General features: G+C 39.1%; 4 protein-coding genes, 1 non-coding gene and 1 pseudogene across 6 annotated transcripts; 3 read left to right on the forward strand and 3 right to left on the reverse strand.

Moving 5' to 3' along the window:
- Positions 1 to 10,395: 10,395 nt before the first annotated feature.
- On the forward strand, positions 10,396 to 32,598 carry LOC150007935 (nesprin-1-like). The gene is made up of 9 exons (XM_090280849.1): positions 10,396 to 10,549; positions 11,273 to 11,532; positions 13,092 to 13,257; positions 13,602 to 13,757; positions 15,015 to 15,167; positions 15,621 to 15,803; positions 17,067 to 17,204; positions 28,437 to 28,640; positions 32,506 to 32,598. The coding sequence occupies exons 1-9, from the start codon at positions 10,445 to 10,447 to the stop codon at positions 32,596 to 32,598; spliced, it is 1,458 nt and encodes a 485-aa protein (XP_090136975.1). The 5' UTR covers positions 10,396 to 10,444.
- Positions 32,599 to 32,676: 78 nt separating this feature from the next.
- On the forward strand, positions 32,677 to 52,739 carry GINM1 (glycosylated integral membrane protein 1). Its single transcript, XM_090279965.1, has 8 exons — positions 32,677 to 32,813; positions 34,776 to 34,835; positions 34,996 to 35,092; positions 38,193 to 38,344; positions 38,862 to 39,018; positions 39,572 to 39,705; positions 41,647 to 41,810; positions 47,682 to 52,739. The coding sequence occupies exons 1-8, from the start codon at positions 32,697 to 32,699 to the stop codon at positions 47,791 to 47,793; spliced, it is 993 nt and encodes a 330-aa protein (XP_090136091.1). The 5' UTR covers positions 32,677 to 32,696; the 3' UTR covers positions 47,794 to 52,739.
- Positions 49,626 to 87,017, reverse strand: KATNA1 (katanin catalytic subunit A1). Of its 2 annotated transcripts, XM_090279963.1 has the most exons (12): positions 86,766 to 87,017; positions 83,459 to 83,531; positions 75,594 to 75,768; positions 73,831 to 73,988; positions 66,548 to 66,728; positions 59,139 to 59,260; positions 57,004 to 57,109; positions 56,009 to 56,167; positions 51,864 to 51,990; positions 51,249 to 51,383; positions 50,811 to 50,937; positions 49,626 to 49,976 (listed from the first exon to the last, which is right to left on the reverse strand). In XM_090279963.1, exons 3-12 carry the CDS (start codon positions 75,753 to 75,755, stop codon positions 49,778 to 49,780), a joined length of 1,476 nt encoding a protein of 491 aa, XP_090136089.1. In that variant the 5' UTR covers positions 75,756 to 75,768; positions 83,459 to 83,531; positions 86,766 to 87,017; the 3' UTR covers positions 49,626 to 49,777. The 2 variants fall into 2 exon arrangements, with proteins under 2 accessions (XP_090136089.1, XP_090136090.1); XM_090279964.1 differs by lacking the exons at positions 75,594 to 75,768; positions 83,459 to 83,531; positions 86,766 to 87,017 and adding an exon at positions 73,351 to 73,382 and having other exon boundaries at positions 73,831 to 73,855.
- On the forward strand, positions 85,673 to 85,981 carry LOC150007938 (transcription and mRNA export factor ENY2 pseudogene; annotated as a pseudogene).
- A 2,381-nt stretch (positions 87,018 to 89,398) lies between the features above and the next one.
- On the reverse strand, positions 89,399 to 126,666 carry LATS1 (large tumor suppressor kinase 1). Its single transcript, XM_090279966.1, has 8 exons — positions 126,316 to 126,666; positions 118,053 to 118,538; positions 113,529 to 113,676; positions 104,526 to 106,018; positions 101,968 to 102,550; positions 99,520 to 99,702; positions 99,238 to 99,344; positions 89,399 to 93,696 (listed from the first exon to the last, which is right to left on the reverse strand). Exons 2-8 carry the CDS (start codon positions 118,392 to 118,394, stop codon positions 93,187 to 93,189), a joined length of 3,366 nt encoding a protein of 1,121 aa, XP_090136092.1. The 5' UTR covers positions 118,395 to 118,538; positions 126,316 to 126,666; the 3' UTR covers positions 89,399 to 93,186.
- On the reverse strand, positions 117,513 to 117,674 carry LOC150007940 (U1 spliceosomal RNA). The gene has a single exon (XR_016512140.1). It is a non-coding gene; the product is annotated as a U1 spliceosomal RNA (small nuclear RNA).
- Positions 126,667 to 128,016: the final 1,350 nt, after the last annotated feature.

Here is a 128,016-nt window from a genome sequence, read left to right on the forward strand (position 1 = left end):
ACTATGTCAGGAATACAAGAGGTTTATTATTTTTCTCCTCTTTTCAGAGAACTCACTTTCTAGAGGAAAATAAAAGTATATAAAGAGATGATTACAATATAATACAAGAGTGTTCAGCATATGATAGTCGCTCAAAGCCAGAAAGATTTTCAGAGAGGTGACATTTTAACTGAACCTCGAAGGCTAAACATTCTTTTAATTTGTGGAGGCTGATGTGCGTTTCAAGTAGAAGGCCTTGGATGTGCAGGCCCAGGGAGTTATGAGTGCCACCTCGGAGGGGACTTTGAGAAGTTTGACATCCACAGAGAGTTTGGGGGGAAGAGTAACAAAGATAAGACCGGCGGTGGAGATTAGGGCCAAAGAGTGAACTGTCATATATTCTGAGCAAATTGACCTTGACTCATGGCCAAGGTCCCTTATCTGAACCCTAGAACAGCATTTATTTTCTCAGTTTTCCCAAGGATGGGACATAACCCATATCGTTCTAGACACATAAGGGAGAGGTTAACTCATTGCATATAAAGGATGCGTTAGGAGATGAGGGCTTAATTCTCTCTCAAATCCTAGTTGTGAAAGGTTAAGTGAGGAACTTATAGGTCTTTTAGCTGGAGATAAACGTGCCAACTCTCTGGCCACATGGTAGACCACAATGGGGAACAATAAGTAGCTTTCATAATGGTCCAGATGACAGAAATGAAGGCCCGAATTAAGGAAACAATAATAGATGAAGACTTCTCTCTGAGGCAAAACACAACAGAATTTGGTAACTAATTTGATAAAGAGCCCAGGAAAACAAAGTTACGTTTGAGGCCTTTGTTTGTAGTTTGGAAGATGGCACAAATGGTGATGTCATTGATCGAGACATGAATATAGCTGAGAGGACAGCAAAAGTTAATTCAAATTAATATATGTTAAATATGATGTGTTTGCAAGACATGCATGCAGTAATGGCCAGGAATGTAGCAGTTCAGATGAGTGCAGAGCTCAGAAGAGCGGGTAGAGCTGTGATAATAGCGATAGTGAACAGTTCCCTGTTGCAAGCACTTAGTATATATTAACACATTTAATCCTCATAGCCACCCCCTGAGGTGGGAACCCTCTTATTTCCATTCTGTAGAAGAAGAGGGAATTAAGGCAAACGGTGGTTAAATAATCTGTCAAGTTCTCACAGCTAGGAAGTGACAGAGACAAGGTTCAAAGCCAGGCATTCTGACTTAACGTGTTGTATGAATACATTCTATAAACGTAGGCGTTTGTGGGTGGTCCGTGAAGTCATGGGAGAAATAATTAGAAAAACATGCAGAATGAACACTTAATGGGAGGCCTATACACGCTTATTACAGGAAGGATATGAGGGACACAGTGGGTTGCCTGACTTAGCATCACGCTGTCTTTCTTCCTGTTTCCCAGGCCCCTCACTCCGACCCTGAGGCTTCCCTCCTTAGACTAAGAACCCAATGTTTTTGTATTGTATTTCTGACTACACCCCCTGTGCTCTGCTCCTTGGTTCTGCAGAATTAAATTCCCGATCATGGTCCTTAGTTTGCCCTTTGGTGACCCCATGCGTCTCCAGTAGCAAGGAGATAGAAATGCCTTGAATTTATTAATTGATTTAGTTATTCAACAGATATCTTTTGAGCACCTTCCGTTGGCTAAGGACTGTTCTAGGATATAGCAGAGAATGAAACAGAACAAAACTCCTGCCCTCATGAAGCTTAAACTTGAGTAGAATACTCCCGGAGTTTTCTTGGTATCTTACATTCCTAAAGTACTTTTAATTTTCCAAAGTATCCCCATAGTTACCCATCTCCCTCAGAGGTGACTGTGGCGGGCGTGACGGTAAACAACAAATGTGACAGAAGTGGGAGCCAAGACTGAAGTGGACTGGATAATTAGGGAACAGTTTTGTTTTTAAAAAGTAGGTCCAGCCCTGGCTGGTGTGGCTCAGTGGATTGAATGCCAGCCTGTGAATGAAAAGGTCGCCAGTTTGATTTCCAGTCAGGGCACATGCCTGGGTCGTGGACCAGGTCCCCAGTTGGGGACGTGTGAGAGGCAACCAATCAATGTTTCTCTCCTTCTCTTTTTCCTTTCCTTCTGCTCTCTCTGAAAATAAAATATATTATTTAATAAGTGGGTCTATAAAAAGTTCTTAAAGGGTGTTCAAAAGTTATGCAGCTGCCAAGGTGGAGGACAGGATGTCCCAGGTATTGGGAACAGGGCGAGGAGAAGGGGAGGGGGTCTACAGGGCAGACTGAATGCCACGTGAAAGACTTCACACTTGCTATGAAACGTTTCGTGTGTGCGCCTAATATTATCTGACACTTGTAGAATCTGAAGATCCAAATGGAGGACTTCGAAGTGTGTGCTGAGCCTATCCAGGACTGGCTGAGCAAAACGGAGAAAGTGGTGCGTGAGAGTGGCACCCGCCTGCATGACCTGCCGGCAAAGAGGAGAGAACAGCAGAAGCTGCAGGTGACGCGCCCCTGGGCCTGCCTGCCTGGCCATGTCTTGATCCCCGTCCTGTGTACGCTGTGTGTCTGGGTGCTGCCGAGCGCCCTGGAATTAGATGATGCTGTCATGAGATAGAGTGTACCCTCCCCCTATTTCTGTCAGATTTTATGTTTTCTGGCTTCCCTTTGAGGTCGATTTGTTTTTGTCCTATAGGCCGTACTGTACTGTGTGTAGCTTGGAAATAAGAAAGCCTCAGGGCACATCTGTGACGCGCAGGTGTGACTGCCACGTTCTTCAGGCCACAGCTTCGTCGGTGATGTGCTTTTCCCCAGCTTCTTAATAGTGACTTGCTTGTGCTTTTCAGTCTGTCCTTGAGGAAATAAGCTGCTACCAGCCTCAGCTCCACAGGCTAAAAGAGAAAGCTCAGCAGCTGTGGGAAGGACAAGCTGCCAGCAGGAGCTTTCTGCACAGAGTGTCGCAGCTGTCTGCTCAGTATCTAGCGCTAAGCAATCTAACAAAGGTAACGCCCGCCATGTGCTGTGTGTGAGTGTGGTGCCGCTGTCCCCGATCTGGAGTCCCCGTGGGGCGGGGCTGGGTGTCAGCCCGACAGGCCCAGGCCTGGAATAAGGCTGGCTTGTGAGTCTGTTCCCAGCCCTGCAATCTGAGTCTATTATTCATGCTGCGTCACCTCCCTGCGGTTGTCCAGACAGAGCGAGGGAGGGTTTAAAGACTGAAGGGACTTCCCATCTCTGTTATTGCACAAAACATTCCCTTTTATACTGAATTGGCACGTTCTCTGGAGCTTTTGTTTTGAAAACTCAATGCATAAGCAGGAGGCAAAATTCAGTTTGGGGCCTAAGGGAGCTCAGATTAAATTACTTTGGAAAAACATGAATTCAAAGCAGTTTAAATTTTAATGAACTGAGTCAAACGAGCTTGGGATCATTTTTCTAAATTTGTCTAAATTCCTTATAGTCATTCCATAGGGGTCAAGGATGTGTTGATTAAGATTTTCAGTTCAGTCCACAGAGCAGAGCTCCAGACTGATAATGATTTGTTTAACTGATCAATTTCTTTTCTAACAGCTTATAACAAAGTCAGTGGGATCCCACTTGGTCTCGTTTAGAGCATTCAGCTGGTGTGACAGAGATGGTATGGGGCCAACTGGAAAAGAGGACCTCGCACAGAAAATGGCTTCCCTGGAAGAGAAGAGCCAGAGGATAATCCAGGACTCACACGCCCAATTAGATCTCTTGCAGAGGTAGTAGAATTGCTTCCCATATTCTAGTAAAATATAATGTGATTTAGAGTGAATTTTCCCACAGGAAGCAGGAATATACTAATGGTGTACATCTGCATGAAAATGCATTCTTCTCTCTTCAGTACCACTAGACATTTTGACATCAGAGCTCTGCATAGAAATGTGTGGTTTGATGTTGCTTATTGACTTTTGTTGGACTTTTTTCAAGATGTGCAGCTCAGTGGCAGGATTACCAGAAAGCAAGGGAAGAGGTTATCGAATTGATGAATGATGCGGAAAAGAAATTGTCTGAATTTTCTTTACTGAAGACGTCTTCCAGCCATGAAGCAGAAGAAAAAGTGTCAGAAAACAAGGTTAGTTTTATTGCTGTTTTCAATGTGTTTTCATTGTCTTTGTTGTGGGTCTCTGTAATGCCATAGTTGCAGAGGCAGGTCAATACATCATTTCCACCTACGTTCCTTGAGTATGAAAAGGATCCGTTACGCCTGCTTCATAACAGTTTTAAGTTAAATGCTGTCACATTTTTAGGATTTCAGTTGGAAACGCAGAGCTGGGTTTAAAAAGACATTCAGAGCAATTGCTTCTGCTAAAGTGTGACACAGTGAATTTCAGTATTTCAGTACATTCAGTACATACACTTAAATACAATTTAAAAATTAGTAGCTGCGTCTCCCTCATATATCACAGCACTCGTCGTCGGCACCCGTCCGTCTCGAGAGACGATGGTGTAGCTTCTTAAGAGTCTATCTGCACCGCCGAGAATGGCTGTGCAGTCCGACTCGGGAGTGACACGGTATCTGTCTCCTCCCGTGTTGAATCGACATCTTGCGATGACGCTGGAGTGTCCTCTCCAGTGAAGCTGAAGCTACAGAGCCTGGGCAGGGTGATATGGAGGGTCTGCTGTTGCCCATGCAGCAGACCCCCCCCTCTCTTCGCAGCTGAAGGGTCCAAGGGAAAGACGGAGTCAATACAGCTTGGCTTCAGGTACGCTGCAGGAGTTGCCGGTGTTGACTACGACGTCAAACCGCCTTAGGGACTCCGGCTCCGGATTTTCTGTCGGGGTTTACTCCCTTAGCCTTTCCCCTGAAGAGGTATGCCGCAAGGCAGCGGAGGTTTTTTGGAGTCAGAGTTTTCCTTCTCTGATGTGCCCTGACTGGAAGATCGAACCAGCGACACTTAGCTCGCAGGCCGACGCTCAATCCACTGAGCCAAACCAGCCAGGGTCTATGCATACTACTAGAACACGTCAATCTGAAGTGCTTCTAAAAGGAAAATCTGTTATTTCAGAACTGAAATAACTGAAATAACTGAAATAACAGTCCCTTTAAACGGTGAGAATTCTAACACAAGAAGGAATCAACGTGTTAGGTTAGTATTCTCTCCACTGAAAACACCCCCAGCTGCAATTCTCAGGATGAGCTTTCTTCTGTGATGAGGCCGCATCCACAAGGCAGGGCGCTCCCCAGGGGAGTGCAGAGAGGCCCCCCTTTTCTGAAAGCCCCCGGCCCTTACAAACTGCGCGATCACGTAGCCACCGCGGAAGGGCTTCTCTAGTCGGTGTCCTTTTCTAACTTACGCCCGAGTGACAGGGTTCACGTGCCATTTCTTTCAACAGACAGTGAAATTCAAACTCAGGTTTCACCACCATTCCTTGACGAAGCGGGTGGCAAAAGGACCCCCACGCCCACCCCCGTGTGAGCTCAGGGAGTCGGGGCAACCTGGTCACGCGCCGGCATCCCCGCCGAGTGAAACCCCCCCGTCGTACGCGCAGGGCCCGTGTTTGCACAACTGTCACCGGAAACCAGTACCAGCCGTGGCCGTCCAGCCGCAACCCGTGCACACGGCCCGGCCACGTGAGAAGTGGGCAGTCACGTGACTGGTCCAAAATGGCGGAAACCAACCAACCAGCCCGACTAAATTGTAACAAATCTTAGGTATAGGGCATCTCAAAAAAGGGGGGGACGCGGGTGTAGGTAAGGGCTCTCTTGGGCTCACGGAAGTATCTAGTCACATTGAAACCCAAGTTCTATTCTAATTTAGTATTTTTATGCATTCATATAGAAATTGATAAAAAGAATAAGTATCAATTTTGAGTTATACTTTAAAGGGTGTAATGAATTGTACTAAAATGGAATCCCTAATGTTATAAAAGTAAGTCTAAAATGGATAAGAATTGACCTTTTAATAAAAAGTAAGTATACCAGATTAGGGAAGTTTTTAGCCATTGTTTCTTCAAACAGGTTCTCAATCCCTTGCTCTCTCTTCTCCTTCTGGTAACCCTATGATGCGATGTTGTTATGTTTGATGTTGTCTTGAGGTCCCTTAGACTTTCTTCATTTAAAAAAAAAAAATCTTTTTTCTTTTTGTTGCTCTGATTGGGTGGTTCCTCTTCTCTTGTCCTCTAAATTGCTGATGTGATCCTCTGCTTCATTCTGCATCCTGTTGACTCCTTCTAGTGTATTCTTCATTTCAGAGATGGTATTCTTTATTTCTGACTGCTTCTTTTTTTGGTTTCTGTGTCCTTTTAATGCTTACTACCTCTTTGCTTGAATTCTCACTGAGATCATCCACTCTTCCACGACGGTCCTTGAACATCCCTAGAACTATTGTTTTGAACTCTGCCTCTGCTATCTTGGTTGCTTCCATTTTATTTAATTATTTTTCTGGAAATCTCTCTCATTCTTTCACTTGGAGCATGTTTCTTTGTCTTCCCATTTTGTCTGCCTTTCTGTGTTTGCCTCTGTGTATTCACTACACACAAGAATAAACTCAAACTGGATTAAAGATTTAAATGTAAGACTAGAAACCATACAACTCTTAGAAGGAAACATAGACATTAAAATCTCAGGTATTCCTCATAGCAATATTTTTCCCCAATATATCTCTCCGGGGAAAGGAAACAAAAGAAAAAGTTTAAAAATGGAACTACATCGAGCTAAAAAGTTTTTGCACAACAAAGAAAACAAAATCAAAGCCAACCAACCCACTGAATAAAAGAACATATTTGCCAATAATACATCTGATGAGGGGTTAATAACCAAAATATATAAAGAACTCAAAGAACTCAACACACACACACACACACACACAATCAAGCAATCCAATTAAAAAATGGGCAAAGGACCTGAATAGATACTTCTCCAAACAGAACATACAGGTGTCCAATAAACATATGAAAAGATGTTTAAGGTCACTCACTCATCATCAGAGAAATGCAAATTAAAACTATAATGAAATACCACCTCACACCGGTCAGAATGGCTATCGTCAATAAACCCACAAAGAGCAAGTGTTGGCAAAGATACAGAGAAAAGGGAACCCTTTGGCACTGTTGGTGAGAATGCAGACTGGTGCAGCCACTGTGGAAAATAGTATGGAATTTTCTCAAAAAATTAAACATGGAACTGCCTTATGACCCAGTGTTTCTACTTTGGGGAGTGTATCAGAAGAAATCCAGAACAATAGCCAAGATTTGGTAGCAGCCCAAGCTCCCATCAGTAGAGGAGTGGATAGAAAAGTTGTGGTACACTTATACAATGGAATACTACTCAGCTGTAAAAAAGGAAGAAATCTTACCTTTTGTGACAGCATGAATGGACCTGGAGGGTATCATGCTAAGTGAAATAAGTCAGTCAGAGGAAGACAAATACCACATGAGTTTACTTATATGTGGACTCAAATGAGCACAGAAAACAAAATAAAAAGTCTTTTAGATACAGAGAATAGACTGACAGCTGTCAGAGGGGATGGGGGAGGGAGGCTGGGTGAAAAAGGTGAAGGGATTAAGCAGAAAAGAAAACCAGTTCCGACACAGACAAGAGTATGGTGATTAGCAGAGGGAAAGGAAGGTTGGGAGAAGGTCGGAGAGGATAAAGCGGGGTAAATGGTGATAAGAGGAGACTTGATTTTGGGTGGCGAGTAAAATATACAGATGATGTGTTACAGAATTGTACACCTGAAACCTATGTCATTTTATTAACCAATGTCACCTCAATAAATTCAATAAAAAAGGAAATGTTTGGACTATTATGGATTCCTGTTTCCTGGAACAGAGCTTCTCAGGTGTAATGAGAGCCTCCACCTCTCCCCTCCCCTGGGTCATAATTTAGTTCCCGTCTGACCCCACCCCCAAGGCAGAAGCAGTTCAGTTAGAGAAATAGTATTTATCTTTCCATGACATGGCATTTTGCTATTAGCTTCTAGCTTAACCGTCGTCGGCAGCCGTCCGTCTCGAGAGACGATGGTGTAGCTTCTTAAGAGTCTATCTGCACCGCCGAAAATGGTTGTGCAGTCCGACTCGGGAGTGACATGGTATCTGTCTCCTCCCGTGTTGAATCAAGTGCGATGACGCCGAAGCTACAGAGCCTGGGCAGGGTGATATGGAGGGTCTGCTGTTGCCCATGCAGCAGACCCCCCCCTCTCTTCGCAGCTGAAGGGTCCAAGGGAAAGACGGAGTCAATACAGCTTGGCTTCAGGTGCGCCGCAGGAGTTGCCGGTGTTGACTACAACGTCAAACCGCCTTAGGGACTCCGGCTCCGGATTTTCTGTCGGGGTTTACTCCCTTAGCCTTTCCCCTGAAGAGGTATGCCGCAAGGCAGCGGAGGTTTTTTGGAGTCAGAGTTTTCCTTCTCTGAACACACAAAGTAAATATGGTAAAATGTTAACTGATGACTAGATGAAGGGTATACGGGCATTAGTTACCTGTATTTTCTTTCAACTTTTTTGTAGGTTTGGGAATTTTGAAAATAAGTTGGGGGAAAATTGTCCCATGATTTTTTCTTGGTACATTTTATCATTAAATAAGGAGTATTTTCCATGTATAAGAAGTATGTTAATATATATGCAAAGTATAATATATGTAAGAGTATGTTAATATTATGTGTAGGGTAATATATATGTAAAGAACTTAAAGAGAACACAACATACCTACCCATGCTGCCTGAGGAGGATCATTTACCAACATCAATGAAGCCCAGTGCGCCACACACTCATGCTTCTCCCGCAGACATAACCACTACCTCCTACTACATTTGTCTGTTTTCCATTTAAATCTTTTATCTGCGTTCAAATTTCTAATTTTAAAGAGACATTATATTTGTTCTGCCAGTAGTAGTAATATTAAGTCACACTGAGTGATATATTTTAAGACAATCTGGTAGCCAAAATCTGTGGTATTATTACTAATCATCTTTGCCTTCCTATTAAAAGCCTATACCTTTCTTTTACATGGTGGCTAGTAAGTGATATTATAGAAACAATCTCGTACTTTTTAAAGAGTGAAAGGAACATACTAGTTGCTACACTCAGCTCTGTCTCCTGTACATGACAGTGAACTGCATGAACTACCAGTGTACATCCTAGAACAAGAAGTAAGTCATGTATAGGTTTCACCTGTCAGAAAAGAACACTGCATTTGCCTCCTAGACCTTCTTTTACTGGTACTAAGATGCTTCATTCCCAAATGAAAACTGCCAAGATGATTATAAATCCAAGTGTTCTTTGCTACCCTGTGCCAAATGCACATAGAGAAGCATACAATGATTACACATAATTTTCTTCCTAATTTTAGTAAATACACAATCTTAAAACAGGGCTCACTTCATTCAGGTCTCTGCTCAAATATTACCTACTCTCAGAGACTTCTCTATAAAATAACCATTTATTCTCTTTATTTTTCTTCACAGGACTCACCACCAAGTGACATCAGTTAACATAATTTTTTGGAAGGGTGGTGTAAGTTTCTTCCGCTAATGTTAAGCTCCATGAAGACAAAGATTTGTTGCCATTTCACTGTCTAGTACAGTCTCTGACAAGCAGCAGACACTCAGAAAACACTTGCCAAATAAACAATCTTAACTGAACCATTCAATGGATTCCTCATCTGTGTTTATTGCTTTCTATGTAATAAAGAGAAAAGTACTAGTAATTTTTTTTCAGTCATAAGAAGAAAGAGAAACAAAGGCAAAGAAATAATATTACCACTACATTCTGTTTCAGAATAAAAGGCTATCTAGAACATTATGGGAGCCTCACTTGTCCATCAGCATTACAATGCTGATCACAGCACTACAATGTAGACTATAACATCTTTAAATACTAAATTCAGTTGACTTACATTTTTGCTGTGTTTTTTTGAAATGGAAGAATTTCATCTCAAACTTTTGTTTTTAATAAATAAATATTTACCTTACCTCTTTAAAACAATCCAAACCTAAATCAATTAAGAATTCAATGTAAGCCCTGGCTGCTGTGGCTCAGTGGATTGAGCATCGGCCTGCGAGCCAAGTGTCGCTGGTTCGATTCCCAGTCAGGGCACATGACTAGGTTGCACGTCAGGTCCCCAGTTGGGGACACGAGTGAGAGGCAACCACACAGTGATGTTTCTCTCCCTCTCTTTCTCCTTTCCCCTCTCTCTAAAAATAAAATAAATAAACAAACAAATAAATAAATTATTAAAAAAAAGAATTCAATGTAAAAGTAAGTTATAGGGGGGGATTGGAGGAGGCAATGTATGTTGCAACAATTCCTTTTGCAGGTAACTTTGGGCTTTATCCAAATCCACAGAACTTTTGAAAAGAAATCTCTTCCCCCCACACCTCTTCTCCGCCCCCACCTCAGGCTTTAGTGGCAGTGGTTAACTCTTTCCATGAGAAAATTGGGGTCCTGGGTGGTAAAGCTTCACACCTGGAAACCACTGGGAATGACTCAAGCAAAGCCACCATAGGCAGGTCCATGACGACGGTCTGGCAGCGCTGGGCGCGGCTCCGCGCCGTGGCCCAGGACCAGGAGAAGGTTCTGGAAGATGCCGTGGATGAGTGGAAGAATTTTAACAATAAGGTAATTTCCTTTATTGATGGGCTCGAATTATTGTTTTCTCCCTGGTGGTCGTGTATTTTGCTCTTTTTTTTGAAATTGGCTTTAGGAAAATAAAACGCTTTTCTCAAATCTCTATTTTAATGACATGAAAACCAAATTATGAAGCAACATAGAATATGCAATGTGCAGTTTAGTTCCAAGTCAGGATCTAATTATATTAATAAGAAAACCAAGAAATTAGATTTTGAAAGAACACTTTCCTCCATTTACTAGATTCTTAATGAAACTTTATTTCTTGGCCCTGAAAAATTACCAAATACTTTTTCTTAGCCATGGAAATGAGCAGGAATTTATCTCATTTCCCAAGTGTTATATTAATTTCTTTCGTCTTTTAAGCGGTATTCAGTGCTTTACGCCACATCTTTCTTTATAAATCAAAGAAACACATTTGTGGTAACTTAACATTTGTCTTTTAGTTTTAAAAAGTTCTTTTCTATGTTATGCTGTCTCTGCTTGTCCTGATATTATTATGAGCTTAAAGCTTTAAGCCCAGAATTGTAAAGATGGCCTTTCTTTTGATGTTAAGGAGCTTGTTCAGCTGTTACTTTCCTGAAATTTCAGGTTTACACCATCATCTTTAACAAACGTTGATGCATTAGTGTCAGATGTGGTATTTCTTGAAATTGCCCCCCTTTTCTTTTTCAGTTTATTTTTGAGCTTTATATTATATACATTTTTCATCAGGTTAAAAAAGCCACTGAAATGATTAATCAGCTGCAAGATAAATTACCAGGAAGTGCAGCAGAGAAGGCCTCCAAAGCGGAGCTCTTAACTCTTCTGGAACACCACGACACATTCAGCCTGGAGCTGGAGCAGCAGCAGTCAGCCTTGGGCATGCTAAGGCAGCAAGCGCTGAGCTTGCTCCCGGATGGGGCCGCCCCGTCCCCTGCGGAAGAGCCCCCCACCACGCAGGAAATCACAACCATGCAAGATCAGTGCCTGAAGTAATTATCTACCCCTCACGCTCTGTTGCTGACCTTGGCCAGGACCCAAAGGGATAAGTGTGCTTTACAGTCTGCGGGTGCTCCATCGTGCCACCTTGCAACGGAGGGATCTGTTTCTGTCATCCCTGCTTTCTGCTTTTCATTTTTCTTTGCTCTTTCATTATTTATTGGACAGACACATATCCAGTAGTATTTAGAAATACAGGGATGAAGAGAGTCAGTGTGTACCTTCATGCTGTTGACTGTCATGCAGCAGAGATGGGCAACTACCAAAGCTGTCTGGGTAAAGCCTGAAAGGGTGGGACAGGAACCCAAAGCAGAGGCAGCTACCCTAGGAGGGCAGCCAAAGAGGGCTTCCCCTGCAGAAGGGTGTTTCAGCTGAAGACAGAGCAGGCCGGCCGAGGCAGTGAGGGGAGGAGAGTTTTGCAAACAGGAAAAGCATGGAAGAAACCTTGGAAGTAAACATGTCACTTTCAGGGACCTGTTAGGCGACACAGCAATTCATGAGAGACACAGATTGAAAGCTCAACAATTGAGAGCTACTTAGAACCTAGTTTTGAACAAGCTCAATGATTCATTAGTTAAATCGGGTAACAGAGAGACTGGAGCAAGGATGATACCAAAGTCCAGGTAAATAAGCCATTTAGAACTTAGAAGATAGAGGAAGTTAAACGCAATGATATCCAACCCGCCTGGTTCACGCATTGGGCCAGAGAAGAAGAAATGTCAGCAGATAATTTAACTGCTATATTAACTAATACTATTCATGTGTAGCCTATATCTGCCTCTCTAGTTATAGATGAGTTCCGGATAACTGAACTCCATCTATTTAAACTTTGTAACCAAATGTATGTCCACTCAAGGAAAGACTTATAGTTTGGGTGTTGAACATTATTAACGGTAAAACTTCCAAAGCGTGACTTCCTTCCGAGACTGGTCTCTAACAGCCACAAATATTCCGGTAACACTTTGCACGTTACTTCTAAAGGCTGATGGCCCTGCGCCACATGAGGAGATTCTCAGAGAGGAAATAAACAAGCGATGCCCAGTTTACTCTACATAGGAAAATTAATTACAATGTACTGGCATGGGAATGTGTCAACTCTCCGTTTTCCGGGGATAAATCGTTCATTTGTGTGATGTATATTCTTCTGCTATACTTGAACTAAACCAGCAGTTCTCAACCTGTGGGTCACCACCCCTTTGGGGGTCAAATGACCCTTTCACAGGGGTCGCCTAAGACCATCAGAAAACATATATATAATTACGTATTGTTTTCATGATTAATCACTGTGCTTTAGTAATGGTTGGGAGTCATCACAACATGAGAAACTGTATTTAAGGGTCGCGGCATTAGGAAGGTTGAGAACCACTGAACTAAACTTAAGTCTTACTTACAATTATCTGACAGTGTGGAAGAAGTGTATTTCCTTGCAAAAAAGATAGGCGATTTCACTTTTTAAAAAATGTCTAATTTTTTTGATAATATGATGCTCTGTATTAGGGGGTTCCTTTCATTTCCAGTTCACGTCTCCTTTCTTCCTCTAATGTTTCTGAAGCATGCAGGAGACAGTCAGGAATCATGGGAAGGTGGTGAAGCAGGAGCTGAAGGACCGAGAAATGGTGGAGACTCAAATCAATTCTGTGAAATCTTGGGTTCAGGAAACAAAGGAATATTTGGGGAATCCAACAATAGAAATAGATGCTCAACTTGAAGAACTTCAGGTACAAAACTCTCCTCATTCCCTATGCCCACCCTTTAAAAAAAAAATCACCCTGATTTTAATCAGGTACATTTACTTACAATCAATGAAATATTGAATGAATTTAAAATTTTCAGAAATGTGTTACATAAAAGGCTTTTAGTATTATTTCATGGAATTGTTGTTTGTTCTATATAAAATGGACATGTTTCTTATTCAGAGGCTAAAGAGAAGTTTGGTTTTCCTCAAGGTGTTTCTCTAATTTCACACTTAATCATGTATTGATGGACACTCTATAGTCTTGCTCTGTACCCATGAAAATTTCATTAGGCTCCCAGAAATTTCTTGTTTTGATCTTTTCTTCAGATTCTCCTAAAGGAAGCCACCACTCATCGACAGAACATTGAGAAAGTGGCTGAGGAGCAGAAGAATAAGTATCTGGGTCTCTCTGCTATATTACCTTCTGAACTCTCTCTTCAGTTAGCTGAAGTGGCATTGGACCTCGGAACTATCCATGACCAGGTAAACCCGTGACCAAGAAAGAGTGACTTTACATCCTTTTATAGGCTTAATACTCTTGTACGAGAGTTCTCGATTTCCACAGTCATATCTTCATGGAAACAGGGATGTAAAAAAACATCATAAAACAATAATACTAAATTAGAGGTCTTATTCATAAGCAAAAAAAGAAAACACATCAGATGATCACAGATATGAACAATAATGTCATATAAATAAACATAACTTGCCCTGGGTGGTGTGGCTCAGTAGATTGAGCGCTGGCCTGTGAACCATACAGGTGCTGGTTTGATTCCCTATCAGAGCACATGCCTGGGTTGTGGGCCAGGTCCCCAGCTGAGAGTGTGTGAGAGGCGACCAGTTGATGTCTCTCTCCCTCTCTTTCTTCCTCTTTTTGCCTTTCTCTGAAAATAAATAAAACTTTTAAAAAATTAACTTATCTGCTTTTCCTTATCTCCCCCTCACCCCCCCTAAAAAAAGACTTAAAGAAACAACAAAAAATAAGATATATATAATGTGTTCAACAAATATTTATTTAGTGCTCCGAGGCTACCAGGCACTCTGCCAGATATATTCTAGCCTTTCATTTATATAAAAAGAGATTTTTTTTTTTTAACCATCTTTGCTTGGTCATCTTGTTATAAACAAAATTATGAAAGTTTGTTATCAAATCAAGGCAAAGCCATTAGAGACATGTAAATGTTAACTGCTCCTTTTCACCTTCCTACCATTGGATGTGCTGAATGCTTTTTTGTCATACTGTAAGGGTGTAATTGCAAAGCTAGAAAAGGAGTTACCAGATCATTAACAGCTACTTATGAAAAGGTGCTTGGAAACAAATCTGTGTGTTCCAATTATCTGGTGGGGTTTTGCATATTATGAAGAAAAAAGCTTAGGAGAGTCCTTGGGCTCAAGGTCACAATGTTAATAAATGGAGATTCAAACTCAGCTATCGGCACCGCCATCTATGGATGGTCTGTAAACATTTGACGAGCGCATCCCTGTACGTGCATTGCTTGTTCCTTTGCTGAAACAGCAGAGAGACGTGCAGTGAATGCATAAAGACGTGGGAGTAAGGCTGCATGGAAAACCGTGAGTGTTTGCACAATAATTGCATGTGGCCGGTTTGACAAAGCTCATCAATACCAAAGCAGCACTGACCACCTGAAATCTCTCCTCAGCACCTCTATGTTGGGGTTCTTCGTATCTGTTACCCAATTTTAACCACAATTGGTGTTGGTGTTCTCACTGATTCTGTAGATCCAGGACAAAGTGAAGCAAGTTGGACAGAGCAAGGCCATGAGCCAGGAATTCAGCCGGCAAATTCAGAAGATAACCAAAGATCTCACAACTATTCTAACGACGCTGAGAGCAAAGACAGATAATTTAGTTCAAGCTACAGCTGAGCAAAAGGTAAGGAAAGAGAAGTGGGGACACATGGGGGCTACTGAATAAATCCAATCCCCAATATACGTCCATGCATGTGTGGGTAAGCAGGGATAATGTCAGGGAACTAAGTGATGAGTTAGGAATACAAGAATGTGCATTTCAAAATAAAGGATGTTCTCAGGAGCTAAATCTGTTCTCACTCTGCTGGTGAGTTGAGTGACTAATCCTTTTGGGTGGGGCAGAAGGAAAATGTTAGGTCTCTCAGCCTCATAGGAAGTAAACAGCAGCTTTGCAAAACCTCCTGCGCTGCCTTTCCAACTGAAGAAATAGAAATGACCTGATCATGGTAGGTAGGATTATTCTTTATCGCATTTGGCTTCTATGAAAACATGTAAAATACCATCCTTCTGATCTTGCAAAATCTGGAGAAATTCATTTCCTGTAGTCTCATGTTCTTTCATTTTGACAACCATCTAGGTGCTGGGAGAGAAATTAGATGCCTGTAATTTAAAGTTAATGGAGCTGGATGAAGCCGTGCAGAAGTTCTCGGAGCAGAATGGCCAGCTGGGTAAGCCCCTGGCCAAGAAGATAGGAAAAATGACTGAACTTCACCAGCAGACCGTAAGGCAGGCGGAGAATCGGCTCTCCAAGCTCAGTCAGGTATGTGTTCTGGCCAGTGTTCAAAATTCCCCAGGGCAGAAATTCTATGTTCCGTTTTCCTCTTTCAAAAATAAATAAAAAGGTGATACTGACAATGATGAGAGTAATTTAAGAGTAGCTTATTTCATACCACACTTGTATTTTTAAGAATTAGACATAAACCTGCCTTTATTTTATATCAAACCGTATTATAAATTCATTGACAAAGGCGGTCATGTAAATGTAATTTTGATGTGAAGATTTTGTAAACCAGGGAAGTATTTTGTAAAATGACTACTCATTCATTCACATGTTTTACAAAGCAGTTTGTGTGAATTCAAGTGTCTTAAAGTAACATAAGTGTGTTGATTTATAGATATTATATAATAGCTATTATTTACTTAATACGTTCAGGTTACACATCCATCATGATTGTTCAGTATAGACTGGACTTTTGCTAATTGAGTCTAACCAGAGATAAGTTAACCAGGATTTGGCAACCAACGAATTACAATATTGAAACCCAGCATGTCATAATCCCCACCTGTCACCTCCTTACTCAGTGAGGGTGGAGTCTGGGAAGAGGGAGGCATACAGGGGAGCTAGGTAGATGAATAAAAGATGAGAATAGAGTTTTTTTTTTTTTAAGAAAGATTATTCAAGCATATTAAGAACTTGGACTTTATCCTAAAGTCACTGGGAAGCTCCTGAAATATTTTCAACAAGGACATACTTTTTGTAGATTAAAAAGGGGGGTTCTTTTAAAAGTTACCTCAAGGGTGCTGATCACGAATTCCTAACTGTGCAGGTCATGGTAGGTAGTCACAGCCCAGACCTATAACTTCTTTAGTGAAAGGTTGTAAGCCAGCCCTGTTTGTTGTTCTTGTGCATCTAGGGTAACACGCCTTTGAAATAAGCATAACCGCCCTCAAGAGAGCATATAATCTTGTTAATCTTGTTAACTATGCTGTAATCCAATCCCCACCTTGCTTTCTCCAGTCATCCTTAGGTCCCCTCCTTAATTTTTAAAAGAAGATGCAAAACTGTTATTCTCTGCAACAGTTGAGATCTTCCTCCTTGGCATATGTCATCAGTTGGGCTCAAATAAACTAGTAAAAATTCTCTGCAGATTTGAACATTTCTTACATTGACACTTTAAATATCTCAGATATTATATAATGATCAACCCCCAGGACCGTTGTATCCAAAGAGAAACAGAAGATTGATTTCTAGCTCAAAAAGCAGAGGTTACATTTGTTATCTAAATGTTCATTGATTTTTTAGGCAACATCACATTTAGAAGAATACAATGAAATGCTTGAATTAATTTTGAAGTGGATTGACAAAGCTAAAGTCTTGGTCCATGGAAAGATTGTGTGGAATTCTGCAAGGCAACTTCGGGAACAATATATTGCCCATCAGGTAACTTTGGGAAAAAGGGTTTTCTAAGAGTAAGAGAGCCACTTAATTTAACTGGCTAGACAGACAGAGAACTTAGAGGGCCATGATGTTAAATTATTGTAGGTGCCCAATAAAAAAAAAAGGAAGCTCAAGTAGCCCTATGGCTTGTCCAGTGGTTTGCAAGAAAGTAGCTATGCATGAAATTTTGTAAAACTATACAAAGAAATGCATATCCTCTATCTCCCCTTGACTTTCCTTTCCCAAGACCAAAAATAGTCCCTTTTTTGCAGCTTCTTTGAAACAGTTATATACAGGGATATGGTGGAAAATTCTTCCCACTGAAGAGATAAAGTGATGTATAAAAATATTATGTGAGCTAGCGTCAGACTGATGGGAAACCAAGCTCTGCCATGTAGGGGAGTGCGATTCAAAGGAAACTCCTTTCCCTCGCTGAAACCGGTCTTCTCATCAATAAGATGGAGATGTAACTGATTTATATTGCAGAATTACCACGAGGACCAAATGGTGTAACTCCTGTGCAGACAGACAGTAAGCACATTATCTGGCACATGGGTGTTGAACTCTCACGCCTCCTCCTTCTCAGCCCTCTGCCTGGCCTCAGTCGCCTGCCCTTCCACAGGAAGGAGGGAGCAGCTGGGAACCAGCCATGAGTCCACATCTCAAGGTGGCCACATGACTTCATTTCCTCTGATGTTTTCTCTGGGTCATGTCATCCAGGGAATTATTTCATCCTTTTATAACTTAGGCTTGAATTAGGTATAGGTATCTAATAGCCCAGTTATCTTGCAATAAAATACAGAATGCTTTTTAAGTTACATGGATATTCTCAAGTACTTTAGATTTTCTCTGTCTTTTATTCTGGTCTTTTAAATCCATCCCCTTTTTCATTCCAGTTGACAAAGTCCTAGATCAAAGCCTCATTTTCTCCTTGTCATTCTTTAACAGGCCTCTAATTGGTTTCCCTGTACCACAATCTTTCCTCTCTAATCAATCTCACACACCCTTCTCAAGAAATCTTCTTTCTACAACTCCAACCTTCTACTTAAGGACATGCTTACATATCAACAGACAAGACTTAAGTTAGAACTAGTTGTAAACAATGAAGAAAATATTCAGCATCATTAGAAATCTAGAAATGCAAACTTAAGAGAGAATATTTTAACTATCAAGTGAACACTACTCTTTAAAGTTCATATTAAAGGAAGTTAAATGCTCTCAAACACTCCTAGGAACATGGTGAAATCTCTCTGACAATCATTTGGCAAAATAGATCATGATCATCAAAATGTTCCCACTCTGTGATCCAAATGCAGAAAATATTTTATGTAGTATTAATGACTAGAATGGAATTTTAAAGGAAATTTAACTGTCAACTCATTTTTCTGAGTGCATTTTTGGATATAATGGAATAGAATGCAATCTTCAAAGCAGCCTTGAGGGCTTTTCTTTTAAAATAATTCCTGTACTCGTTTATCTGTTCCACAAACATTTGTTAAGTATTTTCCAAAGCTAGGAATTTTGGTAGGCATTTGGAATACAAATAATATTTTTTGTCCCTGCCCCCAGGCAGTTGGTAATTAATGGGAGGATGGAGATAGAGAGAGAGACCCAGACAATTAGACACAGTGCGACCAATGCAGGCATGCAGGGACCAAGGCGCTGAAGGAACCCAAGGAGGGTGCTCCACCCAGACGGCCCAGCGCGTTTGAGAAGAAGGCTAAGGAAGCCTTCTCAGGACAAGGAGATTCTGGGCTGAGTCCTGGAAGACTGCCATGCCACTCTGTAGTGGGAGGAGTGAGAGGTGCTCTGTTGGAGGCACTGGAAGGTGCCGTCCAGGGAAGAGGGCTGGAGGAGAGAAGTATCAGAGGTCAGAATAGAGAGCCAAGAAGAGACGGATCGTGAAAGCCTGTTAAGCACTTGGACTTTATCCTAAACTCACTCTGAAGCCTGTGACAGATATTCTGTAGGCAAACGACAAGCACAGACTTGTATTTTAAGAAGGATGGCTGTGGAAAACAGATTAATGAAGGGAAGACACCATAAAACGGAGGGGTAGTAGTCCAGAAGCAAATGACAAGGCCTTTCGTTGGAGGCCGAGAGAAGACAAAAGCAAGGGCTATCACAGAGCCGGAATTCCGGACTTGGAGACTGTGGATGGGGGTGGCAGAAAGGGAGGGGCCAGCAATGATTCCCAGGAATTTTGTTGGGGGGCAGTTGGGCGGGTGGAGGGCAGGGGGGCAGATCAGGTGTTGGTGGTTACCTCACACCGACGCTCAGGAGAGCGCTCAGCTTGCACACACTGTTTCAGGGAGTCCTTACAGCTGCCTGGGCTTCTCCAAACAGTGCACAGAGGGAAAATGCGTGTTTCCAATGTCAGGGGAAAAAGAAAGATGGACAATTGTAGGTACATTATGATTTCAGTTACCTAAAAATATACCCACACATAACAGCAGGTATAGCTTACTTAGTTTTCGCCCCAGGATGCGATTATGGAATATTTTATTTACATAGAATGTTTATTGTGAGGAAAAAAAGGTGTTCTATTTTTTAAAAATTAAAAAATATATTTTTAAAGAATAATGTCCTACCTCCTGTTTGTCCTCGTTCTACATCACTCACCTGCCCGTTATGTGTGCACTCACCCCTGTGCCTTTGCTTGTGCTGCTCCGTCAGCATAAAATACCTTTCTTCTTCTCCCCCGTCCGTCAAAACGCAAGCTTCCTTCTGACTCAGCTCAGCTGTGACTCTTCTGGGAAGCCTTCTCCAGTCTTGCTGAAACTTCATCTCATCTCTGTCTTCCCCAACCCTTTCTTCTTTTCACGCTCCTCAGGCAGTGCACAGTACACGGTTATCAACCCATTTCTGTTCACATCAGTCCCAGCAGCTGGTGCTATGCTCAGTGACGAGGGGGTGTTTTATTCCTTTTGGTATCCTAAGTTGTGTCTACGCCCTTCTCTCACTTCCAGCAAGTGATAAAAGCTGTTTTGTTTGTTTGCAATGCTCTTGTCTTATTTTCATTTCTTAGAGTGAGCTACACTTAGATCTTAGGCATTAAATATGAGAGCTGAACTGCATCTCTCTAGTTTAAATATGTATGAGCAAAGATTGGAGGCCCAGCGACTGGGGACGCTACCCGATGTGCGGAGCATTGCCCCAGCTGGAATAGCATATCCGGACGCTCAGCAGGGATCAGCCTGGGTGGCGGACAGAGCCTGAGCCTTATGGTCCACCACTTTATAACTTTGATGTCTTTTTCTGTGAAATGGGGGTAACAGGAGATGGGGAGTGGGCACAGGGGTGTGAAGGTTCAACCACGAGAGGGCACACAGAACCTACCTACGCAGTGCACGTGGGATGTGACTCCCTTCCTAGTCTGACGGTCTCTACATCACACCATGTTAAGTACCTGTACTTCTCTGCCTACCTGTCAATGTCACGAATATTAATAATTCACTGTAGACCATGCTTTAACAAGTCCTCAAGTGGGTGCATGTCCTATTTCTCGAGGCTTAAAAGGGGTTATTTCTTTTTATAAACTTTCATTTGTAAACCTTGTCACCTTAAATACATTAGAGGTCTCTGATATGCCCTATAATCTGGAAACCCCATGCTAGGCAAATCAGGAGCTCAATAACTACATGTTACATGATGAATGTATGTCTAATGCATTATAAAGCATTAATAATTACTAAGTTCTACCATCCTATTTTAAGAGAATCCCTCAAAAGGAAATATCTCATTCTTATCAGTGATGTATCAGGAGCAATTCTATCTCACCATACTACCCCATTACTACGTCGAAGGAGTTCCCTGTTGTCCCAACCCAGAAAATTCCTCTCTCTGAAATATGCCAAGATTTAAAAGTTTCCTAATGATAAGGGCTGTGCCTACTTCTTTGTATTTACCACTAGACATAACTCTGTGCCTTATAAATAAATTAGCTTTCCAAAGTAATGATCAATGAATGTTTCATGTATTGAATTGAACCAGTGCTTTTCAAAGATGACCACATTCCACTGAGGGCAATAGCATTCTCCTAGGGCCAGCCTCTCCTCTTCAGAATCTGAATTTTCCCTTTCTCGGGCTATATTTTAGTATTAGCAACTCCTCATTCAATCCAAACAAAACGGCAGATTTATTATACTGTGACTTAGGCCTGAATGTCAAATCTCGCCCCATCTCATTTGCATTCCATTATGCACTCTTAACAATGTCTTATCCACTTTTCTGAAAAAAATGAATGCGTTTGGATGCAGGCAGTATGTCCACATCTGTTTATTTCACCCTAAACACCAACTGGGTTCTTTGCTTACAATTGCCATCACTGAAATGGTGCTACAAATATCTCAGGCAAGCTGGGTTATCAAATGTCAAATACATTTTAAGTATTTGCTGCTCCAGAACACATGTCCTTCAGTGGGCAGACACTTAGCAACCTAACCTAACCCCTGGTTCGCCATAAAAACCTAGGTTTTACTGCTGGAGGAGGAGAAAGACAGAGAAAGAGAAAGAAAGAAGCCTGGGGTCAAAATTCGAACGTTGACATCAGTGATGTCTAAAATAGGGTAGCAGAAGAAACTCCAAAATAATCTGGCCAGAATACTCTTCAACCAAGACAAGATATATGGATAACATTTCAAATATCTATAAAAACATTTCAAGACTTAGACAACTCACCAGGCATGGTTAACAGTCTCTAAGTCAAACTTACAGAATGGGGTCCATGTCATCATTTGATTCTTTGAGGTCCTGATACCTTGTAAATATAAGTATGTGGTACATTTACACAGTGGGACACTACTCGGCCATAAAAAAAGAAGGGAATTTTACCTTTTGTAACAGCATGGATGGATCTGGAGTGTATTACGCTAAGTGAAAAACCCCAGTCAGAGAAAGACAAATACCATATGATTTCACTCATATGTAGAATCTAATGAACAAAATAAGTTAACACACATAGAAACAGACTTGAAGAAACATAACAGACTGACAGCTGCCAGAGGGGAGGGGGCTGGGAGCTGGGTAAAAAATGGAGACCTGATTGAACGAAAATAATAAACTCACAGACACAGAAAAAAGATAATTATGTGGCTTCTTGACCTTGTACCCATTGCATGTGTATCCGTTTATAAAAGCCATTCACTTGCCCATGTTCTGTTGAAGTCAGAGGTTATGATAAAGGATTGAGAATCAGAATTAAGACTACAACCCAAATGAAAATAAAATCCTCCTATTACTATAATTTCAGAGAAAACTTCTTAGACCTTACTCATAGCTCACAAAATTATAGATAATTAGTATATGTGCCAACGGGAGATGCAGGTGGAAAATTAATAAGCAGACCCCAAGCATTCTTGGTGAAAGCGCTTTCCCAAAAGCACACTTTCCCTTCTGGAGAGAACACAGGGGGACTTCCACCCTTTCTCACAAAGGCTCATGTCATGCCACTCACATAACCAACCTCTTCATTTTTTAAAGTTCTTGACCATCAGTAATTGCATATCTCTTTCAAGATTACTATGTTTTTGGAAATGGTAATGGCATGTAAAATATGCTGTTATTGTGATTATAGGTCTCCAAAAAAACAATCTGAAAATACCCGGTTTACATTAGCGAAGTTTTGATTCAATTCAGAGAGAAGCTCTTAGGGTTGAACACATGGCCTTTTAGGTTTATCCCTAGGGACACCTCAGTGTACCAGGCTCCAAGCCTTCAGGAAAAGCCGGTGTCATCATTACATTAATGAAAACTGCCTGAATGGTCTGAGGAAAAGATAAAAGAAACCATTACCAGCAAGGCGATGGCCTTGCTTTGTAATTGAATTAGAAATATTTTTAAAGCTAGAAAGGAATATTTAGTTGAGAGTTTATTAGATGGGATATTCAATCTTTAGAAATGATGTGAAGGTTTTAGTTGGTGGGTGACATAAAGGCAAGCTTAGCTACCCGGGTAGTATATCTATGCAATAATAGTCATTTTAAAAGTGTTCTCTTACCCTGACTCAAAGCAGAAGTGTCTACTTCTTGGAAGGAAGAGAATTATCACTGTGGAGGCCTATTGCATTGTGTAACGTGGACGGTGATTTGCATATCATGTCATTGAAACATCGGAGATACTAACCCCCATTTCATAAATGAAAGGCTCGAGGAGGTAACATAGCTCAGATGAAAGGCACACAATTAGGGACTGACAAAAATTAGGACTCAAGACGGCCAGTCCCAAAGCCCAGGCCCTTTTCCCTGCAATACCATCCCCAACAGTAGTATGATTGTCAAATTTTGAATAAAATGGCAATTCGCCTTGTGGGCTTGTTGACCCAGGCTACAGGATATGCAAGTTCTTATTATTTCTTGATATTATGTTCATTCGAAGCTATTTTATTCCAGCTTCATTACACATAATGCAGTAACCTGAACATGCTAGAAAATTCTTTCATAGCACATGATAATTTTTAACTCAATCGGAAGTTACACATTTGCTATCATTAAGCGGGATGGATAGCTAGTTTTAACCAATAAGCAGATGGTTTTTAAATATGGCAATAGACAGGTGGTGGAGGCGAAAAGAGACTGACATCTTCTTTTAATGAAAAAGTAGACACAAGTACAAAGGATGATCTGAGAAGCTCGAAGAAACTCTAAATTCTAAATTGCAGGGAACGGAGCAGAGTAAAAAGTTCCTTACAGTAGACAGAAGAAAAGAAGAAAAGAAAGGAAATTGGCCCGCTGAAAATGAAGAGAGAATTGGAGACAGGGATAAGGAAATGACCATTATTTTTCCCGTGATTTTAAAGTGAAGGAATAAAACACAGAGCTCCTGAAACTAAAGATTTTGGTTTTCAGGAAGAAAGCACATAAAGACCATATGAAGGAGAGGAAAGAAAAATTTAAGTTTGATAAAATGTCCTGAATGGAAACTAGAAAAATAAGGGTGGAAGGGGTCTAAAAATGCTACTTTGAAAATTACAAGATTGTCATAACTTTTTGCAGGAATCATTTTTGAACTAAGGACCGGACTGTTAAAAGAATTTTCTGGTAATTTGGTGATACGTATCATTTTTGGCTCGGGAAGTAACAAGAAGATCTAATCTATGTTATTTTTCTTCATGATATTACAACTTTATAAAAATGGAGGTATCACACTGGGAAAGACTCAGCCTTTTGGGGAGAACAAAATCTAAACTAAAGATATATGGACTAAAATGAAAAATGAAAGATCTCTTTGTTGCCAGATGCTATCAGAGTGAGTTGTTGTATTTATGCTTCTTAGGTACTCTAATAGCATAAGTTTCCTAGAATTACTATCTGTATATTATGAACTAACAATTACAATTATTAAATAGAATAACTACCTTATGTGCTAAAGACATTATTTAAACTGTCATTTTAATAATTCTTCTTTGTAACTGGGAATGTCATTATTCAAAAGAGGGTAAAACTTAACAGAATGAACTTGTTAAAATAAAGTGTATGCATCTATGAAATCTTAATTATAATTACATAGTCATTTGTGATCATTTTTCAGTAGTTCTTGGCAAAGACAAATGAGCATCATGAGTTCCAATAATGGGCTGATGTATTCTGTTTACATATGGGGGTGGGACTTAATAAAACCGTCCAAAATAGCAGGAGGGCGTATGTAAAGAAATACTAGGTACAGGTGAAAATCTGTACCGTAGTGTGTGTCAAGGCATCGTGTAATGAATGAGATTGCAAATTATTTGAAAAAAGTGATTCTTACCAAAAGTCAGTAAATCCTCAGCTAGAAAAATGGCTACTTTTAGCTCTTTAAGAAGTGGAAGTGATATTAAGGTCAATATTCTCCCACTCCTAGTGTTCCTGTTGCCTTAAGACTCTGCAGGATGTTTACACTGACGTGTGATCTGGGCATGAGATCTGTCCCTTTCTGGATTTCACAAATGTCATGGTGCAGGGCAATGACTGACACCGTATTTTCCTTTGCTGGGATTAGAAACCTTGGAACTATTTTCGCCAGCTGTTCCCCTCTTCCATAAAACAATATACATGTCAGAGGGGATCATCGCTATGATTAAATTGTTTTTAAATGGCACACACGATGAAAAGCTTGTCAGGGATTGAGTGAGACACTGGTACAGACACACAAACAAGGGAGGTAGGTTAAAGCTAGGCTAAGCAAACCATATAAAATTAAATCAGTCCTTCACTTAAATTAACCAAAACTCATTTCAACTGAATTTAAAACTCAAAGGATTCATAAACTAAGTTCTAAACGTAATAGAGGACACAGCATAGCATCTGTGAACTGCACAGAATGTTTCGGGTTTTCTTCTCCAGTTTGGTGGTTCCTGATCGTTAACAGAGCTCAGGGGAATTCTCTGGTGCTGGAAATGTTCCCTAGGGGGCCTGCACCCTGTGACAGCTACCAACTCCTTGTGGTTCTGGAGCACTTGAACATGGTGAGTGCAACTGAGCTGTCATTAGATGATTTCACTTTAATTCATTTAAGTGTAAACGGCCACCACCGTCCGGTGGCTACCTCCTGGGCCATGCAATAGGGTAATGTGGAATAACTAAGTAATATCTGGAGACGCGTAACAGTGCTCAGCGATGACGGGCAGCGCCTCTCAGCGGGGCTCACCTCTGGGGGCACAGTACAATCGGCGAGGGAGTCTGGGAACAGCTCTGGGGTGCTCTCAGACAGTCTAACCTAATTGATCCGGGGAGGGACAATGGAAGCAGTATTGTTCTCTCTAAATCCGAACCATGAATGAGCCTAATGAGGGGAGATGCTCCCAAGACTGGAGTTTCTCACGCTGTGTCCATTTCATAATACCTCACTTGTGGGGGACAGCCGTGAGGGAGGAAGGGGGACCTTCCAGGGACAGAGCAGGTTACCAAGGGAGACTGCACAGTTTTGAAGCCTCTGAATGATTTTCAGAGGTTGTTAAGAAGAGTGACAAAAATATAGGAAAATGAAACGTAAGGAAGATACAGACATGGGGGGGGGGTCATACTGAATGTAAAAGAGAATTACGAAACCTCTAACAGGCAAACCGGCTAATACAGTTATTGAAAATATTATAAAGAAAAGCCTTCAAAAACTATGCTTTCCTTGTTATTATGCCATTCCAAATATCTGAGATTAAGATAAGCATTTAATCACATTAGTTATCCCCAGGGATACAGTTTTCTATGGGATATGACATTGGCCAGAAAGCTCTGTATGTTTTTGATGATACATCTCTATTAGGAAAAAATATTTAAGCAAGCACTCCCAATAGATGTACATATTTTAATTACATTAATGTACTAATATACTAAAATAGTCTGTGAATATAACACAGACAGCCTGAAATACAATTTTCTTAATGAGACTAAAATAATTTTTTTAATTATACAATATTATTTTCTTCCCACACTTGAATAGATTGTGTTGCCTACTTTTGAAACTACTTGGAAAACAATTACTATACAATTTGACAGGAATATTTAGAAACTGCCTATTAACTATCAACTCCTTGTGATAAATTCCAATAAGATTTTAATCACCATTTTATAGACAAACTGTGGTACAATACAGGTCTAGAAAATGAATTCAGTGTTCTCTCTGACTGTACTGAATCTCAATAACAAGGTAAATTTTCATCACTACAGTCAAAGGAGTTTACCGTTTATTAATTTTAAAAAACAAATGCTACCCATTTGGAGTACAGTCAAAAGGAAAGACCCATTAGGGCTTTTCCCTGACCATTTTTTATAATTATTAATTTTTTATTTTCTGTGCAGGATTTGCTGTTACCACTTACTCTAGCATCTAGTTCTGCTGGGTCCAATCCAGGAACCAATGGCCATATATTGCAATTTAAATTCAATTTAATTTAAGTTGAATTGGAAAGCCACACTAGCAATATTGCAAGGGCTCAATTGCCACACCTGGCTAGTGGCTACCAAAATGGACCAATCAGAACATTTCTTTCTTTGCAGACATTCTGTAGATCAGTGCTACATTAGGTATGTGGTATATTCTTCTGGAACTATGTCAGAGATTAAAAGGATGTTACTGCCAAGAGAACATCCTTCCCACCTAGTTTTTACTGTAACTATAATTGGTCACAACAGGCCTTCTTTAGTGCTCTGCTCCACGTTCATAGCATCTTGTAGCTGCATTTGTTAATGACCTCCACCTACAGAACGGTCCTGTCCCAGTCCCAATCCAGCCAGCGCAGAGAAACATGGGCTGTCACTGTTCCTACTGGTCCATCTGGTGAAGCTTATAAATAAATTATGCTGCCAGACACGGCACAGCATATAGCCCACATCCACACCCACAGCCTGGGAAGATGGCTAGCTGTGTGGTTCACCAAATGTCACCCCTTCCTCACCTACACCTCTCCCCGTGACTCAGTTGGCCAAATTCCAGAGGTCATGCTTCTGCCCAAGCTGTTCAGAGGCAAGTCTCAGCCCTGAACCCAGTGGTCGCTAGGGGACTACTTATGGCACTTGCCCACACGGCTTCCAGAAATGGACACCATCCCCGAGGTCCTTGCCTGATGGTGGGTGTCCCGTCCCTTACAGGCTGATATCCTGACACTGGCTCAAGCACTGACTCCATCTGAAAACCTTCCTGGTGGCTGAACCCAATTTTCTTTGCTACACCCATCAAATAACATTGTCTTGAACTAACACCAACTTCCTGGAGCCGGTTGAAATTTTCTCATCCTCCACTGGGTTCCGGCCAAGGGTACTCCAGGGCCAGAGAAGTCAGGGACCCTCTCAAAATAAATCATCCAGGAGGAGAGAACTAGTCTCCTTGAATATTTAAAAGTGGGAGACAAAAAGGAAAAGGGCTTTAGGATGAAATCTTGGGATGGTTTTTTCCAAAGCTGTGGTTACACAGGAGCAAAAAAGTGTGAAAGTTTCCCAAAGAGAACGAGGAGCAAGTTTTCGGTCACCTGCTTTGTCGCACTGCATCAGTCTAGCTCTGTGTGTGAGCTGTGGTCTTCTATCCTCCACGGAACCTCAAACTGCCACTTCCACGTCCCATGGGAACTGTAATTCTTACTCTTTCCATTTCCCCATCACTTAAAATGTTTGTACCCTCTGATTTTCCTTCTGAGAGAAATGGAATGAGCATCCATGAGCGTATGTGTTTTCGTTTGTTTGTTTACAAATAAGCTACACATCTACGGAATTCCGAGTAAATGAGTGTCTGGTTTTCACAGATTTTAATGAATTCTTACTTTGCGTTTAGTTTATAGAAGCAGACCTAAGGCAGAAACTGGAGCATGCCAGAGAAATGACAGATGAAGCAAAAGGAACCTTGAAAGATTTCAGGGCTCAGAGGACGCAAGTGGAGAAGTTCATTAGCAGCATAACAACCTGGCTGACAAAACTAGAGGAGTCCTTGGTGAGCTGTGCCCAGACTGAGACCTGTGAAGCGCTGAGGAAAGTCAAGGTAGGTGACAAACTCTCATTAAGTGCTGACACTCCAGTGGAAATAGTAGTTCTCCCGCTTTGTGGTGACTCTACTCAAAATACAACCTCTGCTCTTAATTACTTATAGTAACACAAGACACAGCCACGTAAGTAACGGGTAAAGAAGTCAATGCAAAATGAATGATCTAAAAACAACAAAGCATGCATTGCCATAGGGTCTGCTTATAGGTTGTACTTTGTTATTATTATTATTATTATCATTATTATTAAAAAGGTGACATCTATAGAAGTGTTTGAATATCCATGAATTTTCAAACTTGATTGCCAAATAGTTTTTCCTCAATTATTTTTATTGGTTAGTATGACTGCTTTTATAGACAGAAGTGTGTATATATATATATATATATATACACACACACACACACACACACACACACACACACACATATATACACATATCGTCGGCAGCCGTCCGTCTCGAGACGATGGTGTAGCTTCTTAAGAGTCTATCTGCACCGCCGAGGATGGCTGTGCAGTCCGACTCGGGAGTGACATGGTATCTGTCTCCTCCTGTGTTGAATCGACATCTTGTGATGACGCTGAAGCTACAGAGCCTGGGCAGGGTAATATGGAGGGTCTGCTGTTGCCCATGCAGCAGACCCCCCCTCTCTTCGCAGCTGAAGGGTCCAAGGGAAAGACGGAGTCGATACAGCTTGGGTTCAGGTGCGCCGCAGGAGTTGCCGGTGTTGACTACAACGTCAAACCACCTTAGGGACTCCGGCTCCGGATTTTCTGTCGGGGTTTACTCCCTTAGCCTTTCCCCTGAAGAGGTATGCCGCAAGGCAGCGGAGGCTTTTTGGAGTCAGAGTTTTCCTTCTCTGATGTGCCCTGACTGGAAGATCGAACCAGCGACACTTAGCTCGCAGGCCGACGCTCAATCCACTGAGCCAAACCAGCCAGGGTTGGCAGATGGTGTAGTGCTAAAAAAACGTAGGTTTCAGCCCCAAATCTCTGCTGGTTTCATTAATACTCTTAACTTAGAAGAGTTACAAACTATTTCTGGCCTCTGTTGAGGCTTTCTGTGCAAAGCTTATTACCCAAACTCTCGTGGACAAGTTGATCATTCTCCTTTATGTTATTTTTTTACATATAACCTCCAATAACTTCATATCTGACTGTAGAAATGATACAAATTTACTGGTGCTCATGCAGCTTGTTGTACTGTATTTAATTATTGTTTGTCTCTGACCCAGCAGGGGTCTCCTATCTTTCACCAATATCCATGAAATTTGCAAGCTAACCTGTTAATTTAAAAGTAGGACAAAATCTCAGAACTTTTAGTTTCTGACAATTATTTCCTAAATTCCTGTCATCTTCGTATAAAATATTTCTTATTAACATTTTATTTTTTGCATTTCCTCATACTAATCAACAGTATGCTTTTTAACATCCCTGGGTACAGATGCCTCTTCATGCTTTCAGTTTTCAGGAACTAGTTCGCTCGGGAGGCAAGGAATAGGGATTAATAATGAATCAGTTGCTGAAACAGGAAATATACCAAAGTTTAGAGTCAAACAGTACCATTTCATGTGAAAATAAAGATGTATTTTATACATCTTATATACTTATATTAATTTTTTAAAGAATATCTTCTATATGAAAGATTATCTTCACGGAACATAAAGTATCTAATGTGTATAGAAATACACCGGATTTCTACAGGCAAATTGAACTGTTTTGGATGAGTTTAATAATTAAAGAAACCAAGTTGACATGAGTCGACTCAAAAGAACAAAGTTCATGCCCTGGCCAGTGTGGCTCAGTGGGCTGGAGCATTGTCCATACACTGAAAGATTGCAGGGGTTTGGTTCCGGCACATGCAGGGGGGCAACCAATCAGCGTTTCTCCCCCACCTCTGTCTCCTTCCCTCCCTCTTTCTCTCGAATCAATAGATATAAAAAAGAAATCAAAAAATACAAAAGAACAAAGTTCACACCATAATAACTGATGAATTTATTTGCCAATTTAATTGGGTTTTTGTTGTTGGTTGGCAGACTAATGTGAAGGTTTAGTATACCAAGCTGAGTCTTCCAATAGATGACCAGTGAGTGGAAAGTTTTGTTATGACTCATCAGAGTTGTGGTAGATAAAAGGGTTTATTGCAAATAATGGGACATTTTAAGTAGAAATTCCATGATAATCATGCCTGTATAGAGCATGATATTATTATCCAATAATATCAACTTTTTAGGTTTCATTAATCCAACAAATCCCTGCTGAGACAGGCTTCGTATTTTAATCATTGGTCACTGCCCTCCTGGAGCTCCGAGCTAGCCAAGGAGATAGAGAAGTGGAAGAATAATAGATGGTCAGACTATGGGGAGGACTCTTTGGGAAATACAGACTACCTCACCTTCCCCAACTACTTTTTCATATAAATGTACTTTGGAATCTTATATCACTAATTAAAATTATACAGATCCACATGTGTTACATATTCTGACCTCTAGGTTGTTTTTTGTTTGTTTGTTTTTTAAGAGAAATAGGAGGCAGAGAGAGAGAGAGGAATATCAATTTGTTGTTCTACTTACTTATGCATTCATTGCTTGATTCTGGCATGTGCCCTGACAAGGGATGGAACCTGTAACCTTGCCATATTGGGAGGATGTTCTAACCAATTGAGTTAACCCACCAGAGCCTAGGTTTGTTTTTAATCACAGCGGTAAGAAACAGAGTGAAAAGGCTAGTGGTTGCTGTTGGAACCCAAGAGTGGAAGGAGCTTGCAAGTTAACAATATTGTTGGGAAGGAGTTAAACTATTTTGTAGCTTACCCTACAAAGATTTTGTTGTTTACTCTAGACTTTATAGGCATGAATAAAGGGGTTCGTACATGGGAGAGGGGCTAAGAGAGAAACAGAGATTTGTGCTTTTTTTAATAGCAAAAATTTTATTTAAAAAAAGACTAAATGCTTCTTATTCTACCTGAATGGCATGGTCTCCAAGTTCTTCTCAATCAATATGCAATATTGATTAATCTGAAATGCCTGAATTTCTTGGCATTCTCTGCTTTAGAGGGTTTCTTTTTTTTTCATCTGAAAGGGGGGAAAAGTCTATCATCTTCATTTTGTAGATTAAGAAACTGACCAGAAAGGCCCCCTGAGCACAAGTGGACAGGCATCCCGTTGAGAGTGTTGCTCCCAAGCCGCCTCCAGGGATTTACCAAATTTGAACATTTAATGCGTGATTGATCCTCAACCTTGACGCAATAAATCATTTGGAGAACTTTAAAAACTACCAGTGCCAGAACAGCAACCCAAACTAATAAAATCATAAAGTCGATGCCCCGGAAACCCGGAGTCAGTAATTTTTAAAACTGCCCAGTAATTGCCATGTACAGCCAAGGGTGAGAACTACCGACTTAATAAAATCCCCCCTCTAAATGTGGTATGTCTTCTTTTTAGTGTATAATATTTCGTTCTGGTTTTTTAATATTTATAATTACAGAGAGGGGAAGTGAGAGAGGGTGAGAAACATCCATGTGAGAGTGAAACATCAACCGGTTGCCTCTCCATGCGCCCTCGGAAGAACCACAACCCAGGCCTGTGCCCTGATCGGCAATGGAACCTGCGAATTGGCCGGACAGCGCCCAGCCAACTGAACCACACCAGTCAGGGCTAGAGTACTGATATATTGCCCATATTCTCATTCTATGGATATGAGTAAATATATATACACATAGATGTAGCTATGTACTTATACAGTATAATACTCATTTTAAAATAACTGCAACGCAAACGTGCACACCGTTTAGGTGTGGAAAGCCTCCAATCCAGAGAGCCAGCGTAACGACAAAACTGGACCTAAGACTTGACTGCCTTACGCAGAGACGCGCGTGCGCAGCGCACTTTTCCCAGCCCCAGGTTTCCGCTAATTCCACGCCTACGGAAGCCCGCCTCTCCCGATCCCAACTCCTTTAGACCCCGCCCCCTAAAGGCTCCGCCCCCGTCCTGGCCCCCGCCCCTCAGCGAGCCCAGCCCTCCTCGCCCCGCCTCCAGCCGCCGCTGGCCAGTCCAAAATGGAGGGCGCTCGGCTGATGCCGCTCGCCCTCCGTCTGCTATTGCTCGCTGCGCTGCCGGCCACAGGGTGGCTGAAGATGGGTACCCCCGAGCTGCCACCTCCCGGAGCCCCGAAGGTAGGGCAGGACGGGCGAGGCTTGGCCGCTCCTCCGTCCAGACCCACTTGGGAGGCCCGGGCCGTGGGACAGCTGCGTCGGCATCGACGTACTCCACCTCCACCGGGCAGGCCCTGGGCTGGGTCCGGACCCCCAAAGGAGGAGTGGGGAGAAGCATTCAAGGGAATGGGGCTGTGTTGAAGGGGGTAGCAAGAGGGCGAACGGGGCTCTTGAATATGTGGTTAAGCCTCACGACGCGAAACTTAGATTTTTAAATACTCCAAACTGTCTGCATACCTTGGAGTTTCGCCGTCGAAAATAGGCGATCACCAGTGATCTCAGCCTTGGCAGTGGCTCCTCCCTGGGTAGAGCCGGGCTCGAGGGCAAGGCAGTGTACCCGTGCTCGGGAAATGTGGAAGTTGCTCAATCAGAGAGCGCCAGAGCGATTCCAGGCAACTGTTTACCCAAGCCGGTGCTGGAGAAGGTTGTCTTCCTGCGGCGTGCAGGGCTCTAGGGTGCAGGCCGGGTCGCAGGGGCCGCAAACGGGGAGTGGAGACCCAACACGTAGCCTGGCCTGTCCCTTTGGCAGGTGATGTGAGAGTAGTGGCGCTTGGAGCAGGTGGGACCAGCCGCACCAGCATCCCCCGACGCTGTCGGGGTGGGGCCCAGGAGTCTGTTTCAGTAGGCGATTCTGAGGTCAGCTACAGGGTGAGGACCACTGTATCCTTGTATTAAAGGGTGTTTGGTTCCTACCAGTTTTCTTTGCTCTAGCGTCGTGCTTCCCTAACCCAGTGTCAGCCTTTCATCAGTTGAATGTATGGGAGGGAAAAGTTCTCCCAGAATGGAAAGAAGCGATATAGGTACACCTTCACTTACTAGTCAAGACTTGAATAAGACTGACACTATTTTACTTTCAATTAATGTTTTAGAGCTGTGACATTACTCCCCCAGGGTACAAAAACAAGCGGATCTCAGTTTCAGTTCTGCACTGGCGTTCCAAGAAGCCACACAAAGCCCTAAGCAAAGTAAACACAGACTCGCAGACCCAGAGAACAAGTCTGACAGCTGGGGCGGAGGCTGGGGAACTGGGTGAAATAGGTGAAGGGATTAAGCAAAAACAAAAACAAAACAACAAAACTACCCTCGTGAACTCAGACAATAACGTGGTGATTACCAGAGGGAAACGGGGTGGGGAGGTAGAAGGAGGTAAAAGGGCGATAAATAGTGATGGAAGGAGACTTCACTGGGGGTGGTGAACGTACAACAAAATATACAGATGATGTGTTATGGAGTTGTATACCTGAAACCTATATAAGTTTATTAACCAGTGTCACCCCAATAAGCTCAATAAAAAATATTTAAAATCTTATTTTGTGAAAAATAAACATGCCATACATAAAATTGAAAAAAAAGGAAAAGTATATAAAGTATGAAAAAGTGGAACTGTAAGGGCATAAAAAAAGGCTGTAAAATGAAAAGAATGGTTTTTTTAAAGTACAGCAGTCCCTCTCTATATCGTGGTTCACCTATTGCGCGGCCTCACTGTATCACGGGATTTTTAAAAAATATTATATTTAATTATTGTGGATTTTTTACTATATTGCAGGATTTTGCGGTATTGTATACATATGTTAAAGTTACGTAGGTTTAAGAGTGTAGAATATGTTTAAGAACATAAGTAGTGTTTATAAAAGTGGAAAAGGTTAATAAGGGACTGGGAACAGTTTATAAGTGTGTGGGAAGGGTTTATAAAACCTTAAAATGTATATAAATACTAAAATAAATGTAAGCTTCCTACTTCGCTGATTTTCACCTATCACAGGGGGTCTAGAATGTAATACCTACAATAAGTGAGGGAATACTGTATTCTTTTAATGTTATAAGTGATTATGTCATAAATATAATTGAGGGGGGATAAAGAACTGAGTTATTTTCAGTTTGTGAAATGCTACCTATTTAATTTATATAATATTTGCTTTGCAGGACAGCATCAGAATTAATGTAACTACCCTGAACGATGATGGAGAGGTATCTAAAGAACAGGTTTGTCTTCTTTGATTGTTTTTAATATGTCACTTTGCTAAGTATTATGCAGTCTATTTTATTTTTACCTACACATCTAATTTAGTTAGATAATGTACACATTTTTGATATATAGAGTTGGCATTTATAAACCATAATGTATATGCTGCTTTATTTTAAGGTTGTTCTTAACATAACCTATGAGAGTGGACAGGTGTATGTGAACGATTTCCCTGTAAATAGTGGCGTCACCCGAATAAGCTGTCAGACTTTAATAGGTGAGTACTACTAAATTATTTCCATGATTTTGCTGTTTTTAATAAACTAAATTACTAAAAGTTTTTTGATGTTATATATTTTTATTTTAAATTAATAATATACATCATTACTAATGTGTTTAACACTGTTTCCAGTTCACTTTGGTTATTACTGACATATTCAGATTTTTTCTTTCATGAGATTGGCATTGATGGGAACTGTATATGTGGTAGATTGATGGCGGGTGAGAATGTGCTTAGAGGTAGTAAAGGGAGATTTACAAGCAAGAGGGAAAATCCTGGGGAAGTGCTTTTCACAGTTGTGAAAAGAAAGAATGAATTGTTTGTCTGATTCTCTAGTTTTTACTTTATTCTACCCCTATGCCTATATAACCTTTTCCTTCCTTTTTAAAAAACATTTATTTTTTATTTTTTATTTTTAGGGAGAGGGGAAAGGAGAAAAAAAGAGAGAGAGAGAGAGATACTTCAGTCTGTTGCCTTTTGACCTGCCCCCAACTGGGGTCCTGGCCCGTAACCCAGGCATGTGCCCTGACTGGGAATCGAACCAGCGACCTTTCAGTTTGCAGGCTGGCACTCAGTCCATTGAGCCACACCAGCCAGGGCTGCCGTTTTTTTTAGAGAGAGGGCAAGGGAGGGAGAAAGAGAGGGAGAGAAACATCAATGTGTGGTTGCCTGTCACACATCCCCAACTGGAGACCTGGCCCACAATTCAGGCATGTGCCCTGACTGGGAATTGAACCAGTGACCCTTTGATTCGTAGGCCAGCGCCCAATCCGCTGTGCCACACCAGGCAAGGCACATTTTTCTTTTTAACCTTTTAAAATCTTGAGTTGTTTAAAGACAAATTTGTTACATTGGAATGTACCATATTATATGAATGAAAAAAAGAGTATGAGATATGTATAGCATCTGTTTTAATGTGTGCATTTAATGCACTACATTTTTCTTTAAGAACTTGTGGCCTATACTTCATATGTTACAAATTTTTATTATCATTCAGCTTGTACTATTTTCTAATTTGTTGAGATGTTTTCTTGTTCTGTGAGTCATTTAGAAATAAATTGTTTAATTTCCAAATATTTTGGTTTTTTCATCATTCTCCTTTATCTTACTGTTTTCTTATAATATTTTATTGTTCTTTTAACAGTTACCCTTGAGTTCAACAAACTAGTACTTTTATCTTTTCCCAAACAATGCAAGAGCCTTAGAACACTTAACTCCATTTATTCCCTTTCAGTTTTTGTGGTGTTGAAATTGTCATGCATTTTAACTCTTTGTGTTCTTAAGCACTGTGCAACATCATTATTTTTATCGTCTATAGTCCTGTGCTCATCATGTATGTTCACCCTCACAGCTACCCGTTCCATTGCTCTGCATTCCTTCCTAGATCTGTGTTCCCCTCTGGGGTCTTCTTCCCTTTGCCTAAAGAATTCTCCTTACTGTGCTTTGTAGTGCAGATTTGTCTGAAAACATCTTTACTTTTCCGTCCTTTTTGGAGCATATTTTTACTGGATATGGAAGCACAGTTCAGCACTGCCAGGACTGACTTCCCTGTCTTCTCACCTCTGCAGTTTCTGTTGAGAACCAGTGTCAGTGGCGTCACTTTATTGAGAACAATATTATTTTTCGGATTTTTTTTTCCCCTTGTTGCTCTTAAGATTTTTTCCCTTTATCTTTGATTTCAGTAGTTTTACTGTGGTCTGCCCAGGTGTGGGGTTCTTTAATCTGTGACTTGATGTATTTCATCAGTTTGGGGAAGTTTGGAGCCATTATCTTTTCAACAAATGAAACAGTGAAGTCAGGGAGGAACAGTTTGATGAAGACGTAGTCAGATTAAGCTAAAAGGCCAGGTTACTTGGTTCTCAGTAGATATCTCTACACCTGCTTTTAAAAAATTACAAAAGTTGGTCTATACCCCCTAGAGATTTTGATTTATTAAGATTGAGGTGAGGCTGTGGCATCTGTACTGTTCCCAGGTGTTTCTGATGCATAATTAGAATTTAGAACTAGACCAGGTATTTGAACATTGGTATTTACTTTAAATGACTTACTTATCATTGCAGATATAGTCACTGTTTAACAAAAACTATAGAACAGTAAGCTTGGTGCATGCTCCCGAGGAACTCAGCCTAGTGGAGGAGGCAGGGTTATAAACGAAGAGCTACCATTAGTGTTTGAAAAGTCAGAAAAGGCATGAACTCAACGTCGTAGGTATACAGGACCTAGAATTACCTCAGTTGGAGTTTATTTTTAAAATAGTACAGAGCATGCCAGAGAAAGGGAATAGCCCTGTAAAGGCACAGAATCCGTTTAAAACACTGGGTCTGCACTCAGAGAATCCATCCGAGTTGCGTTTTGGCAAATAATCCTTAGACGATAACATTTGAGGGACAAAAATGAAAATGTTCCATTATGGCAGTTTCATCAGCATCTGCCGATTTTTCTTTCTCTGTAGCAGCTTCTGCCTTGGTAAGGTGGCCGTGAGCTCTGTAAACCAGTTGTGACTGCCACACCTTATCGGCACTGGGGCGAGATGGGGCGTTCTTAGCTAGAGTGGCACACGGCCAGTAGCTAATCCTGCTCCCTCATTCGTTGGCAGGGAGTAATACAGGGCTTTCCCGCTTTCTTCCCCACCCCTGCCCTCGCCAGCAGTAACAGATCACTTACTTGGGAAAGGATGAAGCAAAACATTCATTGTCCTTATTGTTTGGGCCCTGTCTGTCACTGGATTTTGTGAATGAATGAAAAAATGAATGTGCTTGCTTTGCTAAAGCATGGCGTAACTGTGTCTTCTGACCTGCTTTGTAAATAGTTACGCCACATTGCTTAGGAAAGACGTGCTATTGCAGTGTTTCATACAAAATGTAAAGATCATCAAGCAGTTTCCTTTTTCAAATGACTATAAGCATTATAATGATTTAAGCTGTCTTGTTTTCATAAATCTGAAATGTCAGTGCGGTCAGAGATGAAGAGAGCCTAAGCAGCTAGTTAACAGCTGTCTCTGTCTCGTTCCATGTAAATGTCATCAAAAGAATCAAATTCCTATTTGGTGGCATTTTTTTGTTCAAAGCTGTCACTACTTTTTTTTTTAAATACCTAGTGAAGAATGAAAATCCAGAAAATTTGAAGGAAAACGAGAATTTTGGAATTGTCAGTGTACGAGTTTTAGTTCGTGAGTGGCCTATGACATCTGGTTCCAGTTTGCAACTAATTGTCATTCAAGAAGAGGTGGTAGAGATCGATGGAAAAGAAGTAAGATAATGTGCTTATTAATTAGGAATTAAATTCTAAAGATTTGCGCTAGTTATTATGCGTGCGTTCAATTGTTTTATTATTTATTTCTGACTTCATAGGAAGAAAGGCGTCCTAATGTTGCCTGTATCCAGTCATTTAGAGGTTTTTGTTTTAGCATTTATTTATTTAGCGTTTGAAGTCTTAATTTTTAAAAAAGGGTCATATTCATATATGTTTAAAACCGTTACAGATATCATTAAACAGAAGCAAAGAATTGAATTTGGTGCATAGCTCTGCTATCGATTCCTCTAGCTAAGTCTTAAGAAAATGAAATGGAGCAGAGCTTATAGTCGTGAGTGCTGCAGTGCACAGGAATATTATTATAGGTGCAAATTCAGTGCTTTGGGGGGGGGTAAATAAAAAGGAACTGTGTGAATATGACAAACTTTTTAGTTACAAGAATCGGGGAAAATGTCAGTTTTAAATTCTTATGGGGTTGTGCCATTATTTAAAATAATGAGTAATTTTTTTATAGGCTCAACAAGAGGATATTACTGAAGTTGATATTTTAGTGAAGAACCAGGGAATAGTAAGACATTCACACTACACGCTCCCTTTGGTAAAAAGCATGCTGCACTCCATTTCCCGGGATGATGACGTTTTATTTACTCTCCCCAACCTCTCCAAAAAAGGTACTTAAAAGACCACTTTTTAAAGTATTCAGGAGATTATTTCTTCAGCTGAGAGCTTTTTAATTATAGGTAATATGTTTGAAATAAGCTGCTTTCAAAAATGCTTTATAGCATATATTACTTTATAGATCCATTTGAGGACTTTGGGAATCTGTTTTAAGTTTTAATAGAATATTATTAATGCTGATTGCATGGGGACATTTTGTTGTAACTATCTACACTTACTCTGGGTAACCATCATAAAATATGTAATAAGAACGTCATTCATTTAGGTCATTTAAAAGAAGTATTTGGTGTTTTCCCCAAGGACACAGAACTTTAAAAAATTTGACTTCCTGTGTGACAGAATCATAACTGCTCGAGTTTCCTTTTAATGGTCTTAGTTTATGGCTTTTTTTCTAGTATTTAAATCTGAATAATCAAATATGTTTTTCTCCCATGGAGGGACTTTCGTTCTTGCTATCCTCAATGTTGCTGCTATAGCAATCTCAGGGCTGGTATGGGGGTGACCAGCAGGTGCCTGCCTTTCGGTAACTTGGCTCTTCCTCCTCAGCGGAAAGTGTTAGCTTGCTGCAGACCACCAGCCAGTATCTTGTCAGGAATGTGGAAACCACTGTAGATGAAGACGCTTTACCTGGCAAATTACCCGAAACACCTCTCCGAGCAGAGATTCCATCTTCATATAAGGTAAATTAGGTGTTTTGGATTGCCCTCATATTATAAACATTTGTGGTTATTAAGAAAAGAGATAACTAGCATTTAAAATGAGATGGAAACCATGTGGATTGGAATCATACATTGTTAGTAATGAACTCATGACTGTTTTAATGTGATATTTTTAGGTATTTCAGTGTTTCTTTTTCAAGTTTCATTTAATAATATAGTCAGATAACGATTATCAAAGCACTGCACTTCATTTTGTTTGGGGTTTTTCAGTTGCTAAGTCTTTCCCACGTCCCCATTGGTCTGATTATTTTATGACTCCTGCCTTGCGTGCACACGTGCATGCATGGCGCCCTCAGGATCTTCTACAGTGGCTGAGAGCTCTGGGTAAGAGTGTCCTTTCTGCAGTCAGGCTACCTAGGTTTGAATTCTGGTCCTGCCTGCCACTTACTAGTTGTGTGATCCTGGGCAAGTTCCTCGTCTCTATTTTTTTACCAGTAAAGTGGGACACCCTCTTAGTCTATAAAGTTGTGTCTACTTGATGCAGTTGTTGTGAGGATTAATAAATGGATACAAATATAAATATGCATTGGTCCCTCCTGAGTACTCACATGTTATAAATGACATTATACCACTGATACGGAAAGGTTCAGGGTTCAGAGAATATCCTCATACCTGCATATATTAGCTAGGCCCCTTCCTCAAAATAATTTCCATTTCAGTGAGCAGGGTCTGTGGTTAGTCTCGGGATTCCAGATGTGGTTCCTGGAAGAAGTGTTCGCTGAAGCTTGGCATTGCTTGTTCGGGTTGCTGCAGAAACTTAGGTCACTTCCTGCTGCCTGAACCCTCGCGCCCTCACCCTGCCTCCGTCACCTCCCTCAGAGCAAGAGAGCCCAAGAACAGACTGCCTGCCCCCCAAGCCCAGGCCGTCAGCACTGCCTTAGTCTCTTCTTTCACCCTTAAAGAACATTCTGCTGAGGGAAAGAAGCCAGGCAGAGAAAGACAAATACCTTATGACTTCACTCATCTGTGGAATCTAATGAACAAACTGAGCTAACAAGGAAAGTGGGGACAGATCATAGGTGGAGAGCAGGCTGACAGCTAGTGAGTGGGGGTGGGGGTGGGAGGGAGTCGGGGAGGGGGTGGAGGGACTGAGCAAAAAGGGAGAAGGACTCATGGGCCTGGACAACAGTGGTGATTGCGGTGGGGGGGGGGGTGGCGTGTAAGGGCACTAAATGGTCATGGAAAAAATACAGTAAAGATTTTTTTTAAATATGTGTTTTGCACACAACGAATTCCCCACATGTTCTAAGAGCTAATACTCTGATCTTTCCTTTTCTGTCCTCTCATTATTGGAAACACATAGTTGACTCTGGTTCATTTCATGTAGACCAGCCTACTTATCAATTAGCAAGTATTTTCACTTGGTTTATAGTTTAGACATTGTAAATAATTGTAAAGAAAAGTATTATTTCTTTGCCTATGTTGTCAGGACATAATTATTAAAATTGTAAATACCTTCATTGAGGTGCATTTTAAAACAAAATACACTCATTCAAATGAATAGTTAGGTAAGTTTTGTCAAGTGTAGACATCCATGCAACAGCTGTAGAATACCTCAACAGAGGTAGAATATTGCCCTGGCTGGGTGGCTCAGCTGGTTGGAGCGCCGTCCTGTATGCCAAAAGGTGGTGGGTTTGATTCCCCGTCGGGGCACATTCCTGGGTTGTGGGTGCTGATCTCTGGTTGGGGCGCATATGGGAGGCAGCCTCTCGACGTTTCTCTCTCACATCGAACCTCCTTCCCTCCCTCGTTCTCTAAAAAACAAATCAGTAAAACCTATCCTTGGGTGAGGTTTAAAAAAAAAGTTGTAGAATATTATCACCCCAAAACTAGAATATAATTTTTAAAGTTTTTTTAGAGCTCAGATGAAACGTGCAGCTCTGATTGGAATTCCTTTTTTAGGTGGTGTGTCAGTGGATGGAAAAGTTCCGAAGAGATCTGTGCCTGTTCTGGAACAGTGTTTTCCCGGTCTTCTGTATGCTCTTGAATGTCATGGTGGCTGGAGTCATAGGAGCAGCTGTGGTGATAACCATCTTAAAGGTGCTTTTCCCAGTTTATGAAAACAAGTAAGTATTTGTAACTTTTGAAACAGTTTTAGTTCTTAAAAAGTTAGATTTACTGTTTTTTCTTTAAAAAAAAATTATTTTTCAATTACAGCTGACATTTGACATCTGGTATTACATTAGTTTCAAGTGTACAGCGTAGTGGTTAGATATTTATATAACTTACAGGGTAATTCCCCCTGATAAGTCTAGCACCCACCTGACACATACATGGTTATTACAGTAGAATTGACTATTTCGTATGCTGTACTTTATATCCCTGTGACTATTCCGTAACTGCTGCTTTGTACTTTTTAATTCCTTCCCCTTTTTCACCCCATCCCTCAGCCCCCTTCCATCTGGCAACTATCAGTTTGTTCTGTGTGTCTATGAGTTTGTTTATTTTGTTTTTTTAGATTCTACATATAAGTGGAATCATATGGTATTTGTTTTCTGTTTGACTTATTTCCTTAGCATAATACCCTCTAGGTTCATCCATGCTGTCATAAATGGTAAGATTTCATTTTTTATGGCTGAGTAATATTCGTGTGTGTGTGTGTGTGTGTGTGTGTACCACATCTTCTTTACCCACTTGTCTATCAATGGACACTTAGGCTGCTTCCATATCTTGGCTATTGTAAATGATGGTGCAGTGAACATAGGGGAGCATATATCTTTTCAAATTAATGTTTTGGATTTCTTTGGATAAATATACAAAAGTGGGATTGCTGGATCTTAAGGTAGTTCTCGTCATCGTCATCATCATCGGCAGCCGTCCGTCTCGAGAGACGATGGTGTAGCTTCTTAAGAGTCTATCTGCACCGCCGAGAATGGTTGTGCAGTCCGACTCGGGAGTGACACGGTATCTGTCTCCTCCCGTGTTGAATCGAAGGTAGTTCTATTTTTAATTTTTTGAGGCACCTCCATACTGTTTTCCATAGTGGTTAGAAAATTTGAAATCCCACCGACAGTGCACAAGGGTCCCCTTTTATCCACATCTTTCCCAACACTTGTTTGCTGATTTAGTGATGACGGCCATCCTGACAGGTGTGAGGTGTTATCTTAATTTGCATTTCTCTGATGATTAGTGACGTTGAACATCTTTTCATGTCTGTGGGCCATCTGTATGTCCTCTTTGGAGAAATGTCTATTCAGGTCCTTTGACCACTCTTAAAAGGAGTTTTTGGGGTTGTGTGTGTATGTGTGTGTGTTAAATTCTGTGAGTACTTTATGTATTTTAGATATTAACCCCTTATTGGATGTATCATTGGTGAATGAATATGTGCTCCAATTCAGTAGATTGTCTTTTCATTTTGTTGATTGCTTCCCTTGCTGTTAAAAAACTTTTGTTTGGTATAGTCCCATTTGTTTATTTTTCTTTTGTTTCCCTTGCCCAAGGAGACATATCAAAAAAAAAAAAAAAAAAAAAGAGTGATGTCAAAGAGTTTACTGCCTAAGTTTTCTTCTAGGAGTTTTATGGTTTCAGGTATTATATTTAAGTCTTTAATCCATTTTGAGTATATGGTGTAAGAAAGTGGGCTGGTTTGATTTTTTTTGCATGTCTCTGTCCAATTTTCCCAACACCATTTATTGAAGAGACTGTCTTTACCCTATTGTATATTCTTGCCTCCCTTGTCAAATATTATTTGACTGTGTAGGCATGAGTTTCTGTGCTCTATTTCTGGATTGTAGAGTAGAAAATTAAAAATGAGGAAGGCTAAAACAAGTTGGAGGGCAAATAGTGTCTCCCTTTTTTTCTAGACCATCTTCCAACTTTAGCAAAATTAAGCCATTTATTGGATACCTGTTATGATCAAGATACTCATCTTGGGGATTCAAATGTGATTAAAATAAACTACTCTCTAAGAATTTAAAAGTCAATATAGAGAGAAAGGAAACAAAAATCTATAATGGAAAATGCAATGTGTGTAATAAAGAAACTAAACGAGAGAGCTTCCCTATGTATTTTCAACTCCAAGTAATAATTTAAAATGAAGTTAATTTTAGAAGAGCAGCAAGTTATTTATTGCAGCATTGCTTGTGACAGAAAACAAAAGCAAAAGAGGAAGCCTCTGCACTGTGTATCAGTGGGAGCTTAACTCAATAATGGCACGACATGCTTGGGATTCTGTGCAGCTCGGAGAAGAAAGAAGTGTATGTGCTGAGATCAAAAGATGGCAACATCTCTGAGGTGCGGGGGGAAAGTTGCATAACAGTATGACCCCATTTGGGTAAAACCAGGAGTATTATGTGTCTGTGTATATAAACTCAGAAAACTTCTCAAATGTCAGAGAAAATAAATGATCTCCAATGGGCGGTAATGAGATCAGGAGTAGAGAGGATACCTTTTCACGTTTCTTCCTGTGTACAACTTCATTTTTTTTAAATCATAAGAACTTATTTTATAAATTAAAAAAATGAATTTTTTGTTAGCATCTTTACAAGTTAAATAGTCATTTTGTTTTATAGATAAAAGTTATCATGCAAGCAAAATACCTGCAGAGTAAAGAAATGTTAGTGCCTCCTCCCCCTTTTAAGCTTGGGTTTCCCCTGAAGAATTCACATTTTGCATTTCTTCCTGATGATGAAAATTCTGTAACATTACAGTTTCTTTCTTTTTCATTTGGCTGCCAGAAAGCTCAACTGGAAAACAAACAAACAAACTTCATCATGCAAACGTGCATAGAAAACAGTGTTGTATTTTTATTGTTCTTTTCCCAAATGTTTCATTTGTCATGGGCTCCTCTCTGGGAATAGATGCAATCTCAGATTGAAAACCAAACTTTCAGTGTACTTATCCATGGTAATTGTACTGAGGATACTTTTTGGTAGTGAAAGATTTGGTCAATCAGAAATGCAAAGAGCACTTACGTGCAAGCACCTCTTCAGCTCCCTGTTCTTTAATTCTTACACTGAGGGTCATCACTAACTGTCCGGCTACACATCTGTTATCCAAACTCTGTGCATTGATGTAAATGTATACTACTGATAGCTAATTATAATTGTGTATCAACTAGACTCTTAACTCTCTCACGAATTGGTTTATTCACTTACAACATAGGTTCACAAACTTTCTTGGTTCGTAGCACTCTTAGTGAGCTAGTAATTTTTTCCTGGTGCCCCGCCCTAGGCGAGAAGAAAAGTATTTTTAGTTCTTAACCTACTAATGGGGTATGCGTACCTGTAGGGTTCTACACAGTACTCATATCTTGGAATCAGATTGGACACTTCCACCCCCAACTCCTGTTCAGCTCTAGGTTTTGCACCATATTGGGTTTTTATCACAATTAACTGCCACAAATGCAGCTTTTCAAGTATATATTATGACTTCATTGAAAGGGAGGTGTAGTGCAATCTCATGTTGAAACCATGAAATATCCTCAGGCTAGTGCTAGTGTTACACATGAGTTCTGGAACACTTTAAATATTCCGTGTGCCTTTGAGTGTGCTGTGCCGCCGCAGGTCTCGGCGCGGTTTGGGGACCGTGGGCTTCAGATCTTTTCCCGTCAGTACAGTTATAGGCTTACTGAGTCTCTCTCTGTTCCGCAGCGTGGCTAAGCCGTAACGTAACCGCTGCTCTTAGACAGGTAGTTTTATGTTATTTTCAACAGTGCTGTAGTATATATCCTTAAATGCTCTTAAAAAAAATAAAAAACTTTTAAAGGTCTTATTCATTTTTAGAGAGAGAGGAAGGGAGAAAGGGAGAGAAACATCAATGTGTAGTTGCCTCTCGCAGGCCAACTGGGGACCTGGCCCGCAGCCCAGGCATGTGCCCTGACTAGGAATCGAACCATTTGGTTCGCAGGCCGGCACTCAATCCACTGAGCTACACCAGCCAGAGCTAAATGTACTTATATCCCTTTGTACATGTGTATTTATATGAAATAGATTCCTAAAAATTAAATTACTGGGTGAACTGGTATATATATTAAACATCTCCTCAACACCTGGTAGTAGTAATCTTTTTTGTTTTTGCTATTGTGTGGGCAAAACAATAATCTCATTTAAATTTCATTTTATTTTTATTGGCTTCTTTGCTAGTCTAGGTGTAGCTAAGCCTGATGTCTTTGTGATAATTGGCTGTATATATTTCTCCTGTGCAGAGAAGGAAAACTCTGATTCCAAAAAACCTCCGCTGCCTTGCGGCATACCTCTTCAGGGGAAAGGCTAGGGGAGTAAACCCCGACAGAAAATCCGGAGCCGGAGTCCCTAAGGCGGTTTGACGCTGTAGTCAACACCGGCAACTCCTGCAGCGCACCTGAAGCCAAGCTGTATTGACTCCGTCTTTCCCTTGGATCCTTCAGCTGCGAAGAGAGGGGGGGTCTGCTGCATGGGCAACAGCAGACCCTCCATATCACCCTGCCCAGGCTCTGTAGCTTCAGCTTCACTGGAGAGGACACTCCAGCGACATCGCAAGATGTCGATTCAACACGGGAGGAGACAGATACCGTGTCACTCCCGAGTCGGACTGCACAGCCATTCTCGGCGGTGCAGATACTCTTAAGAAGCTACACCATCGTCTCTCGAGACGGACGGCTGCCGACGACGAGATATTTCTCCTGTGACATTCCTCTTTATAGCATTTGCCCATTTTCCAATTGTACTACAATTATTAATATTTGGGGGTTCCTTTGTCTGTTATACACCCATAATATGTATTGCAGAAATGTAATCTTTTTTTAAAATCCAAGACAATGATCTGTCTTTGTCTCTTGTGTTATGATACTCCATTATCATACAGAAGTTTTAAATGTGGGGTCAAGGCAATTCATGTTTTTCCTTTATGGCTTCTAGGGTTTTTAATTTTCCTAAGTAGACCTTTTCCACCTTAAAATTACTTTCTTAAAACTTGTTTTTTACCATCACTTTTGTGTATCATTTAAGCTAGATTTCTGATATTGTCTTACAAAAACAGATGCCATTCATTGTTCCATTAGTAGCTTGCTCGTTGACTTGGAATGTTACCTTAAGAGGAACTAAAATCCCATATACAGTAGACCATCTCTATATCGCGGTTCACTTATCGTGGCCTCACTGTATTGTGGGATTTTTTAAAATCTTATATTTAATTATTTATCGTGGATTTTTCGCTGTATCGCAGGATTCTGTGGTACTGTATACATATGTTGTTCAAGTTACGTAGGTTTAAGAGTGTAGAATAAATGTAAGGTTCCTACTTTATGGGAGGGGGGTCTAGAATGTAATACCTGCAATAAGTGAGGGAATACTTACATTAATCTTGTTTCTGGACTCTCTTCTTCCACTGATCTATTTATTCCTATGCCTGTGGCATGGTTTTAATTATGTTTTAATAACATCTTTGGTAGCTGGATAGGGCAGCTGTCTCTTCTCCGCACTGTTTTAAAAAAATGTTAGAGCAATTCTTGCCCTTTCCCCCTGTGGCCTTTATAGTCAGCTTGTTCAGTTTATAAACTAACTTCTGTTGATGGTTTGATTGGGATGACATTGAACTTGTAGTACAGCGTCTTTGATCTAATAACAAAGATCTCCTTTCTGGTCAGAGACATATTAGTAACAAAAGGAAAAATGCTGTCTAAAGATCTAAGGTTGCATTCAAGTGGTGAGTACTGTTTAGAAAGCTGCTTGAGCCTAGCCTCTTTGCCCAACTTGTGCAAATCTAGGGTTCTAACTGCCTTGGAGATCTATTCTTACCTTATCCTTTCCTTTCCTACAGCACCAAGTAAGGAGCCTCCTCTTAGACCTTTATATTCCTCAGTTAGTTTGCTTAAAGTGAACTTTGGACTGAGTTATAAAATAGATAGTGAAGCAAAGCATCTAACCCCAGATATATATTTAATTATAACCTTGAAGTAGCCCTAACTTATTATCAAACTATAGACAGAGGAATGTTTAATTTTAATTTTTATATTTCAGAGGAATTCTTCAGTTGGATAATGTTAATGTTATACCTGTGGCAGCTCTCAACTTATATGCAGATGGTCCTGAGAAAACAGCAGGAAACCTTGAAGATAAAACATATATTTGAAACGTCATCTAAATCATTGGACTCTGATAGTCTATTGGCTCTAAATTTGCCACTTGAATATTTCTTCAAATCTTAAGAATCAGTTTACACACTAGAGAAATCACTCAACTCTGAAAACTGCCTAAAACTTGACTTTTAAAATGTCAAGTTTCTCTAACAGGGCTGGCTATTCAGATGATGAAATGTTAAGGAAAATTTACACAAAGTGGAAGAGAAAACATCTGAAGAAACTGAAATTACCAAAAAGAAAGGACAACACAAAATGCCACGTGCCAATACTTTACAAGGTGCCTTCGTTAAGGAAATTATATCCACTTCCCTACTATAATATATAAGACTTTATGAAAAGCACTTTATGAAAATCTAATTTAAAAGCTCAAGAACCTAACACTTATTTTTTTATTCAGTAAAATGTGCCTTTGTATTAAGTATGTGACTCAGTATAAAAATCACTGAAGTGTGTCATGATTTGATTGTATCCGTACCAAGACCACTGGCCTTGAATGCACCAGGATTTAAAAATAGTAGTGACATGTTCTCACTCTGAAATACACTTTTTTTTTTTTTTTTTTTAGGAAAAAAAGAGTCTTTTTGGTATAGAAACTTTGCCCAAGTGAGAATTACTTCTGCCTAGTAGCTCCTTCAATGTTCACTGGCTGAACCCAAGGTTCAGGTCAGTTAATAGGACCATCAATGCCGTGGAATTAAACCATACCTTTTCTTATGGTTACTGTGGTGTTACTTATCCTACATCAGGGTTTAGTCTTAACTTTTTTTTAACCATTACCATATTGACTTACATTTTACAGTGTTATCTAGTACATACAATATTTATCTTTATTCCATGTGATACTTTCTATTCTGTTTCAGTAATAAATTTTGCAATGCATCATTTAAAACACATTGTCCAAGAAGGTTATGGCTGGTTTTTAAAGCCATTTTATATTTAGGCTAAATAGATATGGATATAGGGGGAGGAAGGAGTGATCTTTCATTTTGGGTTTTTATTGAGGAATGACAGCCCTGTGAAATGTACTATCTCCATAGTATTAGAATAAATAATAACATACAATTTACCATTTAGATCCTAAAGTCACCCAGCTGATCACACTTTCTTTAGGTCCCTCCTCATCATTAAGTTGCTAGAAACTCCAAATGATGACAGGGTCTTTTTTCATCAAGCATAAGCTTGTGGATTCTGGAGGAGGGCCGCGTGGGCAGCTACATGCCAATTGGAATGTATAGGCTTTGCAGTCAGCAAATGCCCCTCCTGCCTTCTCTCCATACCAGTGAGACTCTGGGAGTATTTATTAACTTGCTTACGCCGCCACCTGTTAGCTATGCCTAGTATGCACGAGGGAATGAGTAAAATGGGTTTCATTAAAGTACAGTGAGCAGCACAGGCTCATAAGTATCTGCTTGCCTGTAGTGCAGCCTCTCTTACGCAGGCAGAAAAACATTGGGCCAGGTTGTATTTCAGTACATATTTCCTCCCTTTTTTAAATGCACAAACGAAGGGTCTGTGAAGAGCCCTCAGGAAGTGGAGGGAAGCTACCATAACACAAGGCAGGCAGGCAGGAAGGCACACTCTGCGAGGCTCATGTTGCAGTTAGCTACTTGTGTAAAAATGTTCAGAAATTTTCAGTTTTCCCCTGGCCCTCAGTCTTACTCCCTAGAAGGAAAGCAGCCACAGACAGTGGAAGATGCTGTAACTATACAGGTGCATATAAAGACTTTTTTCCAAACTGAGTAACAGCATTTGTGTTGCGACATTTGTGGTAGGTGAAGGAAACCAGGTAATGGTAAAGTTAAACAAATTGAATTGCTTGCTGCTTTAAAAATGCCTTTATTGAGAATCATACATTTGTTTTTTAATCTTACCATTATGAAAGTTTAAAAAAATATAGCACTCGGTGCAATGAAATGCTACATTTAATTATATTCAAATACTTAAGGCAGGGGTCTCACAGTTTACATGTGAGAACTAGCATGATCCAAACTCTAATATCCATTTTTCATATCTTTCAATGTCTGCAGCAGATACTGACTTAGAAACCTTTTTTAACGCCATTTCAAAATCCTCCATAGTAGTAGGCATGTGCATTTCTTCTCTTGAAAGATTTCGGATTTCTTCTGGGGTCAAACCTTCAATACGCCTTCTCATTGCCATCAAGGATGCATCCCTAGGTTTTAAATTAAAAACAAAAACCAGAAAACCCACAAAGTGATATTATGATTGAATGAAAACCTCTTGGCTAGAAAATGATGTATTTCCCACATGTGTAGGAAAAGCTAAGTGATCCGGTTCGGTGGTTTCTCCTTCCCCCTCTCTATTTAGTACCTTTTTATTTTGTTCAAAGGAGAGTCTTGAGATTCAAGTACCTCTTTCCTTTCACCAAGTTTTATGCTGAATAGCAGCCACCATTTATGCAAAGAGATGGCAACATATATATCCACGTTATCACTAATCCTCAAAGTAGCCCTACATGATATGCTTGCTTCTAAGATGAGGAAACTAATGCAGCCAGGCACCTTGCTCAAGTGTCTCAGCTAATACTTGGAGTAGGACAAAATTTCTGGATCAGCTGGGAATAGAGGCATTCTTTGTTCTTTTTACTGCTATTCCTATCACATTTAGGACATTGTCACTGAATGAGATCGTACTCTACCTGGGTGTGCCAAGTCAATTTATTTCACAATTATACTTCTTACATAATGGTATATTGAACCTATCACCAACATTAATTGTTCTAACCCAAAACAATTACTGATTTCCTATATTAAACCCATTATTCTAACATTAGCTTCTTGAACTTGTTTTCAAATGAACTGCAGACTCCACCGACATGTAAGATATACCAGTATCTTACCAACACCTGCTAACACTAAATATGAGAACTTGTGTCTTTGACTCTAGACTATAATGTGGGTCTTTATTCTTTATCTTAATTTGGCATAAAAACTTCATAATAAAGGTTTAGACCCACAGAAACCTTTTCTTCCAAAATAATTCATACCTGCACACGTTGGTGATGTCCGCACCTGAATAACCTTCCATGTTTTCTGCTATACTTGCAAGGTTAACATCATCAGCCAATTCCAGCTCACGTAGACTTATTCGTAATAGCTCCTCCCTGCCTTTTGCTAATGTAGAAACAAATTTAAAAATGTAAGCCTTCAGCATAACACAGTGTATTATTATTTTCAACTTTGTGTGAGGAGTTGTTTGCCAACTCTTAGACCTCATTTGCTTAAAAATTAAGAGCCATTCCTCACTGAAATTTAAATTTGCTATTATCAAGGCTTTCAGGCTCTAGATATAGCCAAGCCAGTAATATAAGGAAAACATCCTACATTTGTCTCTTGAAGGAAAGCTTATACCAAATTTTAAAATTTCTAAGCAAAACTACTTAAGAGTTAACACGAGCTTTATCACAAGATTCACATGAAGATACCTGATGGTAATGGAATATAGATTCTTTTTTCAAGACGTCGTCTTAAAGCCTCATCAATATCCCAGGGAAAATTAGTAGCTGCCAGAACCATAACCATTTTGGAAGGGTCATCATTTTCAGTAGCACCTCCAACACCTAAAAGAAGGGTAAGAGGAAAAAAGATATTAAGATACACAAAATAAAGACTGTCAAATAATATTTAGCACAACATTACAAGGCAGTATAATCGACAAGCCTCCTTAAGAGGTATATATGGTGAACTTTCGTCTAAGAAAAATTAGTTCTTGTAGTGAGCAAAAACTATGACTCAAAATAGAATTCATCAAAAGACCAGCTCAGCTCAACTACGAATTTAAAAATTTTTTCAAAAGCATACATATCCTTCTCTAAGGCCAATTTATCTGCATTTATTTCAATTACATGGCTAAAAATAAGCAGCTTATGCCGAAGGGGCCCTGTAAGCAGCCATGATTTCTGGCGTGACGCCGCTGCCCGTGGACCCATTCAATGCCGTCAGACTCGAGGACGACTGGCCAGCCCGCGCCGGTCACCGGGAGCTGTGCGGTCCGCACCGCGAGCGGAGCTGGGGCAACGCGCGCGCATACACATGCCTACCGTCCATCTGCACCAGCAGCTCGGCTTTCACCCTTCTGCTGGCTTCGTGCTCTTCGGAAGTCCCTCTGCGACCACAGATGGAATCAATCTCATCGATAAAGATGGTGGCTGGAGAATAAAACCGAGCCTAAAGGAAGAAACCATGCGACACCAGGCTTTTATTTCATTTAAAAATAATCTGGAGTTTAGCAACCAGAAAACAGCTGAGGAGCCTGCCACACTGCCTCTCTCCCTCTTGTCCTAATAGTGGGGAGAGAAGGTAGAATTAGAACAAGTCAAATGCAGTTTCTAACGCAGACTTATCATCTACTTAACTATTATATGGCAATGTTTTTTTGCCATTCAATACTATAACTGGATATATATGACTTACGAATGACAGAAATATAGGAATATCCTGTGTACTACAAAAAATAGGAGCAACTGATGGGAAAACATTTACAGATACTGGTTAAGGGTTCTAAATTTCTAGAAAAAAGATTTGGTTAAAGAGAACTATTATCTTAAATAAAAGTATAAAGATTCCCTCCTAAGAAATTCTAGTTAAATTGCCATTTTTCATTTGACAAATAAAAGTACATTTTTTATCCTCTTCAGTAGTCAACTAGAAGAGTGAATTTATATGGCTCAAGTTTTTTTGAGATAAAATTCATAACAATTTACCAAGGCCCGTTAAATTGTGCAATTCAGTATTTAGTATATTAACAATATTGTACAACCATTACCACTATCAAATTCCAGAATATTTTCATTGCCCCAAAAAGATAACTCATATTTCCCTTCCCCGTCAACCCCCGGCAGTCACTAAGTTGTTTTCTGTCTCTGTGCTATGTAGTTACCTATTTGGACATTTCAAATAAATGGAATCATACAATATGTGGCCTTTTGTGACTGGTTTCTGGTTTCTTTCATTTAGCATAATGCTTTCAAGGTTCATCTATACTGTAGCATGTACAGAACTTCATTCCTTTTTATGGCTGAATAATATCTCTGAAGGTTTTTTTTGTTCCTTAAATGCATTTCTTCCTCAAACCAAAGAACAAGAAAGACTGATGCATTAAATAATAGATCTAGTCAAGTATTAATCTAGTAAATAGCTGTGTAAGACTCAACAGTATCACCCTCTTAAGGAGTTTGAAGAGACAATTTATTACAGTAACTAAAGAAGTTTGTTGTTAATCATTTTTTAACTGAAATATCCAAGCTTATAGAATCCCTGCCCAAGAAAGTTAGAACCTAAATGATGACAAAGATTTCTCAAAACAGCTTGAGTGCACAAACAGCAATTTAAAGGTTTTCCTAAAAATAAATGTCCAAATGGCAAGTGAATATTATAAACTTAAATTGTACTGGGTCTATCAATTCTTTTGGGCCATGAGATTATAATCTAATATCCTTTAAGAAGCATTTACTGTTGAAACTACTGTGCCTTCAAAATACGGATTTAGTTTTAGTCCATTCACTTGGAAAATCCTAATATTTAAATCTTTCCTTTCTAATTGAAAAACTGAACCCTAAAGTCATCTAGTCCCCCCAAGGGGATAAATTCATTTTTAATAAAGCACCCTCACTTAGGTTTTGGGTACTATGTACAAAAATTTTTGTACTTTTTTTCAAGAAATGGACAGAGGGAAAGGAAATAAAAAACATCCAAAAAGAATTTCAGGTGAGAGTCTGGCTAGAAACCATCCACCTACATTGACAAAAATTAAATTCCAATCTGTTGCCACACCTGGTAAAAACTAGACTCATCCTTCCCAGATTCTGAGGGTGTATAGATAACCTGACGTAAAGCAATGGCCATGTGGCACACCGTCCTTGGGTGACCTGGGAAAGTACTGCAGAGACTTGGAGTGGGCACTGTGTGGCCTTCTGGATAAGAGGAGCTCTCTTTTTCATTGATATATCATCCCTTTTTCTTTCTTACTCCACTACTTAAGAAGAGGCAACTCTTTTGGAATCCCAGGGGTATGGTCCAGTGGCCACTCAGATCACTCTCATTCTCGGACTGAAATGACCGGCCCAGTCAGGCATGGGCACAGGACTCAAAGCGGGCCAAACAGGAACCCCTGGCATTTTGCTGGGACAGCTGGGAAATGAGGGCTAGTTTCTCTGGGATTACTATGAAGGCAGTAAAAACCAGGCTGAGCCTCTGATGGCTATCTCAGCCACCACACGGACCTGCCTGTAAGAGGTAAATGGGCAAAAACCAGCAAGAAACATTTCTGACGACATCTGAATTGCAGGATCCTGCCAGACCTAAAAACTTACAATGTAACTTGAAAATTCCAAGTTTTATATATTATTTTTGTTTAAACTCACTTGATTAGGTTTCTGACACTTGAAAGTTCTTGACAATACAACAGAAATTATACAGTTAAATCAAGTTTTTGTATGTGTTTGTTACCATGCCATATAAAAAAATTATTGAAGTGGCCTTATTTAAAATACAGGCTTGAGTTTTGCTCATTTTGTGAGGTTCTGGGCAGTGGAGGGTGGGCACTCAAGACAGACAATCATCTGTAGAGCAGTCAAAACCAAGGTATGAAAGGTAGTACAATTTGATTCCTTGAGAAAGTCAATGATGGACTGAAGAATATCAAGGTGGTTTCAAGTAGCACCAACCAAAAGTCACAAAGGCGGAAGCTCTGAACTGCAGGCACTGGTTTGTGATCAAACCACTGCTCGGGTGGACAACTCAAAGCAGCACTCTCAGGTAATCAAGGATTGATTTTACCGATGGGAAAACCAGGGAGGTGAGTGAAAAATTAGCTATTGGATAGGCCTTCATAAACCTCAATATAAAAAGTAATGCAAATCAGCACTCTGTAAGAGGCTTCCCACATAGGGAAAATCGTCAGTTTTCTTGAATATAAAACCCTAACATTAGAAAACATATCAAATAATTCATAAAAACTAACAGCTAACTAATACCTATGAGCCTTTATACTCCAAGCTCTGTATTATGCAGTCGACATGTATTAGCTCATTTCACACACTCAGCATTACAGAGGCAGGTACTGTTATTGATCTCTTATAGATAAAGCAACTGAGGATCAGAAGAGCAATCTGCCCACAGTTAGTCATGTAGGAACATGACGGTGGTGAGATCTGAACCCAGGCTGCCAGGCTCAACGGCCCCCACACTTAGCTATTCACTCTTTTTAGCTTACATTTTTAAATAGCCTGGTTATTCTGAAACACTGGCAATATAACCTTTTTTCCCCTGAAGCAAAGGACTAACTAATTTTTCAAAATGATCTCAGAGGTTCATCAGATTTCTACTGTTGGTATGGATTACTAATAAGCCATGAAGAACATGTTAGAATTTGCATCCTGCCTAATGAATTTTCAAAGTTGAAGGAGAAATAAAATAGGAATTGAAACTGGAAGAAGCCTTTTATAAGAAAATAACCTGAAATTGTGAGGATGTTTGTTCGCTTGTTTTGTTTTACTCTGAGCCTAGGAAGGAAGATCTGGTATACTGGAATGGTCTAAGGTTCTGTCCACTAAGAGTAAGAATGCGAGTCTCTGTCACTGTCTACAAATAAGTGCGTGTCCTAATACTTACAACTACATTATTTCTTAAATGAGGCAAGACTAAAATGTGCAGTAAAGCTTAGCAAAGTCTACTGAATTCAATCCAAATACTCTACCAGAACTTGTTAAACTACATTTCTCCTACTGATATTCAGATTAGTGGGAGTGGAAGTACATAAAAGTAAAGAGCAAAGAATTTAAGCCAAAGATTGGATCATTAAACTTGGGGTATATGGTGCAGCTCATAGACTGGAGAGTGATCCAAGTGCCACAATTACTTATGATTTTCACTTTTTTGCATTATTGTTACCATATTGCATTTACCATATTATAACTAAGCCTACTGATTTTAAAAACATAATTTCAAATTCCTGTAACAGATTAATAAGGCAGATCCCATAATGTAAGCTTTTCCTCCAGAGGAAAGGGGACGAAGAGCAATCCAAGTTATTAATATTAGTAAAGGATTCCAACTTCAAGGACACAGTAATCACACGTGGGCACAATGTCATTCTGCCGCATTATTCTACACACTGGAGATAGTGACAACTCACTTTCTCCCCCTTTAGAAGTAAAGGATCATGAGAGTTGTCTCAAACATTCACCATTTCGAACAGAAGACGAACAAGCTTCTCAGACTCTCCTCTATATTTAGAAGTCAGCGTTGACGAAGAGATATTGAAGAACGTTGTCTTGCATTCTGTAGCTACTGCTTTCGCAAGGAGGGTCTTTCCTGTGCCGGGTGGGCCAACCATCAACACCCCCTGTTGGGATATGACAGCGCGAGTGAAGGATTTATCGCCACTGTTCCAATTCACAAGAATTCCATTACTAAGTATCAATTTTCAACCAATTTACACAAAATATTAAGACAAATAATGGATAAATAGAAAGGCAAATAGAAGGATACTTTATCACAAATTTATCCATTACAAAAGTATAATGACATTGCTAAAAATTTAAAACTCAGAGAAGAGAAAAAATACAATCAATATTATAATATTGATATTACAATATCACACCCTAATATAGGTATCATTGGTACCTGGTATTTTTGCTCAAATAAATTATTTTTTACATAGTTGTACTCAAAGAATGTCTATAATTTTGCATTTTGCTTATCACTTAACACTGAAAGACTTTTAAAGTTAAAAGGTGCAGAGTTAGCCATTAGCACATTTTTCCAAATCCAAGAAAGAGTTTTTTGACAGTCTTTTTTCAGATGGGCCCATGACTTTAAAAAGTCCTCATTAGATGCAGATACATCTCATTTCTTAAGAAAAAGAATAGGATACAAGTTTGCAACATGACATAAAATGGAGTGTTTTTGCATTAGGCAACTTGTTCACATTTCCAAATACAAGCTCATTCTAAATCTGTCCAAGATCATAGTGTACTTATTTCTTATTCTGGGAACCTTTAAACAGCTTTTGGTCTAAACAAAATTCTGAGTAACATAACATACATGTTTTAATTTCAATTTTCTTTACCTACTTTACTACTTTTTCCCCTCACTTCCTCTAATACAGATAAATATTGGCTTTCTATAGCAATGTACTTGCCATTCACTTTGACAATGCCACAATAGCAATAAACTTACTTTCCACGGTCTCCTAATGCCCTTAAAGAATTCTGGCATCCACATTGGTAACACCACAGCTTCCTTAAGCAACTTTTTAGCTTCTACCAAATCAGCAATATCATCCCTGTAACAGAAGATATTGTAGCAACCGCTCTTAGATTATATTTTTAACTCCTTGTAGCCATTCTTAAGAAGCACTGGAAACCCGTGATTTGACATTGCTGACAGAAGACTAAGCCCCTCCCTGAGCACCAGTGAACTAAGGCACTGGGATGAGGCCATGCCAACTGGTACATAGAAAGAGCACCAGGAGGACTTCCAGTTCATGTCAGCCATGATTCTCAGCTTGGCGAATGAGAACACAGGCCTACAGGCCCACTCAAGTATTATTATGCCATCTTATTTTAAATTCCCACTCTTATTAATAATGCTCATTCCATAAACTCCATGTTTAAAAATAATGAGCCCATTAAAAAACAACCAAGCCCTGGCTGCTGTGGCTCATGGATTGAGCGTCGGCCTGTGACCCAAGTGTCACTGGTTTGATTCCCAGTCAGGGCACATGACTAGGTTGCACGTCAGGTCCCCAGTTGGGAGCGTGAGTGAGAGCAACCACACAGTGATGTTTCTCTCCCTCTCTTTCTCCCTTCCCCTCTCTCTAAAATAAATAAACAAACAAATTAATTAATTATTTTTAAAAAACAACCATAAAGAACAAAAAGGGCACTGAGCAGAGACAGGTTGCAATACTGCTGCTTTATCCCCAACCCTATTAAGAAGTAGACCCCACAGTTAAAGAGTATCCTAGAGATTGCTAAGAAGTCATCTCCAACCACGAGATTACCATTACCATTACAATCACCACCATACTATGGTACACACGGCATTTTTTAAAAAATTTATTTGTTTGTTTATTTTATTTTTAGAGAGAGGGGAAAGGAGAAAGAGAGGGAGAGAAACATCACTGTGTGGCTGCCTCTCACTCGCGCCCCAACTGGGGACCTGACGTGCAACCTAGTCATGTGCTCTGACTGGGAATTGACCCAGTGACACTTGGCTGGCAGGCCAGCGTGCAATCCACTGAGCCACAGCAGCCAGGTCACATGGCATTTTTAATGAGAATATACATTGTATAGATATCAAATATCAAAAAATATTTTTAAACTATCCCCAAAACCACACTTAAAAATAACACAATAAAGTTTTAACAAAATACTTAACTTCATGGGAAAAGGAACTTCTACGACTCATTGTGATAAATTACAGTTCTTTGATTAGCTAGAATACTAATGAAGCCAAGAACCATTGCTCTAAGTAATAGGAAATAAAAGCAGCATGTACTGAATAAATGTATAGGTAACAAGCAACACACATACATAGGAATCATTGCCACCACACCATTAGAGGATTCCCACAAAGAAGATAAAATTTCTGTGGTCTCATTCCCATTCTGTATTGATTTTTATAAAAATTATTTTATTATGATTTATTTATTGAATTAAGAAGTCTCAGACAGCCCTGGCTGGTGTGGCTCAGTGGGTTAGGCACTGTCCCGTGAACTGAAAGGTTGCCGGTTTGATTCCCAGTCAGGACACACACTTTGGTTGTGGGTCAGGTCCCCAGTTGTGGGCGTGCAAGAGGCAACTGATCAATATTTTTCTCAGACATCAATGTTTATTTCCCTCTTTCTCCCTCCCTTCCCCATTCTCTAAAATAAACAAAAAAAAATATTTTTAAAAAATAAAAAGTCTCAGACAAAATATTGGTGCAGCCTAAACTGAAGCAGAGTTTTTCAGTATATGTCATACTTTTTTTTTTTTTTAAGATTTCATTTATTTATTTTTAGAGAGAGGGGAAGGGAGGGAGAATGTGAGGGAGAGAAACATCAGTGTGTGGTTGCCTCTCACATGCTCCCAGCTGGGGACCTGGCCTGCAACCCAGGCATGTGCCATGAGTAGGAATTGAACCAGAGACCCCTTGGTTCGCAGGCCAGTACTCAATCCACTGAGCCACACCAGCCAGGGCAGTACATGTCATACTTTCATTGCGTGTACTGTGGTTGGATCCCCAAGGACTGACTTCCAGTGCCTGCCCACATTTGTTCCATTTTCCATTCCAAAAGGCATCAACAGCACCCAATTATTATAACTTACCATCGAACATTGGGATTCTGAGAAATTATATCTCTTTCCAAAGCTTCTACTAAGTCCTTATCATATCCAGTACTATCAAATTTATTTGTCTCTGGTTCTGTAACTGCGGCAGGTGATTTGTTCTACATTAGGAGAAAAAATAACAAGAGTTTTTGACTGACTCAAAAATTAGATTTTGTTTCTGTGAGTCAGAAACAAAGACTGGACTCAAGTCATATTTTTTTAAAAGCTAATATAATAGAACAAGTAATGACAGAATCAAAGCCTATAAGTCATCCTTTTACATATACATCAGAGTTTCATACTCCATTTTAAGTTTTACATGAAAAGCATGGCAAAGGTGTTAAAAACAGAAATATGCATGTGAACTGATGAGAATAAAAACATTAATACTGAGATTAACTGTGGTCACTAGTGAACATCAGACATGTGTGCCACTTACCTCAAAGCTTTAGAGAAGACAGATGGATTACTTAGCTAAGACTATGGCTCAGTCCACATCAATGCTCCTAAAACATTCCCTTTCACTAGTCCCACCCTCCCTCCAAAAGAGACATCTCAGTGATGCCAGTCATTAGGGCCTCAGAGCCCACACTATATACTGAAATATTCCAGGGCACAATGGCAAACTCACAGGGAACTGAAGGATGTTTTAAATTTTTGGATGCACTACCAGCTCGAAGTAGTTCACAGTTCCTACAGTACATGAGGACTGCTATATTCCTTTCAGAAATGCTGTATTTTGGGAGGTTAGGTTTTTGGCAGTTGCTGTGATAAAAGATATAGTGGGAAAAATCACTGTGGAAAAGGAGTCAGAGTAGAATGTCCACTCCGACTCCAAGGTCCGAGAAACTCTATAGTGCCCAATAGGCGTTGTTAGAACATAAACAGTTCTTTAAACCTAATTCTTCATGAATAGATAGGTACTCTTTTTGTCCTAGAGTGCTGTGAAAAAATTACTGAGACATGAATTTTATGAGCCAAGAAAATTTGTGAAGCTCTGCGTTAGCATAAATAATCATTTACTCAATCTGGTACTGGGATTGTTACCCCATCTCCATAACACTTTTTTGCCCATAACATGATGATTTGTCAATGGTGCTGTCTAGTCATTATTAATGTCTAGACTTAACCAATATTTATAATATTCAAAGTTTTAAACTAGATGACCAAATAAGTATCTATCTCACAAATTATAGACTATTCAGTATCCAATATGAACATAAAAAGTACAAGGAAGGTATTGTTAAACATCTAAAAGAAGAGAGGTTTATCTTTTCTTCTAAGTATTTATGAAGTTGTTATTTATTCACAGACATTTACCAAGAATCTATTCTGTGCTAGCAGCTGTGGGGGTAGAAAGAAGACACTATTTCTGACTACTGGAAATGTACACTATGAGCTTAAGAAGACACAAATAGAAGGAACTTCCTAGTTCTTGCTTTTTTTTCTCCCACAGAATAGTGTTGAGGGAATGTTTGCAGACAAAGCAAAACAAATTTAAGCAAGGCAGAAAGGAGAAACAATTCTATAATCCGTCAGGAAAGAGAAGTTACAGAATTTCAATGGTTGACATTTTTAATAGAAGTTTTTTGAATTATCTGAACTAGTACAATTTCCTTTTAGGTACACATTGATGCAATAACTTGCTCTAAGTGAAAATACTAATAGCTACTAGGAGGTGAAAGAAAGTAGCAGAGAGATTAAAAAGAATGTAGACTCCTGCTGTGGCTGGTGTGGCTAAGTGGACTGGACCCCAGCCTGTGAACTGAAAGGTCACTGGTTCGATTCCCAGTTGGGGGCGCATGCCTGGGTTGTGGGCCAGCTCCCTGGTTGGGGGCACAAGAGAGGCAACTAATCGATGTTTCTCTCCCTCTGTCTCTCCCTCCATTCCCCCTCTCTGAAAATAAATAGATAGATAGATACATAAATAAATAAATAAATAAAAAGAATGCAGACTCCGTTCTGATACACAAAATGAAGTCAAAGATGGACCACTTAACCAGGAGGTAAGTCCCTGGGTTTAAAACCAGTTATTTTAAAAGCTGGCACCACTGTAAACACAAAATCCAATTAAAAGAGTTCATCAGTCGGGAGAGGGCCTGGTGGGCCCCTTCCCACACACCTTGCCCTCCGCACCCCTTCCGTCTGGCTGTTTCTGAGCTGTATCCTTTGTACTAAACCAGGAATCTAGGAAGTAAACTGTTCTCCTGAGTTCTGTGCGGTGCTCTAGCAAATTATCGGGCCCAAGGACAGAGTCACGGCAATCTCCACTTTATCCCAGTTGGTCAGAGACACAGGCGACAACTGGACTCCCAACTGCCATCCGACATGGGGGCAGGCAGTCTTATGGGACTGAGCCCTCAGCCTGTGGAATCCGATGCTAACTCCAGGGAGAAAAGTGTCGAAATTGAGTTAAACTGTTGTCACAGAAGCCCCTGCACACCTGGAGCACTGCTGAGTGGACAGAAAGCGGCGCTCTCCTTCACAGGGAGGGATGGTGAGCGGGCGGAGTTTCAGTGTTGTACAACTGAACCGTCCTGCGGACGGGTGGGGGGGGCAGTCCACACGACGCGGGGTACCGAACCGCACTGCACCGCTGACTGTAAGTGATTAAAACGGTACGCTTTATGTGACATATATTTTAACCATAATTTAAAAAATAATTTTAAACAGTAAATTTTATTTTTATACACTGGCAATAAATATGTGGACAATGAAATTAAAAGTACAATACCACTTACAATCACTTAAAAAAGTGAAATAGGTATAAAATCTAACAAAACACGTGAGACCTGTATTCTGAAAACTACACAATGCTGATGAAAGAATCCAAAGATCCAAATAAATGGAGATTTAAAAAAACATGTTCATGAATTATAAGACACCACATAATATGGATGCTAATTTTCCATAAATAGGCATAAAGGTTTAACAAAATTCCTGTCAAAATCTGAGCAAGGTTCTTTTTAGATGTAGGAAAGCTGATTCTAAAACTTATAAAGTAGAAGAAAGGAACAAGAATAGCTAAAACAATTTTGAAAAGTAAAAATAAAATGGGATGAATCAGTCTACCCATTATTATTATTTTTTTTTTTTTTTTAGCTTTAGCGAAGTCTCTCTTGCTGAGCGCCGATCAGCCAGAAACAGCACTGTTATCCCTGGGCTGAGTTTACCAGGTGCCAAGTTGTTCTGCTCTGCTCAGACCTTGCACTCGGAGGATTCTGCTGATTACGTACCAAGCAGTACAACCAGTAGGACTGTGGTTGGTGTCTGAACATAGAGACAGTAAAACCAGAGTTGTTCTGGTTTTCCAAACCAGCAAACAACACCGAAGAACGTTTTTTTCAATTTTTATTAACACCTATATAGGTAGCGCCTCTGGAATTGTTTAAAAGTAAAGCCCTTAAGAAAAGCAATTTCTGCCCTGGCTGGTATGGTTCAGTTGGTTGGAGCATCATCCTGTACATTGAAAGGTCATGGGTTCAATTCCTGATCAGAGCACATGCCTCGGTGTGGGTTCAGTCCCAGACGTGCAGGAGGCAACAGACTGATGTTCCTCTCTCACATTGACATTTCCCTCCCTCTCTTTCTCACTCCCTTCACCTCTCTCTAAACTCAATGAGCGTGTCCTTGCAGGAGGGTAAATAAATTAAATTAAATTAAAACAATTTCCGCAGCCACCCCCTCTGTTACGTAACATTTCTGTATTGCTAGTGTTTAGATATGAGTATTATGCGGCTTTACATACAATTAAATTCGACTTCTTTTTTTCTTTTGAGCAGTTCAAAGGACTCTAGAGTACTGAGTCCCAAACTTTTTAAATGAAATACTGGCATTAATAAAACTTGAGCCTGTACTCCCAATATACAGATAATACTTTGTAAATTACATACATGTACATTACAATACTAGAGACACAATACTAATACTAGATCACTGTAAAACTAAATTATAAATAGAAACTCTGGTATGGTCTTCCTGCAGGCAGCCCACTTCGAGTATCATGGCTTTGTTTATCAACCAGAATTGTTGATTGATTACTCATACAAAAGGTTTCCTATGCAGGAAAGGTCCTTTCTTTGGGCAAATTGTTTCTTTCTGTAATAGAATTTAAATTGAAAACAGCAAGATTTTTGACGTATTCACTACTTTATCCCCCAAGGACATAATGTCTCGGCATAACCAATAAATATTAAACATGCACACTGTCACTAAACTAGTTTAAGGCATACATCATCTTACACATCATCTAATATAACAACCTTCTAAGTGGTATTTCTGTCTCTAGTTGCATCTCTCTTTAATCTAGTGATTCTCACTCCAAGCTGTGTAATAATACCATCTGGAAAATTTGGTAAAATATCTCATTCTTAAGGATCCTGATTTAATTGGTTTGGATTGGAGACTGGGGTGCAGGGAGGCAGAAGAGACACAGTGGCAGTAAATGGTGATGGAAGCAGACTTGACTTGGGGTGGGGAACACACAGTACAATATACAGAAGATGTGTTATAGGACTGTACACCTGAAACCTATATAACTTTATTAACCAACATCACCCCAATAAATTCAACTTAAAAATAAAAGGAAAAACATATATATTTAAAAATGCTGATCCCCAGATTCCAGTCTACGCAATTTTTTAAAAACATTTTATGTACTAGAGAGAGGGGAAGGGAGGGAGAAAGAAAAGGAGAGAAACATCAGTGTGAGAAGAAACTTTGATCAGGTGCCTCCCGCATGCTCCCTGACCGAGATCAAACTCGCAGCCCAGGAATATGCTCTGATCAAGAACTGAACCGGTGACCCCTTGCTTTGCAGGATGATACTCAACCAACTGAGCCATACTGGCCAGTGTTAATCTATCAAATATTAAGATTTATAATATAGCAATGGTAACCAGAACTGTGTGGTACTGGTAGAAAAACAGACAGATCTATCAATGAAACATAATAGTGAGCCCAGAAATAGAGCTACACAAATATGTCCAACTCATTTTTGACAAAAGGCACAAGAGTAAGTCAATGGAGGGAAAAAGAGCCTTTTCAACAAATGGGGCAGAAGCAATTGGATATGTACTGTATAGGCAAAAAATGAACTTTGATCTAAGTCTTAACGTTATAAACAAATATTAACTCAAAATTGATTATGGACTTAAATGTAAAATGTAAACTTTTAGAAAATTTGGGGGACTTGGGGATAGGCAGAGTTAGGGACTTAACATCAAAAAGAAATTAGTAGAGTCCCGGCTGGTGTGGCTCAGTGGATTGAGCACCAACCTGCACACCAAAGGGTCGTTGGTTCAATTCCCAGTCAGGGCACATGCCTGGGTTGTGGGCCAGGTCCCCAGTTGGGGGCATGCGAGAGGCAACCACACATTAATGTTTCTCTCCCTCTCTTTCTCAATGAGGAAGGCTGTGTTTAAAGGTATGGCTTTGCTGGTTACTGGATGAGGTTCTCATGCAGAATGACAAAGGTAGATTATAAATCCAAGAGATTTAAAACCTCATGTGAGGTTTTAAAAGGAGTGGGTGGGCAGCACTGGGAGCTTTATATTTTGCTGTCCACAAGTTTTCACTTTGCTCAGGTGGTGTGGAAAGGTCCTTCTGGCCCCACCAGCCAAACAAGTTACCCTGTACTTTACTGCAACACGGTCACGGGATACATGTCTTGGGCAGAGGAGCTGGAAGCAGAGAGTACAGAAACTAAGCTCTGAGATTCCCATATGCTTCTTATTACAGGAGACTATAAGCCCTCAAAAACTATTAATTGGCACTAAATCATGGTTGGTTTTTTTTTTTTAATTTATTTATTTATATTTATTTGTTTGTTTATTTATCTTTAGAGAGAGGGGAAAGGAGAAAGAGAGGGAGAGACACATCACTGTGTGGCTGCCTCTCACTCGCGCCCCCAACTGGGGACCTGACATGTAACCTAGTCATGTGCCCTGACTGGGTAAATCTTGGGTTCTAAATCCAATTCCTCACTAACAGAAACCACACAGGAAATACAAGATGAGTCTGGATCATCCTAATGTGCCAGAAAACGAGGAACTACTCGGAGAACAATGAACACATGTCAAAAAGATATAGGATCCAGCTTCAAGGATCTCCCACTCCTCAAATCTTAGACAATTTAAGGATCAAATGATGATAGTAACAGATTATAACTCACTGAATAAAATAAGTATCCATATGATATAATTAAATAAAGGGTAAGAAGAACAAAGCTCTTCCTCACCGTGAAGTACCAATTAATTAATGTAGAAGAAATAATGGCATTAGAAAATCATGATTTTGCAATCATCATAGGAATAATTGATGCAGCCAAGAATCACTGCATGCTAGACAAAGGAGATGAAATTTTAATGAGAAATAGAGTATTTGCAGACTCAAAGTATCTATCCACAAATTATTATAAAGGGAAAAAGGAAACTTTGCAGTGGAGAGGTCAGGCAGATACCACCTAACCAAATGATCCAATTTATCATGAGCAACAGAACAAATAAACATCCTGGGCCTCTTTATATGATACACTGAGAAGATTAAAACTTCCCTTCTGCCCTGGCTACTGTGGCGCAGTGGACTGAGCACCGGCCTGTGAACTGAAAGGCTGCCAGTTTGATTCCCAGTCAGGGCACGTGTCTCAGTTGTGGGCCAGGTCCCCAGTTGGGGGCCAGCAAGGGGCAACCACACATTGGTGTTTCTCTCCCTCTCTTTCTCCCTCCCTTCCCACCTCTCTAAAAATAAATAAATAAAATCTTTAAAAATAAAAAAATAAAAATGTCAGACCAAAAAAGACAAAGGCTGAGGAAATGTTCACATTAAAACAGATTGAAGAAAGATGAGAGCTAAATGCAGTGTATGGCTCTATATTGGGTCCTGGACAAGGCAGAAAAAGCTATGAATGACATAAGATAACTGCCTACATTTTATTAAGTTCTGTGGGTTACATAACAGTACTGGGTCAATGTAAAATTTATAGCTTTTGATAACTGCATTGAGTTTAAGTAAAAGAACATCCTAGTACTTAGGAAATACTCTCCAAAGTAATTAAACATTAAAGGGCATAATCATTACAACTTACTCTCAATGCTTAAAAAAAAAAACCCCAAGGTATACAGAGAGTAAATGATAAAACAAAGGAGGAAAAATATTAATAATTAATGGATAAAAAAATACATGGAATTTCCTTATATCATTTCTTCAACTTATTTGCAAGTCTAAAATTATATCAAAATACAAAGTTTCAAAAACCAACCAAAAATATTTGTTGACTAGTTAGTGGGAAAAATCCTAGCCTAGGCGGAGTATGACTAAGGTTTCATCATAGCCTGGCAGTTTTAATGATTAAAGTCTGTACAGTCTTCGTTTTTACTTTTTCACTTACGAAGGTCAGGAACATTTACCTTTTCCTCTCTTCCTTTATTCTGTTCCTTCTTTTCCCGACAACGAACAGCCTTCCCTTTGTCATTGTGAAGACTGTGTGCCAATGGACGATGAACTCTGACAGTTGTACTCGGACGGTTACCGTGCGGTTTAGGGTCACTGTTCTGAGAAGACTGGCGTTTTCTAGGACCTGGCGAGGGTCTAATCAAACACAACATCATTAACAACATAATCAACACCTGCAGTTGGTCCAACTATAGATGAACACAAATAGTGTGAAAGAGACTATGAACTAAAGAAGCCAAGGCAATAACTGAACACAAGACAGCAGTGAATAAACTTACGGTCATTGAAATCTAAGCTCTAACGTTTAATGTGACACAGCTATGTGCGGTGACTTCATGGGAGAGAGGGATGAAATGCAGTATGGTTATATGCTAGCGGTAATGACAGGCAAGTGACTGCCACCTCTCCTTTGAAAGGAAATTAGCAGAGGCATACCAAGAAGGAATTGAGAAATTAGTCTGATTCTTGGAAACTGAAAGCACAGCAATTATCAGCGCAGACAATATTAATCAGAATACAGTGCAGATGTGGAATTCCCACATATCCACTGGTGTGTACGCAATTTTATTTAGAATGTGTCAGTTCTCATGTTTTAGTTCACAACGTTTAACCATTTCCCCGTTACAAAACAGATATAAGCACTCGCTATGAATATGGGGCTTTACATTTACATCTGTCACCTCATCTCATTTTCATTTCTGTGGCAAGGCTCAGAGCTCTCAAACACTTTTTAGTTTCTTACTGTGCTCCTAGACTTGGTTGGGGCAGTGAAAATAAGCAATACAAAAAGAAGAGGAACCCTATCCTCAAATACCTCAGGTACAGTTAAGAAAGAAGACAGGCGAGTGTACGAGAAGACATAAAACAGACACGGTGCTACAGCAAAGGCCTCATGAAGACACAATGAACTGGGCCTGGAAATAACAGGCGTTGAACCAAACAAGAGGGTGCAATTGCAGCCAAGAAAATCAGCAAAGAAGAAAACATAAAAATGAGCTTAATCTACATAAAGGAATATAAAGACGCGATAAAGATGATGGTGAGCATTAAGAGATGATACTGAATGGGTAAGGTGGTTCGGTAAGCAGAAGATCTGAACACCAACCAGTTCAAGAGGCCTGGCTTTTAGCTGAGCGCCACTGAGAAGCTGTTAGAAAGATTAGTCTAAAACTTAACAAGACACACCGATAAAGAAAACACAGAAAGCAGAGAGATGTTTGTACGTTACAAATGTCATCAAGGCACAAGATGAGAGCTCGGCTTCAGGCAGTAACAATAAGAATCCAAGAGACACGCTTCTAAAAAAGACATCACTGGATACAGGAAGCTGACAATGAGAATTTGGGAGGATGGTAAAGCCAAACCAACGTATATGTGGAAAGAACAATGATTCAATTTGGGATTTAGAAACTTGGATAGTCATGTGGAAATATTCCGTTAACATATATATTTATTTGTCCTTCACTAAAAAAAATAATACAAAACAGACACTAAAATATAATAAAGTATAAATAAATTTTTAAAGCCACCTGTAAACCCTAGCCTGAGTTAACCTCCTATTGGCCTCTTTTCTTGAGGTTGCCTTTCATTTAAACAAAATTGAAACCATTATCCTATTGACAGGCACCATCCATTGCATTAGAGATAAAAATTTTTTTAATAATTTAAATGAAAGCCTTTACTCTCAGGCTTAACATCCAGGTGTGAATGTGTGGGTGGGGCTTCAAAGAAGAACTAAACAGTACATCAGAAGGGGCTATGTACCATCTAAAAAATAAAGAAGGGCCAAGGGCTACAAGATGCTGAGGGGCTGGGTACTTTAAGCAGGGTGATTGAGACAGCCTTTCTGAGGAGACATTAAGGAGAGACCAGAAGACATGAGAGAACAAGCCATCAAACACCTGAGCCGAAGGAAAGGCAAGTGCAAAGGAACATTTGTGTCTGGCTTGCTCAAGGAGGCCCAGGGAGAGAGTTTAGGAGCTTCACTCACAGAGGTAGTGGGGGTCAGATATTATTGTCCATTGAAGGACATGATGAGCACTTTGGGTTTTATTTTGTGAGATGAGAAGATATTAGAAGAACACCAGCTGACTTTTAAAAGACATTTTAAAATAATCACACCTACCAATTTTTAAACTATTTGTAATCTTTACTCTAAAAGGCTTTGATAAACCTCCTTATACAAATATTTTGGTGTACAGCTCTAGAAAAGATTACTGGATCAGTTGAATCTGTACTTTAAATCAGTTAAATCGGTTCTTAAATTTTAGCAGACTAAAATTTAAGTGATGACAAGGTTAGAATCACCAACAGAGCTGAAGGAAAAATAAGCTCTCTTAAGCATGAGTACAAATGACAACCAACAGAACAATAAAGCATTGAAGGCTATCCAGTTAAAGGAGCAAACAAAATGAATGAACAGAAATAAGCAGCAAATAATGTCAAAGAGGCTTTTAGTTAATAGCAATCCAGGGAATCCAAAATCAGACATGGGAAGAGATACTAAAGAAGGCAGGAAGCAACAGGAGGGACACTATTTGGGTTCATCATCACAGAATTTCCAAGATGAAAAGGCTCATCTAATGAAATTCCTCACTATCCACAAGAGAGACCCCTCCTGCCTCTGTTTGTTAGACTGACATGATCAAATAGTTCATTAAATTTAAAGCCAAACACAAACATTTTTCTAGGTTCTTTGGAGACCTCTGCTGCTGGAGAAGGCCTCGTCTGGGTGGGCTGAGTGGGAGAGATCCCTCAAATAAATGAAGAGGGAAGCCAAAAGAGGATGCCAACAGGGTATTTAGAAACTGGATTTCTCTAAGGCTTTAGAAGAATGATGGGGGAAGTTAAGACTGTGGAGTGAAGAGGTTTGTGATGTGGAGGGGAACTGAGTGCCAAGTAATTAATCAACATGTTTAGTCTTTTCCTTGGGGGAGAACTTAATAAAAGCTGTGACACACTACTGATATTCTCCTTCTCATTTTCACTCAGGGGGGATTTTAACAAGACGGAGAAAACTGCATTCAACAGAATTCACTTAGAGGGTCAAACATCCTGTTTAGGAAAGTGCCAGGGGTACAGAATGAGATTCCTAGCGTATGGATGGCATTCTTTTGAGCTAGACAATCAAAGAAGTTGCTCACTTCCTGGAGGGGAGGAAAGGAGACTGGTACTGGTGGGCCGACCCAACTGACGGAAGGTCATGAGCTCCAGGTAATCTTGCTTCATGACCATCTAAATTTGTAATTAAAGTAATAAATTTGAGAAATGCTCAAAAAAATTGAAGTCAACTAAGTTTTCGCTGGGAACATATATTAATTAGAAAATTCTTACCAATAACAAAGAGGAATGACAGAGATGTTAAGAATGAATGTTTGTGTACACCCCCCCCAATTCATTATGTCACCATTTGCAGTAAGGAAGTAATTAAAGTTAAAAAGCATAGGGTGGGGGCCTAGTCTGGCAGAACTGGTGTCCTTCTAAGAAACACCAGAGAACCTGCTCACTCTCAGCTATGTGACAGCACGGAGAGGTGACTGCCTGCTCAGGGACAGTCCTCACCAGGAACAGAATCAACAAACACCTTGATCTTGGACTGTCCCACTTCCAGAACTCTGAGAAATCAACTTCTGTTGTTCAAGCCACTGAGTCTACAGTGTTTTGCTATGGCAACCTTAGCAAACTAATACAGGGGCCAAGGGATGACTCTTCAGAAGGAAAAAAAAGAGAAAGTAAATAGGAGTAAAACACTACTTAAAAAAATAAACTGTGATTCATTTACTATTCTACTTCTGAAATTAAGAAAAAAGTAATCATAAATGTAGAAAAAGCTGCACTCAGAAATCCATTGCAGCTTTATTTATAATAACAAAAAGAAAGGGATAACAACCAATAGGAGCACAGTTAACTATGCTACTCAGAAGAGCAGCAAAAGTCCTTAGAAAGCAGCAGAGACAAAGGCCTGAGGTGGCTTATAAATCACAAGTGTTTACAACATGAAGAGCAAATTACTTAGCCTATCTAAGCTCAAGTTTCCTCATCAGAAATCGGGGCCAAAAAATTAGTATCTACCTTCTAAGATTGTTTTAAGAATAATATATGTGATAGACCTAACAGCAGATCTTAAACAAGACAGGGAAGGAATGAAGGCTAGTCATGCTGAAATGAATGAAAACACATACAAAACTAGTGGTGAGGGAAAGAAAACCAGGGATCAAATCAACAAATCGGAACATAAGGAAGGAACAAATAGTCAACCAGTGCAGAAACAGGAAACAAAAAGTGAGGAAAATGAGGAGAGGCTCAGAAACCTCAGGGACAACTATAAAAGAGAAAACATCCAAATTATAGGATTGCCAGAAGGTGAAGAAGAACTACAAATTGAAAAATTATGTGACAAAATAATGAAGCAGAACTTCCCTAACTTGGGGAAGGAAATAAGACTTACAGGTCCAGGAAGCACAGAGTTCCAAAAAAAATGGACCCAGGGAGAACCACACCAAGACACATTATAATCAAAATGTCAAAAATTAAGGATAAAGAGAGAATCTTAAAAGCAACAAGAGAGAAGAGAATTATGTACAAAGGGGTCCCAATTAGACTATCAGCTGATTTCTCAAAGGAGACTCTGCAGGCAAGAACGGACTCGCAAGAAATATTCAAAGTAGTGAAAATCAAAAATCTACAGCCACGATTACTCTATCCAGTGAAGCTGTCATTCAGAATAGAAGGGCAGAGAAAGTGCTTCCAGGACAAAGGAAACTGAAGGAGTTCATTAGATCCAAACCACTGTTATATGAAATGTTAAAGGGACTTGTTTAGGATAAAGAGGATCAAAACTATGAACATTAAAATGAAAAGTGTATCACAACAACCAACAACAGAAGCTAGGGAATCAAAACAAAGGCAAACTAAGTAGGTAACAAGAGTGGGAAAAGAATTATAGGTATGGAGAACATTATGGGGGGAGGTCAGTGGGGAGTGGGAAGAGGGAAGGGAGGGAGATAGTGCAGAAATTAAGAAGCATAGTAGGAAGGAGTTGAGTAGATAGGAAGATGTTGAGAAGAACTATATGCACAACCAATGGCCATGGACTAAGGGGGTGGGCCACTGGAGGGAAGGGTGTCACTGGGTGGAGGGGAGCAGAGGGAAGAGAAATTGGGACAACTGTAACAGCATAATCAATAAAGCATATAAAATTATTTTTAAAAATTAAGTTATATTCTCTAACACTGAAGTCTCCATGAAATAATGAATAATCTTGACCTAGCATTTGTAAGAAAAAAAAAAAAGAATAATATATGTAAAGCATTAACACAGTACCCAACACATTGGTGTGTAATAATTGTTGTCTATTATTTAAAAATTTTTTTTTTTTACAAAAACAGGGCTGCCCTGGCTGGTGTGGCTCAGTGGACTGAGCATCGGCCTGAGAACTTAAAGGTCACTGGTTCGATTCCCAGTCAGGGCAGGCCAGGTCCCCAGAAGCAATGTAACTGATGTTTCTCTCCCTCTCTTTCTCTCTCCTTCCCCTCTTTCTAAAAATAAATAAATGAAATCTTTTTTTAAATAAAGAAAATAAAAATAAATAGGGCAAAAAGTTATCAATTATGAATGCAGCACAACTACAACTATATAAACAATGCATAGAAGACTAGCAGATGCACTAGAATGATTCCACGATTTCCTCTCTATTATTACGCATTTTCCTATTTTTCTTCAATGAGCCTATATCCTGTACTTATTTTTTTTCATGAATTCTAAAATACAACCATAGGAATAGTATAGATGACCCATGGACATGGACAACGGGGTGGGGACTGACTGTGGGAGAAGGGGTGGGCTGGGGGGCGGAGCAATGGGGGAAAAAGTGGGACAACTTAATAGAAAAACCATAAAAATTAATTTAAAAAATAAAATAAAATACAACCAAATATTATATAAAAGTGCTTATGAGAATGGGAGAAATTTAGTAAATATTAGAAAGATGGTCAGTAACAGGATATTAGTACTTTTATCTGGATCAGAAGAAAAAAATGACTAAGAAACAATCAATACCCACTAGTTGATCTTAAGCCGGAAAGGGAACACTTTGGTAGGGTGCTCCTTTACGTGAGAGATGGACCACCTGTATCAGTATCACCTGCAGACTCCTCTCGAAGTAAGAATCGCCTGCTATCTACTGTATCAGACTCTCTGGGAGTGAAACCCCAGAATCTACGTTTTTAATGAGTGCCCCCGAGAGATCTCTGTGTATGCTAGAGCTTGGGAATGACTGGTATGACAAAGAACACCAACTTCATAGTCAAATATATCTGGGATCAAATCCTAGCTGCACCAGTTATCAGCTTTGTGATATGGAGATAACTTAGATAAGCTCACTGTACCTCACCTACCTTACCTGAAATATAGGGAAAATACAACAAATTTGGAAGGTCTACTCTAAGAAATAAATAACAGGTGTAGCCCGTGACAGTGCTGAGAACACTGAGTGCTCACAACGACAGAACGTCACACTGAAAAGCACTCGAGGAATGGCTTAGTGGAAGGTTCTCAGACTGGGAAGGGGACAAAATACCTGCAGGTCATAAACGCCCTCTGCAGAATGCTAAGACACATCCACATATTTATACCCACAGCACAAAGTCGGAATCTATGACGTGAGTGCTCTGGGTCAGTGACGCGCACCGGCATGCTCGTGAGCTCAGCCACATGCAGTGAAACCAAGCACGGCAGGCTCTTTACAGCCTCTCAGTACCTGCTTATTTCCTGGCCCCGTGTCATAGGAAGCTGGGGGAAAAATACCAGAGACAAACCTAAGATTGAGGACATTTTATCTTTTCTTTATTTCTGTGAATTAAAAAGCCCATTTTTCAATTTAGCAGCAGTACAGCTTGATAAATAGCAGTATTCTGTAATAGCCTGAGAACCAGTTTTTGTCTGACTCCCTCACTGTACATGAGACAAATCTTAAGGCTAGAAACGTTACATGATTTTCCCAAACTAACGGTGTCTCTGCTACTTAAACTTACCTCACAAAAGTATATTTTGGTTTATTTCCACTGAAATTTAATTTACTGAAATGACTCATAGTCACATAATACACAATTTAAAAGCCACTCAGTAAAAAAAATCCCTCTCCCATTCCTGTCTCTCAGCAGCCCAGTTCCTCTCCTGGATATGACTTGATGCTATCGGTTTCCTGCGCTAACCTGCTTCCTAAAAGGTCTCCACTTACCTCCGTTCAACAGGTACTGGCAAGGACCAGACTTCTCCCTCAGAGGCCGGAAGCTCATGCTGTGCGGCTTTCAATGGCGTGCTGTCTAATTTAAAGCTCTCTAGTGTCTTCATGATATCCTTAACATGTTTAGCTTCCACATTTATTTCCTGCCAAACCTGGTTTCAAAGAGGAAGACAGCTCTTTTAGTTTTTATAACTAATAAACAACTACTAAGACTAAACTAGAACCATTTATTAGAGATGTTAGAAACCCCCATTTGACATCATATAGCCAGTAAATCACACCAAGATACTCTGCTGAAATTTTAATAACGGTTCATTATTTCTTTGTTTTCAATTGCAAAATTAATTTTGATAAAATGAATTAAATATTCTGGCAAATTAAACCAAGTTACTGACTTATGGTAGTTTTCAAATGCATAACAAATTGAGAAGTTAGCTGTAACTTTAAAGTTTGATAAAGATAATGCTTTTGCAAGTTGCGCTTTGATTGTTTTTTAATGCTATTTTGCTAGTTAACTTTTTAAATGCTGATCAGAATCCACTAATTTCATAACTCATTAGTGGATTGCAATTTGGAAAATATGGCTTCAGAAGATAAATGGCTCATTCACATATCACCGAGATATTTTTTAAAAGCAACCTTGACTCAATTTAAAAACTAGACACACGCACACATACATGCACACACAAAATGCTGAAATGAAGTTGGTAATGTTTTGTCTTAAAACTAAGTGACTTAAGACTCTGGCCAGGTAGTTCGTTGGTTAGAGCGTCATCCTAATAAGCCCAGGTTCAATCCCTGGTCAGGGCATGTACAAGAACCAACCAATGAGCACATAAATAAGGGGAACAACAGACCAGTGTTCCTCGTTCGCGCTCTCCTTTCCTTGTTCTCTAAAATCAATACATAAAATTTTAAAAAGAAAATTTTAAATGACTTAAGTATCTTTATCAAAAAGCTTAGACTTTTTAAGTAAAAGTTTCTAGCCTAAGAACAAAGATCTTAGAAGTCTTTCAATGACAAACAAGACTCCTTATGAAATGAAATATTTTCCCATTTTGGTAATGTCAGAGATATGCAGAGTCAGATTTAGGGAAAGAAGTTAAATTTAAAGAGGTAGGATATTTTCCCTCTTAAAGAAATTAAGGATAAATATGGAATACTATCAAAAAAGCAGTTCAGTAGAATCTGAGAGATAATATTCTACCTAGAAGACCAGCTCAAAAAGACTATTAATTTCTGTAACATTTCTTTCCTCTGTGGCATAGCTGAACCTTGTTATAAATGCCACCTTAAACTGGACCTATGAGTTCTACTAGTTTCCACCTGTAAATTTCTATTGTTCCTCAGTGACTGAAGTTCCTCAAATGGGATTCAAATATGGTCTGCTTTATAATGTTCTATAGAAAATACAGCAGCCAGAAATTCAGATGTTATCTGTAGTTTCAAAAATGGCTTAATAAAATCAACTCTTAATTTTACCACATAAAAACATTATCTAGAAAAAGAATTGAAAACAATTATTTAAAAAATCCATTTGACTCCAACAATTAGAATAATTGAATAGAACTTATAACACTGATGATGGTGAATACAGACTATTACTAAAATAATAAATCAATTTTCAAGTAACATTATATACAAATCCATTTAAAAAGTGGTACACTCTCAATATGTAACTGCAAAAACACTGACAATCTATCAAAATCTTCTGAGTACTTACACCACTTAAAAAGCACACGGATCATGATTCTCACCTGTTGCCATTTCTGCTGGAGGTACGTGTCTTTGACTGAGTAGAGATACGTGTTCATTTGGTCAAGAACTCCCTGATAGTAGACCATCGCGGAGTCATAGTTTCCCAGCAACGCATATTCACGAGCCAATTTTACATTCTCACTAATCATAAGAAGACTCATGCTCAATTGTAAGCTAAAAAAAGAAAGAAAGAAACATTTCATATTCTACGTCTCTTAAACATAAGTACTACAGAGAGTTTTTTAGAAGTATCCCTGCGGAGGCTCCCTCCATAAGCTCACAAGCACACACCCACTGCACTTTCCGGCTCTATACATTTGCTCATGCTATTTCCAATCCTTCAAAGACATTTCTTAGTTCCCAAAGCCAAACCCTACCACTGTGTCAAAGCCCAGCTCAGATGGCAGTTGTCCCAGTTCGTCTACCTCTGAACTTCTCAGTTCAAAATAAACTCGCCCCCTTCAAAAGTCCCCAGGCACTTTACTGGGAGCTTCCCTCTCAAGGCACTTGCCTTCTTTGAATTACAGTCACTGATATATGTCTTATCTCTACTAGACTAAATTCTTTGAGAGTAGGACTTGCATCTAAAAGGCATGAGACTGTCCTGGCTGGTGTGGCTCAGTGGATGGAGCAAGGGCCTGCTAGTCAGTTCAGTCCCAGTCAGGGCCTGGGTTGTGGGCCGAGTCCCCAGTTGGGGGCACTCAATGGGCAACCAGTCGATGTCTCTCTTGCACATCAATGTTTCTCTCACTATCTTTCTCCCTCCCTTCCCCTCTCTCTGAAAGTAAATAAACAAATTTTTTTTTAAAAAGTTAAAAGGTATGAGATTGCATCCTCAGTGTATGGCACATAAGTCTTATCAAATATCTGCAGAACAAATGTAGAATGTTAGATACAGTTTTTGGAAGGCAGTGTGAACAGTAGGAAGCATGTGCATTTTGAAGTTAGAAAAATCTTGGTTTGTATTATAATTCTGCCACCTGGTCAAGTCTTAATTTTCTAAGTCAGTTTTTAAATCTGTAAAACTGAGATAGTAACTACTTTCAAGAGTTGCAATATAAGGAATAAATGACTATTTCAAGTACCTAGCATACTGTTTGGCAAAGAGTAGGTCTTCAATATGTACTAAATTCATCTTCCCTGAAACTATAAAAGAGAAACTATAAAAGTCTTTGTACTTAGTAGGATGTGGATATAAAGCATCAGAGTAGGCACTTGATAAATGTCAGCTTCATTGATACTGATGATGATTACTATTATTTATTAACTGTAGACAACTCTGTGAAGGTCAAAGTCAGGAAGATCTGAGTGCTTTTGAGAGCTTTGGAAATAAAAAGAAATCTGAAATATGCGGTGGAAGAACTGCTGGGAGTACTTGTGAATTATGGGGAGATGCTGAAAATGAATGAAGGCTCAAGCATGGGAATTAAAAAATGAAAGCATCACAAGGGATCACAGGAAAGCTGAGCAGATCGGCAAAGAAAATCATTATTTTTGACTCTTTTTGTGTCTTAGTGGGATACCTAAATAGATGTGTCTCATGGATGAATAGAGATAACTTCCCTGTGGGGACCTCTCTACCTAGCTTATCCGATCTTGCCAGAGGCATTTCCTAAAATTGTGCTTCTGACACCTTCCTTCCCCACTCCACCTATGGCTAAGGTAAAGTGATGCAACAGAATTTAAGGCTAACAGAGACCATAATGGCTATTACATGTTGCATATTTAAACTGTTTACTCTGGGATGAGGTTTTCTGTGAAAAACATGCCAAGCAAATTTCTTGGGTTTAACAACATAGAATGTTTAGTTAATGGACAGGACAAAGAGGATGATGGCAGACAAGGAGGACTACCAATCAGATTCGCTACATGTCAGGTACAGGACCAAAGAGATGCTCTGTCAAATAGACAAGAGAAGGTAATCACATCCACACAGCCCAGTATCAGAGGGTTATAGGAAGCAAGATTAATAGGAAATGTTGGTGGGCAGAAGAGCTAAAAATCAGCAATCCTATACTAAAGCAGAAGGTGGGTACTATGTTCCTTAGGACAGAGGTTAAAGTGATATGGATCAATAAGCCCAGATCTCTATGGTCAATTAATATTTGAAAAAGGGGACATGGACATACAATAGAGTAAAACTAGCCTCTTCAATAAATTGTGTTGGGAGAACTGGAAAGGTACATGCAAAAAATGAAACTACACCACCAGTTACACCATACACCATCCAACTCAAAACGGATAAAAGACTTAAATATAAGTTGTGATACCACAAAAGTCCTAGAGGAAAACATAGGCAGGAAAATTTCAGATATCTCACATAGCAATATTTTTGACGATATATCTCTTAGGGCAAGGGAAATACAGGAAAAAATAAATAAATGGGACGACATCAAATTAAAAAGTTTCTGCTCAATGAAAGGTAACATCATCAAAATGAAAAGGGAAAACATATGGGAAAACATATTTGCCAATGATACATCAAACAAGGTTTCAGTCTCCAAAATCTATAAAGAACTTATATGACTCAACACCAAGAAAACAGACAACCCAATTAAAAAATGGGCAAAGCACCCGAATGAACACTTCTCCAAGGAGGACATACAGAGGGTCCATAAGACATAAGAAAAGATGCTCAATGTCACCAATCATCAGAAAGATGCAAACTAAAACCACAATGAGATACCCCTTCACACCGGTCAGAATGGCCATCATTAATAAATCAACAAACAAGCACTGGCAATGATGCAGAGAAACGGAGAAACGGGAACCCTAGTGCACTGTTGGTGGGAATGCAGACTGGTGCAGCCACTGTGGGAAACAGTATAATTTCCTCAAAAAATTAAAAATGGAACTGCCTTATGACCCAGTGATCCCACTGCTGGGAATATACCCTAAGCATCTGGGAACACCAATTCAAAAGAACCTATGCACCCCTATGTTCATAAAAGTATTATTTACAATAGTCAAGTACTGGAAACAACCTAAGTGCCCATCAGTAGATGAACAGATTAAAAAACTGTGGTTCCTACACAATGGAGTACTATGCAGAAGAAAGAAAGAAGGAACTCCTACCTTTTGCAACAGCATGGATGGAACTGGAGACTATCACACTAAGTGAAATAAGTCAGTCAGTGGGAGACAAATACCATGTGATCTCACTTATAAGAGGAATCTAATGAGCAAAACAGAACCAGAGACGTGGATGCAGGGAATAGACCGACAGCTGCCAGAGGAAAGGGGGGGGGGGGTAGAACGGCGGAAAGAAGGGGAAGGGACTAGTCAAAGAACATGTATGAGTGATCCATGGACATGGACAATGGGGTGAAGATGGACTGTGGGAGCAGGGGATGGGACAGGATGGAGGAGGGTAAAGGCAGAAAATTGGGACACCGGTAATAGAATAAGCAAGAATAAAATAGTAAGTAAAAAAATAAATAAAGCGAGATGGATCACAACCTCAGCTGGAGAAGCAGGGATGTCAAAATCACATCAATGACCTCAGGCAGTTGTTTCCTGCCAGTCTTCGGTAGTTCTCATTCTCTAACCTTAGCTGAAGGCACAACCGTTGCTCCTTTACCCAGGTGGACTTGACTAATACATGTCATGTATTATGTATTAGGGTATGTAATCAGATCTTCAAACCCAAACAGCTTTAATCTCAGTTATCAGGCTCAATTCTTAAGTATACGGCAAGACAGGATAACAAGAGAGCTCCTGTCCCGTTCCTGAAAGCCAATCCTAGAAGAATCATTGACTTCACAGATTGATGGACTCCAGAATTAAACATAAAATTCTGAAAAACAACTGAAATGACAGATGGTGACTGGGTCTCTGTGCATGGGAGGTCACAGGGAAAGAGGGCCAGGTGAGTCTTATAGCGCTGCCCTGACTGCCACTGTCTAGTCAATCCTTGCTCACCCTTCCAAATGCAAGTCCAAGTACCCTTTTCTTTTTCTTTTTCTTACTGCCTAGAAAAAAAAATTTTTTTTTAAAGATTTTAAAAGGAGGGAAAAAGAGAGGGAGAGAAACATCGATGTGTGAGAGAAACACGGACAGGTTGCTTCTTGTGTGTCCCCAACTGGTGACCACTTGGCAACCCAGGCATGTGCCCTGACCAGGAATCGAACCAGTGACCCCTCAGTTCGTAGGTCGACATTCAGTCCACTGAGCCACACCAGCCAGGACAAAAAGAAGTTTCAATAAAAGACCTCTCCCTTTAAAAAGCTTCAGGCCCAGAGGGCTTTTTATGAGTGGGTTTTTACCTACCTTCTAAGTAGAAGATAATACCAATCACCTAAAAGTTGATCCAACAAAAGAAAAACTGACCAACTCTTTTTTTCTGAGGCTGGAATCACCTCAGTTTCAAAATTTCAAAACTTAGTAAGAATACGAAGCCCATTTCAATTATGTACATAGATGTAAAAATCCTAAATAAAATGTTAGCTAACAGTGCAAACTAACTAATTTCTCTCTCTCTCTCTCTCTCGATAAATACAATGGAATACCATGTAGCAGATGGAAGCAAAATTTACAAATAGCATCATAGATAGATGATCAAAATAGATGGTTGGGTGAAAAAATCTTAGACATAGAACAAGATCTGAGAATATATATACTAAGTATACTGCAGTGTCTATGGAGGATAAGACAGGAAAATATGAGTGGAGAAAGAGGATAAAGGGTAGGAGAGAAACAAAAAAGAAATATAACAAAAGAAGAGCGTTATATCCATCGATGATCAGGGAGCCTCTGAAATGGCCCTCGAAGCCCTCTGCCCCCTTGTATCTGTTCTCATGTGTAGTCACCTCCCCTTGAACGTGAACTTGTGAAAACAGAATATGCAAAAATAACAGAATGTCATTTCTGAGATTAGACTGTGACTTCCGTCTGGCCCACTGTCTCTTGCTCTCCTGCTGGACCACTCAAAGGGAAGCCAGCTCCCACGCTGTGAGCTGTCCAGGGAAGAGGCTCACAGGCAAAGAGCTGATGGAGGCCCCAGGCAAACAGCCAGTGAGGAACTGAGGCCCTCATTCCAAAAGTCCAAAGAAACTAAATCCTGCCAAGTCCTACGTGAGGACAGCCTGGAAGCAGATCTTCCCTCTGTTGAGCCTTGAGATGACTGCAGCTCTGATACCTTGATTACAGCCTGTGTTCAGCTAAGCCAGGCCCAGAGACTGACCAAAGAAATCGAATAATAAATGTTAACTGTTTTAAATCACTAAGTTTCAGTGTGATTTGCTGTAAAGCAATACACCTATAAAATGTGGTATGTAATTAACTCAAGACCAGCACCTCAAATCAAAAGAAAAAAAATCCCATGACCTAAATAATAACTCTTAGGAGTCACTTTGATAAGACTCTATCTTAATAAAAGCTCCATGACTAAGGATCATGGCTCTCTGTTACTTACTGATAAATCTGCAGCGCCCAGAACCTGCTTGGCACACGGCATATACTCAATCTTTAAATGAATGAGTACTGCCAAGTTTTTGTCTGAACTACTAAGATTTCTTTCCTTTGTCTAGTTCCTGACCCTCAGCACTCACATTCCTTGATCCTCAAATCATCCCTACCAGAGCGGTGTGCTTGCCGCTGCCTGAAACTATCCATGCCCTGTGGTGGCACCAGGCTGGGCAGCAGTGTCAGAAGAGGAGAGCTGGGCCAGCTGCACAGGACACAGGGGACGTGGAGGAGCTTGGATAGCAGGCCTCGTGTGTCTTTTCTCTCTCTCCCTCTTTTCCTTAATAGACTTTCTCCTGATCTTTCTTACCTTTCCCCACTAAAAAAAAAAAAAAAGGTTGAAATTATGTTGTTAGTTATTCAATGGCCTAAAACTCAGAGAAGTCGAGCGCAGGCCTTCTTTGAAGGTTCTCTGTGTTATGAATACTTCTTTCTAGACAGATAAAATTCCTTAGAAGCTAATGAATAATTAACTTTTTCTAACACACCAAAGTGTCAAGTCAATCCAAGGCCACATTACACATGACCTGAGAAATTCTTGCTTATCAAAGAAACAACATGTTTACTAAAATAGTATCAAAATACCCTTAGCTGACTAAATGTCAGACAAAAATAATTTTTCCTATTCTTTTAGTAGTCTCTAAGCCAAAGACATCATTCTTCTTGAATGTCAACACTGTAAATTTATGATTCTCCCAACTTTCAAATATACATCCTTATCATTGCTAAAATTACAATGCAGGACGGAAACTGGTCTACCCAACACAGTACCTGGCAATACTTTAAAAAATTAATATATTTCAAGAAAAGCGTATAGACCAAATTCTAACCACCATGAACTGTAAACACAACCTACTGCTTCAATTAATAAAACATTTATAAAAACAAGATTGTCCAAAACTCCAGACTCTTGTTTTAGAGATTATTAAAGAGAAAAATAACCTTCAGTGGTGATGCCTGCTATATCTCACAGCAAACTTTTCCTTTACATAATTCTTTCAGGACCACACTTTTGCTTACATGGCTTTTGTATTTATGATTAAGCTAATGACTAAATTCATTTTTTTTTAAACCAAGGTACACCATGAATTTTTTCCCCCAAGGAGTTTGGCTTGTGCTGGCGACCAAGGACTGTGTGGAGCAGTGAGAACCTGATCCTGGAAGCAGTGGAACTGCTTGGCTGCTGGTGGGCAGCACTTGCTGGCCGGGATCGTCTGCAGCATCATGATCTGGACTGAGTGGGCGAGGGCGCAGTGCTGGGCCCCATGTCTCAAGAGCACTGGGTGACAAGGCCTGCGGTGGTCAGGTCCCAGTACTCCCAGTACATGTAGGTGTCACTGTGGGAGTCATAGTACAGCCAGAGGTCAAAGTTCTTCACCTGAAGGGGAGATTTTTCGAACCCCTGCCCACAACAGATGACTTCTCCTGAAGACACAGCTGGGACACAAAGTACCAGCAGCAGGACTCGGCAGAGACATGGTTAGGAGTAAAGATGCGCACGCGGTGTGTGCGGCACCAGGGAGGGGTGGGCAGCCGGAGCCTCGCCGCCTTTTACCCTCGGGTCTGCTACCCCCCACAAAAGGCCCGTGAAATTTAAATCCAAGTAAGTGAGTCAAACCTTTAAAAGTTACACACTAAAAACTCAATATTACTGCAAAACTTCTAGCCAACAATATTTAATGTGGTGAGGTACCTCCACAAAGAGGCTTGAAGTGTCTTTTTCTCCTCTAGGATTAGGGAAAAGAAGTGATCAAAGACACTGAAAAAGAAGAGGCAACAGATCAAAATATTTGAATTCTAAGATTCCTCTTCTCTTACAAAACAACAAATACAGGGCCTTCCCTACTTCACATCTAAAAAGATACCTTACCCACTTAATTTTTAAAGGAATCTTAGACAGGGCTCCCCTTATAATGCTGTTTTCACCATTATGGGTGTAGGTCATTCATTCAAGAAATATTTAGAGCACCTCCTGAGCTGCAAGCAATTGTACCAAAGACAAAAATAAGACAGAATGAGACCTTGAAATCCTTGTAGTTTAGTAAAAGCGATATCATTTTATTTATTTTAGGCGTATTTTTCTTTGCTTAGTAACAGGAAACAAGCATAGATTATTAAGCACAGGCTAAAATATCAGCAACAATGTTAAAAATATCTGCAAATGGATGTCCTAAAATAAAAACACATGAAGCTCAATCACTGATTTTCCTAAAGCACTTCAGTAAAACAAATGTGTGTCACTCTAAAAGTGACAATACAATGTTAAGCAGTTTTCAGAATGTTCACATCTAGGGCATGAAAGCTACCATAATGCTAATTTATAGTCACTCACTGATGATTATGAATAAGCAATAAATGAGTGACCCGTGACCAATTATAGCATGGCATACATTTTTCTTACCCTTATAATCATCATACGATACTCAGGAAGCAGAAGAAAATTCTTTTTTATGATAAGGGCATCAAAAAACAGCCTGCGCAGAAAAAAAAACAACAAAAAACATATATGAGACATGTATTTAATAAACGTTCTTTATGTTTACCCTGAACAATGCAAAAATAAATCAGCAAACATAACAATTTTAATGTAATTAAAAGCTATATCAATAAACACCACCAGCAAAATCTATTTAGCATATTATCAACATCGACCATTTTGATCTGCTACACTTTTTAAAGTCAACTAGCTAAGGAGAAAAATAAAAACATTGTTGTAAATGGAAACCCAACAATGTTAATACAGTAAATTCTACAATTCCTGAGTACTTGTTAGAATCGTGACACCAGTTTCAGAACAATATGCAGAAGCCACTGGAGACCAGTTGTACGTCTGGTATTGAATCTATAAAAGGGAAATGCTTCTTGAATAAACCAATGCCATAAAGGACCTTTACAAAGCTTTTCATAGTCTAGGAATGTTGGAAAATTGACAGGCACTGCCTTTTTTTAAGGCATAATACAGGCCAATACACAAGTTACCAATATCAATACAATACAATTTCTGTGTGAGGGAGCGCTCTGATTACAAAGGAAACAGGGCTGCACACTGACACATTTAGGTTTGTATGAACATTGCAAGAATCTTTCTTGATGTCTTAACATTCTATCACTGCTACTATGTGGCAGCCATCTGCACATTCTAAAACATTTAGGAGTGTTTTCAGCAGTGACTACAGGTCTGATTTCAAAGAGGAAGACACAAATGAGTGCATTCAAGAGAGAAGGGGGCAACACCACCGCTGTAAATTAGTAACTGATATAAAAGTGGCACTTTGAATAAACTCCAGATGGATCAAAGACTTAAATGTAAGCTGTGACACCATAAAAGTCCTAGAGGAAAACATAGGCAGGAAAATTTCAGATATCCCACGCAGCAATATTTTCACCAATACATCTCCTAATAAAGGAAATAAAGGAAAGAATGAACAAACGGGACCACATCAAACTAAACAGTTTCTGCTCGGCAAAAGAAAACATCAGCAAGATGAAAAGGGAACCAACTGTATAGGAAAACATATTTGCCAATGATACCTTGGACAAGGGTTTGATCTCCAAAATCTATAAAGAACTTATAGGACTCAATACCAAGAAGACAGACAACCCAATTAAAAATGGGCAAAGCACCTGAACAAACACTTCTCCAAGGAGGACATAGAGATGGCCCACAGGCACATGAAAGGATGCTCAACATCACTAGCCATCAGAGAGATGCAAATAAAAACCACAATGAGATACCACCTCACACTGGTCAGAATGGCCATCATTAACAAATCAACAAACAACTTGTGCTGGCGAGGATTCGGAGAAACGGGAACCCTGGTACATTGCTGGTGGGAATGCAGACTGGTGCAGCCACTGTGGAGAACAGTATGGAGTTTCCTTTAAAAAACTAAAAATGGAACTGCCTTTTGAACCAGCAATTTCATTGCTAGGATTATACCCGAAGAATCCTGAAACACCAATTCAGAAGAACCTATGCACCCCTATGTTCACAGCAGCACTATTTACAACAGCCAAGTGCTGGAAACAGCCTAAGTGCCCGTCTGTAGATGAGTGGATCAAACACTGCGGTACATTTACACAATGGAGTACTGTGCAGCAGAAGGAAAGAAGGAACTCCTGCCATTTGTGACAACATGAATGGAACTGGAGAGAATTATGCTTAGCGAAATAAGCCAGGCGATGAAAGACAAATACCACATGATATCACCCAATACAGGAGACTAATGAACAACACAAACAAATGCACAAAATTGAACCAGAGGCATGGAAACAAGGAGCAGACTAACAGTGACAAGGGGGGCAAGGGGAGGGAGAGAAGGAGGGGAAGTAGGGGAAGGGTCTAGTCAAGGAACTAGAGTAAATGACCCATGGACATGGACAACGGGGTGGGGACTGACTGTGGGAGAAGGGTGGGTACGGTGGGGGTAAGCAATGGGGGGAAAAGTGGGACAACTGTTATACAACAATATTAAAAAGAAAAAAAAGTGGCACTTCGTAGCTAAAAGAAAACATTGCTATTAAGAAAAGGCTTGAGGCCCCGGAAATGTGGGTTCTAGCTTTCTGTGTGCTTAGGCGCCCAAGCCACGGAGGGTCTAAGTCTGGGCTGCCGAAGAGTGTGGTTAGCAAGATGCACAAAGATGCGCGGATGAGAGCAGCGATTAACCAAAAGTGGATAGAAACTGGAGAAAGAGAACGCCTCGAGGAGTCGCTGAGGGCTAAATTAAGTGAATGTGGCTGGAAGGATCAACAGAAGGCACACTGTAAAGGTGATTAAAGAAAAAGGACTAAACAGGGTACTGTTGATGACTTGGTGGCTGAAATCACACCAAAAGGCAGAGCCCTGGTACCTGACGGTGTAAAGAACGAGCTTCTACAAAGAATAAGAGCATTCCTTGCTCAGCATGTCGGCCTTGAAGATTGAATTAGATTGTGCTGTTTTGTGGTTTTATTTCTGAAAGTAAAACTTGCCATAAATTAGGAATCGCTTTCCCCAAATAAACTCCTTTTTTGTATGATGGTATACAGTTGTTGGTAATGATGTATACATTGTATTGATGTTTTCCCCCTAAATGTGTTATTTTAATAAATATATCATGAGTAAGTAAAAAGAAAGAAAAGAAGAAAGAAAAGGCTTGAGATTATCCACAGTAAGGCATTTACGGATCCACGTTTATCTCTAACTTCGTCACCATATACTAGATAGGAAGGAAATGTTTCGAGGGTCAATTTCCTAAAAGATACCAGCTCGAAACAAAAGAGGCCGTGAGCTTCTCCGGCTCCAGAATAAACTAAATTAGAAACAACATCCTCAACAATTTCACATCTGCCTATTCGGAGTTTTTCAGAGGTGAGAGTTTTGGGGGCAGGAGCGAAGACGGACTCGGGTGAAGATCCGTCAAAAAGAGAGAAGGAATACAAACATGTTCCCTTGGCCGTAAACTTCTCTAATAACACAGATCGTCAGATGGGATCCGTAGGATCCCCCCGGTCCCCAAAGCCTCCGGCTGGACAGGATTCCTCAGGTCAAGCGACCGTCACCTAAGTCACAGATGTCAACGACAAAACACGGACCTAAGACCTCCGCCAGGCACTGGCAGACTCATGGCGGGATGCGCATCGGTCTCGCGCCGCGGGCCCCGGAGTCCCTCACCGACTCCGCGATGGGGGTCGGGGATCCCCACAGCACCAGGCGAGCGAACACCCACCTGTGAGGCCGAGGCTCCTCGGAAACCGCCCACAGTCAGGTGGAGGGCAGGGTGGAGCGAGGATCCGGGCGAGGAAGGAGGGTCCTGCTTAGCCCCAACCACCCGGTTCTGCGCTCATCCACCCAGCAGTGACGGGTTCAGCCGTCACCAGCCCCCTGCTTAGCTTCAGCTAATCAAGATTTTGAAGGCAAACTCGCCAGAGCACTTCCGGTGCCGGAGGTGGCCTCGGCGACTACTGCGCACGCGGGGCGACGCCACGGGAGCGAGGACGCCGGGCAGCGTGCGCGTGCCGCGCGCGGGATGGGCGCAGCCGACAGGGTTGCAACCGGGGCAGGGGTGCGCCTGCGCAGACCGCGTCACCTCCTCCAGGCGAGTCGGGTCGGCAGTTGGGGTGGAAACGGTTTGCAGAAGCTGCGAGTACCTCACTATCTTTTTCTAAGTGTTTGCTTACTCTTCCTCCCGTTTGATTTTAACCACATTCCTTAGAAGTTAGGAAGTCTGAGTGTCTGTTTTAGAGGTGAGTGTCAAGGGTCAAACAATTCATTTATGACAGATTCTGTTTTAGAACCAAATACTCAGAATTCGGCTGGGGCGTTTGTCACGACATAACATGGATAAAATAGGGAGTGGGTAACCAAAGATATTCGGACAAGCTGCTGGTGGAATTTTATTCTCGATTTTTTTTGGTCAAGGTTTTTATACAACCAGACAAGTATTCATCAATTACGGTGTTCCACGGTTTACAGATATGTACTCGACGGACCCGTGCTTCCTCCAGTATCAGCCTCCGTCCTGTGCCTTCACCTATGGAAGGAATAGAGGCATTTAAGATAGGTTTTCCTTTAGGACTGCATGGTAATGAAAAATTAATTTTAAAACATCCCAGTAATTGAAAACTTAAAGGCAATTCAGTCTGCAAATATATATTGAGCAACTACTATGTGCCAGACACTGTTATAGGCACTGGGTATACAGTAGCCGACATACTCTTGTGGAGCTTAAAGTCTTGTATAATTTTCAACTAAGTAGAAAGTAATAGTTTCTCTGGTGGATATGATTTCTATTGTGATAGAGCACAGTACCTTATAATTAATGTATCTTTTTGAAATAAAAAGCAATTCATGTAGGTACAGAAGAGGATATCAAGAAAATTATTAACAGTGGGAATGAAGATGAATCAGAGAAAAATATACAAGGTAAAATAACTGAATTTCATGATGGGAGATGGTCAAAAAAAAAAATGGCCTCCTGAAATTGTTTTGCAAGTTAGGCACTGATACAAATTATACTGTGTTAGAGTTTAGGCTCAGCAGCAGTAAAAAATGGATATATTGTGTTTGGTTGCTCAGTCCAGGCTGGACAGACAACTCCGCTTCACACTTTCAGATAAGTTGGTTCTATTTTTTGTTGATCTACCACCACCAGGGTGTTTTCCTAGTTTTTAATGGTCAATGTGAAGTCACCACTCTGTTCTTGTTCCATCCCGTGGGAAGAGGGAAGGAGTAGTGGAAGGCAAGCAGTATCAACTTTATGAAGTGGCATTTGCACATACCATGTCTGCTCATATCCCAGTGGCCAAAATCTAGTCCTGTGGCCACACCTAATTACAAGGGAATATGAGAACCATGGGCTCTAGTGGGGCAGTCAAGACATGGGCAGGGACGAGGACGCTATTAGTGAGGAAGAATGAAAGGATGGATGCTGGGGAACAAGAGCAGCCTTGTCATTAGGCAGCCCCTCTGGGAGTTAAGTACACATGATAACCCATTTCCCACCAAATTTAACCCTCTCCAAGGGAAACAATTCAAAAGTCCTAACCGGATTCTGAATCAGTAAAATGTTCAGGATCTCTAGGTGACTCTTAAGGAAGGAAGGAGGCAAGACTGGATATTAGGGAGGACCGTAACTGCCAGAATGTTTCAAACAAATCATACACGTAAGTAGATACATTGTTTTGCTTTGGCATAACAAGGTATATTTAGAACTTTAAGCATGCCAAACTTGGGTCCGCACTGTAGTAAAGTGAATCATAAAAATGCAATTTGCATCAGCTATTCAATGCTCACATGTAGACCAAATATAATATTACAAGGGAGGACAAACAAGAAAAGAATGATACTAATGATTGAAGATGAAGAAAAAAAAAACACCCCTATTTGTTGGTCTGTGTAAAGTTGATTTAAGATATAACATCAGCATACATATTTTATCTGGTAGGCAGTTCACATAATAAAGGATTATAAAAAGATTAGACAACCACTTCCCATTTTAATAACTATAAACTGGACTCAAGTGATAAATGCAGAGATTAATAATTTAAAAGGTTTAAATCTGTGTTATCTAAAGGAAGCCTTTAATATGGAATGTTTATTATACTTTTGTTGCACAAAATGAAAACATTTTACTGGGTTATAACTAACCCTGTTCAGTTTGCCTTAATCTAACTAGGTATCACTATTAGTTAAATATATTTTTTAATTCCAAAGCATCAAATTTTTAATCATAATTTTTTTCTGAGAATAAAAAGATTAAAATAAACTTTTGAATAAGTATATCAACATACTTAAGTGGCTTAAAAGTCAGTTTTCCACACATAATTGAAAGATTTGAATTTTTCTTTTTATTATCCCAGAAAATGTTACACTAGATCAAATGATTGGGAAAATACAAATAGGTTCATTAAAAATACAGGCTGATTATTCATATTTACTACATTCCAAAGTATGCAAAACAATTTATATTGCAACGCTGTAATTCCTTTTCCTAACAAAGCATTATTTTATAAATTGTAGTGTACTGATTCAATTTTAATACAAAATACTTATATATACAAAAGTAAACTGTGGTATAGTGCCTTCCACAAAGGGATATATTAAGGCGCTTTACAAATATAACAATATGTTGACCCAAATTATGTTTTAGATTAAAACAAACAGGCTATTTTTTCACTTTAAATACCAAAAGGATATTTATTTTTGTTTTATTAAATTTCTAAAGTACCTTGGGTAACAGCAGCAACAATATCTAAAAATCCTCCCACTGTATTTTCTAATTTCTAACATATTAAGTCAGAATAAAACATTTCCACTCACAGTTTTGCACTTTGCAACAGCAGAAGGTAATCACTTTTTTAAAAAGTCAATCTCAAAGTGACTTCTTAGTCATACATTCTAGTTTCTATTACAAATAAGGTAGAAAAGATACAGCAATAGGTCCTGCCTTAGGATGCCACTGAACAATAATACATAACAGTATCTACAATTACATAATTATAGAACACTTCATAAATACTATTGATATGCATAAAAGGGGTAAGTATAACAAAGACAGTTAAGTTTTTCATGAGTGGGAATATTTTTAAAAAGAAAATATGTATAACCAATGTTTCCACTCTATTCCAATTGGAAGTATATAAACTTTTGATGCTCTTTTTGGTCAGGAAGCACCATATTCTGTACTGGAAGAAATGGGTATAGTTGGGAAATAAGACAGCTAGTAAGTATATCCAAACTCTTAAAACTGCAGATACTAAAGGCTTGTACACAGCTTTAGATAAACACAAAAAGCTTATACTGTCAAGAGGAAATTTCAAAAGAATACAAAATTTGTAGTGTCTGTAACATTTGAGAAATAAAGGCAACAAATTTTGTGGGGAGGGGGAGTAGACATAACCTTAGTTTTCCTACAACATAAATGAGTTGGGTTTGTACTGTATTCACCAAAGTGCAGAGGTAAAACAACTAAAAGGAAATTTAAATGTGACTGAGGAAACCCAAGAGCAAGAGGGATGTCTTGAAATTGAGTACCAAGCTAAAACTCTTGAATTTGTTTTGCATAGAATTTTATAGAATCATATGTTCCACGAAGACTGCCTGCCATCTCATAGTGCATTTCCTTACAGTTCTTAGAAGTACTTCAAAAATATTTATCAAGCCAAACATGTCAGTGCCCCCTAAAAGTGTTTAAAATGTCTTAGTGATGTTACCAGCAAGAGGCATTCATACATATCTTGTCACATGGTACAGACCTTTTCCATCAAAAATTATCAGTTTAAACAAGATGTGCTAATCTGAACACTAATCAGTAAATGTAAAGCAAAGCTCTTAGTTTAATATATGTGTTCTTATACGACAGAGGTCTTTTACCGAGGGTTTATGATAGGTTTCAACATATCCAGAACCCCTAAAACTGCACATATTTTGTGTTGATGTCCACATTTCTAGGAAGATTGTCCACAGCTTTCATCAGATTTTCAAAGGACCAATGATCCCCAGACGCTCCACCTCATGACACAGTGGATTGTGCCATGGGTTATATTCTGTGCTCTGAGAGGGCCACCTATATAGAAAGATGAGAACTGTCAGCTATTAAATCTTCTTTGCACCCTGGCTGGTGTGGCTCAGTGGATTCAGCACCAGCCTGAGAATCAAAACGTCACGAGTTCGATTCCCAGTCAGGGCACATGCCTGGGTTGTTTGTTGGCTGGGTCCCCAGTTGGGAGCACATGAGAAGCAACCACACATCAATGTTTCTCTCCACTCTCTAAAAATAAATAAAATCTTTAAAAAAAACCCCAACTTCTTTGCCTTTCCCAATTCAACTGGAACAGCTTTGACTATATTTTACTTATGTATGATTTCCATTAGCTTTCAGACAAAGATAGCTAAAAGTCTGAAAATCACTAAATTTATGCCTCTTATCCCAAATACTGTTTTTGATAAGCAGTGGAGCTTAAGAAAAAGAAAATACAAATTTTACTAATGTAAGAATAGAGCCCTTTCCCCACCCTAAAAGATAAGCTAAATGTATCTGGTAGGAGACCATAAGTCTTCTTGAAACCCAAGCCTATATAATAGGAATCCTGAAACACATATTTAACCTTAAGTTAGGAGGACTTAAATTTTGAGTAGAACCACTATGTAATTTTTCCTAATTACTAATGGCCACCTTACTTAAGAGTTAAATAATAATTAATGTTTTCATCAATCAATCTGCCCATAGGTAAAATATTGCCAAATAGCCAGATTTTCCTTTGCCAATAAACAATCCATGTATGCAGCACTGTTCTGAAAGAGGAAAGCTGTAACATCACTGATAAAATCAAAACTGTTACAATACAGAAGTAGTACTATTCTACTGAGTACCCACAAATAATTTCTAACCAAAGTGTCATATGAAACTGAAAACAATCTGCTTAGGATGGTGGAAATGATTTTGTAAATTTTGAAGTAAAAATATGGAAAACCTTAGCTTTTAGTATAAAAATTTTTGATTCATGGCAGTTTTGTTTCCCTTTAAAACTGGAAGCAGCACAAACAGCAAATGCTGGAAATTTTTAGTAAATAGATGCAAATAGACATGTAGTCAGTAAGATGAAAAGAACAGCCCTTGTGCTTGATGTAAACATGTATCCACAAATAGTCTTCTCCAACAAGGTATCTATGGGTAGACTGCAGAAGAATATGCTCCTGTTAGTGGTTTTCATTTCAATAGCAAACTAATTTCTGAATATAAAGGAAGGAGGCCTAAAAAGTCTTCTTAGAGTAGCAATCTTACATTGTCAGGAATCGCCAAAACAAGTATCAAGAAAAACAAATTCAAGGACTGGCATTCTGTGAAATAGCCTCCTGACTGTAATCATGTATAATGCATCGACCCAAATAATAAAAATTTCTATAATGCAAAAAAAAATAAAGAATCCCCACCTGGAAGCAGCATTAAAAATACCATTTAGGAAAGAAAAATGGTAGTGTTTTGCTTCTTTTAATGCCAGTAATTCTTGAGAAACAAATGCTAGATTAAATATTCCAGAGAAAAAAAATGTTTATTTTTCCCTTCTTATGAACATACTGTTTCAACCCTGTCAACCCTGTATTTTTTAGTTTCAAGATGTGAATTATATAGACTATTAGCCTAAGAACACTCACCACGATGGCTTGATTTCTATAGCTTATTTTGTACCAAAGACAAGGCTATGGGGCGTGGGGTGGGGGGGAGCTTTGTAAATGTGGGGTACATTTCATATTTGGTTAAAGCAAAATAAAACTAAAACTGTCTTTCAAAAAATTTTCAAAAACTCTTGTCTTTTAAAATTATTCAGCATATGTACAAATAGATACCAGGCTTCTCCTTTTAAACAAAGCACACACTTTTTTATTTTCAGTACTTTAAGTACCAAGAACTGACTATCATAGTCAGTTCATAATTTACTTTATAACAATTTTTTTCTAAATTACTGGTTATAAAGGCTGGAATAAATTAACATTTTAAAACAATTTCCCATAATTTAGGAACATAAAATATTGTGCACAGAGCACATACACACAGCTGTCGCATTTGCATAATTTTACTCTCAGAGCCGCAAAACCCCCTGCATTTCAGACCTTTTTGCAAATCCTCATTACAATTACTTCCTAGGGTATTACACATACACTAGATCACGATTTTTGATCTCTGAGCCTGTGTGCTGATCATCTTCATCTGACTGGTGCTCTGAAACTGGTGAATTAATATATTCATATTCAATAGGCTTTGGATAATTATATGGGTAGCCATTGTCATCAAAAAACCTCCTAAAGGTAAATTCATAGAAAGCATGTTCAGGGTGCTTTCCATTTTTATACCATCCGTTAAGAGTGTCATTTACATTTTCTTCCCCATTATCATCACTCCATAACTTATCAGGATCAACGGGATCAAAATTTGATGTATCTGTTGGGTGTGTGATTTTAGGAATATATGAAGCAGGTTGTTGTCTCAGGTCACTGGAGAAATCAATTGTTTTAAAAAATGGATGAGCTTTTATTTCATCAGCACCATTCTTTCCTAAGCGATCTTCTGGTCCTCGGCAAAGTTTAATTATAAGATCAGAGGCTTCAGGACTCAGTTTGGCTTGCGGTGGAATGTGAAGAGATGTTTGCCAGTTGATAACCTTTAAAGAAGATTTTTTAAAATTAGAAGGGAATAGATAAGAAGACCAAAATTTTCTTCCAAGTTTTATACCAAAAAGTCTTACCGGACTAGTTGTAAATTTTAAAAATAAACTGCATGGCATTTCACCTTCCTGACCTTTAATAATGAATCATTGGTGGGAAATAACCTTTCCGCCTATCCCCTCCTCTTACTGTAAGTTTTAGCACTGCTCATAGACAGGACTATTTCTACTGTGCCTCCCCTGTTCTGTATATTTACTTGTTAATAACGTCTCTAATGTTTTGTGGGACCTATTTATGTCTGTACCCTTCTACTACAGTATAAAGTTCCATAAGGCTATAGATCATGTTTTGTCTTTGCATTTTTCCTAGTACTTGGCAAATGGCCTGGAATATAATAGATGTTCAGTAAATATTTATTATGGTTCTGAATAAACCAGAACGAGGAAAGGAGATGAGGAGGGAGGGAAAAAGGGAAGGAAGGAAAGTAATAGACAGTTAATAAATATTTGTTAAATAAATGAATTAATGAACCAAATTCTTCCTTATTCATACAGAACCTTATCAGCTAAAGTAGAGGGAAGAAAAATAACCCCCTCTTCCAGTATCTGTTCATCTAAAAGTTTTCTCCCAGGTTAGAAGAAGGAGATGCCTCCACTAATAAAATGTCTGTGAATATTTTGGAAAAATAGTCATGATACAGTTGTAGTTATTTATGCCTGGTTCCAACATCTACTTCAGATAGGGAAAATTAATATACACAAGCAGCTGGACAAGTTCTTTGCTTCAAAGTTACTGTCAGGATTTTTTAGTTTAAGGTAAAAATAAAAAAGACAAGGCACAGCAAATAAAAAAGATTCAGTTAATTCAAAAATGGGTCAATAGAAATTAATGTGAACTGAAGCTGAGAGAAAAAGTGGGAAAAAAGAATACAGCATAAGATATGTACACCACCACCAAATATCTAGCATATGTACATATCCTAAACTAATTCAGAGTCCCAAAAGGCCAGATGAAAGCCGAAGAAATCTTTGAATCAGAGTGGGAATGACTGGGAATTTTCCAAACCTGATGAAGGTCATCAACCTACAACGCAAGAAACTTTATGAACCTCAGTCAAGACAAATAACACTTCATATGGGCACATAATGGTGAAATTGCAGAAAATCAAAGTTAAAGAGAAAGAAGTCCTAAAAGCGGCCAGCCAGAGAGGGAGGTTCCAGCTCTGAGTAAAATATAATAGGTGTACTCCACCCTGTCTTTCCTACAGAAGGCAGCTACACAGAATGCACCGAACAGCTACTTGAGGATGCTGAAAAGTAGAGTTAACAGGCAGATTGTAAAAGGAGAAAAGAATTTGAAGCACCATTGAGATGATGGTTGAGTTTACCATTTTTTCCTTTTAGAATCCCTGGTCTAGACTCAAGGTAGCCCAAACCCTGAAGACATAGAATACAGTGAGCTCTAGGAACAGTCCTTCTAGTTTAGGCTCAGGGATTGGGAAAGAGGTTTCCTGGATGCAACGGAGATATTCCGTTACCTAAAACTATGAGAGAAGGGACCCTTCCTCTTCATTAGAAATTAAATCATGTGATCCCAAGAGGAGAGATGGAATCCCTGTCCCTTTTTCTCTGTGTGTGCTCTCACTACCTTGTCCTAGATACGGGTACAGTAATGAAGTGAGTGTGGTAGAGCAGAACAAATAAAGCCTCACTTTCTCGTCAAGGAACTGGAAAGTACCGGGACATAGCAGAGAAGGAGATTATAAAGTTGTTTACAAACTGCTGGGCTCACCTCCCAACTGTACTTGTATGGCTCTAATCCTAAAGAACATATCAAAGACTTGGAAAACTGAACTAAGGAAAAGACCACAGCCAGAGAAATCTGGCTGGCAATGTAAAGGTTTTGACAATGAAAACTGACATTGATTGAAGTCACAAGCCACAGAAGGCTGGAACTTGTGGACTGGATCCAATCAGATTTAATGGCTGCCAAAACAATACCAACATTCTCCATAACATTTAAACATGACTCAGTCTCATAACATAATATTAAAAATGTCCAGGATACAATCCAAAGTTACTTGGCATATAAGAACCACAAAAATTTCAACCCACATAGAAAATCAGTAGATGTCAGTGTTGAGATGACACAGATTTTAGAATTATCTGACAAATACTTTAAAGTAGCCATTTTTAAAATGTTCTAAATAAAGATGAATACTCTTAAAATAAAATGAAGACAGAAAGTCTCAGCAAAGAAATTAAAGGTAAGAAGTACCAAATGTAAATTTTAGAACTGAAAAATACTATAACCAAAATAAAAAACTCAAAGGATGTGCTCAATAGAATGGAGATGTCAGGGGAAAGTGAACTTAAAGCTAGATTGGTAGAAATTATGCAAACTGAAGAGAGAAAAGTTTAAAAATATAGCCCTCAGTAATCTGTGGGGCTAAACCAAAAGGACTATCATTAATGTAATCAGAGTTCCAAGGGGAAAATGTGTGATGTAGAAAGAATATCTGAAGAAATAATGGCTGAAAACTCCCCAAATTTGACTACAAATAAACCTATCAATTCAAGAAGCTCAGTGAACACCAAACAGGATATATGCTCTAAGAAATCCATTCACAGACAGTCCATAATTACACTGAAAGAAACCAGTGAAAACCAATGCATTACTTAGGGAACAATCATTTGAATGACTTTTGATTTTTTATCAGAAACTCTGGAGGACAAGAGGAAGTGGATAATTAAAAAATTCATTTAATTCTTGCTTTTAGAGTGAGAGGGAGGAAGGGAGACAGGGAGAGACACACTGATTGGTTGGCTTCTTGTATGTGCCCCTCACCCCTAAGGAATCAAACCCACCCACAAACCAGGCATGTGTCCTGACTATGAATCGAACCCACGACCTCTCTGTCCACGGGATGATGTTCCAACCAACCAGTCACACCAGCCAGGGCAGGAGATGGGATATTTTAAAGTGCTGCCAGAACTGAAACCTAGAATTCCATACCAATGCCTTTTCATTGTGTTGACTGCGTTTTTGGCAGACTAAACTTTTACTTTTAATAAAGTCCAATTTCTCAACTTTTTCTTTTATGGATCATGATTTTGTTGTCATTTCTAAGAGTTCTTCACCTAACCTTAGGCCATAGAGATTTCCTCTTCCATTTTCTTCTAAAAGTATTATAGATTTGTTTTATATCTAGATCTATTTTGAGTTAATCTTTGTGTCAGGTGTGACGGTTACATCAATGTTCAGTATTTTTTGTATATGGCCAGCCATTTTTTCCAACACTACTTGAGATACTATCCTTTCTCCATTTGCACCTGTGTCAAAGATAAAATGGCTGTATTTGTGTGGTCCTATTTCTCCATTCTCTACCTGTTCCACTGATCTATGTACATACCCTTTTGCCAATATCATACTGTCTGTGTTACCATAACTTTATAGTAAGTCCTAAAATCAAGTAGTTGATTCCCCTTTGTTCTTCTTTTTAAAAACTTTTCTTTATTCCAATTCCTTTGCCCATAGAAATTTGGGGGAGAGAATTGATAGCTTTACTATGTTGAGTCTTTCAATCCATCAACACAGTATGTATCTCCATTTGTTAAGATCTTCCTTGGTTTCTTTCACCAATTTGTAGCTTTCAGTACACAGCTCTTATTCATGGTCTATTAAATATATACCTAAGTATTTCATTTTTGAGAAGCTATTGTTTTAAAACTTCACTTTCTGGTTGTTCACTGCTTAAATATAGAAAACCAGTAGATTTCTTATGTATTACCCTTATATCCTTCAATTGTGCCAAACTCAGTAGTTCTACAGGTTTTTTCTTTGATTCCCTGGGATTCTCTATATAGAAAATTGCGTCATCTGTGAATGTGGGAAGTTTTTCTTTCTTTCTAATCTATATGCATTTTATTTCTTTTTTTTGCTGTATTACACTGGCTAAGACTTCCAGAACAATGTTGAATAAGACTGGTGAGGACACACATCCTTACTTTCTTGATCTTAGGGGAAAAGCATTCAATTTTTCACAGACATGCACACACTTACTTATATACGTATTAAAATGAAGGTGAAATAAACACTTTTAAACAATTAAATCTGACACAAACCTGAGAGAATGCATTACCAGTAGACCTGTACTTAAAGAAATTCTAAAGGAATTTAAAAAATATAAATACTAAATGAAATAACGAAGTAGTTACAAGTTGGTGGGAAGATTATAGAACAGATGATATCTCAAGACACTCTCAAAGAATGATTAAAGACATGAAAACATGATCAGGTGTTAACCAGGCCTCAGAAAGAGGAGAGGACTGTGGAAGAGGGGAGAGAAAGGACATTTCAAAAGGAATGGTGTGAACAAAGATACAGAGGATATATTTGGACTTTAACCCATTAACAAGGGCACAACTAAAGAATTTTTAGCCCTGGCTGGTGTGGCTCAGTGGATTGAGCACTGGTCTGTGAACCAAAGAGCGGCTGGTTTGATTCCCAGTCAAGGCACACGCCTGGGTTGCGGGCCAGGTCCCCAGTTGCGGGTGTTTGAGAGGCAACCACACATTGATGTTTCTTTCCCTCTCTTTCTCCCTACCTTCTCCCCTCTCTAAAAATAAATAAAATCTCAAAAAGTTTTTACCATAGTTTATGGTAAAAGTTGTACGCAGCTTCTCATTTAAGTGCCAGAGGTAATTTTAAGTGTAGGTACAGAAGTTGCTTCTTTTTCACGGGGGATGTGTTCCAAGACTCCCAATAGATGTTTGAAACCACGGACAGTACCAAACCCTATATATACTATGTTTTTTCTTATGCATACATACTTTTTCACTTGAAGCACTTTTTGCCAGTATCACTGCTCTTGCACTTGGGGGCCATTAAGTAAAAAAGTTATTTGAATGCAAACACTAAGACACCATAGTTGCTCTGGTAAACGAAGTGGCTACCAAGTGACTAATAGGTGGGTAGCATATATAACATGGATATGCTAGACAAAGGGATAATTCATGTCCCAGGGGATGGAACAGGACAGCACAAGATTTCATCATGCTCCTCAGAATGGGGCACAATTTAAGACTCCTCAATTGCTGATTTCTGAAAATTTCCACATAATATATTCAGAACATGATTGACCGCAGGTAACTTAAAAGCACAGAAGGTGCAATAGCGAATGAGGAGGGGCAACTGTATAGACACTTGTTTATAGTTCTGGGCGAGAATGTGCATGGAAGGAAACAAAGCCAAGAGCCAATAGGTGACAAAGAGTAAATTGAAATAGATCTTCAAAAGATACTAAAGATTTCTATGAGAATGAAATATGAGTACAGTTTATGAGTATGGGAGAATATAGGAATATGATGTTGGGATGATGGAGATTAGAATTCATGCATGGAATCTCAGTGGGTTCTTACATTCTTCCAGGTTCATTCTTTAATTCCAGAATAAGATGCTCTATGTAAAGGACTGATAAACTTCTATAGTGTAATGGACTTTGTGATAATTCTTTTGGTATAGATACCATACTTTACCTTCATTTGTGTTTCTAATGGTGTTTGTGCCAAGAAAGGAGGTTGTCCCACCAACATTTCAAAAAGAATTACACCAACACTCCACCAGTCACATAACTGTGTATAGCCTAAAATAAGATACCAAGTTATAGTTATTTATAAGCACTTTTTAGTGTCCAGAATACAATCAAAATTAATATTAAATCGCCAATTTATACTGTAAAAGTAACACTTATAAACCTGAAAAATAAGCTCTATTCTAATTAAGTTTCAACTGGAGATTTTATAAAACAAATGTTTTACCTGTTCGTAACAACACTTCAGGTGCAATATAATTGGGAGTTCCAACCAAAGAATGTGCGAGACATCGTTGGTGCTGGCGTGCAGCCCTCCGTTCTAGTGGCTTCAGTCTATCTCCACATCTGCAGTTAGAGGGGTCACCCCATTCGTTACTGAAATCCATGCTATCTTGCCGTGGATGGTCACCTGTAAAGTAAAATAAAGAAAAAAGAAATAAAAGCAACCAGAACAAGAGTAAACCAAGAGTCTGTTTAATTTTTTGACATCATGATTTAGAGTTAATAACACTCTCACCTTATGACAAGCTAAGATACAATGTACACCAAATCACTGATGGTGTTTATTAATGACTGGAGCCTGTGATGTGAGATATCAATAGGACACCTTTTACACTAAGAAAAATTAGTCCAAGGTTCAGTAATGTATTCAATGTTAAATGATGAGAAAGGCAGGAGTAGATATAATTAAGAACAGACTGCTCCCCATTACTACTCTGGACAAAGTTTCAAACAGATTAGTGTTTCATTCATTCAACAAGTGTCAATGATAAATAAGAAAGACAGGGTTCTTCTCTCGGGTAGCTTCTCTGTAGGGAAAAAGCACAACAAACACACACATACATAAGAAACAGTGATGCATCCCACGTTGAGAATCAACTGGGGTAATGTGACAAATTGAGGTGACATTTGCAAAAAAAACAAATAGGAATCAACCATTTGAAAACCAAGGCAAGGCAAGGAGAATGGTAGGAAATGGAATAGAAGCTAGTGCACACCGATTCTGTAAGCAAAATACATGGTTTACCTTTCACTCCATACAGAGAGAAGATACTGGGGAGTTTGAAGCAAGAAAATTGTAAGATTTGATTTATATTTAAACAGATGATAAGTGAGGACAAGAGTGAGGAGAGACCAAGTTAAGAGGCTATTACAGTTAAGCTCGGACTACGATGGTAACAATGGTCATAGAGAAAAGCAAAGAGACTCAGGATATATTTAGAGGTGGAGTAAGCAGGGCTTACTGATGGACTTAGATGTACAGGGTATGGGAAAAAAAGAATCAAGGATAAGTAGGCAGGCGGTGGTGATATCATTTACTAACCTGGGGAAGGTTGGAGGGGAAACCAATACAGAGGGGGAGAAATTAAGCGTTATTTACTGGTAATGTTAAGTTAGAAATCCATGTGAGAGAGACACCATTTCTAGAGAAATCTGGAAGTCACTGACAGAGATGGTATTTAAAGCCATGACTAGATACCTCGAAAAATATATCTAAAATTAACCTAGCTGTAATAATCATCTGGGATATTTGCTTAAAATATCATTTCTACCCTCCAGTGGAGATTTTAATCAGCAGACTACAATAGAGCCTAAAAATCATATTTTAAAGAACAACCCCAAGTACTTCAGGTGAATTTGGGAGACATATTACAATAAGTTGAACATTAAAGTAGGTGCAGGTGTCTTCGGTTCTATCCATTTACTGTCAATCTACTGGTGTTCACAGAAGCACAGAAGGCTAATAATACTTACCTCAGAGGATTGCTGTAAGCATTAAATTAGAATATATGTAAAGCACCTAGTCATAGTAAGTATTCAACAAATGTCAAATTGACTTACACTTCCATTAGCGCTTGAAGGGATCTTGGTGAGGCACTGTGGTGTAGTAGAAATAACATGGGCCCTGTAATCAGACAAACCTAGGTTCAAAGCCTAGCCCTTACACTTATTTTCTGTCTGACCTTGGGCAAGTTACTTCATCTAACTAGGCCCTCGTTTCTTTATTCTGCCTTATAATGAGATTGTGAGGATTAAACAGGGCCATGTACATAATGTATTTAAGGCTAAATAAGTTGTGTAACAGTCAAACTGGAATCCTAAATAACAGTGAAAATAAATGTTACATGCAATTAACACAGATGAACCTCAAACATAAAAGTCAACACAGAAGAATACAGAATGATTACACTTAAATAAAGATTCCAGAATAGGCAAAATAAAAGAGTACATTGTATAGGGGATATATACATATGTGATAAAAATATAAAGAAAAGAACTGATTACAAAGTTCTGAAATAATGGTTACACCTATGGAGGAAAGAAGGGGAAGTGGTTGTTTAGGGGTTTTAAGAAGTACTGGCAATCTAGTTCTTAAGCTGAATGGTGGGTATGCGGCTTCGTTTAAAATTAGTTTTAAAATGTTATTTGTCTGACATATTTCAAAATAACAAAACATAAAAGTGGTTGACTCAAAAATGTTAATGATATTTAGAAATAATTGAGTCTAACACACTCCTTCATTTTATAAGTCTAAATGTCTGCAGGATTCACCAACGGTTATCCAATAGTCAAGATCTGACCCAGGACTTCTGGGTCCTATCCAGTGATACCCTTCTATTTTACTGTGTTAATAAATCATATTAATATGTAGAAATTTTATGATTTTACTCACCACTCTGGTAGTACTTAGAATCATGTGTCCATCTGAAGCCAGTGCAGAGGCCGAAGTCAGTCAATTTAATATGACCATCACGATCAATCAGAATGTTATCAGGTTTAATATCTCTATGAATAAAACCCATTTTATGAACACTTTCAACTGCACAGGTAAGTTCTGCTATGTAGAATCGTGCCAGATTTTCTGGAAAGATGCCCATTCTAATTAGTAGGCTCATCATATCACCCCCAGGAATGTAGTCCATGACAAAGTATAAATTGTCCTTATCTTGGAATGAATAATACAGACGAACTACCCATTCGTTGTCAGCTTCAGCCAGGATATCTCTTTCAGCTTTAACATGAGCAACCTGATTTCGAAGCAGAACATCTTTCTTTCGAAGAGTTTTTGTTGCATACAATGCCTTAGTATCTACTTTTCTTGCTAGACAGACTTCACCAAATGCTCCTATTCCTAGTGTCTTTATCTTCACAAACATAGACTTGTCCATTTTAGCCCTCTTAAGACGGATGTAATTAGACTCTTTTTGGCAAAGCATCTTTCTCATTTGATCCTGGGCATCTTGAGATAATCCAACCTAGGCAAATAAGCTAAATGTTAAATAAGGAACTGTTTTCTATACAAAATACTAAGAAACAGCTTGGAAAAATTCAGGCATATAGTTAAAGGTTAAATGCATAATTTTTAATAAAGCATGTTAGAAATCTAGAATATATTTCAGAAAAATTATCAAAAGTGCAGCTTAAGGGATAGTTAAGAGGATATGTAAGGTTGGGTACATATACAGATTCTGCTGTACAGAGCAAGGAGGAGGTGACACTAATGATCCGGCTTTCTACTCCTCTCTAAGGCACTAAGAAAAAGCTCCCGAAGTGCAATAAGCAAACAACAGTTCGCATGCATCCTCACCTAGCCCTCCATGCTCATTCATCCCAAATTACTGCACATGATTAGACTGCCTTCATTATATGCCTCTCTTTGTAACATACCAAGGCCTCAAATATTCTTCCTCCCATTTTACCCTTCATGAAAAGAAATTCTTTCACTCCAAGTTCACTTATCCTAAAAAACTGATAAGTATTAAGAACAGAAGGATATCTTCTTTAACTACTGTCGTCTTTCCTTTTATATTTCTCAACACATTAGGGTAAGGGCAGGACTCACAGCCATCACTAACACAAAATGCAAAGGATTTCGCCTACCTTATTTAAAAGGAACAACTTGTGTGATTACAGGGTATCTTTTAGATATTCTGGAACATTTCAAAGAACAGTCAGTGCAACTTATAAAGATGCCAAAACACAGATAAAAACCAAAACCAACGTCTAAGTCAACATAAAATACCTGATCTACAAGGAAGAAATAGTTTATTTTTGGCTAGCTAATAACTAATTTAAGGGTTAAAACAGAATAGGAATTTGATTTGAAAAGTAAACTCTAATTCTAGAAATGCAAGACTAATTAAAATACAGCAACCTCATGCTTCTGTTAGGATGCGTATTTGCATGCAAAATCTTTTAAGAAGGGTGGCGTGCCAGACTTAGTATAGAACTATTTGTCTTAAAATCTTACTTGCCTACACAGTAATGGAGGCTACAGAAGTCAGCAAAGCTTCCAACACCATAAAAGTTTAAATCAGCTATTAGTGGAAAGTGAAGAGGAAAAAGGAAAAATAAACTAAGAAAATACATACAGATAAGACTTTAGTAAGAAATCCTAAGAGCTAAAATATGGGTAAGTCATACAGATCTTCAGGGTATTTAACAAAATTCAATTTATAACAGGAATAACAACACTGTGAAAACAGATTTAGAGCAATAATTTTAAAGGAATGACTTTCTTAAGGTGTGTGAGGACATTTCATCAAATTTAAGCCTCCTGGATGATGGGTGATAGGTGTAATATTAGGAGTTAAACCTTTGAACTGTAAAAAGGTGATAAAAATAATAATCATGACAATATCACTGTAATATCTAGTGAAGTGATCTATATGGAATCACATAGAAATTAAACTTATTCTGATCTGTTTTTCAGTGAACTTTGGTTTAATACTTTCAGCACATTTTTCTAGTTCTAGTACATTATTAAAATGAAATTAGGTGGGTAAATAACAGAAGGGAGATGTCTCTTGACACTTTCAAATAAGATCAACCTGATGAATAAACCCATATGCTCAAAACTACTAAGTACAAATAATGTTTCATAAATGTATCAAGAGATGAGTTCTAGCTCATTTAAAAATGGTGTAAGGTAACATGTAAGACCTAAAAAATAACTCTTGTTCCAATTTCCAAATAAAGGGATTATGTACACCTTAACTATAAATTATATTTTTCTTCATTTCTTAGAAGACCCTTATTACAGGAAATTCTGAGTAAATCTTGAAGTACTAAAATAAAATGCTATAATCAAAATATTTTAATGTTTACTGACTTAAATAATTAATAATATATTTAGCTACAAAAAGAAAAATTCTAGACCACAATATTTTAAAATAAACACCAAGCAAACAGATGATCAAGTATGAAAATGGACATTTTAAAAGGCTTTACCCGCATCATTTCATTCTCTAATTGTTTTTTACGATGTAGACGCTGCTGATGAGATTTGAGAACATTTTCTACATGCTGCTCCATATAGAATTTAAATGCCTGAGGAGAATAACTCTGAATACGAGATTCCCTTCGCTCTTCATCTTTCTTGTTTTTTCTGACAGTGATGGGCGAAGTTGTGATCTGTTTCTTTTCTTTGTCCCCACTATCAGCGCTTTCATAACTTCTTTCACCCTCATCCTCCCTGGGCAAGCTTGGCTGGTCCTCTTTGTTAGGCCTGCTGGCTGGTTCATACGGAGCAACGGAGGGGCTCTGGTGCAGCAGATGTTTGGGGTAAGGTGGTGGTGGGCCTTGGTAGTTCGGAGCTTCAGCAACAGGTGGCATAACAGTCATATTTGAAGCAAGACCCTCAGGAAAAGGACTAGGTTGAACAGTCTGAATTGGCTGTGGTATCCAAGAAGGGTGTGTAGGAGCTAACGCAGTCTGTAGCTCTGGTTTTAATACGCGTATGCTTTTCACGGGCTGTTGAATTGGAGCTGGTGTAATAGCAGTGACCGTTGTGGCTGAAGGCTGAGAATTAGCAGAATGACTTGTTCTATTTCCTAATGGGTTATTAAAAGAATTTGACCTCACTGGTATGTTAGGTTGCCACGTAGGGATTTCATGCCCAGTGCTTGGGGACGACTGGGCTGGAGCTGAAGATGACTGAGGCCAAGCTGTTTGCAGTCCAGGTACGCTAATGTTATAAAGTTCCATGTTATGACTATTTCTATTTGGCACCATGATAGATTGAGGAATATTTCCATTTGTATACGATGAAGGAGCAGCAGATCCCCCAGTCTGTCCATTAGTTTGGGTCAGAGGATACGGAGGGGGTGGCTGCCGATTCACTGCACTAGCAGGGACATTTTGGTGTATCATGAAATCGGTTTGACCACTACCATTCTGAATTCCAGGTCTCCCTGGTGGGAAGTTAAATTTGTTAGAATTCTGCATGATGATTGGTTGTCTGCCAACAGGAACAGAACTAATGCCTCTCTGTGCCTGATTAGGAGGATTCATTGGGGACGGGTTCAGAGGTGGTGGAGGATAGCCTTCCTGCCAGGCTCCAGGTGGAACAGGAGAAATTCGAGAGATTACATATTCCATATTCCCAGAATAGCGCTTCGTTTGAGAGTTTGGCTCCCAGGAGGGGGGAGGTGGAGTTGTACCTCTGGGAGGAGGAGTCTGGCCTCTCGGGGGTGGTGGAGGAGTGACACTCCTTACTTGAGGCGGTGGCGGGGGGTTCACTCTCTGTCCATTGCTAGGGTGAGCTTGAGCAAATGCTGTTATACCAGATCCTGACAAAGGTTTTCCTACATCTGTCTGTGAGCTGGGACTTTCAGAACGATAGGCCGCACCTTCTCCTAGTGGTGGGCCATGTCTCTGAGGAACTAAGGATTCTTTAGAACCTTTCCAGCTTTGTCTGCGATTAACTGATGGTTGCACACTCCCTATGATCATAAAACAGAGGGGGAAAAAGAAACATTTTTAACCTCTTATTTTTGAAAAATTTAGCATGGAATTCTGACAGTATTAAATAATAATTCTCTTTCAAGAATTATAAAAATCAAATTTCAGTAAGTGGTTTTATTTTACCTTTTAAATTTTTATTTATTTTTGACTAGGTGATACATTCTTTTAACTCAAAATTCAAAAGGTACAAAAGAATGCCCACCTCTGTCCCTTAGCCAGCCACTTTCCTTCCATGAAGGTAACCAATCTCATCAGTAAAATATTTTAGGGAAACACAAGTAAATAGTATACCTCCTATACATACTATTGTGCCTTGCTCTTTTCATTAAAAAATTGAAGATTCTCTATAAATATATAAAATACTTATTCATTTTTAAAAAATGTTATCACAGTTTTTCACTGTACAGGTATACCTAAATTTATTTAATCAGTTCCCCTGTTGATGGAATATTAAGATTGTTTCTAGTCTTTTGTTTTACAAAAAAAGAAAAAAGTATGGTACATATTTCATTTCATACATACATTAAGTAGATTAATAATTAGAAGTGGCATTACTAAGCCAAACATGTCCATTTGTAATTTTGTTAAGACACAATAACTAATTTTAAATACATTTCAATATGGCTTTTAAAACAGAAAGCAGGACATTATTAACTGAACATTAAATAAGGTGTAGATTTTACAGAATCTCCCTTTAATGGAATTTTCAAATAAATTAAATAGGCAAAACAATATATTAAACAAGAAAAAAAGTACTTAAAAGTCTGATCACTTGCAAAAAGATATATAAAATATAAAGAATACATTTGTATAAAAAACAGTAACATAAATTAATACATTCCAGGAGGAGTAAACATTTAAGTGTTAAGGATAAAACCACGCAAGTACTAGGAAAAAACAATTGATTATTCAATAATATTGGGATACCTCTTTGGAAGGTCTTCCCAAGTATGACAAAGGGAGACAACATACAGTAAAATACTAACAGATCTAAACACTAATCACCATCAAAACAAAACAAAACAAACATCCACAAATTTCTTAAACCTCATTAAGACCTGTTAACCCCCTACTTCATCAGTCCTCCTCTTTATGGCACACTTTAACCAATTTAAATTCATGGGACATCACTTTTTTTCTTCCCACTGTATTCTCCTCTCCTCATTTCTATTAGTTTATTAAATATTTACTGAGCACCTATATCCCAGGCACTGCCCTAAGCTATCCAAGTACACTGGGGAACAAGATAACATTCTCAATGAAGAAGACTGACAATAAACAAGCAAATAAATAAACAAGGTAACATCTGGGTATGATAAATGCTATATGCAGGAAATATAAATGGCATCAAATGAGAGTAACAAGACGATAGAAAGGGATGAGCCAGTGGTAAAAGGCTTCACTAAGGACATGACATACAATCTAAGACTGAGCGAAAGTCCCGAGATGGGAGCTTGCTTTTTCCAAGAACAAAAAGAAACACAGTATGGCTGGAGAGCAGTAAGTGAGGGAAACAGTGATACTAGATGAAGTCTGAGAGAAACAAAGCCATGGAGAGGAGTTTGGAAGGAATGAGAGGCCTTAAAGGCAGAGAAAGAATATGCTCTGATTAAGGATTTAAATTACCCTTTCAGCAATATTCTGAACTTCCATTATCTTTTTCTTATTTTGTACTTGTTTAGTAAAACTCCAGTTATGGATGATTCCTGACAGAGGTGATGTAAAGAGCAGATAGATCCCACCATAAATTCATGATCAGCATGACCAAATAAATGGCCTCAGCACTGCCAGGAAATCCCACCGTTCCTTTTGGTCTCAGCTATGACTCTTGCCAGTCTTCTCCAATTGCCTGCCCCATTCCTTACCCATCACTCTTAGCAGATGACTGATCTTATACTTCAGAGAAAACTGAAGGCATCAGAGCAGAATTCCCTTATCTTTCTTAGATAACCTAGATCCACTTGCCCCTTAAAGCAAAATGGTTGTTTCTTTTCCTAAGGCTAACAATTTCTTGACCTATGCTTTGGATTTTTTCTTCTCCTGGCCTCTCAAGAACCTTATTTGAACCTTCTCTCCTGAACATTTAATTTCATCCTCTTAATTGGAATGCTGTAATTATTTTTTTAATTTATTTAAGTCTTTTCTATTAAAAATTTAAAAAGTCTCTCCCTCCACTCCCATATAGACCACGTCCTCCAAGTATTGGTCCTAGTCCACAAATTGATATTGGCCCAGAGGAGGTAAGTATGAAAGCTGAGAGTAAAACTTTAGAGACTTACAGAAACTTGACAAAGTAATTTTATGCCTGTTAAAATGTGGTAATAAAATATTTGGACTTATATTTGCATGTCATTTAAATTTTTAATTTTTCTAATAATTCATCAGTATTATATTTTGTAAAATTACCAATCAGTAATTAATTAGAAATTAACAAATATTAAGATCTTCATCACCGATAAGATGCACTACTCTTGCCAATGTCCTCATTCTATCCTCATAGTAAAACTTCTCAAAGAATTGTCTATATTTAATTTCTTTGCTTCATATCCATTTATTCCTGAACTCACACCCATCTGAATTATGCTCCTATGACTGAACAAAAAAAAGTTACTCCGTATGTTATGGGCTGCATTGTATCCCCTAAAATTCTGTAAATTCTAACTCCCTGTACCTCAGAATTTCACTGCATTTGAAGACAGGACCTGCAAAGAGGTAATTAACGTTAAATAAGGTCACAGGGTAGGCCTTAATCAAATACAACTGGGTCCTTTCAAGAATAGGAAATGTGGACCCACAGAAAGGCACCAGACAGATGTGCACACAGAGGGACAACCACGTGAAGAGCCAGTGGTCGTCTGCAAGCCATGGAGAAGACACCAAATCTCCTGTCTCCTTGATCTTGAACTTCTGAACTCCAGAACAGTGAGAAACTAAATGTTTTTTTTTTTTAAGTATTTTTTATTAATTATGCTATTACAGTTGTCCCAATTCCTTTTCCTTTTGCTCCCCTCCACCCACACCCCCCTCCCTCCAGCAATCCCACCTGCCTTAGTTCACGTCCATGGGCAGTGCACCTAAGTTCTTTGGCTTCACCCTTTCCTGTACTATTCTTAACACCTCCTGTCTATTCTGCACCCTCCAACCATGCTTCTTAATCCCTGCACCATTTCCCCCATTGTCCACCTTCCCCTCCCAGCTGATAACCTTCCACATGAACCCCGTAACTATGGTTCTGTTCCCACTCTGGTTGCCTGTTTTTATTTTTTAGATTCAGTTGTTGATAGTTCTGAGTTTGTTGTCATTTTAATGTTCATAGTTTTGATCTTTTTCCTAAATAAGTCCCTTTAACACTTCATATAATAATAGCTTGGTGATGATGAATTCCTTTAACTTTACCTTGTCTGGGAAGCAATTCATCTGCCCTTCCATTCTAAATGATAGCTCTGTTGGACAGAGTAGTCTTGGTTGCAGGTCCTTGTTTTTCATCACTTTGAATACCTCTTGCCAGTCCCTTCTTGCCTACAAAGTTTCTTTTGAGAAATCAGCTGATCGTCTTATAGGGACCCCTTTATAGGTAACTCTCTTCTCTTGTTGCTTTTAAGATTCTCTCCTTATCTTTAACCTTTGGCATTTTAATTATGATCTGTCTTGGTGTGGTCCTCTTTGGGTCAAGCTTGTTTGGGACTCTCTGTGCTTCCTGGACTTGTATGTCTATTTCCTTCACCAAATTAGGAAAGTTTTCCTTCATTACTTTTTCACATATGTTTTCAATTACTTGCTCTTCCCCTTCTCCTTCTGGCACCCCTATGACTCAGATGTTGGCACGTTTAAAAGTTGTCCCAGAGGCTCCTAAGCCTCTCCTTATTTTTCTCAATTCTTGTTTCCTCCTTCTGAATTGGTTGACTATTTCCTCCTTATGTTCCAATTCATTGATATGAATCCTGGTTTCCTTCACATTGGTTTTGTGTGGGTTTTCCCTCATTTCATTTAGCATAGCCTTCATTTCATCCCTTATGCCTTTGCCGTGCTTATCTTGTCTGTCAAGTCTGTGAGCATCGTTATCAACAGTGCTTTGAACTGTGCATCCGTTAGGTTAGCTATCTCCTCATCGCTCAGTTTTCCCACTGTAATCTTGATCTGCCCCCTCTTTTGGGCCATTCTTCTTTGTCTCCTCAACTTGACAGCTTTCTGTGTTTGCCTCTGTATCTTAGGTAGAGTTGTTGCCACCTGTTATATTATAAGGGGCAGAGCCTTAGATACTCAGTGCAGATGACCCATTTCACCACATTGTAGGGGAGGGGTCTGAGAGGGAACAATGCTGCTTGCCCAGCGTTTGCCCCTTTTCCAGGCACTTTTCCCGCCTTCTGTACTAAACAAGCTTATTCTGTTGAAAGACCGGCAGTTTCTTCTTCTGCCCCAACCCCCACTGCTTTTCACAGTTAGAAGAAATGTGGCTCTATTCTTCCCAGCACTGGAACCATGAGATGCAATCTGGTCTGCAGGTGGATCGCTTTCCAGGTTCCCCTCTTTACTTTTAAAATATATGACTGTGCTTTTCGCTATGGCTAAAACCCCTGTGCCACTGCCCAGGAACTGCCCCACTATGCCCTCTCTGCTCTGGCTCCACCTCTCCTTACCTGTCTGGCTGAGTATTTCTTTTTTATTTCTTCATTTGTTGAACTTGAATGTAGTTCGATTTTCTGGATCTTCTGGTTGTTGTTGTTTGTTTCTTTTTAGTTTTGAGGTAGTTGTAAATTCCTTCTTAGTTGTGAGGTAGACATAGTGTGTCTGCCTATGCCTCCATCTTGGCCAGAAAAGTCCCTAAATCTGTTACTTGAGGCACCCACTCTGTGGTACAGTATTCCCTCACTTATCGCGGGTATTATATTCTAGACCCGCCCCCACCCCCACCCCCGCAATAAGTGAAAATCCACAAAGTAGGAGCCTTACATTTATTTTAGTATTTATATATATTTTAAGGCTTTATAAACCCTTCCCACACACTTACAAACCATTTTCCCAGTCCCTTATTAACCTTTTCCACACTTTTATAAACACTCCTTATGTTCTTAAACCTATTCTACACTCTTAAACCTATGTAACTTTAACAGCATACGTATACAGTAACACAAAATCCTGTGATATAGTGAAAAATATGCAATAATTAAATACAATATTTTTAAAAATCCCGCTATACAGTGAAGCGCAATACGTGAACTGCGATATGGAGAGGGACTCCTGTATTTTGTTATAGCAGCCCTAGCAAACTAACGTACCATGGCACTGAAGCCAGTAAGATAATTTTCTAGTTCTTACCATGGTCAAGCTCTCTTTCTCTCTATTCCTTCCTCTTCTTTAATACTCTTAATAGGCTTTCAAGACACTAGAAACCTTATTGATTTTTTCACTTCCCTTTTAGCTAAATGTTCTATCTTCTGTGCAGGATTATCCTGTCCTATCAGCTATAAAGCAATAAGCTTGGTTCTAGTCCATCTTGTCATTTTTGTCTGTGTTACCTCCTTTACGTAACCTATTTCATAGGCAAGGCTAAAACAAGAACTGTATATCTCTAGCTAGCTTCTTACTTGACCCCCTCATCTGGATTAACTAATGAGCCTAACTCAAACTCATGTCTACAACCAGATTTAGGACCTTTCTCCAAGTCCTATTCTCTTAGAACAAGATCTCTTCCATAATGTGGTGTATCACCATCCGTTTTCTACACCAAAAGTCTAAGAGTCATCCCTCTCCATTATTACTGCCCACATATAATCACCAAGTCTTAATAATTTTACTCTTCCCATCTCTCTGAACTCATTCATTTTTCTCCACTGTCATCGTCCCAGTCCCAATTACCTTCACTTCCTGTGAACTACTGTTATCTCTTAACAAGTCTCTCCAGATTATCATCCCTTGCTCTCTCTAATCTGTTCTTCCTCCACTGTGGCCGTCTTCTAAAAACAGGAATCTAATCTTGTCATCACCCTGCTTGAAATGTTCCGTAACTTCCTCAGGATAAAATCAACAGACAAGTCTCACATAGTCAGGTCCCTATGTACCTCTCCAGTCATAGCTCATACTTCTGTTTTCAGTGCTCTAGCCACTGTCATTTCTTCAAATGTGGTATCAAAACCTGCCAAAGAGGCCATGCATAAGGACGCTCTTCCTCACTAAAGCCACCCCCTTGCCCTTCTTCAGATATCAGCCTTATTATTAGTTTCACAGGAAGGTTTTCTCTGATCTTTCTGATTAGGTCAAAAATCTCTCTATCATATGAGTCCACAATTCCATGTAACTCTCCCTGCTTAATTCACACTTACGTAGTTATAATTCTACATGTATTTGTGTATTTCATCTTCCTTACTAAAATACCATCTCCACAAAAGGGCAAGAGCTTTATACTCAGTGCCCAGCAAAGGGCCTGAAACAGTGGTTGATGAATAAAAATGTGTTGAATAAAAAGGAAAAAAAAATGAATAAATAAGGCCTCATATAAATTAATTTTTTAAAAAACCACAAGATTAACAAAGAATTAAAATGCCAATTTAAAAATAACTTATAAACAAATATTCGACCTCACCAGTGATCAAAGATATGTGAATGTAAAATAAGATAGTATTTCCACAACCATTAAATATACAAAAATAATAATACCTGGGATTTACAAATATAGGCCCTTCTCATGTTAAAATGATTGGGAGAATTTAAGTAATAAAATATTCTTTGTGACAGCAAAATCTAAGAGAAACCTTAAATTTCTGCAAGTCTAAAAATTTAACAAAATCACCAGGAATGTACAAATATTTAGGTACAATAACATTTAGAGCAAAGCTGTCTATTAATAGCAAAAAAAAAAAAAAAAAGGTAAACAAGATAAATGTAAAAAATGAGAGACTGATTAAATAAAGTATGTGATAAATCTATTTTAATGTAGCTATTAATATCATTCCACTTAATAACAAAGAAAGTTATGCATGGTATATTAAGTGAATGAAATAAGTTTTAGGATGACCCTTTTTTTCTTTTGTTTTGCTTAAACAAAAGAATCAAAATACACATGTATAAACCCACTCAGGTTTTCCACAGGAAAAAAGACTGAGGAACAAAATACATCAAAATATTGTGGGTATTAATAGTGTTTTCGTTTTGCTTATTACTTTCTAAATATTCTATAATGAACATGTTTTACTCATAATAAAAAATAGTATGAACGACATTTGTGGTTAAAAAGAAATCTTTCAGTTGCCATATAACCAATCAAGGAGTTCTCAACACAGACTGCGGCCTATCAGAATTACCTATGGAACTGTAGGGCCCATCCTCTTACTCACCTTGGATGGTATAACACTGTAACATTACTATCCTAATTTGCGACTTTCGCTTAGTGTGATGCCTTTAACAACTTCTGAGACTAAGGATTTGGTATACTTATATTGTAAAACAATGCTATTAAATTCTAAGAGTAGGGGGAAAAGTCAGATTAATTACCTGGTTTCAAACTGGCATTAACAGGTCTGGCAGCTGCTGTAACCATCTGTTCCCGTCGAGGATCCTGGTAACTCATCTTACTAATGAATTCAATTGCAGCTTCTATACTTCTGTTATTAGTTTTCTGAAGAGCTTGTATAACCATATCCTGATATGAAATTTGAAAAAAAAAATTAATTCTTACAATTAATAAGAGGGAAAGAGCACTATGAGTTCCACTAGCAAAATTCATAATTATGAAGAACAGGGCCCCACACCATAATATTCATGTCTATTTATAAAACTACTATACAAATCCATACATTCTCAAATTACTAATGAAAATGAAACAAACCCTCAAATCCTTCAACTATTTAGTATTTTCACCTCTATGTAACATACTACTTTTTTCTTTGAGAAATAACTTCCTCCAGGTTCATTCATAGCAATATGGCTCTAATTATTTCTCATTCTTAATTTCATTCTACATGATCATGGTATCTCCCCTGCCAGTTAAGTATATTAATTTCATTTTTTTATAAACAAACACAGGCTATCAGATTGTTAAAAAGGTATCATTCAAAATAATGAAAACCACTCTTTTGTATTGCTGAAGGATCTTAACAAGCACTTTTGCCATTGTGTTTACTAGTAAAAAAGCTATATAGTTCTGGTTCCAGTTCTCCTTGAGCTTACACTTTCAGAGAACTTTACTTACAAGGACATAAATATAGAACAAATGATACAAGAAAAACACTTAAGACTATATATGATTACGCGATAAAGACCTCAGGAGGCTAGATGGCATGATGGAAAAACCACAGTTTGAAATCAAACAGAACTGAATTTGAGTTCCAGCAGCTCCACATTACAATGCTTTTGCTTTGCCTGCTCATAAGCAAAAATACACTCCAGTCATCATAGATTTGTGTGTCCCACTTTAGAACTGTGTGAACTTTGGCAAGTTATTTCACATTTCAGAGCTCAATTTCTTCATCTGTAATCGACTCACAGAGTTGATGTGAGGAATAAATAAGAAAACATGCACATAAGCACATAAGCAAGTGCCTGGAGCTCAGGTATGGGTTGTCTTCCTGCTCTGCTCCTTGTCCTTTATGTTACATGTAAACATAAATTATACACTAACATGCAGAAAGTATACTGAAAAGTATTTTTCAGAAGGCAGGCTACTTACTTTCCTAAAGGATTTAGTATTTCAAACAACAGTTTTGAATGAGAATTGGCTTAGGAAGACTAATGGGTGAACAGGCTACTAATAGATGGTCCTCCTATGGGAAATGACTGGAGATGAGTGTGCGACCAATAAAAAAAAAGTCATGGCAGACTTGTTGCCCACTCAAGATCCATTCTTCCTTCCTTGGAAAAAGTTAATGCGTAGGTAGAAGTAGTTTTCCTTATAGCTACACTGGCCGAATGGTAATTCTGACCAATGAGACAAAATCAACGATTTCTGGAAGAATGTTGCTATCCCTGCTTTAGGTACTGGACCTTCTTATGTCCTGTTTCCCAGACAAAAGATATGCTACCTATTCTAGAGCAGAAGGAAAATTCAAAAAACTCCCAAGAGTCATTGGTTCTGAAATCTTTAGAGGACTGAACCAAAACTAGCTATATAAATTGAGGCACCATTTCGTTTAAAGTATTATTTGGATTTTTGTTAAAGCAACCAAACTTCATCGTTAACTGATACAAAGGTACAGTACTGGTCACATTATATGCCAAATCAGACTGCAGATTTGTAGTGAAATACAAAGGAATTAGTAAGCCTCACTTTATGTACAAATATAAAGTAATACAGATTACCCCAAATTAAAATTCATCATTAAAATTCATCAGGGAGTGCTTACCTTCAAAACTGGTTAAGTCAAGTGAATGGTAACTATATTTATGCTATTATCCCACGGCAGTGCCATTTCAGTTGGTAAGAAAATTGGCGCCCACCATCAGTTTTTAATATTTCGTGAGAACGATATTCTTCCAAATGCACCAGCATTTCAGACTGTGATGCTAGAGATAATTATGCTGGCTTTTATTTTTGAATATACAGGATGGGGCAAAAGTAACTTTAGAGCTGTTTGTATGGAAAATAATACAATAATTAATAAATAATAATACAAGAATAAACTCTGTTTCATGTACTCATGACTATAAACCTACTTTTGCCCCCACCCTGTATATATTAAAATACTTTTACATCAGTAACAATATCAACCATGTGTTCCTTAAGTGGGGGTGTTTGTGCCAGTGAGAAAAAGAGCACCCTCAAATCAGTAACTTTTGAATAGAAGCCTGATGTGATCCAAAAACAAAACAAAACACATTACTATGCTTTTGCTTTTCGTGCTTAAAAGCAAAAATATACTCCAGTGATTGTAGACTTATGTATCCCCAAAATACATCAATCCTATTTAACATTTATTCCTATGAGGAAATTAATCTTGAAATATTTGAGGTTTTAATTTTACAGAGCACCATAAACATATTCTCAAAAAAACTGTTTGAACTTGGCATAGCTAAAATAATAGAGCTTATGAAATGATAAAAATAATGAAGTGAAAACTGGATAAGAATTTTGAAATGCCAAGTTGGGATCTTGAATGAATTCTGCAATATAATAGGAAGCTATCAGAATCAGTGATTCAAGAAGCTAGTAGACATAAACTGCCATATTATTTAAATCGCCATGGGTATAAATCATACCATACCTTCATTATTTGTACAAATGAGGATTGATAAATGTCTAAATGCTTTTAGTAAAGCAACTTTGCTTAAGCAGTTATAAGGTGACAACTTTGAAATGTATGATAGTAATACAGCTAACATATCTTTGTAATGCAAAGCAATTATTATTGCCAACAGATAAAATAGGACATTGGCCAGTGCCTTAGATTTCTTAAAACAGTCTACATCAGAAAGAATTTTTAAGTTCTTTGTAAGTATGGAACATGTCTGGTATGACTCACTATCCTGACTGATCGTCTCACACATAAATTACACAGGTAACTACTGAGGTAACTTATCTGACATAACACATTACCACTTAAGGAACTATATAGATGTGACTTTCTAAATTCTCCCTAGCAATATATAAAAAAGTAAGAGCAATGATTCAGCTCTATCTATTCTATGCCTTTTGGCTAAGGGATTAGGAAGAAAGTACGGTACTCTGGAGAATCTCCATTCAAGCCATTTCCTGAATCCTCCAACTACTAAACAAGAAAATATCCCAGGTCCTCTACTCCTTCTCTACTTTCTGGTGTAAACTCAAACAAGTATGCATAAAAATGTTGGGAAGTAATATTGAACAAATGGATTAATAAAATGAGCCAGGAATAATCTTTTTTCTTCCTAGTTTAATTGTAAATCTCCCTTTTCAAATCCTTTACTATAATGTAAACTTAGGCTTTCATATTTTAAACCAAATATAGAGATATCTGAAAATGTGGTCACTAAAATATTAACAATAGTGAAAGAATTTTAAGTGTAGTTATCTTTGTGTTATGAAACTAAAGGTAACATTCAGTCCTTTTTCATACTTTTTCATTTTGAACAGGGAATAGCTATTACGTTTATAATTAGGAGAAAAGTTCCTATACCTCTTTTTTTAAAATGTAGTTAATGCTTGGTTATTTACATTTAGTTATATTTTCCACAACCAATTTTTATCTCAAATGACTATACCACCTAAACTATTCATAGAAAGTATATGATTATGGAAAATAAATTGTATTAATAACCTAAACAAAACATGGTTAAATATATGTGCTGTGAAAAACTTTTTAAATGAGTTCTGAAAGTAAACACTAAAGACCTGACATAACTAACATGAACAGAAATGTCATTAAAATAAAACTGAAATTCTCGGAGATTTATTAACAAGTAAAGTTTTGGTTTTTGTGAATTTTGCATTTGGACCTGAGAGTGATGTGACTATACCTGTTTAATGAAACCCCTGATTATATCTTTTTTTTCTTTTTTGGTTCAGCATAGAGTGTGAACACAGTCCCCCACTCCCACAAATGATGCAGCTGAGTTTCCCACATCTGGGGAAATCGCAGGGGTTGGCGCATCCGGAGTGCGATGGACAAGCCTCGCCCTGGGAGAGCCACCTTGGTGATCATGGTCTCTCCCCTGCCAGGTAAGTATATGTTTCTTTCTTTGTAGTATAAACTTAAACTCCATATCCTTAGAGCTGTCAGTTCTATATCAGCCTCTGAGCTCACACCCGAGCTTCTGTCGCACACAAACAGATGTCCTTACTCGGCCCTCACCTGTGGCTTTCTTCAACTGCACTTCCACTCTGTCTTCATGGCTTGACCTTTTAAGTCCCAGAAACCACAAAGAAAACTAAAGAAATAATTATTTTGTTTTAACAATTAATGGAATTGTAAACAAAATTCTTCGCTGGTAGAATATACAAATTTATATACATGTTGTATTCTCTCAAAGGAAACATTTTGGCAGACCAACAAAAATGTGTAGAACATAGTAAGAGAAATCCTTTTTGTTTTTAAAAGCTCCTACCTCATCAAATCCAGCAGCTTGTAAATCTTGAAGCATTTGTGGATTAACCTCTGAAGCACTCCGGCTTGTTTCATTTGCAAATGGTTGTAGAGAGTTTCGAATTTCCAGCAAGGCTTTATGATGAGTCCCAAATTTGGGTGGATTTCTGACTTGCCGAGAATCTTCAGTTGATATTTTACTCATGTTATGCTCAGCTTTTGCGGCATCCGATGGTTTGGATAAATTCCTAAGGGATTCCCGAATTTCTTGCAACATTTGCCGGCTGCTGCCAGTGTAGTTACTGGCAGGAAAGGTCTTAGGCCTCATTTGTCTATATCCTTCTGGCTTTTCGCTTCTCTTCATGAAAACATCTATATATGTAACCCACACAAAGGACTTTAGGAGCCACCTGATAGACTCAGAGCCTTCTCTTGAATGAAACTGCAAAAAATCCTTCACAGAAGTCCTCAGGAATGTTAAAATTCTTTACAACTTAAATAATTAACCCTATAAAAGAAAAAACAAATGAAAGCTATAAAGTGATTGACTGATAAAGTACCATGAATGGGAGGGTGGGGGTAGGGGGCTGATTTAGGAGGTAGAGACCTAAGTTATAGTTCTGGCTCCATTATGGATTACTGTTAACCTCTCCGTGCCTATTTCTTAATCTGTAAAATTACCTAAAGTAGTGGTTATAATGATAACAAATAATTTTAAGAGTGCTTTAGTAAGTATTAAAGTACATACAAATGCAAGGAATAACTAAGTGAATTGTTATTCAAAGGGCAACTTCACATCAACTTCACCTTGCAGCTCCAATTTTAGATTTTACATGTTAGACTTCAGATATAAGACTTCTTCAGAAAAAGGGCATTGTTGCTTTAAAGAGGTTTTTAAACCACTAGTCCAGAGATACCTTTATGCTTTAAAACACATGCCTGGGTTTATTTCCCAAACTGTGGCCTGGGACTCAAGAGACAGTAAGTACACTTACTAACAACGGGCAGGGGACAGAACCTCGGAAAACAGTCTTACTTCTCAACGCATGAATGTCTTCTACAATACACTGGAAGAAGAGTCATCTAAAGTCTACTTAAATATGTCCACTGATAGGGAAAATCACTAACTCAAGCAAGCCATTCTCTCTGTGATCTACAAAAATTGTTAGAAATGTTTTCTTTGCGTGGAGCATCATGAGATCTCACTCAGGGCATGTTGAGAGCCTGCTATGAACCAGTGCTCAACTACTTTGCCTACATTCTTACCTAACCATTGTAACTGCCCTGCGAGGTAGGTTTACTACCTATACACTTTGTAGACAAGGAAACTGACTGACATTCACAGAGTTCAGGTAAAATAGTTGGCAGTGGTACCCCTGGGATGTGAAACATTGTGAATTATCATCTACCGGGAGCCTATTTTTAGTCTCATTAGATATAATCACGTGTGTAGACAGATAGATATAAATCCTCCTTCTTGTCATTTAGGCCTCATTCCTGTTACCTTCTCAAAGACCCTTTCCCCAATCACCTGATTACCCTGTTTTACTTTGAATACACTCGTTTGTCAAAAAAAGAAAAGCACTTACAATGGAAAAACAAACAAAAAAAATATTCAAGTACTTGTTCTGTTAACTATTAGCAATGTGAACTTGGACATTTAATTCTCTCAAAAACTGTCTGCTGAGGGGTGAAACGGTTGGAGTAACAAGGTTTACCTTATAGCCTGAACAAAAATTAAGAGGAACAATGCAATACAATTAAAGGAATATACACACAAGTGTTAGAACATGTAAAATAGTCCTTGCAATATCATCTATAACAGTAAAAAATGACATCAGCCCTGGCTGGTGTGGCTCAGTGGATTGAGCGCCGGCCTGTAAACTGACGGGTCGTCAGTACAATTCCCAGTTGGGGCACGTGCCTGGTCCCCAGAGGGGGACATGCAAGAGGCAACCAATCACACATTGATGTTTCTCTCTCTTTCTCCCTCCATTCCCCCTCTCTAAAAATAAATAAAATATTTTTTAAAAAAAGATAACATCAATCTAGATGCTCATCAGTAATTGTTCAAATAATTCATAGTACATCTACAGAATATGTGGTAAAGCAGATGTTAAAAAGAATGATGCAGTTCTAGCTAAATGTACTGACATGAATACTTGTATTCCTTTTTTTTTTTTTAAAGATTTTATTTATTTATTTATAGAGAGAGAAGGTAGGGAGAAAGAGAGGGAAAGAAACAACAATGTGCGGTTGCGTCTTGCACGCCCCCAACTGGGGACCTGGCCTGCAATCCAGGCATGTGCCCTGACTGGGAATCAAACCAGTGACCCTTTGGTTCTCAGGCCAGTGCTCAATCCACTGAACCACACAAGCCAGAGTGGATACTTATATTCTTAAGCAAAAAAGGCAAGTTTCAAAACACTACATATAAAATAAAGCCATTTTCTATCCTAAAATTAGGTTATGGTGATATTGTAGAGCTCTATAAATACACTAAAGACCACCTAACTGCATACTTTAAATGTGTAAACTTCATGGTATTAAATTATATTTATAGATATTAATGAGTATCTGTTGTAGGCAAGAGACAGGATGAAGTCCTGAAGCAAAGCACTGAGGCACAGTTCCAGATGGCTTCACCTCAATAACCAGTACCTTTGTGGTACAACTGCTAACTTAGTTATGAATCAATCAAATTCTACTTGACAGCAGTCCTCATGTCCCCATTTCGTAAAAACAAAAATGATAAAGTTTGTCACTGTGTTGCTGAAAATTACACATATTCTGTTTATAACATAAGCCAATCTACTGATAAGTACTTCACAAATGAAATTAGAATGGACACATCCTGAGCTTTTATGAAGATGATCCTTCATGATAAACATATTTTCCCTAAGCCTTCCCAAAATATTAACTTAATAGCTAATGAATTTTTCTAAGTTTAACATTTAGCTCACCTTCCAAAGACAGAATATTCCCCCAAAGCTCACACTTCATCTGTGTACAAGGATGATAACAGAAAAAGAATGCCCAGGCTGTTCCTGCAGAATAATGGCCAAGGGTTCACAGAGAACAATGGATGGGAGTTCCTCCCTTTACAATTGAATAAAGGTCCAATCAAGGAATCTCTCCTACCTCCAGAGCTGGTCTCTCCCACAAGATCTGCCTACAAAGATTTCAAAATTATTACAGGTCAGAAATTGCTATTTCCCATTCTTCTCTTTTTCTATTTCTAACGTTTACTATGGCGCCCCCCCATCCTTGTTCTATCATTGAGTACCGTGGTGAGTGGGGGGCCAGAGAACAAGAGCAAAGATAACTTTACAGGTCCCCGGCCCAAGAGGAGCCCTACCTGGACCTGATGGAGAGACTACGGGACATCTGGCCCAGAGGACCAATGAACCTAGCTACTGCTGCTTAGGGCCCAATATGCTAGCAAAATAACACAATACAATGAATATCTTTCCACGACAGTAAATACAATGTTGTCTTAATTCTAGGATGCATCCTTTTCCACATTCTAATATTTCTAAAACTGAGTATATCATAAAAGCAATACTTAAAGAAATTTGTCGGCACCAAAGCAGAGTAGTTCTGATATAGCAGACAATGCACATAACTAACTTGACTATAAGTAAAAGACGAAATTTCCTTGTCACTTCAATTGTATTATTTTCATCAGTAGCACCTTAACACTCAAGATGTCTTCCAAAAAATTCTATGATGTGGCATTACATACTCAGAAACTGCCTGTTACCCAACATGCAATGCAATTAAACACATAAATAACTGCCAAATTTAGGCAACATTAAGGAATTTTCAAAGGTGAGAAAAGCTTTTATTAAGTAAAATCACTCAAACATGAAACATCTGTTAAAAGTTATTATCTTCCTCCCTGGCCAGTGTGGCTCATTTGGAGCATCGTCTGGTAAACTGAAAGGTCACAGGTTCAATTACCAGTCAGGGCACATGCCTGGGTTGCAGGTTTGGTCCCCTGCCAGGTTTTGTGCAAGAGGCAACCAATCAATGTTTCTCTGTCACACAGATGTTACTCTCTCTCTCCTCTTCTCTCTCTAAAATCAGTAAGCATGTCCTCATATGAGGGGGGGAAAAAAAGACAACTTATTATCTTCATTAATTGTTTAATTTCTAGCAGTAACTCACTCCACAAAGGAAAAGAGCAAAACTAAGAGTTTAAGCAAAAAGGAAAGGAATACAAAACCCAGTATTCTTCAACATGCTTAAAAATTATATATTCAATCACAAAAACAAGAGGTTCAAAATAATTAGGGTTATGAAAAGCAGCATGTAATCATGATGCTATGTGTTAACTACCCGAAGCCCAAAGTAATTCAAAGGAAGCTTAGATTTTCAATGTGAATAAGGCTGAGACCCCCACCTTTTAAAAAAAATTGACTTAAGAGACAGTGAGAGACATAGATTTTGAAGTTCCACTTATTTATGCACTCATTGTTTGAGTCTTGTATGTGCCAGGGATCAAACCCACAACCTTGGCTTATTGGGATGCTGCTCTGACCAACTGAGCTACATGGCCAGGGCCTGAGGCTCCATCTTTATTGTGACTTAAAAAAAAAAAAAAAGGGACAGAACTAAATGAATAAATGTATACTATTGAAGGTTAATAAAAAACTATGTTTATTTTCTTTCCCCTGAAAAATTGTTACTAAATAGATGGCTTGCTTTAAACTTAATGGTATCTCAGAATGGTGAAAATGTCAATTCAACTTCATCTTTTTAAATACCTATACATTAAGTTACATCATGTGGTTGTGCCATAATATATCTATTCCCTACTAATGGGCATTTAGGTTATTTCCAGTTTTTTGCTATTATAAATAATGTTTCAAACATTGATAACTTCAGCTGTATTGGTAATAGTCTAGTTCTGAGGATGGGTGGTGAATTCATGGATGCTCATTTTATTATGTTTCATAGCTTAAAAATATAACATATTCCTTGTACATATCAAAATTAGTTAATAAAAAACTACTACACTAAAAAGTCTTGCCCTGGCTGGGTGGCTCGATTGGAGTGTTGTTCTGTTGCACAAAAAGGCTGCGGCACATACCTAGATTGAGGGTTTGATCCCCAGTTGGGGCACAGATGAAGGCAACTGATCGATGTTTCTCTCTCACATCTCTCTCAAAAATCAATAAAAACATATCCTCGGGTATGGATTTAAATAAATTAATAAATAATTCTTATGCACACACTGTTGAGAATTTCCCGTAAGATAAATTCCCAGAAGTCAAATTGCTGGATCTAAGAGGATGCATACTTAAAATATGGATACTTATTGTCAGGTTGCCTTTCAGAAAGGTGCAGTAAACTTACAATCCCTCCAATAATGTGTAATCAACACTGGCATTAACAAATCTCAGTAATCTTCCCTGGCTGGTGTGGCTCAGTGGGTTGAGTGCCAGCCTGCGAACCGAAAGGTGGCCAGTTTGATTCCTAGTCAGGGCACGTGCCTGGACTGTGGGCCAGGTCCCCAGCTGGGGGCAAACAAGAGGCAACTTATCTATGTATCTATCATACATCAATGTTTCTCTTCCTCTACTTCTCCCTCCCTTCTCTAAAAATGTATGTAATCTTAAAAAAAAAAACTTAGTAATCTTCGCTAATATGACATATGAAAATTCAACTGAATAATAAAGAGAATTTTTTTAAAAACTCTTCAAATTAGTCTTCCCAATGGTTCTGATTATGTCACTCCCTATTCAGAACCATCAATGATTCCTTCACTTAGTGGTTAAAGTAAAAGCTCTGGAGTCAAACTTCAGGGTAGAATCCCAGTCCTACCACTAACAAGCTGTGTCTCATTTCCTTCATCTTCAAATGTGAGCATAATGATCCTGTGTAATAGGGTTATTTTGAGCATTAAATAAGTTTAATACATGTCAAATGTTTATAATGAGTGACTGACTCAGTAAATGTTAGTTATTATTTCTTTCTGATATCTTACCCAGAATCCTCTGCCCCACGTATCTTATACTCTAATCAGGCTCTCAGCTAACATACCTTGTACTTTTTCTATTTTCATGTCCTTACTCATCCTGTTTGTTATTCTTGGGAGATCCCCTGCCATTCAATGCCTCCTTCATGAAGCTTTCCTAGAACTGTTGGTTCTTACCCTTCTTTGAAATCTAAATGCACTTTTGCATGGTCAAATAAAATGTGTTTTCCCCCTATACTTGTACTTGTCTTATTCTTCCCACTAGATTACAGATTCAGAGAACATAAGGTGATATTTATTTATTTATTTCTCCCTCTACCCAGATGAGTTAATGGATCCAGAGAGGTAAGGTGCCTGCCAGTTTGAGGTCATGCTAGGAATTGACTTCACACATTCTGAACCAGCCCAATGCTGTTCTCATCATACCTACATTTTGAGTTTCCTAAAGACAGGTATTGGGACTCACTTATTCTTTGAAAGGGTACTTAAATTGGTTAGAACGAAGAGACAAAACCTCCATTTCTTTAAAAGTTCAGACCTTCATCTAATATGCAAATATCAGTAAATCTAAACAAAAATTGTTAATATCTTGTCTGACCTAGGAAAAAACAGATATCATTACCTAAAAGAGATTTCAGAGAGTTACCATGGGCTGAACAAGGTTTATAAAAAAGATGGCCTATCTCAACGCTCTAACTAAATAAGTTACGAGTGTTTCTATCTTAGCAGCACAGCCTTATTTGTTTAGACAGCAATATTCAAGAATCTCTGCATAATGATGACATTTTCTTCAATTACCTTTCTAAGAATTAATCAAAAATAAAGACAATCACTGCAATTTAGCTTTATGCTGAAAAATGATTAACATTTTTACTTAATAAAAACGTTGTTCAATGACTAAATAACTTTTGTGGTCTACAAAAATCCCCCATCAATCTAAATCTTAACTTTTAGAATGAAAACTAAATAACTAGACCAGAAACAATTCCAAAGCTATGTTTACATAGAACATCAAGGACTACATTAAAAACAAAAACAAAAAACTTAAACTATAGAAAAAAATCCAGATAAGTTATACTAAAAAAAAAAAAAAGAAATGTAGCAGTATTTTTTTTAATTTGCTTTCAGAGTGGCGAGCATGTTCAATAAATATGCAGGGACGGAAAGGCTGAGTCTTTCCCAGGATGTACAATGATCTAGTTTCTTACAGTAGCAGCTGATCAGAGGAACACAATGCTACTTCTTTCACTGGTAAATCAAATTCCTCCACTGCCTTAGGGAATCAACTAGCCTATTTTACCTGTCTGTCAACTTATTTAAGGAAAGAAATAAACTCAGTCAAATCGCAAATGTAGACATGTTAGCAGAGAACATTCATTCTAATGATAATAATTATATTCCTACCTTCTGATGGAGCAGAGTTGATAAAAAAAATTTTAAACTTCATAAGCTTCATGATCCCAGGCATTCAAATCCATCTCCCAAACTGGAGTGGTACAATATTGTTTGTGTGTGCAACTATACGTATTTCTCACTAGTGAGTAACTTGTACACGCTGACATCTTTTAGGTCATATTAACATAAAGGTCCACGAACATTAAACTTTGCTCCCTTAGGAAATAACTTTCAACTGATGAAGTCAGAGAATGGGGTTAAATCAAGTCACCTGAGAGTCCCTCTTTAAGCTACAACTTCTTCTTATAGTTATGATGTTCTTCTAATGTTCTATTTTCTGTATTTGTACACGGTTACTGCATAGGGATCCCTCCATCTCTCCCATCCGCTCCGACTATGAGCAGGAACCTAACATCACAGTGAACTGTAAACAGAAATTCCCAGGATTTCTCCAAGGAATAGCCAGGATCCGGTCCCTCTAGGATGCCAAGAACTGCAGCCCTTTCACTGTGATTTTCTTCCAGAACTTCCTTTCGCTTTCCTTCCTACCTCAACACCGCTGCCCCGTGCATGTTGCGGGTACGCGTGGAGGTGAGACAGTAGCCGCAAGGCCTCCAGCACAGCAGGCTTTTCCCAGCCTAACCTGCACCTCCAAGGCCGCAAGGCCTGGGGCTCTTCCTGCAGCCCCGGGCTCGGCCAACCGTCGCTTCCCCAAGGCAGGGCTCCGCTCAGGCCCCTGCCACCAGCCAAGTCGGGCCCGCACCGAGACGGGCCAGCCCGCCTGAACGCAGCAGCCCCGGGAGCCTCGCCAGCGGGGATGGGCGTGGGCCCCGGCGGCCACCGCCCCGCCAACTCCGGCTCTGAAGGCGAGAGTGCGCCCCACCCGCTAGGTCGGCCCCGGACCTACCTGCAAGGGAGTGCGGGTCTCCTGGACAGCGGCCACGGGCCGGAGGACGGGCGCCGAGGCGGCCGGAAGCCCTCCCAGGGACCCCCAAGTATCCACGGGGCGGCAGGGCGGGGAGCTACGCCGGGCGGATTGCCGCGGGCCAGCGCGGCCCGTCGCGAGGGTCGCGGGGACCTGGCTCTCCCCTCAGCACCAGGCCGTTACCGCCACCGCCGCCGCCATTTTGCCTTCCACTCGGTGTCGCCGCCGCTGCACTCCGCCGCAGGTTTCCCGGATGTGGGCATTTCCCGGCGTCGCTTGCGCGGGGGCCGAGGACTGGGGGCTTCTGCCCGCCCGGGCGCCTGCTGAGAGCGCCGCCCGCGGCCTCCCACCCGCTGCCCGTGGCCGGCTCCTCTGCGAGTTCGCCAGCGGCGCCCCCGCCTCGCGCTGCCCAAGGGATTCGCGCCGGTGCGTGCGACCGAGCTCTCGCCCGCCCAAACCCACGCACTGACTTCGGTTTCCTTTTTTTTTTTTCCTTTTCAGTTGAGCTCTTTCTATGGACGTGTATAGTAGATGCGCATCTCAAGGAGCTTAATTCTCAACAAATGAGTTGTTCTCTGAAACCTCGCTGTGGACATCGGGATTCGGCATTTCTAGAGGCTTTGAAATAAAATTATAGCTTAGCCCTCTTTTCCCCAGTAAATCCGTGAGTTTAAGTATTTTCCGAATCAGCCATTTAATATATTCTTGAGCCGAGAAAGATTAACAGAGTTTAGAGAGTTTTATCTGTCAACGAAATCGATAGAAGAAAAAGTTATTGCCTTAAGTAGAATAATTGTGACTGGGATAAGAGGTTTTTTTGTTTAAGTTAAATTGGAAATCTGGGATGGAATCATTGGGGTATGATGTCTGTAAGGACCGTCCACTCTATGTAGACCCCCTGTGCCAGTTCCGCCTCTTGAAAATGTATGCAGTTGATTTTTTGAAATATCCCCTTTCATCATTTTTCTACTAGACTCTACTTAATTTTTTTTTTAATTACAGACTTATTTTTCTAATGTTAAATTAGTTGCCGGTTGCTGTATCCAGAAGTTCAAATGTGAAAAGCTCTTTTAAAAGATTACATTCTAATCATCAACAAATCAACAAACAAGAGGCGGAGAAAAGGGAACCCTAGTGCCCTGCTGGTGGGAATGCAGACGGGTGCAGCCACCGTGGAAAACAGTATGGAATCTCCTCAAAAAACTAAAAATGGAGCTGCCTTTTGACCCAGCTATTCTGTTGTTAGGATTATATCCGAAGAATCCTGAATCACCAATTCAGAAGAACCTCTGCACCCCTATGTTCACAGCAGCGCTGTTTACAACAGCCAAGTGCTGGAAACAACCTAAGTGCCCATCTGTAGATGAGTGGATCAAACACTGCGGTACATTTACACAATGGAGTACTGTGCAGCAGAAGGAAAGAAGGAACTCCTGCCATTTTCAACAACATGGATGGAACTAGAGAGAATTATGCTTAGCGAAATAAGCCAGGCGACGAAAGACAAATACCATATGGTATCACCTAATACAGGAGACTAATGAACAACACAAGCAAGCTTAACTGAACTGAACCAGAGAATACAACAAGGATGCCAGCCTGTTAAACCAAGCACGCCATTGTCCGGGGACAGCCAACTGACCTGGAGTCTGCAAGATCCTTCCCCATGTGGGAAGGCCACCC

The sequence above is a fragment of the Furipterus horrens genome, unplaced genomic scaffold, assembly GCF_987537825.1.
Source record: "Furipterus horrens unplaced genomic scaffold, mFurHor1.1.pri manual_scaffold_6, whole genome shotgun sequence".
NCBI lineage: Eukaryota > Metazoa > Chordata > Mammalia > Chiroptera > Furipteridae > Furipterus > Furipterus horrens.

What these genes read in the sequence shown, in the direction of transcription:
- GINM1 (XM_090279965.1), top strand. Translation starts at nt 32,697, where the DNA reads ATGGAGGGCGCTCGGCTGATGCCGCTCGCCCTCCGTCTGCTATTGCTC. An exon ending in AAGCTGTCAGACTTTAATAG is followed by an intron (nt 35,093 to 38,192) that starts GTGAGTACTACT and finishes TTAAATACCTAG; the next exon opens with TGAAGAATGAAAATCCAGAA. An exon ending in AGATTCCATCTTCATATAAG is followed by an intron (nt 39,706 to 41,646) that starts GTAAATTAGGTG and finishes TTCCTTTTTTAG; the next exon opens with GTGGTGTGTCAGTGGATGGA.
- LOC150007935 (XM_090280849.1), top strand. Translation starts at nt 10,445, where the DNA reads ATGACGACGGTCTGGCAGCGCTGGGCGCGGCTCCGCGCCGTGGCCCAG. An exon ending in TCGGAACTATCCATGACCAG is followed by an intron (nt 13,758 to 15,014) that starts GTAAACCCGTGA and finishes CTGATTCTGTAG; the next exon opens with ATCCAGGACAAAGTGAAGCA. An exon ending in GGCTCTCCAAGCTCAGTCAG is followed by an intron (nt 15,804 to 17,066) that starts GTATGTGTTCTG and finishes TTGATTTTTTAG; the next exon opens with GCAACATCACATTTAGAAGA.
- LATS1 (XM_090279966.1), bottom strand. Translation starts at nt 118,394, where the DNA reads ATGAAGAGAAGCGAAAAGCCAGAAGGATATAGACAAATGAGGCCTAAG. An exon ending in TAATGCCAGTTTGAAACCAG is followed by an intron (nt 106,019 to 113,528) that starts GTAATTAATCTG and finishes TTATGATCATAG; the next exon opens with GGAGTGTGCAACCATCAGTT. An exon ending in TGAAGTGTTGTTACGAACAG is followed by an intron (nt 99,345 to 99,519) that starts GTAAAACATTTG and finishes ATCTTATTTTAG; the next exon opens with GCTATACACAGTTATGTGAC.
- KATNA1 (XM_090279963.1), bottom strand. Translation starts at nt 75,755, where the DNA reads ATGAGTCTTCTTATGATTAGTGAGAATGTAAAATTGGCTCGTGAATAT. An exon ending in TCCAGCAGAAATGGCAACAG is followed by an intron (nt 73,989 to 75,593) that starts GTGAGAATCATG and finishes CTTTGAAACCAG; the next exon opens with GTTTGGCAGGAAATAAATGT. An exon ending in GCATTAGGAGACCGTGGAAA is followed by an intron (nt 56,168 to 57,003) that starts GTAAGTTTATTG and finishes ATATCCCAACAG; the next exon opens with GGGGTGTTGATGGTTGGCCC.